Source organism: Sceloporus occidentalis, unplaced genomic scaffold (assembly GCF_023333645.1).
Source record: "Sceloporus occidentalis isolate IW3139 unplaced genomic scaffold, rSceOcc1.0.p SCAF_76, whole genome shotgun sequence".
In the NCBI taxonomy this organism is placed as follows: domain Eukaryota; kingdom Metazoa; phylum Chordata; class Lepidosauria; order Squamata; family Phrynosomatidae; genus Sceloporus; species Sceloporus occidentalis.
Window position 1 is genome coordinate 4,726,002 of NW_028317056.1, and position 130,714 is coordinate 4,856,715.

Here is a 130,714-nt window from a genome sequence, read left to right on the forward strand (position 1 = left end):
CTTGTTTATTATTCAGGACATATGAGCACAACGCTGCGGAATATGATGGCGCTATATAGGACAATAAATAATAATAAGCATGGTCCACGGCGGTGTAATGTATGTCACCCCCTTGGTTCGCAGACATGGTGTTAACATCAGGTGGAAAAGGCGGGGGTTAACGTTACGGTTATCACATGTTCTAATAGGTATCATGTGTGTAACGTTCATTCAAAGTTTGCATAAACACACAATGGCTTTGGAACAAAGCAATGAAAGCCTAATAGATGCAATTACAGCCTATGGCCACAGGGTGGCAGAGTGCCCTACGCTTAGCGTAGGACGTGGCGGTTAAATGGTTCGATTTGCCCGTAAGATCGCGTAAGGAGCGCGCACCGCACCACATCCATTCTCGCTCAACGACGACATCACTAACAGGACGATACAGCACATTTATCACTTGGACCCTAAAAGGACAAATCTTAGCTGGAAATATCCACTATTGTCTGTGGGTGATTTGCCCGTAACGCCTGGCGCGAGATTATTATTTATTGTTTTATATAGCGCCATCAAATTCCGTAGCGCTGTACAATGGGCAGACAGGACATAACAAGTAGCATGTAGGTTGTAGGGCAGCTGTAATAAATGCTATAAACAGACGATTTATTATCATAAAGGGTTTTTTAATCTTCAGTGCCACTGCTTCTGCTGGGTTATTAGGGCCCTAACCCCTCGGCTAGAACGCCAGCTGGGTAGCCATTCAATCAAGGCCACTCTTTACATTCTACCCCAGAATCCGCTGACCACTAAACTGTACATTCTCATCACATGATCGCTTTCAACTCCACTAAAACAGTGTTATCAGAAACGTTTTTTCCTTAGTGCGGCTACTGGCCTTAAAATGTGTTGTCGGGGGTCTCAGATCCACATATAAAATATTGTTCTGTATTATTTTCTTAATATATTTTGCTAATTAAGAATGTTTAGCGGTTGGGGATTCGGACGTCATAAGCGTCACAATAGCGTCTTGGTGAATACGTCCGGTACGTCAGAGTACAGACAGACACACGTTCAGCAGTGTAATAAATCAGATATCGTTAATAATGAACACAGAGGGGGGGGGAGAAAGAGAACAGAAAAAAAGAGAAAGAAAGAGGGAATGTGTGTATTTTTCTTTTCACATAAATATTGATAGTTTAATCATTATTAGAGTTTATTTATATTTTTGGAAAGATTCATTTGCGCACCAGGGGCGGCTGAGAAGCGCGCGGCTCTTTCACGCGTAACGTGCGACTCTTGGAAATACGTTGGTCGGAGTTTTCCGAGAGTCCGGTGACATCTTTTTTTTTTTTTTAACCAATGGACGCAAATGTTACCAAAATTCAAGTATTTTCCCCAAATAAAAAACCCCACAAGCAGCGACCCCCCTTGTAACAAAACCCACTGGGGTCTCTGAGGAAGCGACAGCTCCCAGCTCTGCGATACTCGGGCCACAAAACGTGGTTTTAATACTAAAATTATTAATTCTGATGACTTTGTCTTCTTGGGGGAAACAGCCAATGAGGGGAACACGGACGTTCTAATTATCACACGCCTCATTCTAAACAAAGAATCACGCAGATAAATCCACACACGGTATTACTGTGAAATACATTCTCTTATCTAGATCGTCAGCCTGCGAGCCGAGCCCTCTGTCCCTAAAGTATCGGTCCTCCTTAGTCCGTTGGTTCAAGTTTTGTCCGACTCTTTGAATGTAGGGACTGTAAGAAGCGCTGCAGGTATTGCTGGCGCTATATATAAAAAATATATAATGATAATCATCATAACCCGAACTATTCGAAACATTCGGCCCTCTAGTCTCCCAGTTTGTCTTGCTGTAAAGACCTTAATCAGTCGTTGGTCTCGTCTTTGATTCAGGAGCCATATGCCAGTCCCATGCATGTTTAAATCCCCTCACTGTATTACCCTCTACCACTTCTGATGGGAGGCTGTTTCATGTCTCTACCAACCTCGCAGTAAAGCAGAAATAAAGATAATAAATATAGAAATATCAGCACAGAGCTGGTGAGCCTTTGTATAAATGACAACTCGCAGGTTTTTTTTTGTTTTTTTATTTAACGGAATTCTACTATTATTTGTTGCCATGGCCGCGGGGGGGGTAATTCAACAATAAAAATAGCGGTATAATGAGAGCTTCCTTGCCCAGCAGGCTTCCCCACTGCTTGCCGTCTACCCTTCGGTCTGGGGGCCACTAAATTGCCCTCCCCCTCAGTAACTACCCTCACACCCCGCGTCATTCCTCCCATTTATTTCCCCACTTCTCTTACCTTCCTACCTCTGTACGTTACGATCCGGAACTCGCGCCTACTTACGTCATTACGCATTCAAACAAGAACACACCCACGGGGCGTTACCGCGACTGCGATACCGCCCCTCGGTGTTTTGCATAATCCGCCACACCCATACCTGCGAGCTTTCATGTCAGGAACCATTTTGGTGGAGTCATTAGAAACGTCAATCATCATCGGTCTCCAGGAAAATGGATTCCGTCAGCCAGTTCTCGGCTCCGCACTGGGGCGATTCTTTAAATTTAAGGGCCATTTCAAGCCCGGAGACCGGGGTTGTTTATACAGAAAGGCTAATGCAGGCAGCACACCTACAGGTGTAAAATAAACAGGGTTTTATGCTTTATTTTCATACTGTCCGTTACACAATGGCCATGAAAACGTTAGACGGGCCCTCAAAATTATGGCGCCAAGAATCCCTATTCATACATGAATAGATATTTAAATGCTGTACACACTAGAAGCACCCATGTGAAAAATATAAAAATAAACCCATCTTGGGAGAAGCTATCTTTACTTCATGTTCTCCGTATCTACATGATTATTCCTCCCCATTAAAGGTGATGTTCCGCGTACCCTCACATACTTAACTTCCCAAAGTATTAATGCGGCGCTAGGAACATCATATCTCATGTATTAAGTATCACGGCTAAGGTGTCTGTGGAACTAAACCTCAAGATAAAAACATGAAAAATCTGATAAATATTCCTTAAATTAATAGACCAATCGGTATTTTGTCTAAGTGGAACAGCATCTTTACCTTCTCTCCTGCGGTTACAGGGACATCCCAGCCATCGTATGAACGTTAATGCATGTAATAGCTGCACGGTCCCTTTACATTTCCATATGTCCCTTGCAAATGCAGGGGGGTGGGTTCTGCAGATTATGCCCCCATGCATTTACCCCTTTATCACCCCGCGAGTTACCATGTGGGAGATGCGTCCGTCCAAGTTACGTTCCCCGGCTCTCTCCCAAAGGAATTTTGCCTTGAAATACAATCAATGGAGATTCTTTACTGCTTTTTTGGGGGTTTTTTTTTATTCTAAAGAAACCTGATCTTGAAGAAACTCTTGATTTTGCCAACGCGCCGCCATTTTCTTCTGTATTTACTTAAAGCACAGAAATTCTAGATTAAAACAGATAAACTCCTTATTGTGTTCTAGGGGGGGACAGACGAGCAGCAAAGCTTTTCGGGAAGAGTTCCATCGAGGTCCCGGCGTTCCGATGCAGAGCGCACGGCGTACTTTATCAGAGTTCTTATTTAAAAGGTTTCGGCTCACCTTAGGAGTAACACTAATACCATACAGATTCACTCTAAGATGGGGAACGGTGAACGGCTTTACATTTAAAGTCAATTTTACTTGCCTTTAATTGGCATAGCATATGTTTCGTTACGCATTTGCATTTATACCCCTAATTATTATTCAATTTTAAAATTTCTATTTAAAATTGCATTTTATTCTGGATCTATCTATATATATATATATATATCTATCTATATATCTATATATATGTGTGTGTGTGTGTGTTCATATACATTTATAAGCAGCCCTTATACTTACATCATACAAGTTCTGCTCATGCCTCATTCTTATTTGGTTTAAAAATTCTTACAAGTAATAAAACAAAGTATTAAAGCAATGGATACCTGCAGTTCAAACATTTTTAACCCCCCCCCCCCCCAAAAAAAATTAATATAAAAATAAATCACAGCCGTATTTAGGGTGCCGAAAATTAAACATATAGACCTCAATTTGTTTTTACACAACATCAATTTTTAATTTCTATCTTACATTTGTAACATATATAATGACCGTTAAGTTCAACTTTATTTTGGCTCACTAGGAAACGAGAGCATCTCTTATTGCGTTCCCCCTAAGGTGAGCAGACAAGCACAGAAACCGTTCCATCGGGAACCCAGCGTTCCAACGTTCTTTCTTTAGGGTTTTAGTGCCGGACGGCTCGCCTTAGGAGTAACACGATGCAGATTCACTCCTTGTTGCTTTTCCAAGATGTAAACGGCTTTACATTTAAAGTCATTTTTCCATAGGAAATATCGCAGGTATATGAAGCAGGTGTCAGCAGAATGCAGATACCAAGCCGTAAAGGTCACTCGGAATTATATGCGATTGATCTAGGGATGCCTGGGAGAGGCCATGGACTTTACAAAGCACACAATCAGTGCTTCTCCAACGCCTTGGTTAGCAGTTCGTAAGACGGCCAACCATGGGCCGAGGGTCGTCATTGAGTCCCGCTGCGATCATTGCGTTCTCATAAATCTGTACAGAGGAGAGAGATGTCAAAAAGTCAGCAAAATGACCCCGGGAAGATAACTCACTCAATGTTATGTCAGATAATTGATGGTATTTATGCAGCTATACAAGTCCACGTATTGAAAACGTATCTAGACGCATGTATGTGATCACCCACCTGGTCCAGCAGCAGTTTGGCCAGGTCCTGATCAGAGTCCTTCAGATGCCCAAGCTTCTTAACGAGGGGATGCCTGGAAAAGAATGGCTACGTCAGCTCGCAACTCAACCTCCGGTATACAAACGCAACACGGCAAAAGTGCACCCTAGTGCATTCACAAGTTTACTAAGAGTACTAAAGCCAGCACTTCCCTGAGGAACTTCCCTGTTCTTTAATATCGAGCGCTAGTGAGGTGGCATTACCCTTCCCATTATCCTCCAGGAATACACACCCTGTGTTGATTTCCAATGTGGGCTGTAGGATCTGAGCGCGCTCCTCACTGGTTCTAGCGAGCTGCTGGGTGCGGAGAAAGTGTCGGGCTGCCCCCATCTCCAGCACCGTGATCATGGCGGGGTGGGTGTCCAGACGCGGCGTAACCTTCACAGAGAGGTAGGTTGTTAAATAGATTTATTTTTAGATGTCGCATTATTGGTATTTCGCAGGAAGGGAGCCAACAGACCACACACAATATACGGACAATCACTTGCACTTACCTTGATATTTGTCACCTTGGTCCCCAAGCCATTCCTCATCCATGCCATCAGATCCTCTGCCTCTTTCTCAGTCAAACGCTCACCAGCTGGGAGGGAGAGCGAAGAGATGAGATGAGATGCAAAACACCCCCCTTTCCCCAAGGTAGCCCCTCGAACAGACAGAATACCTGGCTTATTGTCATCAAACTTCTCCTCCTTGTAATGATCCACAACAATGTCCGTTTCAACGGAGATTAGCTTTTTGCGGTCAAATTCTCGCAGGTGTAACAGGGTGAGCTCATCAAACTGCTCGTAGCAGAAGAGGACCTGAAAGGGGGATCAACAGAACTTGTGAGCCAGCGGTCTAATATAAAGGTCAACATGAGCAACGCAATAGAAGATATCAGGCCGGGCAGCAGCGGGTTACTTGCCTCTGTTTGTTTCTGTTTCATAGCCTCGTAGTAAGGGCTGTGCTCTGCAAGGTGGCGGTTGGGCGCACACAGATAGTAGATGTTGCGTGTTCCGGGCTGCATGCGGCTAGCATAGTCCACCAGGCTGGTCTGCTGGCCGGCGGGCAACGCAGAGGACTCAAAACGCAGCAACTTCCCGATATCCTCCTGAGAAGACAAAGGACGTGTTCTCAATGGCGGGTAATGGCGAGCTATTCACTGCATGATGCTGGGCCAGCAGCAAAGTATTTGTAGTCTACATAACAGGACTTATGAACGGTCATAATGCCCAGGAGGAAGTTGGGAATCTCCAGATCCACAGAGATGAAGCCTCACCTTGACCTCTTGTTCAGCTGTGGTCACAATTCCCTCGCGCATGAACAGACCATAGTCCTCAAAGAACTTGCTATACTTCTCTGGATCTTTTTTGCTTTGATCGAGGAAGAACTTGATCAGCCGTTTTCTGCAGCACATCACGAAGTTTCCTGTAAAGTGGGGAAAAAGAAAAATCTTTCGTGGATAATAGGACAGTTACAGGATAAATCACTATTCCTGGCTCGGCCAAAAGACGTTTCAGTTCTAAAGATCACTGAGACGAGTCAAGATGTTTCTCACCTGATCAGGTTGCTCTCCTGCAACAGCTCCCGACTGAGATTCAGGGGAATATCCTCACTGTCCACCACGCTGCAGATAAAAAGACCAGAGAAGGAAGGGAAGAAATTGGAGAAGCCAATAAGTGGAAGATTTCAGGATAGCGGATCGTAGTCATTTGTTACAGAAAGTTATAGTTAAGAAAAAAGTTACGTGTCTTAAAACAATTCTCCATTTCTCCGAACTAAAATATAGTACAGATAAGCAAAAAAGACCATTACGACCGCATCCATTCACACACAAACTCGTTCTACACCCTCGACATGCAGTTTGCGTATAAGCCTCACCCCTCAGGAAGCGCAGCCACTTTGGCAAGATGTCCGCAGCCTTGGTCTGGATCAGGACCTTGCGGCTGTAGAGGGCCACGCTGGAACCCAGCTCTCTGCTTACATCAAACATGGAAGGTTTCTGTAGACGAGAGAGGAGGAAGCTTAAATTCTTAGTCTGAAAGCATTGGTCTGCATACAGATGCTGGTTCCCAGCAAGAGATTGGGACTCACCATTTCAGGCACATAGAAGATACTGCGAATGTTAAGAGGCGCATCTGCTTTGTAGTGCAGCGTATAGCGCGGTTTATCATACGCTTGGGCGATGAACCGGTAGAACTCTTCATGTTGCCATTCCCCAATCTCCTTGGGATCCATCATCCACAGAGCCTAAAAAAAACATGAAGAAAAAAGAACTTTGTTACCTAAACGGAAAACGAGAAGAACAGAAGTCCTAAAACAAAGAAAATAAATGAAAAGGAAATAATGTGATGACTCCAATTATTTATTACAGGAAAAACAACCGCAAATGGGAGGAAGGTGCAGCATTTCCTATGATCGGCAAACAAAAAGTAAATAGCCTTTTTTTAGGGTGATTGCTTTAAATAAGCCAATGAGACACAGTAAGCCCGCACTACTTGGGGTGCCCTACAGACAGAGTTAAGGAGTTCCAGTTTATTGCCACTCACCTGTAGGGTGTTGATCCGCTTGCCATTCAGGTACACAGGGAAGCTGACAAAGTTGCTGTATTTTGTTACCACTTCTGCAGGGTGCAAGGAAAGGGGAGAGAAAATCAGTGGGGGCATATTTCACTTCTGTTTGGCCCCCACAATACCCTTCATTATGTCAGGGTGGAGAGCACTGAACTAAGTCCCATACTCAAGTACACACTATCTCTGTGACTCACCTCGCACTCTGTCCTCACTGGAGAACTCTTTGCAGTCCTCTTTCAGGTGGATGACGACTTTTGTTCCTGGTTTCACACCGGCAGCCTCGGCCAGCTCAAAGACACCAGACCTGTAAGTCAGAAAGGAACAAATGGTCTTGTGCAGTGAACACATTGGCACCGAGATCAGACATTAGCAATGAGGTCTCTGGACTCACCCATCTGAAGACCAGCAGTAACCGGGGCTCCCTGGCTCGGCAGACTGAGAGTAGACAACCACCTTGTCTGCCACCATGAAAGAAGAATAAAATCCCACACCGAACTGACCGATAATCTTCCCAGCGCTATCGGCTTGACCCTGCAGAGCCTCCAGGAATGCCTGGAGCAAGAAACATATGGCAATTACAAAAACCAATAATGCAAAAATGGGTCAAATAGAAAATAGCTGGAGCTGTGAGGGTTAAATCGTTGTAATAGTGAGTTGAGAGCCTCTGCAGCTCCTACCTTAGATCCAGAGCGTGCAATGGTCCCCAGGTTGGAGACGAGTTCATCTTGTGTCATCCCCACTCCGGTGTCCTATAGAATAAAGAGCAATGCGAGATATAAGACACCTGCAGTCTCCCACAAATTGCCTCCTCACCCCCCCAGGCAGGGGTAGTTCAGCACACATCACACATATCTGTTCAGCGCTGAAGACGTATCTGTACAGTAAGAAAGCAGGAGATAACTGTTCTACGTCGCAGCAATCTGCATTACACTCGGTAAGCAATACTCACCATGCTCACTACCGAGGGACTAGTGATAAAGTTGAACACAAGTACAACATTCTGGGCACTATATAGAAACGAGCATTAGAGCTGCGTGATAAACGAGAGGGGCTTAAAAACTAGTTTGTGATGGTGTGGTAGAAGTAACAATACAGAGTGATAAAAGTATATGTTTGTTATTTTACCCTTCTGGGGTTATGTGAAAGCCTGAGGTTGAATACTCTGTTCATTAAGACAGTGAGCCTTAGAACAGACCAAGATAATAAAGGTTCCCCTTTGGTATTCACCAAAGTACCTAAAGGGCCAGCTTATGGCAGGGTAGGATTGGAAAGGATTAATTTGCTGATTTAGTTCCTATGGGATCACTCAAGGAAGCTGGGAGACACACGGCAACTTTAAACGTCTGGGTTTGGGATTGTGTGGGTCATACACAGAACCCATAACAAACCGGGAAGAATTTGTATTATTTTTGCCAAGCACCTCTATAAACAGCAATAGCAGAGACACGCGAGCGCCCGTCTCACCTGTATGGTGATTGTACCCTTTTCACTGTCGGTCTGCAGGTGAATCTCCATCTCGGGCAGGACGCTCCCCAGCTGCGTGAGCTTGTGACGCAGTTTCTCCAGAGCATCGCTGCTGTTTGAAATCAGCTCTCTGATAAAGACCTAACAAGACAAGCAACCGAGTCACCTAAAGAAACGTCTCCACGCTTCATTGACACACACAGCAGGCAACACATGAAATCATTTAACAGGAGAAGCTGGAGAGAACCCCATAGCCCGGCGTATTTAACAAAAGTTACCTCCTTCTCAGAGTATAGCGAGCGGGCAACAATGTCCAGGAGCTTTTTGGTTTCCGCCTGAAACTCATGCTTTGACACAGAACCTGTAAATACATAAAAAAAAAAGAAATGTAATTCTGTGACTACTGCGGACGGTATTAAGGTTACAGGCAGCTTTACCGAGCGTGATAAGAGTGATCGTGGAAACGTTTGCTCACCTTGCACGCTCTCTGTGTCGGAGATGATCTGGTGTAGAACCTCCTCCTCTTTGCTCTCGGCCGTCTGAGTCGTGTATCTCCGACAGGCCACGGCGCTCAGGGTACTTAAGCTTCCCCGCGACGTTTGCAATGCGTGCCAAGTCTGCGCTGGGCACCGGGTGACAGATCCTGCAATAACAAAAAAAGCACAGGAGTGTGACGTAGGGGTCACTTGTAGAATCCGAGTCTAAGCTCGGTCTCATTTTACTACAAATGGACTTTGTTTTGCAGTCCGTCAAGAACGATTAGTGCGTTAAACAGACATGGCCCACATTTCATTAAAAAAAGGGGCATTTCTTTACCCTTTGGTTTCTATGCTGTGTTCTACTCCCCAATATACCTGTAGGTCAGCACTAAAGACAAAGCTCTCAAGTTCTACACAAAGATTTATTAAATATTAAAGTTGACGTCACTGAAGTATCCCTATTACTTTACAGCTGCCATTCTCCTCTCTCCAACAAAGGGTTAACACCAGTGCTCTCAACCCGCATTTGCGCCAGTTTTGCGGTTGAAGATCTTAGCTGGCTGATGGACAAGAGTATTGTTAGACGCAAACATGGAGACGAAGGGGCTGAGGTTTATAGACATTTTTTTTCAAAGGAAGGATATTCCCTCTTTTAATAGAAATATAAACATCGGCGAGTTACTGCTATGTGTAGGCAGAGATGCGGAAAGCAAAGGAAGGGCTCGGTCCTGTAGATTGTTTTGTTAGCCCTCGCTTCTGTCAAATTCTTATGTTATTTACTGCTTCTGTCCCGTTTACCCATTGTACAGCGCTGTGGAATATGACAGCGTTATATAAAACGATAATAATAACGTGAAGTGTTTCAGGGCAGCCTTGCTGTGTTAGAGTCCAGCCGCACGGGTTAGATGCAGGATGCACACCCGCTGTGATGTCTGCGACCTTGTCCTGGCTCAGAGGTCGTCCAGCATGGTGCAATGTTTGCAGATTGCATTATTTACAGAACAGTGTCTCCATGTGACAAATACCTCTAATCCTCCCCCGCTAGGTACCCCCAAAAAAACAGCAAATAAGAAAAAAAGATCTCTCTCTCTCATATATATATATATATATATATATATATATATATATATATATATATATAGATAGAGTGTATAACAGTTACGAGGGGGAAATAATTCCTTGCAGTACACAAATTTATGTAAAGATAAAGAAAATGTTATATTGTAACATTTAAAAATCTGCTGAAATTAATTATTCTGGGATCTGCCACAACTAAGCGATTGTGACACACACACACACACACACACACACACACACACACAACTGGCAGCCAGCGGGTAACTTTCAGGAAACTACAACTCCCATGCTCCTCAGCACAGCCACAGAAGTACCAGCTGAAGTCCACAGACAGTAAACAAAGTTCATAAAACTATTACTGATATTAACAAAAGTCCAATATAAATCAGGCCCACGTGATTGCATACAATAGATTTGGGATTAATGGGAGTTGTGTCCCAAAATAACAAAATTAAAAAGCATAAAGCGCTTTGGTGTTTTTTATATTTTATTTTTAATAATAATAACAACACATAAATCAATTCTATAAGTGGATACAGATTAATGGAAAGCCCCAGGAAAGAGAATAGATGGGGAGGAAAAAGAACGTCATTATGTGCCTGCTAGTGAGCAGATTGACCCCCATGGGGCATGACAACCTGCCCTCTTACCCTGGAGACCACGTGTGCGCCAAACCCGGGGGTAATTCTTTAACGGTGCGTAACAAATATCATACAAATCACCTGTATCCGTTATACCCTCACCTGCCAGGCTCCGCACTGCCCCCGGGGTACCCCAGGCTCTCAATGCCCTGCTGAGGTTCCCTCTGAGTAGAGCTGCAGCAGCCATGTTCTTTCTTTCCTACCGGCCAGGTGACGTCACAGCCCTGCGCCCGAGCCTAGGCGCACAGAGTGACGTCCGGTGTGACCGAAATGGAGGATGTCAATGTCATCCTGTGTGTGTCGGCGGGGTTTAAGGGGAATATTCAGTGAAATAAACGTGCAATTGTGCACTTAGTAGAGCGGCGGCCTGGTATTTTTACCGGCATTGACACGGAATGGCGGGCACGAGCGGCGGTAACCGGGAGCCATGGGGATCTCACATATAGCTGAGGCAAAATTAAAGAGCCCCATCTATTCTGGATTTGAAGGCCAGCGAATGGCAATGTGATGGTTACTTTAATGGCACTCGTAGGGTTAAAGTCCCCAATTTTAGTGAACATGTGATCCTTAACCCTTTGTGTTGGGTAACAAGCCAAAGCCCGATGTTTCATCCTTCGCCGGGTCTGGCTGACGTTCCGTTTATGTCGTAAATCAGTGCTGTTGCGTCACGCTCCTTTTTACGCGGGACCCTCGTCATATCATAGTTCCCTAATAGTCCGTCCCGGCTGTTGGCTAAATTTGCGCCCATATGTATTATAACACGGTCCCATCACTATGGAAAACTCAAAAAGAAGCTGCCGGGGGCTCCTGTAGGTTGAGGCTCAAATAGAGAAGCTTCTGGCCAAATAATACATTTATTTATTATTTATCTGCATGTATGTGTAGTCGGTGTTCAGAGGACAGGGATTAATGATTAATGTTACCCCCAAAAGGGGCATATTCGTGTCATGAGGATCTTGGGGTTACACGATGCCGGGGACCGTGTATTGATTTAGGGTGAGACCTTTACTGCTTCCCTTGATCTCAGCAATGGGCACCCCACAAATCAACAGCCTCGCCATCTTTATGAATGAGTGGAAGAGCCGATTTTGAGGGTATGTTTTTGGGGGAGATGAAGCCAGATCCAAGCTTGCGTAACAATTTCTTAAATAATGTCCCGACATGTCAACCAATCAGGAGGCATATCAATTCAAAAAAAAACAAGATCTCCATGGAACCAAAGCAGTATGAGATCTAAAAAGATCCAAACAACTGTAAGTTGAATGCTTAGGCTCATGGACTTCCGAACCCGTGCGGAGCTCAAAGGCCTAAAAGAGAATCAAACGGTTACAGACCTTGTGTTTCTGGGACCATCTCCACGTTGCGATATTTATATTTTATTTTTTTAGAGTAGGTAACACAAGCGTTTCGTGGGACATCAATCATCACCGGTTTCCGAGTCATCTGAAAGATGGAAAAGTGCATCCATGTGATGGAAGCCGGTAAAGCATTTGTAATAATATTTGATGACCTTTGGGATGACCTTGGGACTTACTGTGTTAGGACCCCATTCCATGGGTGATATATCTCACTTTCCACCTGCTTCTGATGCTCAATCAGATGCAGAAAACAATATAAACGTTTAGACGCTATCCTATAGACGCTGCGTCACCCAGAAAGATTGTTGTGTTGGCGCCATCTGTGAGTGTTAGTGTGGTTGGCGATGGGCGAACAGTCAGGATTAACAGCACTTTGTGCGACAACCAAGTAAAAGAAAGAAACCCCGTGGATTGCTCGCGAACGAGGCTTCCTAAGAGAAGTGGTTTGCATCGCCTTCAGGTTTTCTCTTTATTATCGCAAATTTTGGACATATTTTTCTCCTTCATTCCCTTTTCACGCCACGTTTCCCTCTGAACGCGTTTGCATTCTATGGGTCCTTGAATGACTCTATTTTTTTGGTGGCAAAAGGAAAGAAAATGGGCAGATATCAGCGATGGTCGAGCCGACGCTTGCACCCGCAACGCCGAGAAATGTTACGAGGCTAAAATAGCAAAATAGATTACAATCCGTCACTGCTTAGGAGGCATTATAGCCGGTCAATGCCCGGGGGGGGGGGGGCTTACAAACTGAGCGGATACTGATTTTGTGCATAATTCTAGGTAGGCATCATATGGGGAGAAATAGATTATTTGTAGTAAAGGGCAGGTCTTCTAACTCATGCATTATCAACCTCAAGAGGTGCGCGGAAATCTACTGACCCGAGTAACTGCTCCCGGCCCGTTGAGTTCCAATCCTCTCTGGGGGGTAGATAGGCCTGTAATCTTGCTCTGCTTGCTCAGACGTGTGTTATGGCCTCTCTAATCATTTTCCGTAGTGTTTACCCACTTAATGTTTTTTTTTATTTTCTTTTACGTTTTATTTAGTGCTATTTGAGGATGAACTTCATGCGGCTGAACAGGCACAGCGATAGAACACAAAACGCAATACATTTCGGGGCATAAGAACGGAAGAAGCCGCAGTGTAAGCACTTAATTCTAAAACCGAACCAAGTCGCTCCAGGGAACAGATTAGTAAACGGCTTGTTGAAAATCCCAATATTTAGTAACCATCCTCGGCACCGGCGTCGACGGCGAGCGGTCAATGAGGTTTCCTTGTGCCCATGTATCCAACATCATCATCATCTTATTCTCTTTATATCATAGCAGGTGAGCCATATTCATACCCTCTTCCCGATGCCGCTAAAGCAACAGCAGGGGGAATATATCGTTTATATCTCTAGCTCACGAGCAGGACCCTGTCCATGTAACGCGGTTTAGGCTACAGTGCCGTTCTATTTTTTTAGACCCTTTAAATAGCTGCAGGAATGGTACCCTGTACCTGACCAGCCTGCTTAAACCAGTGAACAGACCCCCAGCTACACCACAAGTTTGGAGCGCAACCCCCCCCCCCTTCTTGATGTCAGCTCACAATGAAGTTATTTTCTTTATTTTTGCATTTAATTTAACCAGCATGCTATAGTCTATGAGCTCGACTACTAACAGCATTGGTAACTTATCAATGGATGAAAACCAGAATGACCTGTAATCTCCATTATTCCCATTAAGTGAAGGCGATGGTCACTTGCGCCGCAGTGGAATCGAAATATTAAATACCCCGAGTGTGCATCAGAACAGGTATAAACACGTGTTACCTGTGAAAAGTGACCGATGATCCCCAGATGCCTCTTCACAATCTCCACCAATACTAAACCCACTTCCCAATAAGAAATGGCCCACCTCTGCTCCCGTAGCCCTCTCCTTTATGTAAACACACCATGTATACATGATACAGCAGAAGATGCCTCGGGACCCTAGGCGGAAACGATCAGGGACCGCTCAATACAGAAACTAACTAACCTGAAGATCTGTTTGGCAAAGTTTAATGTCGGACACTTAACGGGCATTTACAGAATGAATAAATTAAATCCTCCGCGGAGTTTTGACCTTGCCGTTGCTCAGGTGTAGATGCTTGCTTGCTTGCTTGCTTCAGCAAAAATCCCCAGTTTCTTCTCAAGCTGCCGCTCAGGAGCCTTCGCACGGACATCAGGCTTGTGACTTACGTTAAAGTGGACCCATCACCATTAAAAAAAAATCCCAGAAATAATTTACAAAAGAACCAGTGGATACAATTTATATTACAGGTAACCCTCCATACGATAAACTACAACCCCCAACCCCATGGATCTGCAGTTGGCTTTCCAGGTAAGAGGTTTAAGCACAAGAGCCAGCTAAAGGAGAAAAATATTGCCTATAATACAGCAAGACCACAATATACAAAACAGGACAGGCCAACGGGCAGCATCTCTCGCTCTATCCCATAGGGAACCGTTTGATAAAAACCATAGCCGTTTTAAACATCAATTGGCAAGCTTCCCGTTGGCTACCCTTGGATGACGCTCTGTGGCATAATGTAAGTTCTGTTTTTTAGCTGTTCCCCCTTTAAATAGGCATCTGCACCCATCAGTTAAACCACAATCAATATAATGTTTCCAAAAAAAGAAAAATCCCTCTTAATTTCCCCCCTAAACGCTCATGTATTTTGTTACTAGAAGGCACTACGGTCTGGGGCTGTAAGGAACCGGATACATGGTAAAAATTTCAGTAATTTATATCAATTTAAAGCAATACTTTATATACAATTAAAAAAAAAAACATGCATAGTCCAGCGTACAATGTTGAAAACAGCATTTTCATGACAAAAAAAAGAAAAAAAAAAATGAAAAAAACCCAGAACACTGAAGTTTTAATACCATGTACACTTTACTCAGCAAGAAAATAGCTGCTGTCAGACAGTATTTCCACTCCTCCTCTGTCGGGGGGGACCGCCGACGACCCGCTTGCCTTAAGCACGTCCCGACAGAGAGGGAGTTAACAATGTCATAGGTTTAAGAAATGCTCCCAAGTATCGTCACGCAATCTACCATTCTGTACAATGATTCCGTCTCTCTCCCCCCCCTCCCCCCCGCTCCGTTATTTATACCGGTAGAACCTGCATGATTTACATTTTGATTGCATGTAATTAAATTTTAAAGGTTTCTCTTCCTTTTTTTTTTGTTTTCGTTTTACACCATCCCAAAAAAAGTTAGCAGGAGCCATTTTATTTATTTATTGGTTTTTTTTTTCCAATTTCATGCCCCCATCCGTAGAAAAAAGTAAATAAAATAAAAAATAAAATAAAAAAAAAAAATACAACATTTTCGGTGGGATGCTTGAAATCTGATTTCACCATTTTCGCTCTGGCTCGTTTTCAGAAGACTTAAATGCAGAGAGAGAGAAATCTTCTGCGGGGAAGATATGGTGGAAGAGCATTCTGTAGTCTGGGATTAGGGAGGGTGAGAAGAAGAAGAAAAAAAATAAACCACAAGTATGACAAAAAAAAAACAAAACAATTATTCTTTACAGCAATCCCTTCTTTTACAAAGTGTCCCATGGAAAAGCCTCTCCTGCTTTTGAAGTGACCAAATGTAGTTACAAGTGGTAAAGAGACAGCTGCCCACCCCCCGTGCCCACCCTCTCGCCCGCTCTCGCTCTCCCAATTTGTTTTAGGCTCTGTAGCTGCAGGGAAAAAAAAAATATCCAATAAGACAGTCCTCTAAAATGAAAGAAAACAAGTTACACGTATATTAGCGTAATTCGATTCGGCCCCTTGTCTGTCGAGAGGCGCTTTTCCGGCCTCGTCCGGCAGAGAAGGGGCTTCTTTACCCACAGTGTGAGGACAGGAGAGGAGCAGGTATATAAACCCTCGTTACGATGCCGGAACCTACCGCGTCTCATAAAGTCATACAGAAGTGAAAATCCATAAAGGGACGAGGAAGAGGGGGGCTTGTCTGTAATTTGGCTGTCTGGTCAGCTTAGAAATCCCCCCTCCCCCAAAATAACACAACTTTTTTTTTTTTTTCTTTTTCCCCAGTTGTGTCTTAAAAGTCAAAAGCAGCCACTGACGTTTTGCTTGAGAAAGGTGAAGGCGATGCTCAGCAGCGCTCTGCCAACCTCTCCGGCAGCACACGGGTTAATCTGAGTCGGGCCGGGGGAAGGGCTGCGGCCTCAGTCCAGACTGGGGCCCTGTGTCCCTATTGAGCAGACCAGCAATGAGTAGGCATTCGTTTCTCTTTTTAAAATAAAGTCCATTGAGGGTGTGACGACCAGGGGGGGGGGGGGGGGGGAATAGATATTTATATATTTATATTTATATATAACAAAAAAAAAATGGAGAGCTATGCAGGGGTTTATAGAAACCTCAGCCCCCCACCAGTGCAGTCCTCCAGTTCACTGCCGTTGTGTGGATGCTACAATCCCTCGACAAATTTTTCCAGGGTGTCCCCCGAAGGGTCTCCGACCAGGGACAAGTCGTTTGTGAGAGCGCCACGGTTTGGGGGGTTGAGCTGCGGAAGCATGGCGTTCTGCTCGGGGTTCCCCATGTGACCCTGGTCCATGGAGCCGCCCATGGAGGCGGCAAGGCCCGGGTGGGGAGAGCCAGTCTGGGGTGAGACGTGGTGCGGAGAAGGTTGCGGTTGTATACGTGGCGAAGGGCTGGAATGTGGAGGTTGTGACTGGGGACGGGGTGACTGGACGGGGGCGGGCGAGCGCACCTGATTGCTAAGGGAGGTTGCGATTTGCTGGCCCGGGGGAAGGTGAGTGGAAGGGGGCTGGCCTGCCATGAGATGCTGCTGAGGGCTCATGGCGTTCTGCTGCCCCGAAGAGGCAATTTGCTGCTTGAGCTGCTGCTGTAGCCGCTGTTGTAGCGCTTGCTGGATGATCGGCGGTGCTCCATCTGTGCTTAGCCCGGGCTGGGACATCTGCTGGATCTGTCCCATGGCGCCACCTTGGATGGAGAGATGCTGCTGCATGCGCTGCTGTTGCAAGGCTTGCTGCTGCTGGTAGCCTCCTTGCGGCTGCTGAAACTGCCCGTGTCCTGGCATCCCTCCTGCCATTCCTGCTGCATTCTGTTGTTGCTGCTGCTGCTGCTGTTGTTGTTGTTGCTGTTGCTGCTGCTGTTGTATCATCTGCCGGCGCAGCATTTCCCGATATTGTGGGTTGATGTTAGCCAGGTTAGGATTGTGACCTTGGTTCATCAGACTTATGCCCTGGTTCTGAGGGTTCATGCCAGGCTGCTGCTGAGGGACATTGGCCCTCTGTACGCCCACCTGCATGGCACTCATGTTCTGCAGGCCAGGTTGCGGATGCATCACTTGCTGCTGGGGCTGCTGCTGTGGTGGCTGCTGGGGCTGCATGCCAGGCTGGCTGGCCACATACTTGGCAGTTCTTTGTTTGATAAAAGCGGCCATCAGCTGAGGGTTGGATTTCAGGATGTTGAGCACCTGCTGCTGCTGTTGCGGTGAGCTCGGCGACTTGAGGGTGCGAAGTAGGTCTTGCAAGGCATTTGGTGATATGTTGCGTGCCTGCTGCTGAGGGATTCCTTGCATGCGAGATCCTGGAACGGTCTGCTGGCCACCCACCATTGGCATCACTGGCCGCTGGATGACCTGCTGAATGGGAGGTTGCTGGGGCAGCTGGGGCGCTTGCCACTGGCCTGGCTGCATTCCTTGCATCATCTGCGGAGGACCAATAGGACCGGGACGTGGCACATTCATTCCCACCTGCTGCATGGTATTCACGGAAACCCCGGAGGGGTTTAGCATGCCCTCTGTAATACTGTTGACCCGGTACAGCTGCTGTTGTTGCTGGGCCTCCAGTTCTATTTGACGAGCAGCTGCCACAGCAGCTGGCGGCGGTTGCACGGTGGGCTGAGAAGGTGGCACCGCGGGCACTGGGTTTGCTGGCTTTCCTTGCGAGGTCACGTTGGGGGGCTGAGTCCTGGCCACATTGGGGAAACCCGGCGACGCAATATTAACTGGGGAAGGCTGTGGAGCAGGCTGGGGAGTCTGCGGTGTGCTGGGCTGCTGCGTAGGCGTCCCAGGTGTTGCTGAGGTAGGGGAAGGTAGAGACTGCTGCGGAACGGTTCGCGTGTTCATCGTGGCCATGCGCCGCCTCATGAGCTGAGCCTGCTGCAGCCGGTGTTGGATCTGTTGCTGTCGTAGCTTTTGCTTGATGTTGAGACAGAAGGGCACTGGGCATTTGTTCTCCTGGCAGTGCTTTGCATGGTAGCAGCAGAGCGCAATCAGCTGCTTGCAGACAGGGCAACCGCCATTGGTCTTGCGTTTGCAACCCTTTGTGTGCTGCACAACCCTCTTCATCTTCTGGCACGAAGGCAGAGAACAGTTGGCGTTACGACACTGGCAGGCATGCACCAGAGACTGGATGCAGCGCTGGATGCTGAGCCGTCGAGACTCCTGCGGACTCTTGGACTGTGCCTCGCCCTGACTGTTGCTCTCGTCATCCAAGCCGAGACCCCACTTAACCATCTTGTGCTCGTGGCTCTTTGTATTATAGCAGCTGACACACAGATCGTAATCCTGGAAAAGAGAAGAGGCGTTAGGACATTGTAAAGAGCGATCACTGTGTACATGGCCGCCCTCTCTCAAGCACCCTTAGTTTCAAGGCTTTTGGAACTCACCTCGCATACTGTGCAGTGCCAGCGCGTCTCCACATGGTGCTTGCATTCATTGCAAGTGTAGACAAAGCGGTCCTGGCCCTGTGTATGCAGCTCCACCAGCATGCACAGCGTGGACCACTTGGATCGTCGCAGCGATGAGAACTCCCAGTGCTTGTCACGCGCAAGCGTCAAGAAGGCATCCCGGCCATCCATGAGATCACAGCTCAGCATAGGATCCGGATCCACAATGGGTGGCAGAGAGTTGATCACTGGTCCGGCATACAGGTGGATCACAAAAAACACCTAAACAGGCAATGTCAGTGTGAGACGCGGGGAAACATAACTGTTCACAAAATAGGCAAAAATGAATACAGAAAGAAAACATGCACCAAGAGCGATAAAAACCGGAGCTAACCTACAAACAAGAAAGTGCAGGCGACTAATTAAGCAATTGCCACAATCGCATGCCCAAAGCCCTGTGTAGCTCTCCCTAAAGCGATCTGAGAGCCCTACTGCTCCCAGCCAGGATTAATGTTCAGCGCTTTTTACCTCTTTGTGTTTCTCCATAGTGGCATAAAGCTTTTGGCTCAGATCATTGCACACGTTGGGCATGCTGGTTTTCTTCTTGTTGGCCCGGCTCATGCTGCTTTTATTCTTATTGGTCTTCTTGTTGTTTTTCTTCTTGGCGTTCTTGCTATCTCCCTGGCAGCCCTGCAAAAAAAAAAAAAGAAAGTGTTTTTTTAGCTTAAAGTACAATGAAACTAACTTGTGAAGCTCGCCTCAAAACAACAACTACAACAGTTTCTTATTTCATCTCGTGATGGTCTGCAATGTTCTGGCCAGAGCCGACGGACATTGTATTCCAGCAATTGCTGATGACCACGGTTTAAACGGCCAGCTCTTAACATTCATATTACAATGGAGCTCCGAGTCCCGAACCTTAGTCTCTAGCAGGGAATCTCACCTCTGTGGTTTCACAGGCCGCCGTGCTCTCCTCCTTCTTCCTTTCTTCTTCCTCCTGCTCCAGTTCTTTAATGCTCTCCTCCAGGACATTGGGCCAGAAGTCGCCTTCAAAGTACGGAAGCTCCTTGGCACTGGTCAAGCGGTCCTCCGTCGCCTGCTTAAATACATCCTACACAGAAGCAAAAAGGGTGGATAGGAAAACAGATGTTTAACAGATTTAAACACAAGCAGCGAGCACCAGAGGCACTCGGCTGAAGTCACAGAATCTGCTCCCCGACACGCCGAGTGTAGTTATCACCGCACGGGCGACAGAGGATGTTGTACACACCTTGTAATCGTGTATGATGCGCTCGGCAAAGGCCTTATCCAACATCTTTTTGTACCACTCCTGCAGGCGCTTGGGTTTTGGAATTTTCTGGTCAGCGGGGTGGCAGTGGAAGATATAATCGTCGCCCTCGCTTGGGGGACAGGCCCAGATGTGCCCAGTGACATAGCTAGTGATGATAAAAGAAACATGCATGAAGTCATAGCACAAACCTAGTGGGGGACAGAGGTAAAAACTGTGCCCGTTAGCTTGCTAATTTTGAGTAAAACTACTAGAAAATAGATGAGTATATTGAGCCTTTTAAAGAAAATTAGAACTTCACTTTAAAGCCCTCAGTACTTTAATACTTGCCATAGCGATCACATAACTACCTAAGAATCTGAAAGCCTGGCCCACTGTTCTGTATACACCGGTCTAAGTTTTTAAATGTACGTATTTAAGTGTATCTTCATCACTCTCCCCATCGTCTATCCACTGTGCGCACAGAGAAGCCTTGATGGAAATTAGAGGCGTGTTGTGGGTCCATGACAGAAGTAATAAAAACCCTCATTCGTACCCAAGTTTCTTGACGTATTCCAAGTATCCTATGAGTATTTCATGGTAGACAGCCGTACGTAGGCTCCGCGGCCGGAAGAAGTGAATACTGTCCAGGTAGGAGATGTACACACGTCTGCGTGAAATACAAAGTTATTAGCACCGCAAAGACTATCTAAAGGAAAGCAACATAATACAGAAGATGGAAGGGGAAAAAAAAGCACCGTGCGTCAGCTCGGTTTTACATATATAGGTTCTGAACGATCTATTGGATCAACTAGTCTATATATTGACTGGTTTCACTGTGAATTTGTGTCCTTGTTTGGGGTTGGTTTTTTTTTTTTATTCTGCATTAAACAGTATTTTTATATAACATTACAAAGCAGGGCAGAACTAGAATAGTAACCGACCTGGTATTGGGAAGAGGACAGTCAGAGCCATATTCCTGGACGTGCATGCCGAAAAAACACACGTCCACGCCATCAATTTCCTCGAAGGCGAAGAGGGCCTTGGTGCGGTAGGGGAAAGATTCTGGCATTTCCCCCGTATCTACAAACCTGAGCAAGAAAGAAAAAAAAATGTGAGATTTGAGATGTTTTCCAGGAACCAAAGTCTCCCCATGAGCAGCACTAGCACACCTACCTCTAGCTGCATGTCTTAAAACTATTTCACAAGTACATAAAATCATTTTGGGGACCAATCACCAATATCTTTGTGCGCAAAACCTGAGAAATTTAAAATCCACAGACTTGCATAAAAGGTAAGCAGCAGGGACGGATTGGCGCACGACAAAACGCAGGCGTTAAATGGATGATGTCCGACCGGCCTTACCTGGATTTCATGCCAGGTTTAACTTCTACTATCTTGTCAGAACTGGCCACCACCCTGACAGAAACCTCGCCTGCTTCAGGATGGTTCTGCCGCCGCAGGAACTTATTCACACGATCTTCCAGGTGGTTTCCTAACCGGGTGGTCTGTAGTCCTGGAGGTGGGGAGACAGAAAGCATTGAACGATACGCTGCTTTGTAACCCTCTTTCAGAGAACCAGGCACGCTATTAAAGCCTAAAGGACAATGGGCTGTCCTTAAACCCATTAAAAACAACGCATTGTCATGAAGGGGTTAAGGTTACAGATCTAACAAAAGTGGCACTTACTCTTCGCGCAGAACTTGTTTTCTTTGCGCGTTCGGCCCGTTTTCTTCAAGCAGTTGTCACAGACAAATCTGTAAGAAAGTAAAGAGGAATTTAGCGAACTAAAACATACATTAGAAACATACGAGGATTCATTTCAACTAAAGAAGTCATGGCTCCAGCAGATTGCAGATATCCCCGTAAAGGACATGAACGTTATGGTTATATTACAAACTCAAGTATATCAAGTAATTCTTAAATGTAGGAGTTAGAGACAGAGAGCGAGAAGCAGCTCGACACACAGATACATACCAGATTAAAAATCAGGGATTGAAGCCTTAAGAAGTGTGGAATAACATTTAACTCACCCAGACGGCCAAATGATATCATAATGCAGGACACAGATCTGGTGCATCTTTCTGCCACACTCTTTGCAGTCGACAAACCTGGAGGACACAGAACAGAGAAGCCGTAAGATACAGAATGAAAATCTTCAAAGCTGCTGCTGGAACCTCCCATATGTACAAAAACTGTGCCCACAAATAACGTTTCTTTATGAACGGGAATACTCACGGTTCTGGATCCAGCATGTCATTTTTCTTCTTCTCAAACTGGTCCTTGGAGATGGTCCTAAAGAGAGACAGGAGAGCATTGGTACGGATTTTACACCATTACCCCTTCAGTGGCCAAAGAATGGGCTGGGATAGCCGCATGTCTCAGCCCAGGAAGGGAAAACCCACAACACATCACGTTAGCCCATGTACTGGAGGTGAAGAGGTAGCGAATATTTACATTTTGTTCAGCTGAAAGTCTCTCCTCCCATCTTTCTCGTCCATCAGTCTGAAATACACCGTCACGTGGTATTAACAACCCCCTCCCAGGCACGGGAGGGAAAGTAGAGTAAAGCAACGTCACACAAAAAATTTAATCTAAAACAATTCCTATGGTATGCAAACGCCCAGAATCAAGACAGTAAAGACTCAAAACACAGAAAGTCTACACGGATCACAAGCAGTGCATGGAGTAGGCAGCTCCAAGCGTAAAACGAGTAGAGGACTTCGGCGGAGGTCTTCACATATTATGGCCTTCTAAGCTCGCTGTACGATACTGTAAATAATTCCTTTCCTGGAGCTACTGAGGGGCCCGTGGCTCTTTACCCATCACCCTCCCCGTATAACCCTCGCTGTTTTCGGTCCTAATGAGTTAGTCGAGCTGATTTTACTTTGACAGAGACACCGTTTGTTGACTCACGTTTGAGGCTGGGAAGGATCGTCTCCTAGGGTCACGTTCTCCCCTTGAATCTCTGTGAAGCACTTCTCACAAAAGTGATACCTGCACAAACCAAACGGATACACTTAAGCACCAAACGGCCAAGCAAGCTGTGGCGCGCGCTGTAGGATGGGAGATACTCACCTGTTCTGGTAGCTATAGTAGGCAGCATCGCGGGGAATCGTGCACAGCTGCTTTCCGTAACAGCACAACGTCTGAGGGGAGAACTCAAACTGCAAGGAAAGATCCAAGAGCACGACGTGAGTAACAGAGCCAGCCATAATATATACAAACAATCAACCGATGCTTAAGATGTTAACTGTTGTGAGGAAGCCTTCGACGGTTCACATACCTTGCGCCCACAACAGTAGCCCAGGGACTGCATGACCGGATCAATCTCCTGCTCAAAGACCTCAGCGAGCTTAGTACAGTATTTGTAGACCCGGGATGTCTTCCGGTTGTAGAGCCATGCGTTGTTGAACATCAACCACACGTCATCAACATACTGCCAAGGTTCCTGATACTGGCCGGTGTCCAGCTTCCGCTTGATCGTGGACAAATCCATTGGGTTTTTCACTATATCAAAGTAATCCTAGAGCAAGCAGGGGGATTGGATTGACAGAAGGCAAAAGCAATGGACGAGAGCCATGCGATGTAGACAGTGAATTGCTCTCAGTGTCTCTCAGAAACAAAGTACTTCATGGTAAATCTCTCAAGGAGAGACACAGCACGCGAAGTGCTTTGATTTAACGGACATTAAAATTGTCAACAAACTAGGTATGCTAACAGGGACTGAAAGGGCAGAAATGTAAATGACCCCAGTAACAGACAAAGCAAGTATTTTACATGATATCAAATATCACGTAACAAATTTGAAAAAACAGAGGAAAAGTTAGCAATACTTACAGGAATCCCCAGCAACTGAGGATCCACGGGCTGGCGAAACGGTAAGGACTCCGGATCTTGCCGATATAGAGCTTCAAGAGTAGGCATCAGGGCCTGACGCAGCTCTTCTGGCTTAAATACTGCAAATCAAAAAACATTAAGTGTTCAGTTTAAGTTAAACTGGAGTTTAATTCTTTCAAAAAGTGTTATTTAAGTCCTTGACATATTAAAGGAAGCTCTAGCGAGGCTAGGAGAATTTGGGTATAAGATGGACATACTCTTCTTCCGTGGCTGCGATGGGGACGTGGACTGAGAAGTTGAGTTGCTGCCTGCATTCTCCTCCTCCTCTTTGGCCTCCACCTTCACCTCCGGTTTCTTTTCATCTACCTCCATGGGCTCGGACTTTACCTCCGGACCTTCACATGGAGCTTCCTTCACTTGTGAGGGCAATTCCTCTTCCACCTGGAGAAGGGAAGGGGAAATATGAGCCCACTTTGTAAAAAGCCAATTGAGAACACAGACCTTTTGTTGGAGGATTCAGTGATACTCAATGTCTTTGTTAGATGCCCACTCACCTCAGTCTTGGGTTCCACTGGATTCTCGCAAGGTTCTGTCTCTTCTGCCTTTACCTCTTGTTTGACCTCCATCATGGGATGATCAGGGGCTGCCTGGTTATCTGTGCTGGCTACAGAGGCTGGTGTGGGCACACGGTTATCAACACTTGCGGCTGACTGGGATAGCTGTGGATAACAGATATGGCATTAAAGTTAACCACAGTAGGCACGAGTTTCAATTCCCACTGGCGAGGCCAAAAGAATACTTACCGGAGTGCCGGGAGCCGGGGCATGAACGGACGTTGGCTGCAGCTGAGCAGGTTGCGGGGTAGGCACAGACTGACTGGGTACAGGAGTAGGTGGCTGTGGAGTGAGCTGAGCCTGAGCCGCCGCCTGAACCGTTGGGGTGCTCTGCGTCTGCATGGAATTTGGGACAGAGCCTGGCGTGGGGGCTGGCGTTTGCCCAGCAGGGGGCAGCGGAGTGGATGGCTGAGTAGGAGCTGCAGGCTGGGGTGGTGTCATGCCAGTGGGCGGCGGGTGCTGGATGGGTGGCATTCCAGCAGCCGACGCGTTGACCGATGGCGGAGTCTGATGGAGGGGAGACTGCGAAAGAGCAGGGCGTTGAAGCTGATTAGTCTGCTGGCCCATCATATTCATGGAGTTGCTGATTGGGAGAGATGGAGTAGGAGCTTGTCCCTGCTGACGAGAGATAAATGACATTTATGAAAGACAAAAACTATGCGGGGCGGGGAAATTCCACCGCATGCTAGGCAGCACCACTTACCTGTGAAACTGCATTGGCTGCTCCAGTCTGCCCCATTGTAACCCCTAGTGGCCCAGTGTTTTGAGGGAACTGGTTCTGTTGCATGAACTGGTTCTGCGTCTGAGCTGAACTCATAAGATTATTCCCATGTGGTCCCATCATATTTTGTGGCTGGGGCATGCGAGAAGGAGACATTGCCACCTATTGGAAAAAGAAAAAAAAAAATAAGTCTATTGCAACGCCACCGCTATGAAACCCTGAAAAAAGTATTCCGATTCTTTCTGTACTGCAAGAAGATACTAACTTTTCCTTTACAAAGATTTGCCCTTTTCCTTTACAAAGATTCACTTTCTGATGAAAAAGTATACAAAATAAGGCATAAGCCATCACAATGCCTATATATTCTACAAAAACTACATGAATACCCCAAATCATGGCGTTATCCACTAGGACCAAGACGGCTTGGTTTTACAGAAGGAGAATTGTTACTTTTAAAGGTAATCCTGCATGCATTTTAAATCTGAGATCATTGTCCCTCAACTACAACCTAAAAGATTTTCCTCTACGCTACAATCGCTCACGTCCCTAGACTACCACAGTAACACGTTGCGGTTGCAAACCGCCGTGCAGAAGCCGGGTCCGGTTACGACTTACAGCTGGCACCGAGCCCATGTTGTTCATCTGCGTGGGGTGGTTGAGCGGAGATGCTGCTCGAGGTCCCAATGGCGCAGAAGGCATATTCCCGATGGGCATGTTGGCAAACTGGTTCATTCCTGGAGACCCACCGCAGAATTGAGAAGAGAGAAATGCATGCTCGTTAGCAAATTGCGGATCTCTACTTAATACTCCGCCACCTGAGAGTAGATCAGAGATGAAATGATAATTGTAGAAGATCTAAAAACTCCACGAACATACCAATGTGCTTTTGTCTACAGCAGTGCTAACTGAAGTGCCTAATAGTACAAATCTATCGCATGCTAAACGGGACACAAAACTGAATTTTGGTTTGGGTCAGTACCACATACCTGATGTCACCTGCATTCGATTCATATTAGGAACAGAAGACATAGGAAGAGGACCATCTATGATAAAAGAGCGAGGGTTACCAGCCAATACAAGAAACGTACAATGCGATCTCAAATCACCATTAACAATACTCACTGGCTGGTCGGACAGGCTGAGGTTGGCCCAACGCAGCCGCAGTTTGTGGAAGCGACGGGGGTTGCGCGCCAGGCGTCTGCAAGGCTGCCTGATTACCAAGGATCCCTTGTTTCTGCAGGCGAGACCTTCGTTTCTCTTCCAGCTCCTTTTGGATTTTGTAGATTTTCTCAGCCAGTAAATGGTAATATTCATCCTGCAGAACGACATACGGGTTTAGGGCTGTAACACTACTACTGGGCTAAAGTTACAAACCCCTCTAGCGACCGCTTGCAAAGGTTGCATCCTTGTTTTTAGAAGTTCTACCGCAATCATTCCAAACGAATTGCTTGAAAGACGTTCAGTACATACCCTGCTGTTGGCCGATTCATACATATCGCCTTCAACTTTCCGGGCGTAAGCCACCAAGTTTTCCATGCGTCGGTCCTTTAGGGCAGCAGGGTCAGGAGTGGGAAAGATTGCCTGAACTCTGCAAGAAACAAACAGAACACTTACATTTCGCCCAATTTCTCTGCAACTAAAAACGCAGGGAGACAAGAGGTGAAGATGGGTAGGAAAGGCTCACCTCCTAGACTGAGACGCAAACCCCCCTGTAGTACTGTCCCCAAGCAAACGGCAAACACTGCAGTTAAGTAGATGTCACTAGAGTTATTTTCCAAATATGTATTTTTTTTTCCAAAAAGGCTTGCTTTTCCTTCAACATTTCCTGCCACCAGCAGCAGCTTGCTAAATTCCTTCACATGGCACCATAAGTGCCTGAAAACTATATAAGGTTTCAATTATTTCATATTTAAAATGAGAAAAAGAGGCAGATCCATCAGCAATACGTACAGCTTGTGAACAAGATGGTTGCGGAGGTCCTGCGTCACATGCTCGTGCCAGGCTTTCCTTACTCCTGTAGTGGAAGGGGGTGCCGCTGTTGGCATAGTGCCCATGTTGCCAACTGTGCCGGGACTGTTGCCATCATTCAGCAATTGACTAAAACAAACATGGCCAAAGAGAAAAGAATTGAACGCCACAAATACTCAAATTGTGCATGGTACGTAGAAAAGCAGCTTCCAAGAGGCATCTCATGTGAGATGCAGCCCTGTACACAGCATAACTATGTCAGGTCAAGTACTAAAAAGACTTCTGCTGTATGGCGGCACCTCCAGTATCATAAAAATTTAATGCCGGCTTGTTTTACCATGGGATTATAAAATCTAACGCTTACTGGCCAGCTGGAAGACTTACTTTGCGTTTGCCAGTGACGCGGGTAGAGTAGCTTCGGAGATCAGGTGTGCTTGTTGTTCAGCCGACATTCCACCTGCAGAGAGGTTTATCTGATTTCCTCCTGCAAGATCGAGCAAGCATTTCATTTAAAGTAAAACATGGGGGGGGGGGGGGAGAGACCTAAAGCTACAGTGCAGGCTATATTACGCTCAGCTCACCTTGCGGGTTGATGTTGCGGATCTGCTGATGAACCTGAGACTGAGCCGATTGCTGTCCAGGGCCCTGAGACTGATTGCCGTAAGGAAGTCCCAGAGCAGCATATGCCCTCTGCATGGAGCTGGGGTCGATAGGAGTAGGGCTGCTCAGAGAAGGAGTGGTCTGCTGGTTACCTCCAACTGCTCCCATGGTGTTCTGTACCCCACCAGACGGCGAGCCCAGGAGAGCTAAGGAGAGAACATGCATCACTTTGAGTCCCACAGATGTCCATAAGGCCTCTTTTAGACACAAGTATTGTGATGGCACCAAAACTAGTGACACTTACGTTGCTGGTTCCTTTTGTCGCTTGCATTTTTCAAAGGCAGACACACAGGACAGTCGTGTCGTGTGCAGTTTTTCCAGTGGGAGATGATTTGTCGTGAGGACGCACAATGTGCAACTGCGGAAGGGAGAAGAGTCAGCAAAGGACTTGACAACAAAATGCAGCAGTCAGCACAAGAAGCCGACTGAATCCCACCCATGCAATCCTAGAAGATTTGTCCGTTTCAGCTTGCCCACCACTATATCACACACATGGCATTTAAATCAATTATGAACCCAGTTATAAGTGAAATAGCCGTCTTACCCTGGCAGGCCTTCCCTGCTTGGCAGTGGGTCATGTGATTCAGCACGTTCTTCATTGTGCGACAGTGCGGTAACGCACAGTCCCGCATTTCCCCATTGGTCTGTTCCCTTCGCTGACACTTGTGGGCATGAAGCAGCAGGACGAGCTGTTGCTGGATGAGCTTGCGCTTCTCGGGGTCAGCTGTAGGGCCGGTGCCCATGGAAGGTGTTGTACCGATGCCAACCTGCTGCACTTGAGCCTGCAAAGGAGACTGAACAGAGGAGAACATTACACGTGGAGGAACGGCAAGACATGAACAGCAATGCTTTACATTTATTGAAGGATAAAAGAGGCTATGCCGGCCTGGAAACTTACCATGTTGGGTACGTTGGCAACTGGCGAGCCTTTCATATCAGAAGGGAAAGGGGGAAGGTTGTTCGCCATGCCAGGCTTAGCGGAGAGCTGAGGGTTGACTGCCTGGGCCCGGATTTGCTGCCCTGCAGTTTGGTTGAAGCTTTGTCCAAAAGGGCTGTTACTGCCCTGGAGCCCCATCTACCCGAGAAGAGACGTACAGGACGATTTAGAGGCAGTTCAGGCATAAATATTCACAGCCACACCACAAGCAGATCGTCAAGAACGCGGAAAGACCCAAAAACAAACGGCTTGCCAGCGCCAAAAAGATGACCACCAGTGTCCAGCAGAGTCCCCTCAATAGTCAACCTTCACAGTAATCGGTTTGGTTCTGGTGGAATACTGTTTTCATGAAGATGGGGGGATTTTTTATTTTTTATTTTAAAAGGGCCACTACAAATAGCAACACTTTCCAAAATGTATCTATGGTGGGCATTACCAGGCGGCACAGATATGAGGGGCTTTAAAGGTCGCATGCTGTATAACAAGGTTAATAAAGTGGTTGTAATCAGATTTGCTTTCCAATGTGCAACATTTAAAGCCCCTCTATCTCCAGCTCGGGACCCTCCATGTATTAAACCATTCACCAGGATCGGTTAACATGGATCTTTGTGCAGGTATTCGTGGAACCGTACAATGTAAAGCTCAAAGTGTCAGGAGCAAGAATATAGAAATTAAATTTTTTTTATATCCATCTAGAAAGGGGGGGGGGGGGTTGAGATTTGGGAAATTACTACAAATGCTAGAAATTGCTATGCTGCAATGGTTAAAGTTACTTATTTCAGATTAAACAGGCAAAACAGCAAAGTGCAGATTGTGGTAAAAAAAAAAAAAAAAAAAAATCCTCCGACCGAGAAGTCAAACACTTTCTAAAAATTATTTACAAAAACCATCACAGAAAACAGGGCAGAAAATAAGAAACGCAACAAAAGGGTAACAAAAAGGTCCTCCGGTGCAGACAGGACAAAAGATCTGACTCCCCGCACAGGGCCGAGGGGGGGGGGGCTAGGGGGAGGAGCCAAAAGAATTTCAGCCTTTTGTCCGGCCAGCGGTGGTGACTTACGATACAAGTCATCAGCCCCGAGGCGGCAGCGGAGGAAAGAGGACGTTTAAACAAAGTCTAAAGACAGACCCCCGACACTACACACAATGCGATGATCCTGCCGTAAAGAAATACTAGTTTCGTCGTCGGGCACCTAAACTCAGAATTATTGTACCAAAAACATAAACCACATCAAGACAAAACAAAGCAATGAAGTAACGCAAGATGTTAAAGCCACTTCAAAGCACAACACCTTGCGCGGTTTTCTTTAACTGTTTGAAAGCCGGAGACCACTAAATCTCAACCTTAGAAACATCATGCTGAGAAAAAGGCTTTTTTTTTAAAAAAAAAAAGCTTCATAATTATATATCATACCTATACACAGTTATGTTTCATCTAAAAGACATGAATACGCAACACAAACCAGCAACTCATATTTCAATTGCCAAGCATTTCTCTGTTAGACACCATTGTTCTACAAATCCCCATAGAATATTTTATCTTTAATGCACGTTTTCTTGCAGGCCGGTTATTAAGTTACTAAACTCTGCTCCATGTGCATCTAGCACAATGATTTACATTTTCAATTAGTCCAGTACACTTAGAAGAGCTTTACAGACACAAACTTATTTTGAGACCCTAAAGAATTGAATATCAAATCCAACATTTTAACAGTTGGGACCGGTATATTGGAAGCTTTAGGCAGGGTACACAACACATTTTCAGAATGATGGATAATACAATATTCTACCATCCTAAGCTCCCTCTGATGGACTTTTTAATAAAAAAAAGTTACAGGGTATGGTGGACAGCTGCACCAGAAGCTTAAAACTTAACGGCACTTACTTTAGCCATGGGTCCTCCTTGAGCACTGGTCATTCCTCCATGAGCCGTCATAGTTGCCGTTCCTTGGGTCAAGGTTTCGGCGAGGACGCTTCCCGGATTGCTTTGCATGCCGGGCGACGAGTACTGCATCCCTGCTCCCCGACCTCTGCTGCCGGATCCAAGCGAGCCGTTCAAGACCTGCCCGGGAGCTTGCTGCTGCTGGCTCATTAGCGCGTGCCCAGAATTGCTGTTTAGCATTGCCTGATGCCCTTGGTTGAAGTTGGAGTTCATACAGATTCCGCCGGGGCCCTGCTGGCCCGCCGGACTGCCTGCCACCATCCCCACTTGCTTTTGTGCTTGCGAGGTCGGAACAGACTGGCCGGGCGCACCGGGTCCCTGCTTATTCAGTCCAGAAGCTTGATTGGCAGACATCCCCTGGTTAAGGGGACTCTTGTTTAAGCCACCCAGGTTGCCAAGGCCGGGGCTGTTCTGCTGACCCTGGGCTCCCATGCTCTGCTGCACAGGGCTGCCCGAGTTTCTGCCCATAGCAGAACCCAGTCCGCCGCTTCCGCCGCGCAGGAGGTCGGTCAGCTGCTTGTTTTGGGAAACGGCATCCTGCCCCAGGCCCCCACCTGTGCCCAAGAGGTTCAAATCTTGCCCATTAGGGATTAATTCATCAGGGAGATCATTCTCCAAGTCAAAGAATGATCCAAAATCTGTAATGCAGGAAAATAAAAAAGAAAAAAAAAAGAACTTAGATTACAGTACAAAAAAATAACAAAAAAACATAAGTGAAATAAGTAAACAGCAAAACTGAAACGAACTCCAACTATGTTACGATCACAGCGTTCCATAGATAAGAAGAAGTCAAAACAAAGCGTACAATAATACTTTAATACCCAAACCCTCTTTCAAACCAGCTAAATTACACACACACTATGTACACACAAACACACACACGATATATACACACACACAATGTATACACACACAGCTTCCGCCACTTCAGTTACAAACAAGGGACCAATTTATAGTGGACTTCATTCAGAACTGGAAGTTTGGTGAGGGGCAGACTGGGTGACTGTAGGGCAGATACAATGATGAAGGGGGGGGGGGGGGGGGTTATATTCTGTTAGAACCAAAAGTGACAGATTCTTTGTTGCTTACACTTGGAAGGAGTGCGTGGGCTAAACTAGGCGTTACAACCGTGAGCGCTACTACAGTTACAGACAGCCGTCACCTATCCGCCGGCTTCCGCATTCCAGAGAACACACACACTGACATCAGCCGTCGGGAGCAGGACCTGCCCACGGGAGGTTAAAAGGGCCGCCGCTGCGGAGGAAACAAAGACGGGACGCTTTCTACCGGGTTAACGAGGAACGGGCCTGCACGTGGAAAAAAACACAACACAACTGTACCCTCTGCCGTGTTAACACATCGACGGCCTGGCTGCAATCCAGCGGCTACGAGTAAACAGAAAGCCGGCGCTTGACAGCAACTGAATCAGACGGCTCTTCAGCATGCGCCGCCGGACTGGGGCAGTTCCAGGGATACATTGATTAGGGGGTTTTCAGGCAGCCTTTGCTGCAGACGAAGCCCGTTTGTTTCTAGCACATGTCACGGTTCGATTTAAAACCATGGGCATTTCCGATGGGTGTTAAACACCCAAAACAGAATACAGCAGTACGTCGATCTTGCAAAATGGGGCAAGGAAACAAATCTACATTTTACTTTGTGCTGAAAACTAATTTTTAAATTTAAGAAAAAAAAATACAAAACACTTAAGTGTAAAACTATAAAAATGTATAATATATATATATATATATATATATATATATATATATAAATACGTTTACACGTAACCAAAGGCTGCGTATACCATACCTCCCAATACCATTAAATCATCTCCGTAAGAGGAATGTAGTAACCAGACGGAATGACCTCAGGAAACTTATAGAAGGTGAAGCCAGGATAAGCGCTGATCGCAGCGAGCAAACCTCTCTATATCGCAACTTGGCAGGGAATAAGTAGACGAGATGTAGATACTTTCAAGTCTTGCGCTGTCTTTTGTTCTAGAAAAAAACCTATAACCAGCACGTCATAATTTATTGTAGACCAACCCAAGACTTTATTGGAACAAAGCTTCGTTGATCAGGAATCCCTGCTATTCACAACGTATTTTTGTCTCGAGACCCGATATTCTGTTTTGAAAAGCTCTTGGAAAAGGCGCACTTGCGGGTCTTTTCAAAGAAACGAGTGTATCAGTGTTTATTTTGACACCCAATTCCGAGTCGTCGTGGCGTTTCAATCCAACAAGAGAACTTTATCAAAAGCCTTCATTGGGGAGGTCCAAGCGAGTCCTTCTAACACCAAAAAACAAGTGTCACGTCTGTTATGGATATATGGAAACTCTAGATGGGGATATGAATTAGACGCTAGCCTGAAAGGCCAATCAGACATACGGACGTAATTAACCCTTTCAGGACGTTACGTTCCAACTGAAAGACATACAGACCGGCCAGAGAACCCACAGCAAGAACTCTCGAAAAGGTTAAAGGTTCAACGCAAGGGGGGCAGCCGGTATGAACATCCCATCCATACATCTAACCTCATTCGAGACATCGCTGGGAAATCCTAAATAGAACTTCAGAAATATAAAAAGTATCAAGCGCGAGACAGCTACATAAAGAGGCCCTCAGAAAATGTGAGGTTTGCCATCAATTGCGACAAAGACCACCGATGAATGGAGGCCAACGGGCAAACTACATTAAGCTAGCCATCCACGGGCTACACAAACGTCATTGCAGTGTCCGGCTAAACTATCACAGCAAAGGGATATAAGGAAGAGATCTAAATCAAAACACGAAATAAGGTACGCAGAGGTGGCATTACTTGGCTGAGGAGGTAAAGGTTCTATTGGTTTCATGTAACTACGCGATACGTACACTTGGATACATCGCCTCCTTCCCAAAAACTCCCTGGAATCCATTTAACTGCAAATATACAGAGAGACCAAAGAGTAATATCAGCAATAGAGAATTTAGCTCGATGGGTCTACGCGATGAACGAGGTCTCCGACCACCACCGGCTCCCAGAACAAAACCCACCGAGGAAGGAACGGCTCACTTGAAGGGTCTTGGTTATCTACAGATCTGGTCGGATCGGCGCACACCGGAATAAATCACGGCCGTGAATATTTAGAATCGTTAACCCAAACAGATACAATATCCAATCCAGCAACTTCGTATAACGGGCGTAAATAAACTGTGCGAGAGACAGCATCGCTCCTCTAATTAATGCACTGCCTGTAAGCCACTGAAGCATAAGCACACTTTCCACAAAGCCACCGAGGACTGGATCGGCGTGCGGAGAGGGCAGCGGATCTAAACAGTGTGAAATCAAGGGATTATCTACTGCCACGCTTCGGCTTCGAGCTCCGACAACAAGAAGCAATCTTATGGGACAGACGCGCACAGAATGGAGAGAATCTGTTCATCCACAAACGAGGGAAGACGCTGCAGATAGGGCCGTCCGGACAGACAGGGTGTCCTGTGTGGAGAACGCCGGTTACCAGCATGGGGCTCCAAATAAAGCGGAGTTACGGATTTCCCCACCTGAATGATTTTTTTATGTATATCGGAATAGCCCGGAGAGTAGTTGGTTCCTAAAATTGGGCAGTTTGGTGGATCTACCATTCCTTCTGGCCAAAAGCTTCCACAATCTTAATGCAGGAACCCGAGCAGAGAAACGCCACAAAAATACCACAAGATTAGCCGAAGGGGCTGGTAAGGAGGGGACGCAACCTTTCAGAAACACAAGCCGGGGATCTATTTGCATAGAACGAGGGTAGGAATCGGCACCTCTAGGCGAACGTAGACCAGGAAAACTCTGGCACGGCCAGGAGACGGTTTAGTCACGGACTAACAATACGAGTAATGCTGTAGAGAATAACCGTCCACAGCTTCCCGAGAGCAACCTCAATACGAGCATCGGACGGAAATCACAGTCGCACAACCGACATCAGATCCTAAGGAATCGCAACCTAGTGGACCATGAGGCGCAGCAGCAGAGTTTATTAGAAACTCAGCAAACCGTGAGGAGGAATCGCACTTCACCACACTCACCAAACACGAGGAACAGCCTATTATTCTACGCTTACACTTTGGGGAAAGACCATACTAACCAGCTAGACCGGAGCGGGAGAAACCCTGAAGGCCGGGGGGCTATCATGACTTCAGCCAGAACTACATGAGAAATGAACACGTAAAACTCTTCATGGACAAATCCTTGGGAGTCCGATCGCTCTTTCGGGCATCGCGCGGCCCAAACACTAAGTGCAAGCGAAAACGAGCCCAGAAGCGCGTTTGTAGACAGACTCTGACGTCTGACAGAGACTTCTTTTCTCCAACTACCAGCAAGGTATTATTAAGCCCCAAACGGCCACAAAACACACAGCCATTGCTCCAATCTGTACTTATTTTGCGTGTAAGCGTAATAAACGGATTTAAAGGCACGGGACGGCTATCTCAACCTGTGAGCCAACGCGGCGGCAGCTTACCCAGAGAGCAGCGAGCAAACCCCGGACTCAACCGGCACGCAAGTCCGAAAGCCAACAGCAAACCTTACACGTGAAACGCGTCCACCAGTGGCCCTTAGGAACAGGGTGGATTCTGAGATTTATCAACTGTTTGAAAGACGCCACAAACATCCTAGAGACCTAACGGGGTCTCGCACCTTCTTCCCAACGCCAGTAATGGTGATGGGGGGCTTTGCCAAACCCTCATGTTTTGACGATATAATTAAACAATGATGCGTTTTTGTTTAAACTCGTATTTTTCAATTAAAAATCTGGGGAAATATAAGCAAGAAGGGGGCTTCCACATAGCATCACGAAGCCAGGCGCGCCAAGAACACTCGACACCTTTTAGAACGTGGGTTCGGATTTTTAGCAAGAAAATTATTCTGAAAGACCCGCACCTGGACGATGATCGTTTCTTGCCCACTGAGCTAACATTCTGTCATTATAAATACAACCTCGAGCGATGGGTAAACCCTTAGGGCAACTAGTTACGGTTTAACATTTGATCGTTGCCACGTAAATTCAGGCTTTTTTTCCTTATCCTGATCTCTACCGATTCCTAAACTCTACCTTAACCCAACATTGCAACAAATCGTTAGAAGAGGTTGGACAAGCCACAGGACGGGTAACATTGTAATTTTTTGTTTCAACTTAATAAAAAAATTACAGGTTATAACCCAATTGTTACGTCAACGGACAACATAAAAGACCAAATAGTAAAGAAATAGTTGGAATCTTCTGATGCAAAAAATAAACTGTTGGAAACGGGCATGTTGGTTTTAAACAAACTCATTATTTCTTGTATTGAGAGACTTACCTTTTTCAGAGGGGGGGGGATTTAAAAATAAAGTAACAGTGAATTGCAGCAATTTTAAAATTTTCAGTGTGCATGTGCATATATATATATATATTTCATTTTGACTCAAGCCCCTGTGTTATATTTGTGCTTTTGGGGTCTCTCGTGGGTTTTATAGGTTAAACCAGGGCTACGCAACGCCATTCCTTGAGGAGCACAATTTTTGTATCTTACAGCATACGCTTCTTATTACAAATAAACTACTTTTTTTTTTTCCAGGCAGGGATAGACTGAATTCCCGGTCTGTTTGCGGCCCTCGAGGGCTAGAATTGCGCAGCCCTGTGTAACTTGCAGCATCCCATGCCAGCCATACATACCAAGTTTCGGAGGGAGCAATAGAGTGCGACACACTAAGCCATCATACCTACCAACTGCCCCGCACACATCCCTGCGCCGGCAACTAACCCCAACTATGCAGTTCAAAGGGAACATGACCACGTATGTGGCTTCTATGCGCTAGTCTTCCCGATACATACGGATCCATTCAAGCATCACCAGGACGCGGCCATCTCGCCGTCCCAGGAGGCCGGTTCTGCGACATGTGATTTCTATTACTTAAACGGACACATGGCTTCCAGGGACTTGGGATAACCAGGCTTTAAACAAGGTGGTGGCTCCACTGGCGCCCTCGACTAGTTCACGGATGTCTACGAAGTGTATAAATTCAAAGAAGCCCGGGGCTTCTGGGGTATAGCGCGCCACTACTGGTATTTGACAGAGTCCTATATCTACCCGCTCCACAAAACCACTTTCTCCTGTAACAGATCACAAGCAGAACTCACTGCACAAATCAGTACCAAAAATAACACTCACTTTTCTCACTGGAAAACCCAAACCTCACTTTATTCAGTTAGCACCGCCGTCCGTGAAACTATAAGCCGAAGTTCTTTTCTCCCCGGAGAGTGCACGCAATCTGCCACGGTCACTGCGAGAGTCCCTGAACAAAGCCAAACGTCTTCATCCTCTGCCCCGGAGAAGTGTAACCGACACATCCAACAATGGCTCACTCCCAGCACCAACAGCTCATGGCCCCCCAACATCTCGTACCGGCCCATTCGGCCATCTGTGCCCTTTCCTAACCGCACGCTCTGTTTAACCCACGACACAGGAATAAAACTTCTACTAACTGAGAACCCCCCATAACTTCTTTCCCTCCTCCCGATGTCACCCCGTCCATGGCTTTATTCCACAATATGTTCCATTTTCACCCATTGCAGACAGCTGTATGTCTTCTTACCTCCATCCACACCACCTCACCCTCCACCATTCCCTCCAGAACATTTCGGTCACTTCTCCATAGCTGCAAACCCTCACTATACGGACACCACGTCCGTGACAGGTCCCCGGCCAGCATCACCCACATTATTTACTACGGATCACAACTGCCCGCGGCTCTCGTTCCCCGGGTGCCAAGGCTGGACAGACCCCCCAGGCCAGGCGGCCACGGGCTTAACACTTTAATTGCCAATACCTACGTTATATTATATCGATCTCTACGGATCAATTAATACCGGCTCCTGAGCAGCGGCGCTCAGTCTATGCGGCTCTAACTGTGCCAACGAAACACTCAATCCTATGCTAGAGAAACTTTTCTTCCGCACGTTTTTGTTACATTTACAAAACAAAACAAACACCGGAGCTTCTTACGGCAAAAGAATGCCCAAAATCAGAGAAAACATCCTAAATGCACATCGTCTCCATGTGCTCCACCACCTCAATCCCAAAAAACCCTCCTCCATTTTAGATAATTATCCTTACAGAGGCATCCACTCCATTCCTCCACCTCCATAAACACTAATAATAGTAGTAATAATAATAATAATAAAAATAGACCCCCCCCACACCGATCCCAGGTCCATTTACCCCAATTCACCCCCCATGTTTAAGATGTGTCGTTTAAAGAGCCTCTCACATCCCACCCGTGTGTCTCAAGCATCTATCCCAAACATTTAAAGCCCCTTCTACCTCCATTTTAGATCGTACCCCCGGCCGGCTACACGAGCATCCAATGCCCCGATCTTTAAAGGCAGCCGCCAGACCCTCCGATCCCCGATCTGTATTTACGATCATCTCGCTTCCTCTTAAAAGCTGCTGCGTGCATTACATGCTCGGGCCTAACACTCTCACTCACACACGGGGGAAAACGCCAAATGCTTGTTGCCATCCCCTTAATGTGTTTATACCCATCCTGTAGGGGTAGTCACCCCGCTTTAATGCCACCCGATCGATGCCTTAGCATCCCAGTGCCCTCCTCTCCCACCACCACCACCCCCCCCAGTCTCCGGCCTGCTGGTAATGGCTGCCTCCTCGGCCTCTCCTACCTGCGCTGTCACCGCTGGCTGAGAATCCAGGCGAGCTGAGTTTGGGTCTCTTCCGGTTGGGCGGCCCGTCCAGCAGGTTCTCGGCCATCTTCTAGCCCTTCTGTGATTTCGGTCACCGAAGACAGACAAGGCTCCCTCCCCGGAGGAGGAGCAGCAGCGAGAAGAAGAGAAGAGAGAAGCAGGGGAGGAGGAAGGATACCCCCGGCCCTGCAAGCCGCCCCGAGCCTTACCACCTCTACGAGGAGCTGCGTCCCTTCCTTCCGCACCAGAAAAATAAGTCTCAATGCCCCCCCGAGTCCCGCATCTCTAACCTAGGGGGACCCCGAAATCAGAGCCCCCCTAAACCTCAAACTCCTCTGCTGGAAAAGGGGAGGGGGCAAAAAAAAATTACAAATACCCCCCCTCCCACTACAATACCTGCACTTAATCCCCCCCACGAGCCAAAGAAATTGAACCCCCCAAAAATATTAAAATGAGCACCCCTTTAACCTATGGTGATTGGTGGTGCCCCCAACAAATCAGTGAAGAGCCACAGAGAAAAAAAAAATCCACACCAAAAAAAGTGAACACTTCAAAAAAAATGCAACAATAGCAGAAAAAAATCCTATTTGGGGACAACCCCCCCCCCCAAAAAAAAATATAACAATCCACCAACAGCTCCCCCCAACGAGAGATCTCAATGCCAGTCCCGGCTATAGATGCGCTGCCGGTGAAGGATGCCACCTGGTGTAGGACCCCCAAAATTACACGCAAACCCGCAAAGGGGAGAGGAAAGAAATCCACCCCCAAAAAAAAAAAGAAAAAAAGGAAATGAGCACCCCAAAAATATCTGCTTAGGTGGAGAAGCCCCAATTAACCTCGGCCAGGGAACCCCGTGAAAAGTCAGCCGTGAGGGGTATAGATAACGGGGGTGTGGAGTTTCGGGGTAACAGCCCCCCCCTCCACCAGGAGGGTGATGATTACAAGGGGGGTGTCAGAGCGAGGCTAGGCCCCGGGCATGGCGACTGGAGGAATGAGTCAGGCCTAGGCCCTCAGCCGCTGCTTTCCGCCCGCCCACGCAAACCGTGAGGCCGCTTCCTCCTCCTCCGGGAGGGGAGGGAAAACAATAAAGAGCCGCCGGAGTCGCCAAACGGGGGCCCTGGCTGGAAGGAGAAGGGGGGAAAAAAGCGCAGCCTGGTCCGGCGTCGGCGAGCTCGGTTCGGGGGAAAAGTAGATGCCGCCTCCTTGTTTTCCAGTTTCCCCTGCCCGCTGCCCGGGCTCTGCTTCTCTCTCTCCTCCCCTTTTCTTTTCTCACAGGGGCCCGGAGATCTCCGGCGCTGACCGAGCCGCGACAAGATGGCGGCTGTTGATTCCTCAATTAAAAAAAAAAAAAAAAAAGTTTTTTTTTTTTATTTTTTTTTTCCTCCTCTCTTTCTACGACGGCGGGGCAGGAGAGGGCGTGGCTACGCAGCACGTACAGGGACGTGCGGAGAGGGGGCTGAGGAGGAGGGGTGAAGACGCACTCCTGCTGCACAGAGTGGAAGCTCGAGTAGAGTGGTGGGGGAGCGGAGGGGGAGGGTGAAGCGCACGTAGGCTCTGGTGGGGGGCAGGACACGCCCGAAGGGAGTGGTAGGTCACGCCTACTATGGTTGGCCGCGCCCGCTTACGTTTGGTTGGCAACGCCCCGAGTATAGGACCGAAGGTGGGAATAAGGGATCTATAAGCCGGGTAGCGGGGACCGGAACAGCTGTTTAGAGAGTAAATGGCATTTGTATCGGAAACGTATACACTTCCATTGATTTCTATTTCTATGTATAGCTATACATCTGCATACAGGTGTACACGCATAAATACACATATGTGTACATATCTACATACGCATTTACATCTATAGGTATGTCGATATATGTATAGTTATTTATACATATGTAGATACAAAACCATATATATATATACATACATAGATATGTGTACAGGTCTATACACAGGTGTGTGTATATATATATATATATATATATATGTGTGTATATATATATATATATATATATATATATATATATATATACATATATATATGTATACATACATACATATATACACGCTATTGTTATAATAGTTAACATTCCAACCTATGGAATGGCATCTCCGTCCTTTAGGTAGCCTTGTGTGTAAAGAGCTTCCCTCTGTTTAGAGAAGAAGGGAAAGGATCCATCAACTAAACCAAATGTTGGGATAAAGCATCATGTACCTGTACAGGTGCTGTGTAAATAAGCTTGTAAGAATGTACATTATATATAGGCGCCATGAACATGTATGAATGTGGAGATCTATACCAGAGAATGATTGCATGTGCTACATGTGTCTATAAGGAACATTCTGTGGCAATATTTAATATATAAGTCCAATCAATACATGCATACAAGAGCAAGATCGCTGACAGATCTTAGGAATCAAAAGCATAAACTAAACGTTACTGTTTCTGCTTGTTTTCGAGTGTTTCTCAGCGGTTTGCTGGTATACACAGATGCCAACGCTGACACGACGTATCTGTACGGCCCAAACGAAAACACTTCATCTACACAACTAACACACTTTAATGGACTGATCATTAAGAGATCCATTTAATGGGCAGTACAGAGCTGGTTAATGCCAGTCTGTCTAAGATCTTTATCATCTCAGTGTTGGAGGGGGCAGAGTGTAGAATAAAATCTCTTTAGGGTTAACTAAGTCACGGATTGCCATTTTTAACACTGATGTGGAGTTTTGGAACTATAAATCTAAATTTCCATGCATTTACTGTTTTTTGGAGCCTCGTCCCTGGATGGAGACAATGCATGTTGGTATTAAGATGTTACCTTTGTTGACTGAGTAGAATTAGAAGGAAAACGTTCAAGTCAACTTAGATCTGTTCATCAGGCACATCCTTGGTTGTCTTACTGTTCTTGGCCGATAGAGATGTCGCCTTGACCACATCCATATCATATGATTTGTTTAGACATAAAGGAACTTTAAGGTGGAAAACCCCGTAGAATTTGACAGCAGATAAGATTCCTATCCATTCTACTCATGTCTACATGCTTGGAACCGTGTATGGTCTTTAGCCTGGTCTCAGGTCCAGGAGAGCTAATAATAATAATAATAATAATCTGCATAATAATAATAATCTTGGTTGCATCATTGCTCCTGTTATTTGGAACGCCACGTCATTAGTAACTTGCTTCAACCTCAGTGGCTTAACTTTCCGTGGGCTGCCATGTGTCCACTGTGGTTTCTTGCATACTGTTTTCTCTCTGTATGTTCATGTATCATCGCCTCTGTGCTTTGTCCTTTGGATGTATGGCTATGTCTGTTTTTTCTTTTAATAAACGGTGAATTGAGAAAAAAAAAAAAAAAAATTTCCGTGGGCTTCCAAGCTCCCGTTTACCTAGCGATCTAACAAAGGAACCGTGACAACCAAGTAGCTTTTTAAACAAGTAACAGGTAATCGTATGACACAACGCTACAAAACAACACAAACTTTCTTAAGGTAGTGAAGGATGTTATTAGTTTGTGAAATATACAGCATACCGTCTCTTGGTCTTTGAATGGGATCTCCCACCATTTTTTTCATTACTTGTATCAGATTAAAAATATGGTTTTTTTACAAATATTTCTTAAAAGTTGTACTTTTTTGCCCCTAATTCAGGCAGCTGAATATCCATTTGTATCTCGCTCTGTTATCTGAGCCCCAATCTACCAGACAAACACCCTGACTCATTATAAGACTGCCTTTGATAAATAATAGAAAGGCTCGGTGTTAATCACTCAGCCTGACTCTCCCACCAAATTTGTTTTTATTACTTGTATCGGATTAAAGTACGTTTTCAAGTGTGTTGCGCTGTTTTTTATAAACAGTTCATAATGTTTTCAGACATATTAGCCATTTGTATGCATTCTTACTCTCATATAGTAGCCAAATCCACCACACAAACAGCCTAACTCCTTATCTTATTGCCTTGAAGTAAACAATAGAATGGCACAGTCTTAATCACCCAGCCAGACAGACTGACTAATGAAAGTCTATGGAGGGTCAGACTTCATTAGCATTGCCATAAAGCATCAGCTCAGTGTGGTGTTTGAGCCGGGAAAGTCACCCAAAATATCACATGACTGCCAGCAACGGCGGCTCCAGGTCTGCAGATAAAGGGAGTTTATTGGAACAAAAATGAGATAAAACCAGGTTTTTGTCACCGACCGACATTACTGTATACAGGGGTTATGCTCAAGGAAAAAAATACATATTTTTTTACTGGACTTCATTTCTCAATAAATACATTTTCCATGTTAAACTCACTGATAATGACCCTGAAATCATCAACAAATTCTGAGATCATGGCCAATGTTCATACTTCAAAGGTGGTCCATTCACCAAATCTGCGTGGACAGACCTGATGAATTTGAGCAATATTTCAAATCATACAAGCCAACATACCAGCCAAAAGAAAACAAAAAAAAAGAACCCATATCAGTGCCAAAAAAAGGTTTTCCCCTGAAACGATACAAAATGTATCGGATCATGAAACCTCACAGGTGTGATGGTAGCCAAACTAAACAAGGTGGACATAACATGTTAGGAGGAGACACTCATGATTCATGTATCTATTTTTTAAAGAATATGATGTCCCCCAAAAATAGACAAAAACAACTCGTTAAGTATCTCTTTAATATGAGTTCCAAGACGTCGGCCAGGATACGGGCCGTTCGTGGCTGTAGGTAACATAATTAAACTGAGCCCAGACAAGGCTCCATCCTTGATAAAGGCCGAGCACGGGATAAATCATCCGGCTACAAGAAACACGCGTTGTGCCGTCACTGTTACATTATCGTGATCACAAAAATAGACACAAGAATGGAAACCTATGTTTAATTTCACCTTTTTTCAAGTGATACTTCTCTAATAACAGCAGAATTGGCAACTATTGGAACCCAGGTGGTTGAGCAGACAAAGTTATCAGCTTTATCTTGTAGACTCTCTTCCCCGGTGGAGATACAACTCACTTGGTGGAGATACAACTCTCTTGGTGGAGATACAACTCTCTTGGTGGAGATACAACTCACTTGGTGGAGTACTCGAGCCTTATTAACTTGTGGGAACGTGTTTCACCAGAGCTCCAAGGCAATGGAACCTCGATTCTAAGGCATTCCATGAATCTTCCATAATTCTCTGTGTTGAATGTCAGGATATTCTGTTATGGATACATTGAAAGGAAGTGTAGCCAATGTTGCTATGGAGGATCCATTGACTAGGTCCTCCATAGTGTATATGGGGTGGTTATGAAGGAGATCTTCACAATTGACCCGTGTAGCCCACCAGGAGGCCGGACCGCCAGGGAGCCCAAGCAACCAATAGGTGATCATCCCAGAATTAGGCAGCAGAGGGACCTCCATCTCCCCAGAAACTGCTCCCCTAGGTGTGAGCCTACTTGGCATAGGCCACAATACACTACTAACCATAATGTTGATGACACTTGTGTGAGTGTGATATGGTTGCACACGGCTTAGTCTCAGAAGTGTAAATCTTTCAAATGGTATTTTTTCTAGACCCCAGGAGGACTAATGGGGTCCCCAAGCCCCCCCCAGCAGACAGAGGACTTTCCGCTGAATGAGAAATGGTGCCAAAACAGGCTCGGGGCAGCCTGTCCAGGACTATTTTTCCAGATAATTCAAATAAACATGGCCTGTTTGCTAATTTGGTAACACAATCCATTTACAAACAATAAAATACTTCCATGTGTCACCTTCTTTTTTTAAATGGTCTATTAACATTTTTTTTAACAATGAACTTCAGAACATAATTCTTTTCCAGTTCCTTTGTGGACTGGTTTGTAAAGACCTCCATTCCCAGTAGCTCCTACCCCTATACTGGGACTTTGAAATATTATCAAAGCTGATTTATTGGGAGAAAAATTAGGATTTTAAGACCTCAGAGGTCTCTTTGTCAGGTGGAAGCTTGTCACATCCTGCTCTGGCACCACAAACCCACCTTCTCTCTATGATTTAACGTGATTGAAATAAGGTGATTAGGTTTCTTTTGGGGTCTCGGTTTTTCTAAGGGTCGAATTAATACTGGCGCTGATAACCAGGGTTAGATGTAGTTAATAAAACGTCTGGCTTTTCGGATGGGATTTAGGGTTAGTAATTATGGTTTGAGTTAAATGTAATGTTTATGGTTAAAGTTTAGGATTTTCTCATGGTTTTGGGTTTGTCTTCGTCCAAGAGAAGTACTCCCCGTACTGTGTATGTGCTGTATGAGCCTCTGCGCTGTATACAGTAATAACCCCCAGCACTGTATACAGTAATAACCCCCAGCGCTGTATACAGAAATACCCCCCAGCGCTGTATACAGTAATATAACCCCCCAGCGCTGTATACAGTAATATAACCCCCAGCGCTGTATACAGAAATAATCCCCAGCGCTGTATACAGTAATATAACCCCCAGCGCTGTATACAGTAATATAACCCCCCAGCGCTGTATACAGTAATATAACCCCCAGCGCTGTATACAGTAATATAACCCCCAACACTGTATACAGTAATATAACCCCCAGCACTGTATACAGTAATCTAACCCCCAGCGCTGTATACAGTAATAACCCCCAGCGCTGTATACAGTAATATAACCCCCAGCACTGTATACAGTAATAACCCCCAGCGCTGTATACAGTAATAAAAACCCCCAGCGCTGTATACAGTAATAACCCCCAGCACTGTATACAGTAATATAACCCCCAGCACTGTATACAGTAATATAACCCCCAGCGCTGTATACAGAAATAACCCCCAGCGCTGTATACAGTAATATAACCCCCAGCACTGTATACAGTAATAACCCCCAGCGCTGTATACAGTAATATAACCCCCAGCACTGTATACAGTAATAAAAACCCCCAGCGCTGTATACAGTAATAACCCCCCAGCGCTGTATACAGTAATATAACCCCCAGCACTGTATACAGTAATAACCCATACACTGTATACAGTAATAACCCCAGCGCTGTATACAGTAATAACCCCCGGCGGTGTATACAGTGGGGCGTGTTGCAAAAAGAGTTCCCCCATAATGACCCGGAGAAGCAGCGCTGGAGGGTTCTCAGGTAGGCCCATCTGGTTGATTTCCATTCCAGATACCTTTTATTTAGAAGGTACGCTCCTGGGCAAAGCACAATCTTCCTCCACAAGCTTAATATCGAGGGCTGAGGATTTACACCATGGAAAGCTTTTAGCCAAACTTTTTACTCTAGAACAGAAGCACTTTAAGGGTAACCTCATCACAATCATTTGAGGTCTTGGAAGCCTCCAAGGTGGACAACTGGACAGAGCAGACAAGAAGTCATCTGTTGGGAATAGCCATGGTTACAATGTAAGGAAGAAGACCGTTCTTTCCAGCAAGGGCCGTAAAACACAGGAACAAACTGCCTCTTGAAGTAGTGATTGATGATGGGGCTGCTTCTAGACCAAAGGGCACCCCAGACAAGAAGCCCTGTTGTTGACCCCTCACTAGTACACGACTTTTAGAATGCCAATAGATCTCCCCCCATCCATTGCCGAGGATTCTGTTGTACCCCAGGTACCAGACTAAGCACTGAGGGCAGTTTTGGGGGTGACTGCTAACGCCCCTCGCGGTCCAGGCCCTCCTAGGTAGCTGCCTGACTTGAGGCCCTAATTAACGGTACCAAAGTTTTTTAAGAACAAGCCAGATTTTTTTTTGAACAGTTCCAAATACCAGGCAATTATGGCAAAAAACCTTCAGGCGACCGTTATGAACCTGAAGATGAAGAGGAAGTTCACCTTTCAGCGCGGCGACGACCCAAATCCACAAAAGCATGGCTTCACCAGAAGAAACATGAATGTTTTGGAATGGCCCAGCCAGAGCCCAGACCTGAATCCAATCTGGGGCGATCCGAAGATGGGGCAGATATTGCCACGTCAAGATGTGCCACGCTAATAGACTCCTACCCAAAAAGACTGATTGCTGTAATAAAATCAAAAGGTTCTTCAACAAAGTATTAGTATAAGGGTGTGCACAATTATGCAAACAGATTATTGTGAGTTTGTTACCCCCCTTCAAAGATTTCAGCTTGTTTGGCAATTGAATTGTTCACGTTATCGGTCACATTAAAGGTGGAAAAAGTTCTATCTTTGTCTCATTCTTTAACATCACAAGAACCTGGCATTTTAACAGGGGGGATGTGTAGACTTTTTATATCCACGGTATATTACTCCAAAGGCAAAAAACCCAGTAGCAGAACCTCCAGAATCGAGTGTGCGCCGTGGACATTGGACATGCCAGAAATTCTCCTGCATTCTGCCGCTTTCCTCCACTACACACATGTTGCGTCTGCAGTTGACTTATTGCATCATAATAATTATGCACCATGAAGAGTCAGTACCAGAAAATGACCTTGAAAGAAAGGGTTTGCCCTTTAAAACAATCAATGAGGCCTCTATACCCACTTTGTTTGCCTCTTCTGTCCTATGCTATTAAAAGTTAGGGGGCGAAGGGTGGATCCTAATTCGGTAACCTGCCCAGCTCCCAGAAGGAGTCACAACCATTAACGCCCGACGATAGGCAAGAAATGAGCGCAAAATAAATGGCAATCAGGTTGGAAAAAGTAAGCCATTCCAGAAGTCATAAAATCTTATGAGATACTAGGAATTCCAGGCCCCATTGTAAATTACGCAGAATGACGAGTTAATGAAGAGTTAATCAGACCCGTATTAATGGCTTGTGATGTTATAGAATCCGTATGTATTGAAAACACTGATCTGATAAACTTTGTGCAAGGATTAATAATAAAAAAAACAGCATTCTAAGACCCCCGGAGAAACTCTTCCATTTTATCTTTGCATAAAATGAAGACTTGGCGTAGATAATTCCGTTGGTTCGCGATTGCATTTCAAAGTTAATACGAGAGCGACTACTAGTGGCTGATGTGTGTAACTGCACCCCGACGCAGACATTAGGAAGGGAGACAATGATATGGTTTGGGGTAAGCGAGATGTGTATGTCCTGGTATCCCTGTAATTGGATGCAATTTGGTACAAGATTAAAATGTAAAATCAGAAAAACATTTAGGAACGCTACAAAAAAATTAAATTAAAAAATAAAAACGTGTATTTTTAAATAAACAGGCAGATCTGCGTACTGAACTTCTTTATTTTGGCTTTGCAGGAGGCTCTGCAGAACAGAATATATCGCGCAGCAGGAAGGGATCTTCACAGAGATCTGGGGCTAAGGGAGGTAGGAAAGGGGTCGGGGGTCCCGTGGAAAACATCCCAGCATCCAAACGTTACATTGTACCCCCACCAACCCTGTAAATGCTGCCTTCCCATGTACATTCACCTATACACATATGTACGAATACATGTATATCGGTACATTTATGTGTCTGTGTGCGTTTGTATGACTACTTATACCCAAGCCTGTATGTACATGTAAAGATATATGTATATGTGTACGTATACACACCGTCACTGTGCATATATTAATACACATACACACATATCTAGAAAACACACTTTGTAGTGTATGTTATAATTTTTATTACTGAAGACACATGTACATCAGTGTGTATGTATATATATATATATATTACATATATATATATATACACATGTACACACACAAAGTTTTGCTTTTCTTGTTTCTAAAATCAAGAGCTAAAATCAAGAACTCGTTATAACCCTATAGACATCTTATTAAAGCCGCGTTCCAAACACACTCTCCTAACACAATTGTGCGGTGACTTTTATCCATATGAAAGCAGAGGAAGGTCTCCGTAACATTAAAAAAACCCGGCCCCAGAGGGCCACAATCCTGCCAGAGTTTTAGGATTTCTCTAATTAACATGTAAACAACCCGTTAACATCCCCTCGCGTTGAGCCGCTGTGCTGTGGTTAGTCGGAAATCCCGGCGCGTTTGCGACCCGCAAGGATTTAGGTTTAATGACTTCGATGAAAGCTGGAGAGGTTTCCGGATTACGTTGTTCTGCTATGGCAACAAAGCGGAGTTTAAATACATAACTTAAGGTTTTAATGATCATCTGGGTGATCAAGAGTATATTAGAACTTTATATTTTTTTAAATATATATATATATTTTTTTTTTTTTTGCTTACATCGTAAAAATTGTTTGGCGGGGGGGGGGCGGCTAATGGATCCAGGTAGGCAGCTAAAGTGTTAACAAAAACACATTACAATCTTATGGTCTTAGGAAAGTACTGAAAAAGTTCCAACCCCTTCCCCATTAACCCTTCTAGAACCAAATGGTGAGGCATCAGTCTGACACTCAAAGGATTAATAATAATAATAATAATAATAATAATAATAATAAAAAAAGTAACTTTTCAACTCTGTCCCTAAACACATACTTTTTCCCTCTAGGGTGGGTAGCAGTCCAGAGAGGCGCATGCTTTTGGCAAGTTTAGCAAGATTTGCGGCAATGTGTCACTGTCCCCTCGTCTGGGGGTTAGTAGTGATCCCCAGAGAGCAGAAGGCACTTGGATCAATCCTCAGTATGGCTGACAGTAGGTGGTAAAAGAAGAGTCATGAGGTGGGGTAGGGCAGGGTGAAACGAGGAAGATCTTTAAGTTTATCTGCTTGCCTAGTCTCTGCATGGACCTTCGGTCAGAATCAACACAAAGCGGTAAGTGCTCTCGCAACAGTTGAATGAAGCGCTTCCACCCATTAAGCAGAGCGGGCAGTTATTCACTAACGCCAAACTAAAGCAGCTCTACGGCCAGCCTCGACTAAGTAATGCGGTGTGGATGATCCCGTCCACAGAGTAATGACTTATTTAGCTGCCCCGACTCTCATGGCGGTTCATGAGGAGCACAAAGGAGGCAGACACCTGCCGGTACACAGCCAGGAAGAATGAAAAGAGCCAGCCACATAGACAGCCATTGCGAGTCAACATCGCCATAAGACATTGAGTTGCGGAACGATGCAGCGGCCCTCGGTAAATAGTGAAAATGTCTATGAGCTGGCAACGTGAAGGGCGTGAAGGCTCCAGGACACCAGTCTTCGTGTATCACTGGGCGGCCCCCGAACTGTCTGGTCCGTCTCCTTTACACGTCCCTCACCGAGCTCCTCCATCCCGGCCACGTTCCTCTGGCTTTTCCCTCCTCCGTCCTGCTTCCCCACCTCCAACATCCGCTGACCCCTTTCCACCAGTCACCAGGCTGCTGATTTCATCCGTGGGCGAGCGCCCTATGCTCCCATCAACCTGGACCCGGATGTCGGGTGAGATGGACAGCTGATGATGGGGCACTAAACCCCCATTGTCCGTACACTTCGGATACAGGTACGTTTTCATCTGCCCTTTCCCCTTGACGTTGACCGTCCCTCTGTAATCAAAGTCATACCCCATTTTCACCAGGACCCTATAGCTTTCCTCGCTCGCCTGGATGCGGCACTCAACACCCGTCGTGTCCATTCTGCTGGCAATGTTCACCGTGTCTCCCCATATATCATAAAGCAATTTGGTTGTCCCGATCACACCAGCTGTCAGGGGCCCGTGGTTAAAGCCTATGCGAAGCTTGAAATTGAACCATAGCATGTTGTTGTTGAAGTCGTCCACCACGCTCATCATTTCCTTCGCGAATTCAAACAATGTCTGCAGATGGCGGTGAGGCTGGCTGCTGTCCTGGCACTGGGATGGATTAAGCCCAGAAGCAGCCATGTACGTCGCCCCAATGGTCTTGATCTTCTCGATGCAAGAATAGTGTGGCTTGCTGAGCAGCTCGTCGAAGTCCCCGATCAGCTCATTGAGTACACGGTAGCACTCCTTACCCCCTTCGTAATTCTCCTCGTAGAATTCGCTGAAGTTGACGATGCTGGCAAAGATGACCCCAGCATCATCGTGGTTCTTGGAGTAACTCTGTGAGACTTTCAGCTGCTCGGCCACGTGGTAAGGGATGATGTTACGGAGAAGCCAGTCCGCCTGGTCGCGCATGCTCTGTATCTTGGTGCGGTGAAGGTCGGCCTCTACATCCCCATGGTAATGCAGCCGATAGCTGACCTCAAACTCACGGTTTAGGAACCACACCAACAGGAGAAGGAGAAAATAGGACACGGCTAACTCCTGACCAAGGCGCGAGAGAGGACTCCCAGAAGCGCTGGAGTTCAGGTTGTTCTGGAGCAGCAATGGGAAGCTGAAAAGAAAAACACAACAAGTGAATGTTCCATGCAGCTATCAGAATGATTGTAAGCTTGTGAGCCGAGCCCTCTTCACCTAATATATCTGTCCATCTTATTTTGTCAATTGCCAGGCCCTTTGACTGTACGGGCTGTAAGAAGCGCTGTGTAAACCGTGGGTGCCATATAAATAAAATAACTGTGTTATCAGGTTTCGGTCTTTGATTTCCAAAATATTAAAACCATAGGGTATAGCGCTCTAAATACTGTATAAAGCGACCTGGAAGGCAGAGCTTCCCAAATCCCGTCCATCTGCCCTTCCCCCCACCTCCGTGTTGCTGGATTTTCAAAGAACCTTTCGCTATGGATTCATTGTTATTGGCGTGTTTACTCTAGACTGCCCCATGTGGCCATATGGAGTACTGGATTTTTTTTTTATATAAAAAAAAAAAAAGTTTCTAAAATGCCCACATTTTCAGCCTGGAGCAGCCCTGAAGGCGCCACCTCTGCCATCCCACCCCTTGGGCGCTAAAAAACGGCCTTGTCTTTTAAACCAGGCCTTCATCTGATACTCACGTGTAGTTTGCCTCCATGTCGGGCTCATCGGTCACTGAGAGTCTGGGGGGAGGAGAAAAAAAAATCCTTTGGTCACTAACTCCTTGGGTGGCTCTCTATTCCACCTCTCCAAACCCCACCATACTTACCTTTCCTGACAGATGGGCTTGTAGAGCAGTATCAGCATACTGGCACCAGCAACGGTGGCAAGGCTGGAGCGTAGCCAGGAACTGAGCTGGCAGAAGTTACAGTACTGAACCATGGGGATGAGAAGAGCAGAGCACAGAAACATGGTATACTGCGGAGAGGAAACACACAGTGACCGTCAGCCCGGCACTCATCACACCTTATTACCAGAGGCCGCCATGTGCAGACCTCCAGACCCCACACATTTTTCATTCTTGCATTAAATAAGGATCATGAACAGTACCCTCTACCAAGCAGCCCGGCTAATACATACATGTATATCTGTGTAGAAGTCACTTGTGAAGTAAGAGAAGACCACGGTCGCAGGGAGGCACACGAGGACAGTCCCAATGAAGTGACGGGGCAACCACCCTGAGATCATTTCCAAAAAGTGCCGGGTACACAGCATCATGTCTTCCAGGTAAAACGCCATCCTATGGAGAGGGGAAAAGGAAAAAAAAGCTAAGGATAAGAGTGATGGGGAGAGAGGCATCGGACTTTAACAATTTGTCTATATTCCTAGAGGTCTTGCAGAAGGAAGCATTAAAGTGCCCAGAGATACTGATGCCTACAGGTCGGTCACCCCAAATCCCTCCACCCCGCTATATGTATGAAAACATAAAGGTAGCCCTAGTTTAACCTGAAGGTAGGTGTGTAAGGGTATTGCTCGCCTAATCTTTGCTCCTCACCTGACAGACACGAGCAGGGAAAGCAAGCCGAGAAGACCACAGACTGCCAGGACTATAAGCACCGACGGAGGAGGCAAAACGGGGTCTGTGCCTGGCTTTAGGAAGCAGGTGATCGACAGGAGCAGGAAGATAACAAAACTTAGAAGGACGTCCAGAAGAGAGCTGAAGGTGGCACTGGCAAACGTCTTCACCGGAGCCATGTGCTTCACCTGATAAAAGAGGAGGCTGATGTGAGAATACATTCACAAGGGCTTATTCATTAAACCATGAGTTTTAGGGGAATTAAGGAAAGATGAAACACTTCTGATCACCATACAGTTAAACCGCATCTCTTTAATATCGTCTCGCTGATGATCCATCCATTAACAGGACCCTCTTGGCCCTTCTTGGAGGAGAAACTCAACGCGACGATTCTTTATAATGCATAGAGATTTAAGTGTTCCAGACCACATTAACTCACCCGCCACTCATAATTGTGTACATAAACCTCAGATGCAATTGCTGAAATACATTGAAAAACTTTTTTTCTTAAAATTTTTTAAAAAAGCGTATTTTTTTAGCATGGATATCCTAAGCAAACATATGAGATGGTCTTAAACAATCATAACTCTCATTTTTGTATAATTTCATGGTTACAGTTTATCGGAAGTTAAGAGATGAATTTACCGTATTGGCTCGAATATAGGCCGCACTTTTTTCCCCCACTTTAAGTCTTTAAAGTGGGGGTGCGGCCTATATTCGGGGTCTAGCGCCCGACGCAGGCAGCGGGGTTAGGATACAGATCCCCCGCAGCGGTGCAGGGGACCTGCATCCTACTCCCCGATACGCTCAGACAGCCTCCCCTGCCAGCACTTCCCACGGCACATCCGGCACCGGAAGTTGTATACGCGTATTGCGTAGATGTCCCCCGCCGGCCTCGCAAGATACCCGGGAGTCAGCTCCGGTAAGTCGGGGGGCAGAGGAGGACAGTGGTAGGATATCTCGGGGAGGGAGGAGGACAGTGGCAGCATATCTCGGGGGGGGGGGGGGGGGGAGTGGTAGCATATCTCGGGGGGGGGGACAGTGGCAGCATATCTCGGGGGGGGGGACAGTGGCAGCATATCTCGGGGGGGGGGACAGTGGCAGCATATCTCGGGGGGGGGGACAGTGGCAGCATATCTCGGGGGGGGGAGAGTGGCAGCATATCTCGGGGAGGGAGGACAGAGTGGCAGCATATCTCGGGGGGGGGGACAGTGGCAGCATATCTCGGGGAGGGAGGACAGAGTGGCAGCATGTTTTTTTGGTGCTTTTTTAAAGAAAAAAACTTTTTCTTTAAAAAAGCACCAAACTTTTAGGGTGCGGCCTATATACGGGGGCGGCCTCTATCCGAGCCAATCCGGTATATTACAGATATCCAGCGACACGGAATTTGTGAACAAACATGGTTTATACCAAATCCCCCCTGTAACCCCATAAAGTACCTCCTCCTGGTAGCTGGCTCTGTATGAGGTCTCCAGCTCCTTGTCGAGGAAGTTCAGACTGAAACGGTTAATGGGCGGCTTGAAGAAGTAATCTTTCATAAGGCTAAATTGGACAAAGATAAGAAAATAACATTTTCATCCAGACTTGTCACCAGGTTTCTGTAATTCCACCAAGGGCCCCTTTACACCTAAAGCTAGGCTTTCTCACACCTCTTGCATTCAGCTCATTACTTTTTAACTCTTTTCCTGAATAAGAAAAGTGGTAATGGCAGACAGTCGCGGAGTCTTTCCCAATATTTAAGTTATTTTCTTTCTGAACAGAGCGCACTTTACGCCCTTCCCAATCACAGCGATCACTCTGGACAGCCACCTTCAATAGGGACTCCGATCCCTCATCCACAACGCTCAAAATCCTTGCCCCTCACCCACAATGCTTAATACCCCAGTGCTATCTTCTTCCCCCCACTCACTGAAAATGTTTTTTCCCTTCCTATCCACGATGCCCACTCCCTGACCACTTTCCATAGTCTACTCCATGTGCTTCCTCCATGCTCCCGATTACCTGGAAGCATGCCACCATTATCCATCGCACACTCACTCACCTGTCCTCTTTGATGACCTCTACAAAGTGGGCATCGGTCTTCTCGCGGATGTTTTTGAAGCGGAGAGGGAGCAGGGCCGACTGATCCATGCTGACCCCGCACCACCGGCCCTTCTCCTGCAGCATCTCATACAAAGAAGCCTGGCTGTTGGTCAATGTATCTTCCTGGGGTGGGCTCAGGAGGCCATTTTGGCTTTTCAAGTGGCGTCCAATGGCAGAGGGCTAAAGTAGAGCAAAAAATTAGACAAAACAACGCATGATAATGAGAAAACAGAGCCATACTGACAAAGCTGATTAACCCTCCGCATCCTTCTTAACCTCTTCCTCCATGTTAGTCTTTTGATCCTCTGGCCAAGGACCTCACCTCCTTGTATCGTCCATTTTAGCGGCACCGTTTCCAACCCCTCATCGTACCCTCACCACATAAAACATTTTTCCTACCCGGCTGGTTCCTCCCTTCCACTCATCTTGGCCTCCATTTGCCGCGGGGGCCGCTTCCTCCGCTCCCTCGCGGCTCCCGTTGTCTCCACAAGAAGGGCAGCTCTGTAACGTACACAAGAACACGCATGAAAACCACCAATTTTCTTCATCACATGTCCGAAAAAATGGTTCAATATCAAAGAAACAAGAATAAAAAAGTGTGGCCCTTAGCGTCCTTTGCTACTCCGGTACGAGCAATGATGGCACTTATTCACAAACAATTTTTTGTACCCTTATCATGTCCCACCTCAGCTTTAACATCGACTATACTAACACCGTATCATAGATTATACTAATACCTTAATAGAGGGGTGTCCAACCTGCGGCCCTCCAGCTGCTGCAGGACTACGTCTCCCATAATGCTCTTTCAGCTAAGGGGCTGGCTGAGGAGTATGGGAGATGTAGTCCTGCAGCAGCTGGAGGGCCGCAGGTTGGACACCCCTGCCTTAATATATCACGACAATCACAGGAAAATGCAAACAAACAAAAAATAACCCGGTAAAAACCTTGGGTACGCGTTGGACTATGGAGAATGCTGGAGGTTTATAATATATAGACAGCCCGTGGTGTAACGCGCAGGGGCGATAGTCTGCAGCAGGCCTACAGCCATTAATAGATTAGGCTTCCACGTGAGCCTCATTAAGCTAGCTTCCTACCCACGTTCCCACCGAGAGAAGGGCCCGAGGGTGCTCTAATTAATTGCCTCTAATGAGGACAACGGGTGGCAGGGGATCCTTCCAGGGGACAATCTCTGAGGACCCCGTAGAGTTTGGTCGCTAAAGCTTTGGTAAAGGTTACCGAATGAATGCAGTGATGCCGTATTAACCCTTTAAAGACACGGGCCTTGCTGGTGGGCTTCCATAAATGACCCAATGGGACCCAAAAGCTCTTAACAGATTACGGAGGCGTGAATTTTTTTTTTTTTTAAACGTTTCCATGAATAAATTTCAGGCCACGGAAGTCAATGTCAGAGATGGCGTGTGGTTTCAGGCCTGGCCATCTGGCACACCGGGCAAATGCCTGGTGGGCCGCTGCCGACATTCTTCCATACGCACTGGATCTGTCGCTCCAGCAGAACGCGGCCCTGGCTGGATATGCCGGCGGCACGCTATTACATATGTACGTGGTGTTTGCGGCCCGTCATATCCAGCTGACGGCCGGGCTTACGTCACTGGGCAGCAACCGGCCTTAAAGTGGCAGCGCCGCCCTGTCATCCCCAGTCCGGCCCTGCGTGGTATCATCTTCTGCATATGAAAACTCCCAAAATCATTAAAATATGCAAAATAAAGAGCCAATTAGGAAGGCCAAATGCATGCTGGGAAATAAAAACTATGTTCTAAGCGATAGCGACAGGTAAGCGTATATGTATTATTATAAGACACACTAAAACAAGACAGTTTTAATATTTTATCAAAGTGTATGTTTTTGTTAAGCCCGCTTTAAACCCTCGGCTGCCACAGTTTGTAATTACCCTTTACCTTCCAAATAACCCCTTCCCTGCATAGTTCTAACTCTATGTAAGAATGAAGACGTTCTAGGATCCGTCCAGGCGGTCAAAGAACGCGGCTTACCTTCAGTATCTCTGGATGAGCACAGCGCACAAGGGATTCGCTGGCACTGTCCGCAGAGAGGATCCCTTGGCAGGCGCCCGCCGGCGATGGGCTGCTGGAATCTGCCCCCTCCTGGGCAGGAAGAAGAGTCTGAGAACAGCTGCAGCTCGGCACACGGGGTTTGCGCCCAGAGATTAGGAAGGTCTTTAAACCTGCAAGGAGTTGAAGAAGACATGACACATTGTATAATACAGCAGCGACTGGCAAGTCCCGCGACCAAATAATAAACGTAATCTTGGCCTCATAGGTTTTCCTAACAGCAGGACCAGAAAAGAAACGGACTTTTAATTCTGTATTTGATTTGTCATTATAATAAGCCTATTGTGTTGCAGGGACTTTAACAAATTCAATGTAGCAAATCACAATCCTTTATCCTGTTTTACTTGTCCCCCTGCAGTAAAGCAATAAAACAAAGTGTAATGCACACTGCAGGCACCAGGTGGCGCCATCAGCACACATACACGCTGTGCTTAATTAGTCCCCATAATAAACTGATATTAATGATTATTTATTGGTATTAATGGTTAATTAGCGCAGAGTTACTGCACTACAATGTGAAAAAATTGGGATTTTCTTCTAAAAAGAAACTACACAAAACTCTTCCTAAATTCTAACATATGGCAGGGGCTGTGATTTTAGTACAGAAGGTACACAGGTGAGTTTATACAGGTATGTGTTCCTGGGACCCTGCTGACGTCAATGTAAAATACACCGAGAGACACTTGAATCATATTAAGGAAAACTTTACGCTAACCTGGGCCCTATGCGGTTTCATAAGTTCTGCTCCTTAGCCAAGTACCTATTAACGTCTTGGACGGACTAATGTTAGATCAGATTTAAAAAGTCCCAACAAGGAGCCGAAACAAAGATTTACAAAGTCCCAACATGTAGCTGTGTAAAGATTTACGAGTGCTAAAACATATTAATAAATTTTTTTTTAAAAGAAGAGCTCTATTTGAAAGAAAATTTCTGTAAAAAAAATGATAGCTCCGTTTTTGCTAAGGAGGTAAGTCAAAATGATTAATATATCAATATTATTATTAAAATATTTTTTATAATATATTTTTTTAATTTATAATTTAGATAATTTTTTTTCAATTAGTTACATTTAGAAAGAAAAAATAAAAAACAAACATACAAATACATTAATTTGTCATATGGCATTCTTCTTCACCTTCTAAACCTTCACCAAAATGTACTTTTGTTTTAGGGGTTAATTTTTTTTTAAATTAATGTAATGCATGTGGTAGCGAAAATCTGACACTCCTTAACCGTGGTATAAATAGGGCTCATGTTATAAATATATATATATATAAATTATATATATATATAAATATAATATATATATATATATAATATATATATAAATATTATATATATATATATATATATATATATATATATATATATATATATAGGGCAGTATACACAGCACCGGGTCCGTACGTAACCCTGGTATTGCAACGTGTTGACATATAGAGGTGGCGCAGCGTAGAGTGCTATAGAATGTCTAGGTATGGCGCTGTATGCGTTTCCGTATATCTATGTGCGCCGCTAGCCGCCTGTTAGGTCCTCTAGAGGGACTGATAGGTGACAGCTGTCTGGAGGCCAGGGCTCAGTATCAAGAAGGCTTGTCGTTGTGAAAGGGACACTTGTGTCTTCATGTATATTTCACAAAGCCTAAGCGTTCAGCAGATACGGGAGTGAGAGAGGAGGGAGGGCATGGCGGGGAGCCAGATAGAAAGGAGGTGAGAGGAAGGATGACAGAGGAGAGAGAGAGGGAGAGATGGAGGGAATAAGGAGAGAGGTACAACCGACAGATGAGACGGAAGGAATAAAGAGAGATGGAGGGAGAAGAATAGAGGGAGAGAAGAGAAAGGAGAGACAGGGAAAAAGGAGAGAGGAAGAGAAAGGGAGAAAAGAGAGAGGGAGAGAAAGGGAGAAAAGGAAGAGACGGAAGGAGAAAGGAGGATAAAAACAAATACAAGGAGGGGACAAGCAGAGACGGGTGGAGGATAGTGACAAAAAAATGACATAAGAGATACTGGGAGGAAATACAGAGAATTGTGAAAGGCACAGCAGTGAGGAGAGGGACTGGTTTCTTTATTGTTATTAGATTGTAAGCTCTGTGGGGCAGCGTGCAGCACAATGGTCTTCACTGGCCCTGGCTCGGCCTTAATTCCCGGTGGATCTTTCATTCATAAGCGGCCCATCTGCCTGCATCAGGCCCAGAGCCAAATCACACAGTGCAGCAGCGGGGGAGGCACGGAGCACATCAGGATAGACGGGTGGAACGGTGCCCTGCTCTGCCGTGTGACTGCTCCGCACAGCTGCGCTATACAAATGCACTGCTCCGCACAGCTTCATTACACATACACGGCTCTGCCCGCCGCTGCGGTACAGCTTCACTGCTCTGCCCGCCGCTGCGGTACAGCTTCACTGCTCTGCCCGCTGCTGCGGTACAGCTTCACTGCTCTGCCCGCCGCTGCGGTACAGCTTCACTGCGCTGCCCGCCGCTGCGGTACAGCTTCACTGCGCTGCCCGCCGCTGCGGTCCAGCTTCACTGCTCTGCCCGCTGCTGCGGTACAGCTTCACTGCTCTGCCCGCCACTGACATATTGACGCTTTGTGCTGCAATGCAATAAGTTTCACAGCGCAACATTCTGATAAACTGCCCTTCCAGATGTAAAGCAACGCATACACTGCTCTATATAGCACAACGCTCCGCACTGGACTGCAACACAGACACACACCGCTACACGTCAGAATGCAGTACTGAGGCGCCCCTCTGCACAGCACTGCGCACACACACACACTACACAGCCTACTGATACACTGCTGTGTGCAGCACTTTTGTAGTAGTTGACATAGGGCTGCTACGTCCAGCACACACAGCACAGGCCCAGACCAAGATAGAAGGTCACAGAGCATCAAAAACGGACAAAATCCTCTACCCTTCGCTGCCCCTGAACCAGTTTGATCCAGATGCACGCGGCGCCTCGAACCCTTTCATTAATAATGGCCCAGGGGAAGCTGCGCATGCAGAGAGGTGACTGCTTAACTTGGCTGGGGGACAGGACAGGAGCCAGGAGCGTCCCAGAACACTTGGGAGAGTTTCTCTCGTTTAACGATGATGGATTTTCCCAGAGAGGAGGAGGAGAGACAGACAGACAGACAGCGGGGGGAAAGGGGGCAGCAGGAATAAAAGGGTTAAAGGGACACAAAAAGGGAAATGGAGGATAGTGGGGTGTCTGAAGGGAAGAGACGACGAAACAGGCAAAGTACCGCCATCATGGGGCAATAGAGTCTGACCGTACTACCTACTACCGGCATGCAGAATGACGGGGGCCTTCGCCGAGCTGGCTATGGGCTACTGGCTTAGTAAAACACCAAGTGGCATGGTAAGGGTTAAGCAGGCCTTGGCAGTGGAGATGCAGTGCGGTGCGGCAGGGCAGGGGTTAAGTGGCCCTCCTCTCTTGGGGCAGGAGCGGGGCACAGATAAAGCGGAGCGTGTAATTACCCTCGGCTCACTGCGTTATTGTTCCGGTGTGGGGCAGACACGCTCTTCCCACCCTCCTCTCGTCAAAGAGCTGACAGCCCGGTGACACGAAAGCACTTGGCCATACTACCTCCTCCCCATGTACCCTCCTCCTGTTCTTAACCACTCCTGTGCCGCAGACATCTGCCCTATTTCTGAAATCCTTCCGCATCTCAGCGCGGCACAAAACATCAGATTATACCGGGTGTTATTTATAACAAAAATACAGTTTTGGTGCAAAATGGGTATCATATCGCCATAGCAACCAATAAGAAAACTGAAACATTCCTTTAGTTACCAAGGTAATAAAACAACTTTTTTTTAAAAATTGCCCTTTATAAATCCGTCCCATTGGGCTTTAAACCTTCGGGGGTCAGGGGCCGGGGGCCGATTAACCAATTCCCCACATACACCGTCCCGGGGGCCGCGTGTGCAGCGGCGTGTCTGCGTCATGATAATCACGCGTGTCACGTTCCCTGGGAAAGCAGGTGTCATAATTAATGCATGTTAATCTGTGCAGAGCTACGAGGAAGCGTGTCGTGCAGTTGTGTAACACGTATGCCACACGGGTCTCATTATAACCCTCACCGCAACTTCTGTGCCCCAAAACTAGACTTTCAGCGCAGATCAGAAATCCAACCAAATGCAAGATGCAGCCAACATTCAGACCACGCAGATACACTGCTCTGCGACACGGATACACCGCTCTGCGACACGGATACACCGCTCTGCGACACGGATACACCGCTCTGCGACACGGATACACCGCTCTGCGACACGGATACACCGCTCTGCGACACGGATACACTCCTCTGCGACACGGGTACAACGCTCTGCGACACGGATACACCGCTCTGCGACACGGATACACCGCTCTGCGACACGGATACACCGCTCTGCGACACGGATACACCGCTCTGCGACACGGATGCACCGCTCTGCGACACGGATACACCGCTCTGCGACACGAATACACCGCTCTGCGACACGGATAAACCGCTCTGCGACACGGAAAAACCGCTCTGCGACACGGGTACACTACACAACTCTACAATACTGATATACTGCTCTGCACAACTCCGCAGTGCTGATTCACAATACTGATATACTGCTCTGCAGTACTAATAGACTTTACGTCTCTGCCACACTGATACACGGCTCTGCACAGCTCTACAGCACTGATACACGGCTCTGCAGTACTGATACATGGCTCTGCACAGCTCTGCAGTACTGATACATGGCTCTGCAGTACTGATACATGGCTCTGCAGGACTGATACACGGCTCTGCACAGCTCTGCAGTACTGATACACGGCTCTGCACAGCTGTGCAGTACTGATACACGACTGCACAGCTCTGCAGTACTGATACACGGCGCTGCACAGCTCTGCAGTACTGATACACGGCTCTGCACAGCTCTGCAGTACTGATACACGACTGCACAGCTCTGCAGTACTGATACACGGCTCTGCCTTTCATCGACGTCTTCTATCACCGTACCCCCCCCTGATTATTCCACAATAATGTCTAGATTGGCAAGGACACAGCAGCGAAGCCACTCGGTACCGGCCCCATCGAGTTCTGGAAGGGGTTAATATTTTGTCTGCCAAGCAGAGCCAAAAGCCGGGGAGCGGCTGCTCACCATCTGCAAGGAAAAGGGATCCTTTCTGCCTTTTATGGCCCAAGATGTCAAGGTGAAAATAAGGAAACGGCCGGGGGGGTCTCGCACGTTTTATTAATCGCCCAGCGATTCCTGTCTGTGTAATGTCTGAACGGCACCCGCGCCTCTCCGGGGATCGCTCTGCGGGTTTCCAACACAGTTACGCAAGACGCTGCAGCACGGCCAGCGGAGAAATGCTCTGCAGAAGCAGGGGGTGGCGGGCGGAAGATATTTCGGAGATGCTCTGCAGAGCCAGGCACCATTAGCGAGATGTTCTGGAGACGCTATGTCATCGGGGTGATGCACAGCAGATGTAGGAGAATTAGCTCAGTCCTCATGGAGTCATTAGCTTAAGGCTCTGCAGAAACGGAATCAATCGGCAGCGCACGGGGTCATCGGCTCGATGCTCTGTGGAGAGAGGACGCAGCGCCACGCTCTGCGGAGAAGGAACTCGGTGCTCTGCGGCCCCCTGCCGTCACACGGGCCGAGCCGAGGGAACTGGGCTATATCGGGAAGGTTAAGCGCTTTCCAGGAAGAATTCCTGTGTGCTGGATTTCCGAGTAAACACCAGCGGCCCCCGTGCCCGAATCCGAGCTCCAGAGGCCGGGCTGTAAACCTCCGAAAATAAAACCTACTGCTGATACCGGGAGCGGGCAGTCCATATACCGCCATACGGTAACGCCATACGGTAATGCCATACGGGCTTCAACAGAAGTCCAAACGTATCAGCCGCAAAAACGATGAAGAACCTGGAATCAGAACTTTACTACGTTTACAGTAAATCAGATATTTCATTCCTATATACCGGTCAATACAGTATATAGAATAAATTCACCTATACAGTATGGGGGGTGGATTATATATATATATATATATATATATATATATATACACAGCATACAGCTATAGAAGCCCAGTATATGCACTCAATACACAGGCTGTATGTAATGACCGTCAGACCCCAAATCCTCGCCAGGTCGATGTCGACCCTCCTTCGCACGGCCAGACGGGGCCAACTTGGCTTCAGAACCAAGATGATTCCGGTCTGCAGAATGCGGAGAAACGAGTGCGCTCCGGGGAGGGTGTGTGCCGGACTCTGAGGAGGGGGCAGAGAATCTCCGTAGTTTTACAGAGGAATTGCTGGCATGTGTGCTTATATATATATACGAATATACAGGTGCAGGACCTCAGGGGAACGCGGCCACTCAATGGCCCCCCGAAAAAGAGTTGTTGGGCTTCTGGAAAGAAGCATTTAAAGCCACTGCTAGTTTAACCCTACACCCAGGGGTGGCGCTAATCTAAATAAAGCCCTATACCTGTGACGGGCTCTGGGCCAAAAAAAACTTACACCCAGGGGTGCCTGTAGTCTAAATAAAACCCCTTCACCCAGGACCGGCTCTTGGCAATATAAAACTCCAAGCCCATCTGCCCTCCAAAAACCGAAGCAGTACTTTCTTCCCCCCACCAATAAAGTCCTGGGGGAGCGATACCCGCCGCGCGTTCTCCGCAGTGCTGTACAGTTAAGGAAAGGCAGCCACCGGCCTGCGGGGTCTACATACCGAAATCCCAGCATAAACAGAGCGGCGGAGAACTCACAGCCCCCGAGAAACATTCCTTAACGTGAATTTATGAGACGTAAGGTAGGGTAGATTAATGATTCGGCTCAGTGGGACTTTTATGGACTCTCTGCAACAGGGGATAAGGTTTCTGTTCTCAATCTTGACCTCTAGAAACCCGTTCCTTCAGAAGATGCTCACCCACTCGATAACGTTAACCCCGGACACTGCGGCATAACCTCTCGCTGTCATTCTTCATGATATAATCTCTGTTCAAAATGGCACTTGAAGCTTCCTTCCATAAAGAAACCCGCTCTTGACCTAAAGTACCTTCTAACATAAATTACTGTCCAAGACATCTGCTCAAAGTCCTAACGCTCAAAACTTCTCGAGATCCTTGCCTAGTCCCTACTCCTGTCTGACTCTGCACTTGGAACTCCCATCTACCTTATTTAATGTATATTCCGTTGGTTTTTATTTTAAGGTAGGGGGGGCTACAACACGTCGCTAGAATGCTAGCAGACCAGAGGAGAACTTAACGTATCGGTGGCCACCAAATTAGACAATATGGATGAAATCCTGAAAGGCGCTCCATTCTAAACCGTGATTTGCGTCATCCATAATTCAATTAAATTGAAACATAGTTGCCTCTATATACTTACAACACTTTGGGCCAGACCTCACTAGGGACCTAATCTCAGCCTAATTTTAATTATGGTCGAGATCACTAATCACCAGGCCGTCTGCAAAATGTGTTCCACCTTCTTTGGCCTTTACTTGGCCACTAGAACCTCCACGCAGAGTCTTGGACCTCACCTAGCATGATACTGGTTGGCACGCAGGTCCGGTTGGTTGTGCCAAACCACCAAATGTACTGAGCTACAGTACAAAAAGCCCCTGAAGACCATCCCAGGACCATCCCAGGTACCAACCCCACCTAATCACGAACAAAAAACATCCATTAGTTCAAAACCAACTCAGATGCTCCATTCTGGTGGAAACGAACAGATTTAGGGTATATTATGGTTGCGGTGCCGTCATATTGGGAAGACACTCAGCCTCTTCTGCACATAACAAGTGATTACTGTTAGCGTCTTGAAACCCCCGCAGCAGTTAAAGGGTTAAGGATTCTCGTGGGAATGCTCCGTCTCAGATGAGCCTCTCCCAGGATCTCCAGGATGGGTTCCAATCTGTAAGGGTCTTGTCTCCCACGGGGGGGAGCAGCTGAAATTTTCTAAATATACCCCCTGCTTCACATTCCAGCCCACAGTAAAAGCAGAGCGAGCATGGTGGGGGCTCGCTGAGCATGGTGGGGGCTCGCTGCGTTCCGCTATTGACTCATCGCAGCACTTACCCAAACAGCTTCCCGCTGCCTCCAACCAACTCCATCTAATCGAGTCCTAAGCAAAACACGCCTTTCTAGAGGGGGCCACAAAAAGAAAATAATAGTAGATACTGAAGGATTTGGTCAACGCTTGAGTGCGGACATATTTGTGTTTTTTTTTCTTCCATTATTCTAAAATGAATAGTATTTTTAAACTACAAATAATTAAAAAAAATACAATATGCTGCCCACTTCCCTCTACGAGAAGCAGTAATAGAATTACTTTGAATAGCTCATTGTTCCAAAAAGTGACCCAGGAGGTCCTATTGGCCGTGAGACCCCTATGATATCATCCGCTGAACCAAGAGGAACGTGAGCCTTTCCACCTACATTATCAAAAAAAAACCTTCTATATCTGCAGCGTTATTTCCTGACCATTTTAAAAAACTACCACTATGAGTGGGTTTTATATACAAAGTATCCCTAATAGCATTCTGGGCTTTTCCAATAATAAAAAGATATACAAAACAGATAAAAAATAACGAGAGACAATAGTTTCCTTATACTCCGCAGGGACTCCTCCACTCCCAATAGAAACATGTAGAAAACACGGAGAATATCACCAAAATGACTTGGAGGGATGATGGGACTTGTTTTCTCTTAACAGACTCAGGAGTACATATGGGAGAAAAAGACAAACAAATACCATAGAGTGCTGCACCATGTATTTGTTTGTCTGTTCCCCTATATGCATACCCGAGTCTCTTAAGAGACAACAAGTCCCATCATCCCTCCAAGTCATTTTGGTGATATGGCAACTGGCAGCTTCCATTTAAATTTTATAAAACTTCTGAAGAACCCCAAGAAGCCTACACCAAGATGGGACATGAGCAGAGGTCCAAGAACCCTGATCCACAACAGCATTCCATAGTAATATCTTAAAATCAATATTTTTTTTTACGGATGGAAAGCTACATTTAATTATTCCACCAGAATTTGGGCAACCAAATGCCCTTCTCCCCCCCCGAGACCCCTTATCCCCCCAAACGCTTGTAATATTTGCTTCCGCACCAAAAGACGATGTCATATTCCTGTATCTTGACCGCATTCCACAACTGAGTACGCACGTCTCCTGTATCAATTAACACCTTCCCTCTAGGCCCAAGAATGTACGTTTTAGGAATCCGGGCTTTTAATTCCGTTTCAGGTTTGTATGGCGAGGCCGCGTGCTGTAGCTGAACATCACATGTGGGGATAGAAACAGCTGAGCAGCGGGTATAGGGTGAGAAGAAGAGAAGGAAAGAAGAAGAAGGAGAAGGTCACGGAGCTAGAAAAGTCGATTATTACCCATTATCCTACGGTAGAATCCGGAGATATTAACCCAATATGGAAGTATAGAATATTAATGCACAATAATAGAGGGTATAGCTATGAGATGGTTGTTTAATCTGGAGACCCCCCCCACAACGGGTGTTTTTGGGCTACTGAGACCCAACGGAGAAGACGAAGAGGAGCTGGAGATATGCATGAGAGCGCGTGGAAAAGCTAAAACGGGAAGAAGACATTGGAGGAGGGGAAGCTTCAGACATGAGGAATAAGAGGAAAGATGGGGGGGGGATTCACTGAGGTATCCACTAAGAGACAGTAGCGATGGCAGAGGGGGACGGTCGAGCCGGAAAAAATGGGGAAAAAGGGACAGAAGAAGGACACAGAAATCACTATTATTATATTTAACGGGGATTTACAAATAAAATGGCTTTGGTGCATTCTATTACATGTTTCAATACCTGGGAACTTTCTAACCGAACCGACCCAGAGACCTGTGATGAAAACGTCCCTAATACCGGTCATCATGGAATCCTTGACTTGTCATTATTTAAAGATACATTTAATAGAGTCACCTTCATTCAAGCAGGGATATCAACCATAACACACTGGCGGCAAAAGCACCGACTGGGAGTCTTATATATGATTACAGCGGGGGTAGAATAAGAACGAAGTCAGCGCCAGACTGTGTGACCCTGAGTATCTGCCCTGAGACTGGAGCAAGAACCCCCCGAGAGGTATGCCTATTGTACAACGCCAGGGAATATGACGGCACTATACGTATAACTAATGATAAGGTAAATGTCTTCGTTGTTCCAGTGTTCTGCTAAGCCAAGGGATACTGGGGTTTTGTATATTATTTAGAAAGTAATGCCCCTATATGAGCTTTGCTTGTTTACAAGATGGCTCCTCATACACGGTCTGCTGGGTATTTTCAAAATGGCTGCTCGGTAACGAAATAGCTTTCCCTGCACAATCTGCTGTCATTTTACAAATGGACGGCAATACCCCTTTTTTTGTCTATTCAGGGTATTTCTGACAGCCATGTCCTTGTTTTCAGGGGACGGTCCTCAAAATTTTTCCTCAGATATTACTTGTTTCTGGAAATTTCCCTTCATCTTAACTTAAAGGTAAAATATATTTAAAATATAAAATGGAATTTTGTGGTAAACGGTTTAAAATACATTTGCCTCGGTTAATGTTATTTTAATAATTTATTTTATTGAATATCACCTTTAAATAATATGATATTAAAAAAATAAGCAGTTATCAATAATTCCAATTAGTTTAAGTAAATTATATAGCAAAGTCTCCAGATTTTGTTAAAAAATAAATAGAAAATGGTCATCTCACAGCACAGATTCCTTGCCCGTGACCATGAAATTAAACCAAATTAATCTCTGAATATATAAACAGGTATAAAAAAAATATATTGACATAAAGATCGTTTTTGTCTTGAAAACATGTGAACCATTTAAAAAATAAGATAACACCAAAGAAAAAAAAATAAAATCAGGTTTTTGTAAAAAAGATTAAAAAAATGCAGACATGACATAAACGAAGAGTTTCTTTTTGTTAAACAAACTTGAAAACCACTGAAGACGTTAAAAAAATAAGACTAAAAAAAAATAATAATAAATTAACAAGTTTTCGGAGCAAATATTAAAAATGCTGATGTTTCAAAATTTTTAATCATAAAAACTTAAAAATTGCTTAACTATTTATAAAAAAATAACACTAATTTTTTAAAATAAATATTAAAAACGATATTAAGAAGTAATATTAAAAACGATTGTAAATTTTTAGATATATTTATATAATACGGAAACTCCCTTTGGCGTGCATTTTAACCCTTAACGTATCGGTTAGTCCGAATCGTTCTGAATTTCCTTACACGCAACAGCTTCTGTTTTTTGGAACAATGATTTTTTATTTTTTTTTGTGTGTTTTTTGCATAAGTTTAGACACGCTGCTTGTAGAGCTCCACCCAGATCTGTATCCTTAGATACTCAGACACAACAATCGACTAAATTTAACACAATCCCCGGGCTGTAAATATACTCTTTATATTATCCTCCGTGCCAACAGATCTTTGGACTACACATTCCTTGTGGTCAGACTTACTGGGCTGTAGTTACCAGACTGTCTTTTATGAAGTAATATTATATTTAATGAACACCAAAGCGCTTATTGACCCAACGCGTGAACGCTAAACAACTCTAATCTTTGAATATAATTGTGTGTTTATTCGGCCTTTCTTCTTTTAAATATTTAAAGCTCTGGTAAGTTAGGGTACGCCTCGCCCTACACACTTGCATGCGATCTGCTCACTTCCTTAGCATTTCCAAGATGGCTGTCTTTTATTTCCGAGGCAGGTCATTGTCCAGGAGGGTCAGAGGCCTACTTGGGTGTATTGTAAGGAGGTTTTACTTTACTGAAAGGGTGGTAGATAAGTGGAACAGTCTCCCAGCATAAGTGGCGAGGGGAACTTAAACAAGAATGGGATAGGCATACGGCTCCTGAATCTAAGACGAGACCAACGACTGATTGATTAAGGCTTGAGTCTTTACAGCATGAAAAATGGGCGGACTAGACGGGGGCCGAATGGGGCCATTTATTCCAAGCATTTTATGCCCCTTGGACAGAATCTGCAGTAAATGGCGGCAGCGGGGTGCGGTGAATAACCGAGCTCCTACGCAGAGGTGACCGAGTTGGTGGAGTCAAGGCAAGTTTTTTTTGGCTGCAGAAAACCCCCCCCGATCTGTAGTTTTCTTTGGCTTCTCTTGATTTATTTCCAGAAATTTTTTAAGTAACTGTTTCACCGTCGCTTCCCACAGGAGAACGTCTGCCGAAGTCGCGGGATTTAGTCTACCGCCCCCCTTTAAATAATTATCTGCAGAATCCGCCCCATGCGTTCTCCCCCTGCCCAGCTCCTTATATACCAGCCAGCTCCAGGGGTCCGGTGAGACCCCCCCAGCACACTGATTGGCTTCAAGCAGCTAAAGGAATGTTGGGGGAAGGGGGGTTGCACTGCAGCTTTAGAACTGCAGCTTCTCCTGAAGATTTTTTTTTTATTTTTTTTAACTTTAATATGCCCTAAGGTAACATCGTGCCGCGTTTGCCGTTTCCTTTTGAAGACACGCAGACTTCGAGCTGAATAATACTTTTAAAAATATCAGCGTCTGTCTCGTTAAAGGTCCTACGAGACCGAATCTATTTTCAGATAACACGAAACTGCTACTCAAGGTTAAGACCCATTCGGCCCCCATCTAGTCCGGTCACTTTCTCCTGCTGTAAAAACTCAAACCTTAATCAGTCGTTGGTCTCCTCTTAGATCCAGGAGCCGTATGCCTATCCCATGCATGTTTAAATCCCCTAACTGTATTACCCTCTACCACCTCTGCTGGGAGACTGTTCTACGTAAGTACCTCTCAGTAAACTAAAACCTTGTTACAGTACATCTAAGCCTCTGACCCTCTTGTCCAAACATTTCAAATTGTTTCCCAGTTGACCTAGTACTGTCCCGTTTGGCCGACCTCGGTCACCACTTCTTTTCTATGCAGGTTCCCGGTTTTTGTACGTTCCTGTTAAGTTAGGTCGAACATTCTTTAGAAGCCGAAGCAGTTCAAGGCAGGGAGGTTGATACGCGTCTCCAGATAAGATGGCGTTGGCAAAGCTCCGTTCTCTCGCTTAGATCCTAGCGTCGGGAGTGTGTCCCGGAAACACTTGTGTTAATAGCTATTTAACTGGCAGCCCTTCAGCAATGAAAATATTCCAAGAGATGCCGCGAGCAGGCACCACCCTTACAGGTACGATCGTGTGCGGGTGGCCAACGCACAACCTTCTGCAAACAACTAAACATTCCACCTTACAACAAAGTAAGATCGCCGCTTTCATGGAAAAGATCTTCTTGGAGTTGAGTCATTATCACTCCTTTTACAGAAAATGGACAGTATGTCTCGAGACCATCAACAAAGCTGGACTTCAACATCTTCATGGATGAAAAGGATGACCCACAGACTAGTTGAGCAATGAGGGGGTTCAAACGGCAACGAGGGGCAGCTTCAATAGCTGAGGAGACCCTAAATAATGTCATGAATCAAGATGAAGACCCCACCAGTTGTGCGAGAGGGACGGGGCTCTGTACAAAAACGTGGTTATGAGGTGGGACCACAAGCGAGAACATCGCAGGCCCTGCTTGAAGGCATGTTACTACGCATGAAGAAACACAACAGCGCAATGCTCTGTGTGCGTTCTAGGACAAGACTCCAAAGAAAGAATTAAACCGACTTAAGATTTAGGTTTCAGGCACGCCGGAGAGGTGCCCTTCATCATGCACCAACCGGCAGCGCTCCATGCTTAACCATACCAGTTTCCATAGAACAAAAAGTCTGCGAATCACTGATTGAACACAGGTGTATGAGAGTGTCAGATACTCTTATCCACATATCCCGAAGGGCTGTAAGTAAAGACACTAAAAGAAAATCTAGGGTGTAAAGTAAGCAACGCATGCCAGATGTGCAATAACTTGACTCGAGGTTCTCAAGTCTTATGTCTTGGAATCTGTAATACAAACCAACGCACAATACCATTTATCTTAAACACACACGGCGACTGTGTGTCACTACTACAAGTGTGAGAGGTTATCAGCCGCTCCTGATAACGCCCCGTAACGAGTACCCAAGGCTGATGGTACTCCACACGTCTATACTCTTGAGTCTTATTGACTGAAACGATGTCCTCTCCAAAAAAACGAGCTGTCGGATTGCCAAAATGTGTGCCGAAATTCCAACTGGCTAATCAGGAATAAAATTATATTTAAACCCACGTTCCGGTTTACGTGGATTCAGTTTAGCATTTTTGAAATAACTGAACATTTCGGAGATAATTAACATTTTTTTGGAATGACGCAGAATGGTCACAGCTGGCTAACGAGATTTGAGTAATTATGGTGGTTTTCTGCCAATCTTAAACCTAAATGTCTCTTCAGGATGGATATTCCATGAAAATAAAGTATTATACGCGACTGTCTACCAAAAATAGATTACCAGAGCTGTGCCAGGCAGTGGTTTAGTGAACAAACGTTCTGGATGCACCTCGACAAGAGATCGTGATTCCGGAACAAGCAACTGTGTAGCATCAACAGTGAACAATGAGGGTTGTGATACATCTCCTGAATGGGAATAGAACCCGGTGGGCACCTCATATTACATAGAACTTTCTTGATGGGTTCTCCACCTTGTAAGGACCTCTGAGTTCCACTCATTGAGGAGGCTGCTAAGTACGGACCATTCTTCCACCAGCCTCTCTTCTGGCAGATTTATATCTTTGAGCTCCCATCACTGGTGATGATCAGAAAGCCACAAAAAAATGTCCAGAGTTCTGGCTTTACTGGACTTAGTTGGAGTGGATCCTCTTTGGAGGCCTCAATGCTTTGGAACCCAAAAGGCTTTTCATGGCCTTCCTTCGGGTTGGACAGGCCCAGAACCGATAGAGTGGGCGGCAGCCAAAAGTCCAAAGACCCCAACTCCCACCATAACAATCTTTGTCTCCGTACAATAGTCAACAATAGTGAAAAAAAAAAAAGAAAACCAAGTAGCTATTACGGCCACAACCCTCAGATTGGCATCATAAAAAATGTATCATCCTACCGGCCAAAAGGCCTGGGCAGGAGACGTGGAACAAGTGTGTAAAAAGTCATGGGTGTTTGGGTACTGTGCATGCGCAGTGCCACCCACAGACGGAGGCAAGACCGTGGGGGTATTACAAGCACCTCGGGCTTCCTCAATCCAAGATCACCGATTCTCTCGCCCCGTCCTGGGAGATACCGCAGCGCTTTTCATTTCTCAACTAATGTCGCGGAATCCACAATAAAAGCCAATCACGGGAAAATCTTTACGATGCGGGTGTTTTTTTTATTACTACGTTTTATACACAGAACGGGTTCATACAACATACACACGAACACAAATCCTGCGCGCTGCACACTGACACACAACTTGTACCTTTCCACGGAGGTTTCCTCCGTCTCTGACCTCACGTGTGTACAGAAATAACAGAAATCTGGTCTGAACCGCCTGAACTTACCACAACACACATACACTTATACTCCGATCAAACACACAAGTGTTCACAGACCGATTAACCCCTTCTCGCTAGCGACCAATCAGAACATTGCGAACGCGCTCGGCTTATCACAACCTCTTTATTTAAAGGGAAACTGGTCAAAGCTTTGAACAGAACAAAATGTATTTATTAAAAACTGTCCGTAGATTATGTTTGCTTCGTTTTTTTTGTCCGGCCAACCGGCACAGCAGGCAAATGTCTAGTGGACTGCTGGCCGACAAAGCCACACACTCATCTGATTTGCCGCTCTAGGCCACGTATATCCAGCTATCATCTTATGTCATCAGGTGGCCGCTAGCCATAAAATGACAGGGCCGCTTGGTCATCACAGGTCCGGCCCCGATGTACCCAAACTTTCACACATCTAGGGCACCCACCTTTGAGGGCTAAAACTACCATCAACCTCATCATCATTCTGAATTAAGTGTGATGGGAGTTGTAGTGTTTTGCCCACCAATTATTCTGAACTAAAAAAAAAACAAAAAAAAACAAAAGAGCAGTTTCATGTGAGGAAATAGGGACTGGCCTTCATAAATAGGGATACATGGGAAGTATGTGGCTGCATAAATTAATGAGCCAATTGTGATTTGGGTGTGTTTTACGGGAAAAGAGCATCAAAACAGCTGGCTGCCGAATGCGGGAAATTATCTCCAGCTCTTGAGGCTGGGAGACAAGACGGGAACTGCTAATAAAGCCTCAGAAGGCTGCCGGTTACCCCGGGGTGACAAATAAAATCATTTATATAACGTTATCATCCAGTAATAACTATGGTTTAATTATACAGCATTTCATCACTCTCCAAACTACATGCGCCATTAAAAACATCATTCCTGATATTGGTGAATACCCTAACTCCCCCAAAAACTATTCTTCAATCATGTCACATTTTGCCGTAACCGTGTATTTGACCTATAGGGGAAGCGCTGCCTTCCCACCTAATACAATAACTAAATAGCTTGAAGTCCTCCTGTCTCAATGTTCCAAACAGGAAGAGTAAAGTGACCCCACCCATGCACATAAGGCACACCCCTTTATTCAGTGTAACTCAAGTCAATCAGTATAAGCCCCATCCCTGAGGTGCCAGCTCTTACCCAGGACATTCTGCTTTCTGTAGTAATCTAGATGGTGAGATCTGTATATTAATTTCTCTAATTACTGGCGTCACTCTCTTTTTATATACTGCTTTATATACTGCCCTGTATGATCCTGAAGTCCACAGCCAAAGCCCCCTCTTCACAAGTAAATGTATTTCGTTATACCACCATATAGGGGCAGATAATACAAAAAAATAGGGAATTCAGAACAAAACCACCAATTTAAAAGTAGAATTACGTAAACATTTCCTGTCCTGAAATAATCTCTCTCTCTTCGTCCCCTCCCCCGCCTCCATTACAAATGCTGCCTGAACCAATCTGCTGCTTCCACGGTAAACAAATAAAGTGGGTTTCTAACAAATTCTGTGTATTCTGCTTAATATAAAACCCCATTAGAGTCCCGAACCGTACCATGTAGATTTTGGAGAAAAAGAAACAAAGATTTTGTCTCTGCGTATTTAGGGTTATTTTAGAGTTCTACATTTAAAAAACTGGGCAGCCAATTGCAGTTCGGGAGATCAGTGTTTCCATCTGCCATTGGCTGAATCAAGTTTGTCGAATTAAAGTCCGCAACCCACATTATCCGTCTGTAAACATCATGTCATAATGATCCCAACGGGGAAAAAAATCAATATAATTACACTACCGCTCAAAAGTTTGGGGTCTGTTTTTGAAAGATAATCACATTCTGTCCATTAAAATTACCAATGGCCCTTTATCACTCCCATCACTCCTGTGTTCCAATGGCCCTTTATCACTCCCATCACTCCTGTGTTCCAATGGCCCTTTATCACTCCCATCACTCCTGTGTTCCAATGGCCCCTTTATCACTCCCATCACTCCTGTGTTCCAATGGCCCTTTATCATTCCCATCACTCCTATGTTCCAGTGGCCTTTTATCACTCCCATCACTCCTGTGTTCCAATGGCCCCTTTATCACTCCCATCACTCCTGTGTTCCAATGGCACGTTGTGTTTGCTGATCCAAGTTTAAGTTTAAAAGGATAACTGATCGTCAGAATACCCCTTTTGCAATTATGTTACAGCCAGAAATGTTCTTGTTTTCCATGAAATGGCATTGAATGGCAGTATATATATATATATATATATGTATATACACACACACACACACACATATACATATCATATTTATTAAATTTTTTAAGGGTGGGGTTAATCATATTACTGCATATTCGTATTTATGGTTTAATTTCTATAATTAAATGTAATAATTTCATTTTCTATAAAGCGTATTTCCATCATTTTCTCAATCCCTTGCTACAATCCTCATCATCTGCCCCCCGGCTCCTCCACCCGCTTTCTTTCTCTCCTTAAACCCATCTTTCTCGTTTCCGGGCGTCTGCAGATGGGAGTCTTCGGGCCTTGGCGTACAAGGACAGACAGTAAGAGCGTGATAAGGGCGCACGTATGCGGGTCCAGTTACACAGCTCCGAGCCGTAAACTCAGATGGCCTACAGAGCCTTCTCACCCCACCCCCCCGTGCGCCATATCAGAACAACCACACTGTGCCGCAGAGCTGGCAATCACTGCCGGGAACGTGCACCCACATGGCAAGCTAAGGATGATGAGAGTTTCAGATCCAAAATACTACATCAATTTCATGGTGAATGGGGAGATTGTCGTGGTTGCGCAGGCTGGAGCTAAGCCTCTTTCATGTTCTGCTCCGTTATTATCACCATTAGTGAGTCACTGAGACAGAATGATTGTGAGGAACTATTAAACGGTTAATATTTAAAGAGTCTCAGGGTCAGCCACTAACAGGACTGCTGTGCAGGGTTTCGGGGCTGTGCGTATATGTACTGCGCCAAACGCTTCTCTCTGAGCCGGCTGTTTGTCTGTACAGCACCAGACTGACCCAGGCCAGTTGTGGAGAGTGCGTGAGAGCGGGACGGACAGGAGCAGCTGTCTGAGAGTGTTCCTCAATAATGGCCCCCGGCGAGCACACAGCACGGCACGTTAACCCCTCACTGTCTGAAACACGGCATCGAGAGCCACATCATATAACTGCCCCGTACCTATCACTGCTCTATTACAGGACCCCCTCACCCTATAACTGCCCCGTACCTATCACTGCTCTATTACAGGACCCCCCTCACCCTATAACTGCCCCGTACCGATCACTGCTCTATTACAGGACCCCCTCACCCTATAACTGCCCCGTACCGATCACTGCTCTATTACACACCCTCTACCCCTATAACTGCCCCGTACCTATCACTGCTCTATTACAGTACCCCTCGCCCTATAACTGCCCCATACCTATCACTGCTCTATTACAGGACCCCTCACCCTATAACTGCCCCGTACCTATCACTGCTCTATTACAGGACCCCCTCACCCTATAACTGCCCCGTACCTATCACTGCTCTATTACAGGACCCCCTATAACTGCCCCGTACCTATCACTGCTCTATTACACACCCTCTACCCCTATAACTGCCCCGTACCGATCACTGCTCTATTACAGGACCCCCTATAACTGCCCCATACCTATCACTGCTCTATTACAGGACCCCTCGCCCTATAACTGCCCCATACCTATCACTGCTCTATTACAGGACCCCTCGCCCTATAACTGCCCCGTACCTATCACTGCTCTATTACAGTACCCCTCGCCCTATAACTGCCCCGTACCGATCACTGCTCTATTACAGGACCCCCTATAACTGCCCCGTACCGATCACTGCTCTATTACATAGTCATCCACCATAGTTGCGATTAACACTAAAGCAGGCACGTCTCCCGTATCTTTTCTTCCAGTGAACCCCGGCAGCGGCTGCAGATGAATTGGAATAAATAAGCATTGTTTAAATGTAAACAGCCCCGCTGCAGGTCAATAGCTGAGAGATATTTACAAAACAAGACACAGGGCTTGTTATAAATATTTGCATGGGGAGCTTTGCGATAAACACTTACACCACCGATACCTTTTATGTGGCAACCAAGCTTTCAGTACCTCAGAGGTCTCTTCTCCGAATGGAATGATATTTCATCTGAAGAAAAGACCTCTGAGGTCTGAAAAGCTTAAGGCTAATTAGCTCTTGGGCTAATACGGCTATACGCATTTTTCTTACCACTTGGTTATACAAAAGGTTGAACATTTAAACAAAAAAAGGCTAGAAATCGGTTTAAAAAACAGTTTTAACAAAATGGTACAGAAATCCTAGAAAGCTAAATTAAGAAAAATTATGAATTAGACAAATTTTGACCTCATTAAATTACTCTTTCTGGGAGAGGTTTGGGACGTTCAAAAAAGGTAAAATTCAGGACAGCAGGCAGAACAGCACCTTTAACTTACGAGTGTTTCCGTCTAAATTAACCCTTTAACGTCGGCAGTAACCCAGAGCAAATAGGACATAGGTTATACTCGGCAGACGTGTCCTTAAAACACGGCACGTGCGTTGTAACAAACAACCAGTCTGTACGTCGTCTGTCTGGTAAGTGCTGGTTATCGCAGCGAGATTAGGGTATAGGGTGGGGAAAGAGGGGTGACCTTTGGGCCTTTGGGTATCCTAAGGTTCATTACCTTGGATTACCGTGTCATCCATTCTAGTAGGTCATAAAGTCACATTAAAATCGCTCATCAGCGCCTCATCGCTAGCTGTACCCCCTAAAATAAATAAACATGCCCCTCTTTTGGCCACTGAAAAGATAGGGATGCACCCTTCATATAATGAAGATGGAGCTACAGATGGTACTAGAGAACAATCCTCATACATCTCTATTAAACAGAGACAGCAAGCTGAGGCTCATGGGTAATGTAGTCCTCATGGGGGTACCTCATGGGGGGGGGGTCGCTAATGGACTAAATGAGTAACACGATGAACAAGGTAAAGAAAAGCAGAAAAAGAGACAGAAACCTGCACGATACGGCGTCTGCTACAGAAGACGGCAGCTCCCTGGAACGTTTCCCTTTCAACGAAGAGAGAATATACCAACTCATGCCACCCCAAAGCGTGCCTAGATCTCTATATAAACGATGGGGACAGAATGTGCAGGAAAAGCTTTCTGTTTAACAGCCTAAAAAAATCCATATTTATCCCCAAACTCTTCTCTTTATAAACACAATGTGCTGCCATCCATATTTAGCAGAAATGCTGATCCCACCTTAAATAACAGCCATGGCATAATGTGCCCTCATATCAAGAACATTCACAATGAAAGCTACAGACCATCTATAACTGGAGACACGAGTTGTCCAGCACGACGGTAAGAAATGATACAGAGAAACAACGCCCTGAAGTGGAGGTCAGCCGGTGGCCTCCAAGAGAACAGTGGAGAAGGAAATAAATCCAAAGAAATGAAGTCACCAAGAGACTTCATCTGAAAGTTAACACTCTAGGGTGACCACAATTGTCTGGAACGTTCCTTTTTACCCCTGTAGGAAGATCCATAAGAAGCGCTCTTTGGGCCAAAGTCCAATCCTTGTTATGGATCTTCCTGAAAGCAACGTTCCGAGCAATTGTGGAGACGTGGTCACCCTAGAACGTTAACTTTCAGAAAGCGAGCTACTCGGTGGAAGTGTAACTTCCGGAGGGTCCGACTCGAGCTACTAAAAAACTAAATCTCACAATATATGGCACTTGAGTCTCCACTACACTCATTTCAGGATCTTCTTCACCAGGTGGTCCCGCGTCCCACTCTGATGAGGTCCAACTGGTGGAAACGTGGGTCCTACCAAGCCAAGCACAACCGCTCTTTCTGTTGGGCATTGCACCATACGATAGTAACGTTAGGGAAAAAGGTCAGCTGAATCATCGAAGGGTATTTTAGCTGAAGGCCTGACATTGGTCCTTTTGCGTTCTCCAAAAGATAATAGATCTTTCTTCTTTCAGAAGCTTTGGTGACCTCTCTGTATTTGAGATCCCAAGGACAGTGGCTATTACTCTTATTAATTGTTGATGATTTATTTGCTCAGATTGCATCATACGGTTCACCACACACACAAAGACCTGAGTTGTCGAAGATCCCCACGCCCTACAAATTTTTGCTAAAACCCCAACAGATAATCCTCTTTTGGAAACAAAAAAAAACAAAACAGACCTTTTCGAAAGGTGCATTCCAGCCCACTAATGCACATCACGGCTGAGCGCTACCGTATAATTAACTTTTATTTTATCGGAATGTACAAAATAATTCATCAGAACTCCCGTTTGGCCAGTTACAGGGACACCCATTGCTTGTTGAGCAAAATGGGGGTGGTAGCTCCCAAAATGGCACGAAAAGAACCTGGCGGATACCCCTGCTATCCACGAACCAGAAGTGATGCCCTAAACAAAATCACATCTTGCCCCTGAGTAGTACAGTCATGACTCTCAGCCAACAAAACAAAACAAAAAAAACTTTAAAAATAAATACTAAAAAAAATAATAATAATAAAACTTTAAAAATAAATAAATAAATAAATAATAATAATAAAAACCTTTAAAAATAAATAATTTGACCGATTAAACCTGGCAGTCTGGGTTTTAATAGTTTGAGTGACAGATGAGTTTAACATGTAGTTGCTGTACAGTACAGAAAGGGTAAAGCTTAACTCTTGCAATCCCAGGCTGTTTGATCCCCTCTATGGCAGAAAGGTTTCTGCTCCCTGGCACTGAAGTTGTCATTTTTTTTTTACCAGCGGAGGAGAGAGAAATCATCTGAAATTGTTGCATTCCATTTAATTTTGTAGCAGCAATCATTTAAAGTTCCCCGAAATAATACAGCCTACAATGTTAAGAAATTGACATCATTTTGACGTCAGTCTGGTTTTTCTTAAGGCTCGTATGATTTGCCGTTATTTTCACTTATAACGGCCGTCAGGACTGGTTCAGACATCGCTGGGTTTGTATCTCGTCTGGGTTATCTGACTGTACATTATCAGGACTGGCTCAGACGGCATTGGAATCGGATTGAATGTAACGGGTACCGACTGCACATAATCCGGCCAAGTTTGTGGAGTTCCAAAAAAAAAGAAAAAAATATGGTTCTAAATTATTTATTTAATGTTGCAATTATAAAAAGGTGTCGAAATACTGAAATGTAACAGAATTGTTAATTGCTAGACATCTGTTGTTATTAAATTTAAGTTTCTTAATTACGGTTTGGCTGTTGGTCCAACCCAAGCAGACTCAAATGCAAGATGACACTCTGGAATGTAAGTGGCATAAAAGAACCCCCCACGTACACAAACACAAAACATGTATTCATGTTCCAGACCGTCTGGGCCATTCATTGCATATGTCTCTAGGACCCAAATCCTCCTGCACAACATGTTAATTTAACCCTAAACAATCCAGACCTGTGCATCTAACATAGTTAGGCCTACGGATATTAAGACGTGGTTACAACATGAGATCATGGCAACCACCTAGCTAGGCTTTCAATCTCATCAAGAACAAGGTCAAAATTTTCTATACCCACGTGGCCGGGTGGCCTTTCTTTAGGACCCACTTGTCAATAAACAACCCAGTTGTCCTTACCTTTCAGTTGATCGGCGGCTACAATTTGCCCAACGCGTTCCACCACCAAACTGTCTTCCATCAAGTAACGATCATCCAGGTACTTGGCAGTTTTTTCCGAAATGTGCACTTTTCCGGCGACCCCTAGCTGTTCCATTAAGTTGGCGAGGTTGACATCGTTGGACCACACATCGAATTTAAACCTCCTCATGCCCAGGATCCCACAGAGAACCGTGCCGGTGTGAACTCCAACCCGCATGTTGACCATTTCTTTTTTTTCCTGGCAGAACTGTTCAATCGCCTCAATCATGCCAAGGCCCATCTCAATGCAGCAGTAGGCATGATCTTCCCGTGGCTCTGGGCAACCTGCCACGCAGTAGTAGCAATCCCCCAGCGTACTAATTTTTTCACACCTTGTCTCCTCGCATAGTCGATCAAAGCGGCCAAAAAGGTCGTTGAGGAGCCCTACCAAGGCGTGAGCGGATTTGTTGGCACTCATTTTGGTGAACCCCACAATGTCAGCAAAGAGGATGCTCACCTGCTCAATTCTCTGCATCTTGAAGGGCCTAAAGATTATGGGCGTTTTCTGGATGGAAGACTTCTTTTTGCGGCTTTTTGGACTAGAAGTGGCATGGCGCTTCACAGAGTTCTCGCTGTCATCGTCTCCCTGTTTCATTAAATCATCCGCAATGATCCTTGGCATGACAGAGTGGATCATCCTCTCTTTGAGGGCTTTCTCTACTTCCAGGTCCTTTCCATGCATAATGGACTGACCAACTTTCAAGAAAGTGCTTCGTGAACGGACTTCGGACATTATGAAGAGGTGGACACCAATAGCATGGATACAGACGTGAAGTAGAGCTTTACTCAACAGCTCCCAGTGAGCTTTCCTGTCCACCAATGGGGCAAAGCACCCCTCATCCCTAAAATGATATCCAAATGTCTCAAAGAGTATAGAGTACGTCACCCCAAGGCAGGCACTGAGGTACAGGGGTAAGTGCATGACTGTGTAGAGCAAAAGAAGAACTTCCACACAGATAGAGAAACTGCCCACCTGGGACAGACACAGCGAGGATCTGGGTACCGGGAGAGAGGTGATGTTGGTGATGTTGGAGTCTTCGTCAATATCAATTCCGGGGGTAAGCACCTGAAACTGGGAGGCCAAAGTCAAGGCAAAGACCAGCAGGGTGACAAGCAAAGAGACTGCCGTGCAGTGACGGGCATAGGGTTTGGTGAAGGTAAATACAAAGAATCCTAGGCACACCATAAGGAAGCACAGGGTAGGAACTAGGTGGCCAACGAGCCTGGATTTCATGTGGACACCAAAGTAGATACTCCACAGCAGTCCTGACACCGAGAGGTACAGAAGAGCGTAACGGAACCTCCGCTGGGTCTGTGGGAAGCATCGCTCCACACAGGCCTCCTCTAAATTATTGGAGTCAAATTTTGGGTTCCACCAGTTAGATGTGGACCTCTCGAAAAGCTGAGGGAGCTTCTTCTGCCTTCGAACCCCACCAGAACCCCCGCTCTTCTTAACCCCCGACTCTCCCGAGCTGCAACTGGACGATATGCTGTACTTGCAACGTCTGGACGGGCCTTGGTGGTGCTGTCTGTTAATTCTAACAGTTACGCTACTGCAGTCACCGCTACCATCGCACCTCACCTCCGTATGATGCAGCAGCTGCTGGTTCACAGGGGAAGCCATGTTGTCGATATGGAGTTTGCTGGAGACTTTTTATTCCTCTCTTCTAACGACCCCCTCCTTCACTTCTACCAACACTACTGCTCCCTCCCGCTGCTGAACCAGACAAACAGAAGGGTTTTGACAGCTTCAAGCCTGCTGGAGGCAACAGTCATTTGTACCTCCATGCGAAGTAGTCTCTAGCGTTTGTGAGCTGTGACAGTTTATCGGAGAGAGTGCGGCTGTCGGACGTCTCACGCGGATCATTCCAGAGTGAGGAAATGCTGGATACGTGCATTCATATGCAGATCTATATAAAGTTGATCGAATGTATACGGAGCGCCTGTGGCATCCACAGCCGATCATCTGCCCTGTCCTTTCATCCTGCGATGTTCCGTACCATAAATTCTACAGGAATAACAATTTGGCCGTATATTCCACCATCAAGCCTGGGGTCTCCATCTTCCCTGGGGGAAACGATCCAACATTCCTGAAAGAACAGGGTAAAGTCAATGCAGAAAAGCAGATGACCACAACAGCCCCCCCGTCCCTAGATCATATTATATGCCTCCTAGCTAATTGTTTTTTTGGGGGGAGTGCCTGGCAAAGCTGTCATTGAAAAGCAATGCTTTTTTCTTGGATCTTCTTGTATTTCTTACCTTTTGGTTCTTTTGGGGGATTCTGTAACCAGATGTCTGTGCTGTATTCTCTTTTTGTAATCCAAGATGTCACGATGCCCCCTCTCTGTAGTTAGGGGTACACAGAGGGGGGGTACAGGGGTCTTCCTTTCCCTCCCAAGCCATCAGGTTCTCTCTCCAGCAGTCAGACAGGCCTCTCTCTCTCTCACCCTCTCTTTCTCTCTCTTCTCTCCCTCTCTCTCTTTCCTGGCTGATTTTCCTATGCTGGGCTGAGCAGGGAGGGAGGGGTAGGAGGAGTGTTTGGAGGGGGGGCAGGCACACAGGAGAGGGTGGGGAGAGAGATGGGAGAAGGGGGTAGAGGAGAGGAGAGAAGGAAAAAAGAGACACAGTTATGTGATTTCCGAGACATTAAAGAAAAAGGGGCAGATGAAGCGTAGATCCTATTAAATGCACATGATGTAAAAACAGGCCCCTCTGTGAAGTGGGGAGGGGGTCATTTTGCAGCCCCCTACTTTCTTTTACTAAATCCACATTTTTTTTGTCGGGGAAGATGATTCATAACATGGTTGGGCAACCCTAGCTGAACTGCCACTCCCATCACCCTTAGAATTTAAGGGTTTTATTTGCCCCCGCATTTCCGACTGCCCTTCCCTATCACCCGATTGTCTAAAATGAGCCGTCCCTGAGGATCTTTAAAGATTAACCCTTTAATAGCCCACCACAAAGATTCCATTGTAGCCAGTCACGGCGGTAACCAAACTGTTCTAATAACAGCCTATACTAAAGCTAAAGATATTCTGTATTGCCACCTACATTCAAGCAGGTATTTTAACTGTGATCTACCAGAGAGAAATGCATCAGCTGGGATGATCAAAGCAGAATATCATTAATGCTCATCAGACTGGCTAAGGGTGATGAGAGTCAATCATGTATATAGTAAGTTCCCGGTCCAGCGCCTCCCTTTAACATTTATAAGATCACTAGAGTTAACTGTTTGAAATCCAATGGCTGGTGCAATCCCCTGGGACTGGAAGGGTTAAAAGGATCTTCCTTATAATTGGATCACCATTGTGCAGGCAGGTCCCACACAGCCAGGACTGAGAGTGGTGCTTGAGCACTGGAGCTGAATCTATGTGCTATAAATGGAAAAAAGGTTAACATGTATTTCCTGTAAATTCTGTATTTACGTATCTGGAACCCTAGGACAAAATGGACTCGGGACTTAATATCCAGAATCAGGCATGGTGTATTAACCCTTCAATGGCTCCTGTTAATTTGCTTCTGGTACGTTTATGGGGAGTTATGTTGTACACAGCAGAAGAGCTGAGTTCAATAACAAGTGTCGCCTTGTGGGTAACGATGTTCCTCCCAGTTCTTGTGAGCTTATCTATGGTATAAAATTACTCCAAAGGACAGTTTTCCTGGGATTTCAGTCTCAGAAAGTCATGATGACAACTGTTGGACCCTGGTCAGGAATTTAAGAGCGGCCTCTCCTCGACTGGCACCAAAGGCAACTTCCCAGTAGATCCTCGCTAGGATTATTGGATATCGTCTAATAAATTAAAATCTCGTATTTTTCCACCAATTCTCCCCAAACACAGTTGGCCTCGTGGGAGCCCATTTTTAGCACCGTTTTATAAATATAAACGGGAGATGAAGAGAGGTCAATGGGTCAGGTCATCCATTATTTCCTAAAATGCAGCAATTCCTGTTACTGCCACTACCGGCAACTCCAATCATAGCTAAGCATTATCCCCAAGGCAACGCAGGCTAACGTCTAGATCCCCGGCCACATTGGGGGGGGGTTATCAGGAGAGACGGGAGGCGTTTTCGGGAACTGCATTCTACCTGTCTGGACCCCGATCCTGGACACACGCAGCCACTCTCCTGATCCATCAGATAGGTACCTGCTCAGCAGAAGCGTGGTCTGATCCATTAGTTACACTTTCTTTGAGGCTGTTGAGATGCTTTAAATGGGATTTACTCTAAATAGGCATGTCCTGAGATTTAAGAGCCGTACCTCTGCTCCGTGAGCCTCTCCCGGCACATTAGAAACACAACTACACTGTATTAACATGCCCTGATCCGTTAGATAGGTAGCAGCACCATGAGCCTGTCCTGATCAATAAGAGGGTTACCAACACTTACAACACATTATTATAATTATATTTGTTTTATATAGCGCTATCATATTCTGTAGCGCTGTACAATGGGTAGACATGACAAGTAGTGTGTAACATAACAATCTGACTTACAGAAACAAGAGGTGAGGAGAACCCTGGTCAAAAGAGCTTACAACTAGATGGTTACCAGGATTGAGTCTGTTTTGATCCATTAGATAGGTACCGGTACTGTGAGTCTGCATGGATCCATTATATAGGTACCAGCACTGTAAGTCTGTTTGATCCATTATATAGGTACCAGCACTGTCAGTCTGTCGGATCCATTAGATAGGTACCAGTACTGTGAGTCTGTTTTGATCCATTAGATAGGTACCAGCACTGTAAGCCTGTTTGATCCATTAGATAGGTACCAGTACTGTGAGTCTGTTTGGATCCATTAGATAGGTACCAGCATTGTGAGTCTGCATGGATCCATTAGGTTGCTGTTGGCAGCGTGAGCCTGTCCTGTTCTATCATGTTTATACTTATGCTGTTTCTCTGATCCAGAACACGCAGCATGTGAACCTGTCCAGCGTACCTGGCGACTCCGGGTGAAGCACAGTTACTGTTGTAATATGCTTTAAATTAACTTCACCGTATTTCAGTGATATTAATGAAATACGTGTCCTTTAACTGCAGCACTAGATTTAATTTGCGGGAACGCATCATTATCATGTGACACGGACACCGGCACTGATAGGCTGCTGCTATAGAAACAGATACATTTCTATGTTCTAATATAATTAAACCTTCAGAAGTAAGAATAGAATCACTGTTCGGTTAAGGTCTATTTGATTCACTTACTAGAGAATGGAGTTATTGTTTTGTCTAAGTGGAACAGCACCTTCGACTTCTCTATAGAAGAAATTCTTAAAACCCATCAGAACTGCTGCGTTTCTGCCCAGGGCCGCTTCCATTCCATGTGTTACTTTATTTCACTGGCCTCATGTGCACCAAGCTCTCTTGCATCATTGTTTGCGCTATGACTTTGGAAGAATAGATGCTGCCCCCTGGTGGACACCTGGAACCATCTGAACTTATGACATCACATTTTTTTTGGGAAGCAGAACAGGGCTAATTTACTAGGCTCCAAAGATGAAAAAATGAATTTCGCAACATTAAGTACTTGAAAAGCAGCTTTCTTTTTCTTGAAGAAGAAATTTTTCAGGAGGAAAGCAGATAGCGGAGGTGCCTAATGGAACGAGCAAAGTCTGAGAATGCGGCTTTCTTACCTGATACGATACTGCATAATTAACGCGTGGAGATGGAATTTCCCAACTTGATCTATAGTAAATGTGCAATTTTTCCTCCCAAAATGGCACTCTCGAGAACCAAAGTCTTGCTTATTTACGTCTGAGCTTTTTAATTTGTAATTTACAATCAGGTGAGTTAAATGCTTTAGCTGCTGTGTTAGTTTATTTACTTATTGGTCTCTGTATGTGTAATCAGTATAATATATCATTATTATTATTATTATTAATTACCCTGAGGATCTTTTGCTGGTAACAAGCTTGATTGTTTGACCATAAAACGTAATCATCTTTTCATTTACTAGATCTCAAATAGTAGAGCATAGTCACAAACTCTGTCCAATTGCATTCTTAGAAACAATGTTACGTTGCTTTGTCCGCATTCGCGTTCTGTGCCCACTCGACTAACAGAACTTTATAGAATCCCGTTTCGTTTTCCAGGGTTTACAAATAGACCTCCTTTAGATGTAGTTGTCAAGAGGTCCTGAGGTCAGGATTAGACGAGGGACACATGAGAAACGGCAGGCCAAGCCATGGCTTGCTTAGGCAGCTCACTCACCTGGCGCATAGGTGGTCTCTGTCTAGCTCCAGGTAACTTTTGTTCCAGGATAAGGAGGGAATTGACACTAAACACCATCAGTATTTACCCCAGAGGGGATCAACCTCCCCATTATAAAAGTGGATGAAAACTTTCACCCATAGAGGTAGAAAAAGTGTTGCCTTCCACTGTACAGAAACAAAACTTGTTTACGCCAAGATACTCTTAACCCCTTAAGGACAATGTGCGGTCCCTAAACCCATTGAAAACAATGCATTTTGAACCCGTATATGTACGGGCTTTGTCATTAAGGGGTTAAGACCATTTGCATCACGTACGTCATGGTGTTCACATCACGAAGCACCCAATGTTCCAACCAGTAAACTCCAGATATAGTATCTCCACCAAACATATCTTTTTTTTTTTTTGAGTATAGAGATAATGGGTAATTGTAAATACATTTTTTGGAAAATATGTAAAATGTGTTTCTCATCAATATAAATTGTATTGATCCTTCTGCTTCTCTACTGAGGTCCAAATTGGTCACCAACATTGTTTCTGTATTAATAGTGCCATAAAGTCATTGCCACCACAGTAGCTGCTCCTGTCCTCTTTTCAATATTTACCTTGAGAATAATTCCACCATAAAACCATCATTTATTGCAGTATCACTTGCGTCCTCAATAAAGGCTTTGTTTAATGCTATGTTTGCCAGGGAGGTACAAAAGCATTTCGATTTAAGGCATTGCTCTACGGAAGTCAACCAACAAAGCAGTAGCTATCATAAAAAGCCGCCCTGTGAACGGTGAATATGCCCTGAAATATATCTAGTTGTAGCCCTTGTTGTAGTAGTTTACTTATTTGGGATAACTCCTTTTTTTCTCCATCTTCTTGCCTTGCTAGTCCAAGATGGTCAGAGTCCAAGAAGATCCGTTCTTCACGGTAAAGAACCTTCTTCCTCTCCATCATCTTATCACACTTAAAAAGGTTAATGGCGTAAGTGGTCTTTTTGCTATCACACGGCTACTTAGGCTGATCTACAAAGATTCTTAACCTTTCCTCCCCAGTGAGTTTCTTATCATGTTGTTATTATTATTATTATCATTATCCTTTATTTATATAGCGCCAACAGTTTACGCAGCGCTTAATACAATACATGAATTCAAGGGATCTGACAAGACAAGAATTGACAGACTAAGACAAACCGATACATTTGGTGGAGAGAGCCATGTTACAATATTAGTAATAGTAAGAATAATATGGAAATTTCTTCTTACAATAAATATGGAGTATTTGATGCCGGTCGATTCTCTCTTTCAAATGGCCAAAGAGTGACACTTGTTTTAGGGCAGGGGTGTCCAACCTGCGGCCCTCCAGCTGCTGCAGGACTACATCTCCCATAATGCTTTTTCAGCTAAGGGGCTGGTTGAGGAGTATGGGAGATGTAGTCCTGCAGCAGCTGGAGGGCCACATGTTGGACACCCCTGTTTTAGGGGGTCTGTCTGAAAGAGCTTTACCGAGACTTTTGATGTGATCTATTGATAGCTATTTATATAATTAACATATTTAATTTAGAAACCCATTTTGTGATGAGCAGTATTGTGATGTTTATGGCTATAGAGCGTTATGACGCACACACCCGGCTAACGTTCTAAGCTCCTTGAAAAGAAGACATCAGGGGAGGGATAAGGGACACAATGATTAGGGTCCTAGACATAGGGACTGTCACTCCTAAGTAGAGACAGGAGTTCAGGTTGGAACGCCATACCAAATCCCACCAATCTCCCACTCTACTGGAAGAGCCACCTTGCAGCACTAAGCCTATTACATACTAAAGAAACCCAGATGTCACACATCGTGTGACACACGTGTAGATAAGGGCGTAACAACACAACTTGGGTAATCCTGTAACAAAAACGATGATTTTGATGCAAAATGATGCGAAAATTGGGAGAAATCTTATAAAAACAAGAAATGAGACGTTCATATCATAATGCTGTTTGTTAACAAGCTCAAACTTTTATTGTATTTCACGAGAATAATTAGCTCAGAGGATCATAATAACAAAGTGAAAGATGGTTTATGGTAAAAAAAAAAAAAAACCCAACAACAACAGCAATTAATTATTGGACCGAGGAAGTGAAAATTGCTTCGGTGACCAGTTGTTCTAAAACTAGTCTACCTTATAACCCCTTAGGAGCTATCGGGACCTCCAATACGTTGTTGATGAATGAAAGTGGTATGTTTAACGTCTTGCAGGTCCCTTTAAGACAGGGCTGTGCAACAACAGAGGTTGGACTACAACTCCCAGCATGCTGAGCGGAGCTGCTGTTGGCCCCTCCTACTATAAGGTAAAGTGACCGGGGATCCCTTTATGAAGAGGACACCTGGCCACGCTACTTTAGGGGTTCACATAAACCTACATTATCACACTAAATTCTATTAGTTAGATTTCCACCCTCTTCCTTCGAAACCTTCCCTCACTCTGCACCCTCCTTGTATCCGGCTCCGCGTAACAAATCTCCAAGAATTCTTTATTATGTCTAATGCCCAGATTTCAAATGGTTTACCCGTAGTAAAAAAAAAAAGGACTTCACTTTTAGGACTTCGTTTCAGCCTTTAGGCGCCGTGGAAAACCCATTCATCTGATCGCTGCACTCGATCCTTATCAAAAAGTTATAAAATACATATTTTTAACATGCCGTTTTTCTGACCACCGGATCGCATTATTTTAAAAGCATACCCCATACTCACTTCCTTCTGTCCTTCAAAGAAATAATAAATTAACCATTCAACGACCCCAGCCCTGCATTTATCTGGGAATCTCCGCGTTCACGGTGCTAGATTCAATAAACAGGTATTTAACGCTACCAATTAACTTAAAAAATAAACTTTTTTTTATAGGGTGGCAATGCATGGATCCATGCATTTTTTGTCTGGCGGTGTCCTTCTAGATCCTAGATCGTGGATATTTGGAGATTGGGAGCTCTTGATTGCCACCTCTCTTATGTAGACATGGCTTTATGAAGTGATCGGCGGGGATGGTTATGCCAAAAAATCACTGTTAACTCCGGCAAACACTTTTAGCCTAGAGGTTACAAGCAAGACCGCAGAGAACATTGTGTGTGTTCAAACAAAAAAGCTTATTCATAGTTTGTAACAGGCAGTGTTTTCACAGAAGGATAAATACATTAGGAAAGGCACACTTGTAAAGCATTTAAAGTTTCCCTTTCAGATATTACACATCGATATTATAAAAATTGTTCCTGAATTGGTAAATGGAGCAAAATAATGTTTCGAAAAGAAAAAAAAAAGGAAAATCTGTTGAGCCGTAGGACTGATATGGATACGCGCATGGAGCTACCACGATAGGTGTTTTTTATGGTTTTGGCTGGTGTTCTCTCCTCCGGGTTAGACATATTTTTGTGACACTGGAGAAGTCAGAGAGCCTCCAATGAATCGAGGTTCATTACTTGTTGTCTCCTACCGCTTGTAGGACAATCGTAAGCCATGGTTCACCCATGGTGGTGTGAGATACTTGGAACCCAATAGGATTACTGTAGTCTCTCTGAAAGCCTCACCAATTACATCGAGCTTCCTGAAGGTACTTCTAACATTCGCCATATGTCCTTCGGTGTCAGAGCAACTGGACTCTCCAGCACGGAAGGACTTGGATTTCTATGGTATTAGCTTTGTGACTTCAAGGACACTTTGAAAGGGTGCAGTCTGCAAGGTTCTCTAGAGCAGGTAAAAACAGTCACCAAAGACCAAATGATCTTTTTATGGATTTGAAACTCTGTGGTTTTTTTTTTTATTTTATTTTTTTGATATTCTGGAAATATGAGAGGGAAGAAGATGGAGATAAGTTAATGTTTCTTATAGCGATTTTTCGGTGTCTCCCCGCAACCGGTCACATCACAGTTGAGAGCTCCAGACTTTCTGCCTAGGCCGATGCTGCTGAGAAGATCGGGAAGCTCATGGGTGATAGCTCTCTCGATCTTTTCAATAAGGCAGCCACCCATGTAGGAGCACTGTTGGGACAGAAGCTTGAAGCTTGTGATTGAGTTTACGCCAAAGAAATCCTTGTATGCCTCTCTGTTGGGGAGATCAAACTTGCTGACGTTGGTCTTAGCTAAGATAGACTTGAAGATGAAGAATTTGTCAGGGTCATCTACAATGTCCTTAAACACCAGCTCTCCATCACTGAAGAAAGTCATTTTTTCCTTGTAAGTCTGAAGGTACCGGTCCACCAGAAGGGCATGGATTCGCACCCTGATAGCATGCTGACGGATAAAGGCAATCTTGTTCTCCAGACGGTTCTCGATGACCTGGTTAAGATCCTCCAGAAGAGAGATCTCCTCTTTCAGGAAGAGATCCCGATGTGTTTCAGGATGGTAGTCGTCTGGCCAGAAGGAGCTGACGTAGACCCTTGGGGGCTCGGTCACATTGATCAAAGGAGCTAAGCTCCAGAAGAGGGCTCCATAAACCCTCATCAGTTCTTGGGTGGCCAAACTATCAGCCTTATTCAGAATGATACGGATTTGGGACTCTCTTCCCTTCAGCTGCCGGAAAAGCATCTCCAGCTCCAGGCCCACATCCAGCTTGGTTGGGTCGAACACCACAAAGATCAGGTCGGCTCTGTCAATGAACCACTGGCAGACATCGTTAAATGGATACCCTGTAATAAAAAAAAGATTGAAATATAGATACAGTTTTTGTAAATAATTGTATGCTTTGATTCACAAACCCAAACTTTAGCCAAAACATAGATTCTGGGAGCTGGTGGGCTTGTTGAAGATGTGATGAAATGAGTCCCCTCCATTGATTAACACATTATTATTGGCAGGACCCTTACCTCTCTCCTGCTGTTTGCGGTTTTCAATGATTCCAGGGGTGTCCACAAAGGAAACTCTCTCCAGCAGTTTATGGGGGATTTCAATACCAATTAACTTTTCAAGGAAGTTCTGTCCAAATTTCTCCAATGGAGAGAAGGAGCGGGCACTATCAGCAGCCATCACAATGCCCTCAATAGTCTTCAGCTTCGAACCATGCATCAGGACTGTGAATTCAGATGTGGTGGGCTCAGCACCTGCCAGAAAAATGACAGGACTTGTTAGTAGTAGTCAGACACTCATATATAAGACAGGTTTTTGGCAAAGTCAAAATTAGCATTAGGATTAGCCATGACGTCACACAAGACTACGTCACATCCCAGCATGGCTGAATTGGTGGTGACTCTCCCTGGCACTTCAAGGCCAGTGGCCCTCAATCGGCGTACGTGTAGCTGCCAGCTGGATACATGTCGCACTTACATTTTTATACTCTTGCCGTGTGAGGCCACACATGGTCTGGAACGGCGGTATGGGTAAGTATGTGGACCTTTTAGCTACGGTCCCACCAGGCATTTGCTTGATGTGTCAGTATTCAGTCTTGGAAACCATCCCTAATCATGCAGCAGCTCATCTGTTCATCCTACAGGACACCTACTATGGGAGCACCATTATTAATCGGTAACATGGCATTCTTACCAGTGTACAGCTGATAGGGGGTCTCATCCAGCCCCAAGAGGTAGTTGATCATGGTGGACTTGCCGACACTCCACGGTCCCAAGAACAGCACCATCGGCTTAGATGTGATTTCACCGTCTAGCAATGAGAACGTGAGGAGAGAAATGTGTTGATGTGAATTGTTTCCTGTTATTTTTTACATTGAGAATCCAACAATAGCTAGTCCTGTTCTGAAAGCATTTTTGAAGTATTCTGCCCATCAGCAATTTACTAAAGTACCACTACTTTTTTAAAGAGCCTCCAGAGTCTCCATGTTTAAATAAGGCCCTTGACTTTGGAAAGTGATAATGGCCGTGTCCTATTGCAGACTTTTAAGGACAGGACAAAAGCAGCAAAACATTCACAAAATCTTAAGAAAATTTAGCCTTTTTGGCATGTTATAAGCAATGTAATTTCGGGTTAAAAAAAGTTATGTGGCTATTTTTTGCCCCCCCAACCAACACACACTCTGTCTTAAAAGCATGTATTCTGCTATAAAAATGATTGATAGTATACGAATTATCTTGGCCGCATTTACATGTCCGTTGCCCAAAGATAATCTTCTAAACCCAAATTTATATAACAAAATAAAAGGGATTGTAGAAGGGGCATATGCTGTAAGAGGGCCCAGCATGCTGAGAATCGGGAGTATGTGTCCTAAAGCGGGGTAGGACATGGTGAACAATTGGCAGGGTCCCTAATTCCTATAAAGAAGTGCAGTAGGCTTATGCCAGCTTTATGTCAAAAGAACCCGTCACTGCAAAGCTGAGCAGGGAAGGTAAGTCAGTTGGGAACGGCCACCAAAGCCATGCCAGGGGCAAAAGGGTGAGGGCTGCTAGGCCAGACACACAAGCTGAGAAGGCCAGGCAGGGTACGGGCATCATAGGCGATTCTACCCACCTGTGGCCGAGTCAGCAAGGGTACGTCCTTGGTAAGCTGTTAGCGAACGGGAGGGAAATTACACGTCAACATATCATCAGAAGAATATGGGGAATAACCCCTTATGGCAAAGGCTGCTAAACTTACACTTCTTGAGCTAACGGTGGACTAAAATCAAAAGATAATGGACCTTCTAGCAGAGGGAGTAAGACCACCAAGCCAGCAGGAGGGTAAAGATCCAGTATTATCTAAATATCCATGCTACCTATACTATATAATGGCTTTTTAATGGCCATTTATATTACTTAGTTTGTATGTATGTGTTAATCACGCCATACAGCGCTGTGGAATGCGTTATAAATGTTAATAATACTTTAGGTTCCAAGGCTTTATGGACGGATGCTGTCCTCCTTCTAAACTAGGTTCTGTTAAATAATCAAGTGTCGTAGTCAGTCTGTTTGGGCAAATCTGGTGCAAAGTGGTAAAAGTGGTACATTCAGTTATTTCATATGGACCCTTTGGACCAGAATTAACCATTACCCATTACCCATGGTCTCTTTAGGTAGTAATATAGAATATTTAGGGAAAAAAGTAGTGGTACTTTTTTGCTCCATTGAAAGTCATCACATATTTTGCCTTAAATGGATAGATTAACACAATTTGAAGGAAGTTCGTGATTCTCTACATTCCTTTATGAGATGGTTTAGAACAGCTGGGTTGTTTAATCTAACAGTATTTTGAGAAACAGGAGGACATTGTGTACCCTGAAGATGTATACCTAAGACATATCTCAGAGGGGGGCTTTTGCTAATTCACCATATTGGGTCTCAATGGGTTAAATCCAACCCATCATCTAAGGTTATAAGACCCAAATCATTCAAGGGTAAAAGGGCCAGATCCTGTTAATCCAATGATGTGTTATAACAAACTCTGTGCGTGTTTCATACATGCTGAGGGTTATAGGTTAAAACTTCATCGGGTCTCTAGCTGAACAATACTACTTCCCTATGGTCAGGAAGCTCAGGTTCATCTGGGTTCCATGCGTTAACACGGGGTTATTTTGGGGAAAATAAGGCTGATCGATATGCCCCAGATTGCAGTGTAGCCGACGGCAAATGTTGCCTATATTCTGAAATGAAGGTTATGACGGCGAATGCCATATTCAGAATGTCTTGGGTTCCTAAACGCCTGCTTTGTTATAGTGTTATAAAAAGCTGCAAAACGCGACGGGGCTTTGCCGAAACATAAAAGTCATCTTGACCTGCTTACCTGTGATTTCATGCTGCCTCAGCTCATTGTACTTGTAGGACAGTTCCAGGGGTTTGATGGATGAATGGTAAATCTTCCTTAGCCTTTGCAAGACCGCTATAAGAGATGTGAAAAAAAAAAAAAACTTGAGTATCTTTGATTAAAGTTCTAGTTCTGTATGATTATCACAGCTGGTGTAACTGATTGTATATTGTATCGGTGTTTTCTATATTGTTGGTGGGACACTTTAATGGTCCTAAACCCAAGACGGAGTCATGAAAAGGTCAAGATACCGGCTATCCCAAATATACTTACTTCTTGATGATGAGTTCCTAAAATATAACACATTATATAATAATTACTTAATTATTTTCATAAATATGATACTTGGTCAAATTATCAACCTGCACACAATCTGCTGTGTTCGTGGTCATTATGAATAAAAAATACATTCTCTATATACCGTATTGGCTGGAATATAGGCCGCACTTTTTTCCCCCACTTTAAGTCTTTAAAGTGGGGGTGCGGCCTATATTCGGGGTCTAGCGCCCGACGCCCGGGACATGCAGTCCTGGGCGCGGGGCAGGCAGCGGGGTTAGGATACAGATCCCCCGCAGCGGTGCAGGGGACCTGCATCCTACTCCCCGATACGCTCAGACAGCCTCCCCTGCCGGCACTTTCCATGGGGGGGGGTGCCGGCACGGGAGGTTGTCTAAGCGCATCGTGCGGTTGTCTAACCGCACGATGCGTTTTACCTCTGGCTCTTACCGGAGCAGACTCCCGGGTGTCTTGCGGGGCTGGCGGGGGACATCTACGCAATACGCACATCAGGCACCGGAAGTTGTATACGCGTATTGCGTAGATGTCCCCCGCCGGCCTCGCAAGATACCCGGGAGTCTTCTCCGGTAAGTCGGGGGGCAGAGGAGGACAGTGGCAGCATATCTCGGGGGGGGAGGAGGACAGTGGCAGCATATCTCGGGGGGGGGGGACGACGACAGTGGTAGCATATCTCGGGGGGGGGGGACAGTGGTACCATATCTCGGGGGGGGGGACAGTGGTAGCATATCTCGTGGAGGGAGGACAGAGTGGCAGCATATCTCGGGGGGGGGGACAGTGGCAGCATATCTCGGGGAGGGAGGACAGAGTGGCAGCATGTTTTTTTGGTGCTTTTTTAAAGAAAAAAACTTTTTCTTTAAAAAAAAGCACCAAACTTTTAGGGTGCGGCCTATATACGGGGGCGGCCTATATCCGAGCCAATACGGTATTTAGTATTAGCGTTATTGTGGAATTGCCCTAAATCTATATTTCCTAGAGCTTGATTATAGAAAGACCTCCATGATGCGGGGTAAAGCAGCACAAGGAATATTTTATTTCGTGAAGATCATTCGGAGAGTTAGCGGAATGTTCGTAAATAACATGACGCACGTCTTGTAGATGCTTTGTATGGTTCTCTGAATTGGGTGCCTGTATTTCTAGCTCGCTGCACGGAAAATTAAAGTGGCCCTGATAGTTTCAGCCAAACATTGCATCATTCAACAGAGTTCACGTGCGTTACATTACACTTTGGAATGCACTGCCTTTGGAGATGGCGACCCTTAGATATACGGAAGCGAGAAAGAATATACACATTTTAATTTAGAAGGGGTTTATGGCTGTGTTATTCTCACAGCCCATGGGGTCAAAAAGAAGTTTTTATGGTTGTTTTCATATTGATGAATGCAATTATGGATATGATGAAAAAAATGAACTCAAAGGATGTTTGTTTTTATTTCAGCCCTGTTATTTAAATAGGAAACTGTGTTATGGTGTGAAATAAAGTATTGTGACCTTTACCCAGTTTTGCAAAGTATGTATGTGTATATATATATATATATATTTTATTTTATTTTTTATTTTTTTTATTATTTTTTTTTTTTCTAAAATGTTTTTATTTATTTTTTATTTATATATATATATATATATATATTATTATTTTTTTTAATACAGTTGGTTTAACATTTTGTATTGACACAGAAAGTACGTGACAGAAATTAAACGCTTTAAACTCTTCATTGAATGAGTAACATTAAGGCTTTGTGTATAAGAAGCCTTTCTGGTTCAAAGTCCCATATCTGAAGCAATCAACACGGACCTTCCATAATTTTCCATGTGATTGCTTCACATTAGAACGCTGCCCGGGAATTACTTGTTTAAATCCTATAATTTGGGGTGGATCAGTGAGCTACAGTGCAAGGTGCCTTTGTTACATTGTATTACCTGAGTAATCATCCTTTGGCTTCTCATCTGTAAGTTTCAGAGTGTTGTCTATGTGGTTCCGATCCCTCTTTGCGATCTCCTCTAAATCGTCAACATCTTCTGTAAAAGTGGAAGACAAAACATAATTAAAGCCTTCGATGTATCCTGCCTGCCACCCCAAACCCATGAAATCCCAGCTCTGTAAATCTTATCTTCCCGCTACTTATTGGGAAGAACGTCTGCCTTATTGCATTCAACTCATTAGTTGTTGATAATCCTTAATAAACGAGCAGGCAGACCGTTAGCGGCTAAAGTCTCTGGTCTTCTGATGGTGATATGAGATAGGGGTTATCTTTAAAGCCATTGTATCGTGTTACATCACAACATGTATTCTCGCAAATTACATATTGGACAACGGAAGCAAATACTTGAGCTCTTAATATGTAAAAGGAATGAATTTTTTAGGACAACACCTTAACAAGATATGCATTTAGAAATGGCGAATTAGGCATACATAAAAAAAATATATAAAAGACTATTTTGGGGAATCTTTCACACATCCACTGCAAACCTTTTCTCACACCATTGGTACCAGAGGTAGAAGATATTCCACCGCATGACGCTTCCTAGGGTCTCGGGACTCCCAGTACCTTGAGCCGTGGTCTCACTGTCTCTTTTGAGACACGCAGACACTCTGAATCTGTGACATTATGGTGCACATCCCATTGTAACCCCCAGAATGACAGACTATGTTATGAGGCCACATTATCTCTCTCTCTTTGACACTCTAATTAATCCTTATTCACCATTATATCTGGACACGGATTTATGTTGACTTTATACCTTTTAGCTGTTGTCGTCGTTTAACTGTTTTCCTCTGTGCTGGTTTTAAAGGTATGACTGCTAATGGGTCCCCATTTCTCTCCTGTTCTACAGAGCTCTGGACTTTTGTAACGACGGCTCCCTTTCCTTCTGAAGATTCTTCCACTTTCAAATTATCTTCTGCAGCTGTTGGAGGAATTTCCCCTGTGTCCTTTTTTTCTTCTGTAGATTTCACTTCAGGTTCATCTATCTCTTCTTCTAAAATGTTTTCGTTTCCGACATTATCTTGAGACGCTTCCTCCTTGTCATATGTTTCCTGCCTTACTGAATCCAGCATATTTGTCACTTCAGCTGAAGATGGAGAAATATGCTGCTCAACGTCTCCTCCTGTACCATCATCTAACGATTCTTCTACGGCAGCTGATAATGGAATTTCTTCTATAAGTTCATCTTTTGTGGATTCTACTTCAGTTTCATCTGCCTCATCCTTTGAAATGGTTTCCCCTTCGGTTTCGCCTTCTGTTTCTTCTTCTTCACCCTCCTTGTTTTCCTCTACCGCGTCTTCTTCTGATACATCTTGTTCATCATGCATTTCGCTTGACTGGCCTACTGTTGCTAGAGTTTCTTCATCAGAATCTTCAGACTCCATTGAATCATTTTGGCTAACGTTCTCTGGATCAGATTTAAGTTCCCCTGAGTTATCAACAGGTTCATGGCGTTCACTGGTTTCATCAGCATATGGGACCAACTCAAGTATCGTCCCCTGAATATCTTCACCCTCCTCAACCATTTCTGACCTGTCTTTACCAGAGTCGATGTTGGCTGTCTCTTTTTCTAACACATCAGTATTGCTTTCTTCCAGTGGAAGATCAGAAATGTTATCCCCCTCATAACTTGAGCTCTTATCATCTGTTTCAATGTCGGACTTCTCCGCCATTTCATCTGCCTTATCCTCTTTTGGTGCATCCAACTCTGATTCATTTCCACTGCCAAAAATATTTTGTTCCTCTTCCAAAACAGTTCCTTCTATGGCCTTTTTAGTTGTCTCTGGTCCAGAGTTGCTCTCCTCTTCACCATGAATCTGGTCTTCATTTTGGTCATGGTCTACCTCCACGTCAAGGGCTTTATCAGTAATGTCTTCTCCATCTTTCACAGTTTCACCAGAATCTTCGACATCTTCCTTTGTAATGTCAAGATCCTCCGTCGGGGGATCTTGACCAGATTTTTCTTCATCTTCTTTACTTTCATCTTTCGCAACCTCATCTGTTTCAGGACTAACGTTTGTCGCATGTTCGCAAGGAGGTACGACCCTAGTGGTATTGTGCTTGTCTTCCCTTTCATTTAATGGGTTGGCACCTTCGATTTTTTCCTCTTCCCTGGCCTCGGAAATACAGCCTTGTGGTTGGAAGTCTTGTGTCTCTACGTCGAGGCCCTCTTTGTAGGGCAACAGCAGACTATTTTGTATCGGAATTTGCTCTGCATACATTGACTTCTCATCCAAGACAGGATCCACGGCAGCTGACTGCCCATCGGAAAAGCTTCCAGCATCTTCAGTGCCATCCGGGGAAGCGACTTGAAGTTCTAAACAGTTAGAAGACGATCAGTCAGTGTAATCCAAGCTCTGAGCTCAGGAGAGAAGAGCCAAAAACACAACGTGACATTGTCTGTTAGTCCAGCCTCCTTTTTAGTATCTATATCATGCTCCGTATAATCAGTTCCGGGCTTATCGAGAGACACTGGTGGATGTATCCTAATTAAAGTTACCCAACTAAAACAATTCCAACCACTCATATCCAAACCAAGTTTTTTCATAAATAAAACCGAAAAATATTCAATACTACCTTTTAAGTGAAAAAAACAAACAAGAATGGATATACCGTATTTTTCGCTCTATAAGACGCACCTGCTGATAAGACGCACCTAGATTTTAGAGGAGAAAAAAAAGGAAAAAATATTTTGAGCTAAAAAATGGGCTATAAAAAAAGGACATCATCCTCCCGTCATGCCTGCACAGAAAAAAGCTGGTCAGACATGATGGGAAGATACGCTGCCACTGTCCTCCCTCCCCGAGATACGCTGCCACTGTCCTCCCTCCCCGAGATACGCTGCCACTGTCCCCCTCTGCCCCCCCCTCCCCAACTTACCGGAGCAGACTCCCGGGTGTCTTCCGGGGCCGGCGGGGGACATCTACGCAATACAACATCCGGCACCGGAAGTTGTATTGCGTAGACGTCCCCCGCCGACCCCGCAAGACACCCGGGAGTCTGCTCCGGTAAGTCCGCGGGGGGTGCAGAGGTAAAACGCATCCGCACAATGCGCTTAGACAACCTCCCGTGCCGGCACCCCCCCCCGTGGGAAGTGCTGGCAGGGGAGGCTGTCTGAGCGTATCGGGGAGTAGGATGCAGGTCCCCTGCACCGCTGCGGGGGATCTGTATCCTAACCCCGCTGCCTGCCCGGCGCCCGGGACTGCATGTCCCGGGCGTCGGGCGCTAGACCCCGAATATAGGCCGCACCCCCACTTTAAAGTCTTAAAGTGGGGGAAAAAAGTGCGGCCTATATTCGAGCCAATACGGTATATCGTTGCCCCCCCCCCCCCCTGCCTGCATCTTCGCTCCATAAGACGCGGCTGATTTTTCATCCTACTTTGGGAGGAAAAAACTGCGTCTTATGGAGCGAAAAATACGGTATATTTCTATAATATGTTCAAAAACATGCTACAGGCAAAATGTTATTGGGGGTATATATATATATATATATATATATATATACCTGATTCTAGCCAAGCAATGTATAAAAGCAATGTTTTAATCCAGTTTTTATTGTAAAATGTTTAAAATATATATATCTCTCCCTTAAAATTTTCATTCAGGAAAAAACTAGACTTTTGGTGTTTCAAAGGTGGCTTTTTTTAAAATGGTCATTCCATTTGACAATGCCTGGACAAATGAAGGGGGTAGCAGAAGTATTATTAAACACTCATCTACACCAGACAAGCCAGAAGGCCTGTTTTTTTCCTCAGAAATCTCATGGCGCTGCCACAACCACAAGGGATTCTGGGTAGGCGCATGCAAATAAGGTCAACAATAATCAGCTTTTGCCTCTATATCCACTATATGGATCCCTTGAAAGTAATCGCCCGCTGTACAGGACAGCCTTTGTAATGGACAAATTATGAAATAATATTCATATTGCCGCTTTGTAGTCTCAGATTGGCCCTGTACGCATCTTTATATTCGCATTGGGGAATTTAAACAGAAACAATGATAGAATACGGTACCAAAACGTATCACAAAAAAATAAAAAATAATGGCAGACCGGTTAGGCTAAGGGTTTATTTATTAAATGCTTCCCATTATATACCAGTAGTGTCAGGTAACAAAGTGACAAGAGGGGCTCCTGAAGCCTTTACAAGGTCTGCTGCATGCTGCGGTTTAACACTTTCATTGCCGGTACCCGTTATAAACCAGATCGGCGGTGCCATTAGAAGGTATTACGAGAAACAGCAGTTAGTGATTTTAAAGCCCAAATGAATGCCAGCATGTTAGTGAATAACCAAATCCCATATGACAAACCCCCCCTTACTATGCTAGCTTTTATATGATCGATTAAAGGGGGTCTATATATTCTCCCTTGGTATTTATCTCCTTCTACCGGTATTGAGCAGGAATAATGGGTTCCATTCTGCAATCAAAATATTTCACTGCAGATCACGCTCATGGACTTTATCGCGTGCGCTCCTTTATCACGCTGTTCTTATTAACCCCAGACTTGGCTTCTACGACTCATTAGGCAGTAGAATGGAGGGCGATAAACATTTCATGCATAAAGCTGTCACTTTGGAGGCAAACCGGTGCACTGTATGTCTTACGGTGAAGTATCTGCCCTTTAGAAATGTAAAAATACACTTCAAACATGCTAACTTGTCTTTGGCATGTCCCGGATTCAACGTGTGACACGCATGCAGCGTCTGGAGACTTCAGGAATATCCCCCGGGGAGGGCAGTAATCTGCGGAGCTATTTTAGCCGTGATCCCGACCTAACATCCCCGTCCTGGTTGATAATTTGGAATTATGCGGCTGCTCTCTGGTCGCTGATAATTCATTAGATTCATTCGTTTTTTTTTCAACCCATAGAAGAGATACCTTCGTTTAATGAAAAGCCCATGATGGGAATTGTAGTCTGTCGTATTATTCAGTGCTGTTCAATGGAAACTAGCTTTACATGATGTAAAAAAGCCGTATTACACGCATGTGATACACATAAGGCTATTTCGTCAGATACAGTTATTGTAAATCACTCGCTGTTGGACAAATTAGATCCAGAAGACTCAAAAGCAAATCTCCCTGCCCACGGCAGCAGAAGAAAACTTTAATTCTCCTGGAAAAGCCCCTTCTCTGTAAACAGCAGACACTGCTATTATGTTACAAAAGTGTCCTCCCCGAATGTATTAAAAAAATAAAATAAATATATATATATATATATATATATATATATACACACACACTATCATTCAAAAGGGCCATTGGAACACAGGAGTGATGGGAGTGATAAAGGGCCATTGGAACCTGGGAGTGATAAAGGCCTCTGTACGCCTATGAAGAGATTTCAGCTACAATAGTCATTTCCAACATTAACCCCGTCTGCGCTGGATCTCTGATCCATTTCATGTTTTTTTAATGGAAACAAACAAATTTAGTTGTTACAAATGGGTCCTCACCAAATGCACCAGTTGCGGTGTAGGGCAAAGGGATTTAAAAATAACCCGCACGGATATAGACGGAAACAGGTGGACGTTCGTGAATGAATGAGCGCCATGCATGCACCTTGTGGCGCAGGTACTGAGAAGAATACAAAGAGGTGCATTGTGTGCTTTACGGCTTTGGTTGTAAGGAGGTTAACGTGTCTTCAGCTCCAAAAGCTGCCCCCCCCCCCCAATAAAGTGACAATCCACAGCAGGTGTTTGTCACACGGACAGGAAAATAGCCTGATCCGAGACGTGTGGACAGACTCGCCGTGCCATGTGCTGCCAACAGCTGCCAAGGGGTTAATACAATTATTTAAAGAAAAATTACTCCAAAAACATTCAGCGCATGCATAGACTGCCCTACGATGCAATCTGGCAATTCCAAGAACTAATTAAAAGGGGCTGCATAAGGGGTTAAATATAAGCAGTTATTCTGGTTGAAAATCAGAATAATCACAGTATCAAGCAATGCAATGTTTCTTGCTGATTTGATTGATATATTGGTTGCTATGGTGATAAGGCCACTTTTCAGATTTTGATCCAACTTTTTTACTATTTCGGTATCAGACAGAACGTATAGCACGGGACATCGTCCTGACGGACAAAGTGACATAATTTGGGTAAACCAAATACAAGAAAATATACCGTTGTACAGCGCTGAGGAATAGGATGGCACTATAGAAAATATATATATATTTATAATATATATATATTATTATTATGAAACGACAAATACTGAAACATATTTAAAACAGCGCGCTCTGATCCATACTGCTGACGGGTCGAGCGGTCTCATTATGGGACTGCTTTTTATAACCGGTCTCGGAAAGACGATACGCATGAGACACAAAGTATTGTGTCACTGTGACATTCAGTGGCATAGCCCAGAGGAACGTTGGGTAAGACATGTCTCTGAGGTCAGCGCTGATGCAGCACAAGTTACGTATCACACAGAGCTGCGCGACCCATTCTCATTCCTTGTAGGACATCCCAACTTCAAATGAAATGGGGCAGTTAAAGTCTAGTTGCCACTCACATGACTAGACCTCCCTGAGGTCCATCTTACCTGGTCCTAGGAGAAGACATGAGCTCACAATGCCATAAAGTGGTAAAATCCGCAACATTCTAGGATGGTATTATTATTTATCGATGTATATAGCGCCATCATACTCAGCAGAGCTGTACAGTAGGAAAGGAAAATAGACAGGTCCTAAGCCTGGAGGAAATCCTGATTGTCACCCAAGATTCAGTCCTCCTGAAATGTGAATTTCCTGCCTTTTTTTTAAATGACCCAGAGAACAAAGTGAAAGCCTCGTCGGGATAAGACGTTAATTAGTCCTCTTGAGTGAAAGATCCGACTTTAAGACGATCAAAAAAAATTGCATGGGAAAGTTTGAAGATTATTAAGTTTGAGCGGTCCGCAGTGTTTGTGACATCACAAAGCAGCACCATATGCAAATCAATACAATGCAATGGTTCTGCCTGTCTAATTAGGTCAAAGAACATAAAAGAATGCTGTAAATTCAGTATATTTTATAGGCTCCTGGCAGCCAAATACTTAGAGAACCCGTGTAGTTTTGCACACTTTCTCTGCGCACTTCGCTGGTAATTAGGGGCTCATAGAGCGGCGTTCAGAAATTCTAGCTTGCGTGTAGAGCCGGGTATTTTGTGTAATGAAGCTCTTCATATTACTTGTTGGACCATATGGAGTCTGTCTGGTTTACAGGATTCCTGAGACTGTACAGGTGAATGAAACTATACTAAGAGATGACCTTTACCATCCGAGAAATGTTCCTTCATCTTAAAATACCTCTCCATCCTGCTCCAAGACAGATAATCTGACCTCTCTGAAACGTCTGTTAGCGTGTGTGTGTGTTCTACCATATGCAAGTTCATGACATTCCAGTAGACAGATGATGTCTTAAATAAGAACGTCATGGTATTAGAGAAAAGAGTTGTGTTTGCATGGAATAGCCTTCCAGCAGAAGGGGAGGTGACAAATACAGTAGATGGACTCTGAAGGGTCTGACCAAAGAAAAACAGAAATAGGCAACAAGAAAGAATAAATGGGCCAACTGGTTCTAGCCTACCAGGAAAAAAGTTATGTAGGCTAAATATATAGGGGACTTGTTTTTATTCCATCATCTAGAAACACGTGAGATGCCTCGTGCAACCCAGGGATACCCGTTTGTATAAGATGTGCCAAGCTGTGGGGATCCCTCGCCACTTCTGGAGGATATGCGGCATATCACATTACATAATAACTGTTATTAAAACACACGCTCATATTCAGATTTCTTCTCCCCCCCACCGCCCAACGGTAATATCATACTGTATGATGTACAGACACTGGGAATCTCTCTGGACTGGAATCCAGAATACCCCTCTAGAAGTTCTATCTCTGATCTTTTTAACTGCGGAGTGGATTGGAAATTATAATTGTGCTGAGTCTTTCTGATGGAGGACCATACTGGACCATTTCTGGATGACCTTCTAGAGAGTATAATGGTTGTTATTGTATGTGTTCTTACATTTTCGGACAGTTGATGATATAGTTTAGCAGATAAATCCTTTACTGTGCTTCGTTTTCCTTTGTACAGCTGGAGGTCTTGCTGATTTTTAGTCCCTGACCGAAAGCACCATCGAGGAACCAACAAGAAGCCCAGCCAGCTTCCAGAACACAAATACTCCCTTCTTAAAAAACAAACATGAAAATAACACAAAAAGTATCTATTTTATAACAATGCAACACCAAAGACCTAACAGCTTTGTTGACCTACATTATGCTATACACATTCACAATTTTGTCTGGAAACACTTAATTGTCATGTGACACCAAAGCAGGCTTGTAAGGTGAGAAGATTCACGTGCCATGATCTTCAAGTCCGTCAGTTTCCAAACAGTATTCATGGTCCGAGGCTTGTGAACCTGGATCTTAGAGCCTGCATGTCATCAGTATGACGAAATCTCGCCTCGCCGCTGCTTTGCCAAAAAAAGCCGGCATGTGACAAGGGCATCTTATAACTCCAAGGTCTCTGGTCTGATTGCCGATGCTGTACTGAGAAGACATGAAGTCAGCTCATTCAGCTCCGGGACGCTCATAAATGTGGTTTTAATTTCCTGTATGTTAAGCCGCCACATGAAGATACACTTGCGTGTTAGTCTACAACCTGTGGGACTCCTTACCACGAGTCAAACTCCCAACTCGAAAAGGATTATGAGACTTTTTGTCCAACCCCAAATTTTTAGCTAAATTTAGCCATGGAAAGTATGGCTCATTGTGTTTACAGAATTTCCGCCAATGGTGCCCAAGGGTCCCTTTTTCGTAAAGCCTTTAAAAAGACAGTCAGACACTTGTCAAAACAGAAGCAGGTGTTTACCGTAGGAATGTGATCATGAAATGGCCATCTTAACGTGTTACAAGCTTGCAAAACGGAAAGAAAAACCTTGCCCCTTGGCTCAGGTGTCACTTATATGCCATGGGCTTTACTCATTAAAATGCCAACAACTGGTAGCTCCATGTATTGGATTTGAGTCTTAAGCACGGGAGGAACATCCTGTCTATAAACATTCTGAGCGAGAGTTCCAAATGGTTATGGGATGTGTTACTCAAGCCGTGTGCAAACAGAATTGTATTCACTTAACCAGGCATTTCGACCCATCATCTACACTATTCGATATGAAGGGCTATTCACTTAGCTAGTAACAGGCATGGATCAACATCTTCTGGCAGGAGAAGCTCGCTGGGGTTGTCCTTGTGAACTTGGTTATAAACTCACGGGTTTAGTAAATATACTCAAATAGTTAATGCGTGGGAATGGGCAGAAGTCACGACAAGTCAAACTTCAATGACCAGTTACAGTGGACAGTGCCAAGCATGGAGCAATCATCGGGAAATATTCCATTGGATCGGATGCCTTCATTTTGCGAGTTGGCCAAGTGAAATATCTAAAAGCCATCGGGATGACGGATCGCGAGGAGTTCTATTGTCTACAAGTTTCTTTGGTGATATGTGGACGGAGATGTTAGGGACCACACAAAGGTCCAGCATCCCCAGAATAATCCAAGGGCTGGATCCTGCTGCACAGAATGAAATAGAACCTTAAAAGGATACAGCGAGCGTCCACAACTGTGCTGTGTGACAGTGCGAGAAGACAGCAGCTGTGGGCAAGAGTGACAGTGGGGGGGGGGGCAAAATGAAGCTGACCATGCAGGGACAGAGAGCCATAGAGTGGCTGAGGAGGGGGGGTCATAGGGATATGCTAGTTCATAGCAATTTGGTATCTCGTTACAGTAGTTTCCATACTTAGCAAGCTGACTAGAATCATTAGCAATTCATCCTCGGCTCGGGGGGGGGGAGAGGGGAACATCCTAAATTTACCCAAGGACGAGCAAGGGTATAGCCAAGCCAGATCCAAAAGGGAGCTGGTGGGGTGGGGTGGGGAGTGGGCTTTCCCTCACCTTTGTCTACAAGGAGACTGTAACTGTAAGGTTTGGGGTAGCAAAAAAAGAATAAGGAGGGGTGCAGATGTAGTAACTTTGTAATGTGAGAAGGTTAAGGCCTTGTTGATAAAGAGATAAAGGAATCGGCTCTAAAATATTAGATGTTCCAGTCTTAGGAGACATCTACTACCCTTTTGCTGGTGTCTTTGTTCAAGGGCGATACCTTTTATTGGGCCAGTTGGTCTCGCCAGATTAATTCCATTTTTCATCCAAAGACGAATAAACGGTATTAACTTTTACTAAAGACTCTATCTCCTCTCGGGCCAATATGGCTGTCTCTGTTTCCCTTACTGAGTCTTTAAAGAGCAGGACCACCTGACAACGCAGCTCCCTTCTGGTTAACGGGAGAGACCCTCTTATTTTAGATTCTCTGTAAGGCCCATTAAAATGCCACCGCGTCAGTGATTGATTTGTGGACAGACGCTGTCTAGTAAATTAACTTTAACGAGTCTCCATTTCCCATTCCACAGCAAACTCCAACGTGGCACCGCGGCTTTAACCTCGCTCAACTCGAAATACAGACAAGTAATCAGGTACTTAATAGCTTGTTTGAACCGTAAACACCATCCTAGCCAACACTAGAGGTGAGAACAGGTATCTAATTCTCACATGTTTTATGCACACAAATTCACACTTTATTAACACTTTCAGTGCCTTGAATAACACGGATACTAGTGCCGTCTATCCACTAAAGTTTAATAAGATGATAATTGTTGGCTATGAATGCAAGTATTGTGAGCTCCTGTAGCCACTGGCGGGAACCAGGAATTAAAGTCCTCTCCTGAGTCCACTACGAAGTCTAGAGAGATCTGCGGGTTTCAGGTGATAAGCTGTGGTCCAATTGGTGTCCATGGGGGACGTACCCACCGATAAATAAAATCCCAAGGCAAGAAGTCCTGGTATACTGACAGACACGACTTTATTACCCAGAACACTGCAATGAGCGATGTGATAGGCCTGCATTTTAAGGTATGATTAGGGGAACCGTGATCAGAAAATATATTCAGAACCCCTAATATTTAATGTATATGATGGGTGAGTGTCCTCAAAACCCTGTCTATACATTTGAGATGTTTTGCGGCCGTCCAGCTCCTTGGCTTGCAGGAGATGCATTTTACTGAATGTGTCTCCTGCGCAAGTGCGATAAATTCACTGGTTTGCGCAACATTTCCAGGGGGTCTAACAGGCTGTAAAATAGCCAGACTCCGGGCATATTGTACGTGCAGTAACGATTACAAACCAATTTCCACATCACATCTTGGCTTGTATCTACTAAATCGTAACTGAGGAAGTCATTTGTAAAAACACAAGATAAGTCAGCATACAAAGTAACACCAACATCTTCAGGAAGCACATTAGGAGGAAGGAAACACTTTCAGCTCCGTATTCCCTCATTGAGGAAAATTGCTGTATTTATTTATGGGAAGGGTGAGAATGAATGGACGCCGCCAGGGGCTGGGTACGGCAGCCGAATTATACGAAAATCTGAACTGATGCGACCCCAATCTCCGTATCTTCACGCCTTGAAGGCCCCGTGTATCTCATTGCGGTTATATTCACCTTATAATTACTGGCAAGCAAAGTCCATAGATTTCTGCTAAGGGACAAATTGTACATCCTACTCAAGACAGGCTGGCCTGCAGCAAGTATAATTCAATGGCGTCCATTATTTATTGATCAAACTGATGACCCTCTCTGCAGCAGGCCCCCTGAGATATGGACTTCCAGCGGGTAGTCAGCTACAACTCCCATAAATGTCTGCTAGCCAAGTTCCTGGCATGGATTTTACAGCTGACTAGCGATTTTCAGCATCCAAAATATGGTGAATTTGGGAAAAATCAATAGGTCTACAAAAGTCGTACCAAAGAGTGATCAGAATATGATGATATCTTCCTACATCTAAGTGTTCTAAGTTTCCAGCGCTGACGTGGTGACCCATTAACTGGCTCTCAAGTATTTACCCAACAAGATTTCTGGATCTCGTTACACGAGGACGGTTAGATTAACCGGTCTCTCCAGTGATACTGATCCACTTGTGTTTACACGAGGAACACCGCTTCTCATGTAGAGCATTCTTCAAGATCTACACTTTTGAGGTTAGGTGATCATGATGACAAACTCTGCTTTAGAAATACTTGGGCCAAATATACCGATAACTTGTTTTAGATGGTTGATAGTATTCATGTTCAGGGTTCTAAACTAAAAGACAAAATTCCAATCACTAAACATCTTCCAATGACTGGCCTACTCTTCCTAACTCAGGACACCATGTCTGCTTCGCGCTGCAGTAGTTATTAAAATTAGCCAGTGGGGTCAATATATCCAAAACAGGGCAAACCAAGATTATTAGGACAATTAAATCAACCATATTCTCAACGTCATTCTGCGAATGCTGCTTGTCAGGGCCGGCCGAAGACTTAACGCCGCCTGGGGCGAAGTTTAAAACGCCGCCCCCCCCCGCCGACGCCGGGGGGGGGGGGCGGCATTTTAAACTTCGCCGACGCCATAATCTACGATCCCCCCCCCGGTACTTACCTTTAAACAGTCCTGCGGCGAGTCTCCCTGCTCTGCCACGGTGCCGGCTTGTAATGCTGAGCGCCGGAAATTGACGTCACTTCCGGCGCTCTGCATTACAAGCCGGCACCGGGACCGAACAGGGAGACTCGCCGCAGAGGAGAGAGAGAGAGGGGCGCCGAGCGGGTAAGCGAAAACCACTCGGTGCCCCTCTCTCCTCCGCTTCAAAAAAAAAAAAAAGCGCTTGGGGCGGCAAAGTGCCGCCCCTTCTAAAGTGCCGCCTGGGGCAATTGCCCCAGTCTGCCCCATTATAGGGCCGGCCCTGCTGCTTGTGACGGAGGGCCCTGTTACTTCTGTCTCGCCTGTCTCCTTTCCTCTGTGTCACATGGTATATGAGCTCATAGGGAAATTGAACCTGGAGCAACACTGATTGGCTGATGTGCCTTTCTTTGCCGCAATAGCCTAGTGTGATCTCAATGAGTGTGATCATTAAATTGGCAGGCACTGGAGCGGCTTGGAGATATGGGAGCTTTAGATCAAAGAGAATTCCCTAGGTTGGCCCATAAGGGGAATTCATTAAAAACCACGTCATTCCACAGTACAGATTGTCCATAATCCTTTAACCCTGAGATTTATTTAATAACGCATCATGCAGGGCACATCGTATTATAACACAGATCTGTAGAATGACCCAGTTTTATAAACATTTTATCCCTGGTTTATATGAAAATGATATTTCCTTAAGAATGAATTCATAACTGAATAAAAGAGTTTAAAGTACCAAAGATCAGTAAAAAAATGATCAGTATGGATCTTACAACCGCAAGTAAATCGATACTTATTTTAACCCCAAAAAAGAAGGCGTTTGGCCAAGCCGCGGGTCTAAAGTAAGCTCTACGAAATGTATCTGGAGACGGTTTTTTCTTTAAATACATTGTTTCTAATTTATCACGTTCAAGAGTAGGTGTGTACAGCTACTTAACAACTGTTAATGCCAGTGTGTGTGATTGCGTCAGGTGCCACGGGGCATGATGGATTAGGCAAACGTCACTTGCGAGCCACAAGCTCTAGAAATAGAAGTCGGGCCCTTGTAGGAGAGAGGCCGGGCTCCAGGAGCTGATGAAGGTCTGGGAGCCAGAAGTTCACTGTAACGCAAGACTGGTCTATAACTCAACGACACTTCACAGGCCGACCTATATCTGGGACGAGACCACAAATCAATGTGATGGGTCCTGCATCCGAAATACCGACCCACGTCGGAAAGTATTATTCCAACTTAAGAAGGTTTGCTTGAAATCTTTAAAAGAGAGAGACAGTCTCAAGGAAACCGATCCATGCAACTCAGAATACGAAAATAGCTCTGGATCCGACCCCAAGTGGAGAACTTTACTCCGTCTTAGAGAAAGAGAACATGAATTCCAAAAATTACCCCCCAAAAAGAGTTAGACTTAATCATCCGAGACATTGATTCCCTTAAAGGATACTTGCTGCTCTCTCATATTAAGGAAGCTTCTCTCAATTAATAATAACGATCGATTTCTGGGAGAAAAATATACTTTACATCAGGGGCATTCATCACGCAAAGTTTGGATCGGTCAATATGAATCTCACCCGTAGCAAATCACACAGACTTTATTACATCTATGAAAATATCCTGATTAGCAAGACTAGGGCTACCCAAAAACACATAAACTAACTCCAAAACGGATCTACCCAAAACAATCATACTTTGGGACTGAGTCACCTGCATTCAAGTAGGGATTTCAATTGTAATACCGTACATTCTCACCTAATAAGATGCTCAGAAGTAGCCAAGAATAGAGAAGTCTCAGCTCCAGTCTGTATAAACATGAGAATCTGCCCCATCACCCTGAGATAGGGGTAACTGCAAGAGATCTGGGTGCTTAAAGTACAATTCCTACCCAGTCAAAGCCTTAAAAAATCATTTCTAGTTTAAAAATAGCTTTATAAAAAAAATACAACAATGAAACCTGAATAAGCTTAAAAGGCAAAAACTTTTTAGCCCACTTTTATTTAACCCTTCAGTGCCAGGGGTCCTGTAACACCCTTTTAGCCCCCACTTAGTCCCCCCCCCATCCCTGCACCATCTGTCACTCTACACCCCGGGGACGCCTCGTGTTACAGTCGCTGTCAGCTGTTGTACCCTTGATCTGCGTCTTTCTGAACAGTACAAAAGAAAAGTACTTTTCAATGTTTCTTTGAGGCCGTCCTGAAAAATCCTACATTTGCTAGATGCATGTTTTTTTGTTTTTTTTTTATTTGCATTTTAAACCCATATAAATATCAGAAAATTTGAATATTTAGCATCGGAACAGTTGGCCTTAAGATGAATTTCCTGCAGAATGGACTCCTTATATAAATATTATTATTTTTAATTTATTTATAAAAAAATGTTTTCCCATAAATCCCAATTCTTAGTGTCACATAAGATCTGATATCATCGAGTATGGTGGGGCTAGCAAACCTTACATGAGTATATGTTACTGAATACAACAATTTAAACCACTTTACCAAAAGCCAGAAAGCAAGCATTCATTAATTGCATTTTAGAAAGGTAGAAATAGTTAAAAAAAAAAAATTATATATATATATATTACATATTTATACATACAGTATTTAAATTAGAAAAAAAATAAAAAAAACACATATTTTAATAAAACTTTCAGTCCAAAGGCCTATGTAATTTTTTTTAGATTTTTTTTTGCTGTCACCAAATGTCTATCTCATCAAAAAGAAAGGTCTGCGATGACCCCTTTGATATTGGTATCCTATTGGATGAGGAAAAGCACTCTGTTATTTAACACCATTTTATATCCTTATAATCACGGAATGCTATATCTGCTGCGCAGATTATAGAATATATATAGATATAATGGCAGGGCTTTATATGAAGTCTGTAAAAGTACTTACGGTATACAGAAATTAAAAAATATATTTATTTAGAGTTTTTTTGGGAAGCAATCTATTATCTGATCATTGGCAAAAGCACCAGTCTTTCAAACCGTTATTAATATGTCTTCATTTTTTTTAATGTTTTGGTAAATAACACAGCCTAGGATTTTTTAAGGAAAAAAAGAAAAACATTTTTTTTCTTTATTTTTTATATACTTGGTTCCCCTTTTACCCGCAGACCCTAATTTTTTTTATAAACCCTCAGGGCGAGCGGTATGATTCTGGAAGCCAAGGTAATAAAATGCCAATAACCCCCATATCTGCCCCCTCCATAACAGAAAGAGACATTGAGGATCCCTACCTGCACCCCCGAGCAGGAGAAGGGCAGCTAGGCAGCAGCACAGTAAGCTCGGTCCTCTCATGGTGTCAGCCAGGAAACATGGCATGGTGGTCTCCTCTATTTATACCCAGCAGCCGACACACAGAGCTGACACACACGCTGTCACACGCGTCACGGGCTGTCACACAGGTGCTCGCGACCCATGGACACACACATACACGCACACATCTGATCTTCTCTAACCTCAGGGCACCCACCAGGTGCAAAGTCACAAAGTAACACATTTTTGGGGGTTATTTTGATGACTCTCCCTGGAAGACAGTGGGGCTTATTCACTAAAGAGAGAGCTGGCAGAGGAGTTACGGCTTTAAAAGGACACGCCAGCCATCATGTGCACTTTAATGTTTACATTTTCCTGTTGTCACTTTTTGCAAATGCATGGGGGTTCTGCTAGATCCCCCCACCATATGCATTTCCCCACCGACCCTGTATAATGCATGAATCAATGAGTTAGACTTTGGAAAAATCTCACTGATTAAACCATACATTACACAGGGCCACCAAGCTCTTCCTGTAGCAGAAGCTCATCAGGGTTGGACCTTCATAATGTATAATGAATAAACACCATAAACATATACAATGCCCTGAATATACTGTCTAACTTACATGTGCACATACAGCGCTGTACAATGATGCAACATGCATAGGTAGCCAACATTAGATATACCGCAATGTATAGCGCACACTATCAACCTTATGTACAGCACCGAGCATAAACTGAGGAGGCGGCTCTGGCACTTTTTATGCCCACGCGGACAGGCATATCTGGGCACCGGACACACACTGCAGAGTATTGGGAGTATGGGGTGCCGATGGCCAGTTGGCCAGTTAGGGCCTGGCACCAAGTACACTACCAACAGAACATATAAAGGTTAATGTATAACAATAACTACATTCACAATAAAATAATCCGCGCACAGACAGACTTAGTTTGGACCAAACTGATAAAAGGTGCATGAAAAAAGAAACTGTGAATTTGCCAATGCCGCTGTTTTTTCTGGTTTTTTTGCCGCTGATGTTGCCAAAAAGGACATTATTGTATCTAAGCTGGGCAGCGCCTCATAGCCACGCCTCTAACCACACCCCCTAAAACCAACGCTCATGCGTGAGGTGCAACTTCCTGCTCGGGCTGGCAGTAGAACTCAGTGCATCATGGGAAATGGAAGGAAATTTGCATGAATAGCACCAAATCAGCATAATAGAGCGAGTAATTGTCTCTGTTTCCGTTTTCATGATGTTTTTGGGTTGGGGCTGAAATATTTGAATAAAAGAGCCATAATTGGATAATAAAGACCATAAAGACTATTGGATGTCCAGTTAATTCCTTGTAATGGGGGGTGTGTGGTCTGAGATCTCGGAAGGGCTGACAATGGGGGGGGGGGAATCATTGGGTGGGGGAAGGGAAAGTGCAGATGGGGGGATTGTGCCGGATCCCCCCATACAACAAGGGCGTTAAGACACCATTACATGATAACTGGATCCTTTCTTTGCCTTTTATGTAAATGTATCTTGGACAGGACTGGAAGAATAGTGCATGCTGGGCCTGATGTCTGCCAAATGGGTTTTGGGCTACTTAACCGTTGGGCCACTAGGCTGGACTCTCCCGGTCTCCGGCGCGATTTGGGAATCCCCTTCGCATACAGTAGGTCATTCTTGGCTTTACCACCTTTCCTTCTGCATCAGTGAATCGGGCAGGCGTGTGACATGTATAAATAACCGTGTTAGCCTCTCCGTGCTGACACAATGTTACTGTATATATCCTCGGCCCCTTACTCTCAGCCCAGCTGTCCCCGCTCTCTTTCTGGATACGTGGAATGCTATTACCCCTAGAGAGGGAATTTGGGGGGGGATTAATTCCTATGGCTGCTACTGTAGCCAATTCCATCACAAAGCTGCCTGGCAAAATTAACCCCTGAAATGCCGGGTGAGGCGTCAATTTGGACGACGACGTCGATTCAGGGAATATACATATTTCCCGCAATGAGAGTTCTAGAAGGTTCTATGGTTACAATGCGGACAGAAGAAAAAGGCAAAAACGGCGACTAAAAGCTTACAAAACAAAACGGTAAAGGCTCCATATTATTAGGAAACTGTACATTTTGCCAACATTCCAGCCCTACAAAAAGTTGGGGGGTTTTAGTGCAAGTTGGCAGTAGCTTCTCATTCTCCATTAGTCCCCCCCGCACTGGACAAACGCCTAATACCGGTATTAATGGGAATGGAGTTTAACTAAGCCTATGGAGGCAGGTTTGGAGGATGAAAGCCACCGTGCCGTGGCTTAATAGGCCAGGTGGATCAGAGATCTCGCCATTGTAACCGGCCCTCTTAGACTGCGGAAGCCTATGCTTTAGCCGACAGTCTTCTGTAACATTGACCGCAGGCGTCCCGATCAGAGGATATCCCCTGACCAGCCCAGTGAGCTGTATAGCAGCATAGACATCCACCTCACCACCCTCTGGAGCTGAGCTTCACGCGGTGGCTCTCCAGGTAAGGTGGACGGCCACACATCCCAACACAGGTGTCCCAAGCGGGGACCTAAAAGTTTGTGTGGGGCATCCTGTCGTAAATTTCCAACCTGCTACACACCTCCCTGAGGTAGAGTTCCTGAATGTACCCACATTCTCTGCCCAAAGAGGACCTCAAGCTCAGGGGAGAACATCTAGAGAAAACCTCACCGGAAGGTAAGTCCAGGGAAGGCAGACCCTCAAATATATCACGGAGCAGTTCCATTGGTCCAGGCTTTGGTCTTGGTGGCCCATGGTATTATCATTAAAAATTCTCGCTAACCTGTCAAAAAGGTGCCAGTTCTCGTTACCGCAGAAGATTCGGGTTCATTCAGATGTTTGTTAAAAGCAGCATCGGAAAAGATATTTGCCAAATTGTGTCAAAAACCTCAGCTACACTGTATTCCCTGGAGATATCTACCATACAGTTATTTCAGAGCCGGCTGTCTGCGGTCACCATGGATACAAATTAGTAACGGTTTTCCAAAATGACCCATTCTTCTGCCCCCTGTAGATCCCCAATCCTTTTTGCCATTTGACAGCCTATCACACGCACACATAAACGTCCTATTATTATATATGTATGTATTATGTATGTAATAAACAAGGGATGTCAAATCGCATATAAGGGGTCCTTCAGACAAAGAGGAAAAAGTTGGGAAGGCTGCCCTCTGCTGGCCGTGCGGGGATAAACAATTGGGTAATATGACCAAAAAAACTACTTGTACATACAAGTAATGAAAGTGGTCATATGTGTCATACATAGAATCTGCCGGCGCTTTCCTGTGACTAATCGGTTGCTTAAATCAGCCAATCAGTGATCTGAAAATGAGACCATGGAGGGGACATTGCACTGCAGCTTTAGAGCTTCAGCTTCTCTTACAGTTAAGTACTTTAATATGCATTCTTCAACCAAAGTCGCACGGGGCGCTGGATCTTAAATATAAAACACACCTATCACATTGTAGGGCGATCTTCCAATCTCTTACGCTTTATATATTTTTTATATATTTAAAGAAAAACCTCAGAAATAGTGAAATAAATGAGACAAACACATGATTTCTAAAAAAAACAAGGTACAAACATTTTTATTTTGTTTCTTTACAAAGGAAATTGCCTTGCAGGGTTTTTTTTAGGTCACTTTCTTAACAAAATATAAAATAGCTTTTTTTCTTAATGAACACAAGAGCTGAAATGGGTACAAATAAAAAAAATAAAAAAAAATGTATGAAGCTAAATCCAGACCCACAAAATTAGGAAAAGGACGAGGAAAAAAGGGAGGAGTGCCAAGTGAAGGATCAATACGGGAAAGGATCCAACACGGAGGAGAACTCAAGAACAGTTTACGATTGGCGCGTCCCCGGATAACGCAGTACCGCTCACGGCATTCAATATGGCGGTACGCCGGTGCTATACAACGCAGCATGTCCGCCACTATAACACAGCGCTGGGGGGCTCTCAAGTAACAGAATTTGAATAGTAATAATAAAAATTTAAAAAAAATAACCCAAACACTTGTGGGTGACAGATTACAAAATTATATTGTCCAATAATGTGTAAAATTAATCAGCTATTTAACCTATCCAGAGTACCAGGTCATGTAGACCCCTAAAACCCATGTAAGGGGTCTCAACAACAACTGGAAACCACCCAATGTAAGCATCAAACAGGTTAAACAGCTCCCCCAATAGCTGATAAAGCCCCCCAAAGGAAAACCCTGCACAGATGTATACAACGTATGTTATTGCCTTCACATGTACCATGTCTCTATACATGGTGGCGGGGGGGGGGCATAATATGAGAGTGTATTTTATGTATAAAGGTTAATCGGGAGAGAAAAGAAAATGTTAGTGGCAAATGTTTGCAATAAACACTAGCCAGCATTCTACAAGACACTGGGCTGAAAAATTATGTTTAATTTTATTATTTTTGTGTTTTTTTTTTTTTGTTTTTTTTTTTTATATATAATGGGGAATGTAGAAAAAAAAAAAAGTAAAAAAATAAAAACTTATTTACTTCCCGGTCGAAGCGGCATCAGCCCGTTAAGACATTAATCTTTACAACTGGTTGGATACTCCCAAACCAGTAGAAAAACCATTAAAAAAAAAATAAGTGCTTATAAATCTCAGATTTTGGAACTAAAACAGTGGGTGGGGAAAAAGAATAAAATTGAATCCACTATATTACTTGAAATGGTGATAATTGGTTAAATTTGAAATAATGGGGCTAGGATTTCCACTTTTTTTCCTGGTTTTTGATATATAACATGATAAGAAAAAAAAACTAAGTTAAGACGTATGAAAAGACATTCATGGTCATACTGCACGACTTAACCCCATTGTTATAAAAAAGGGCTTCGTCTCATAGCAAGAAAAGCAATTCCTTCCAACAGTGAAAAAACAAATAAAAACTCTCCAAAGTATCCGTCGCAAACTATGATACCAGACTACGAAGCAGCAGTCCCTCCCACGTACTAAAGAGCGATAAGCCCCCCGTAATCTAACATTCTTGGGGTTCTATGCCGTTCTATAGCGCCTATGCATCCAATGGATCGTTTTTTGATCTGTGGGTCCATAGGCTCTTGGGATACCATAAGCAGAGAGATTTCATCAATGAAGAAGAAAAAAAATAAAAAAAAATAAACCTAAGATTAGTTTTTCTCATCCTAAATTAACCCATAGCTACGTGCGTGTGTACAAGAAGAGAACCACGTAAACAGGAACCCTACTACAATCTACACTCCAGAATAATAAGCGGTTTTAACAAAAAAAAAAAAAAAAAAAAAAAGTAATTTAGGCTACATTAAACAAAATACCTGTTTTATACGGTTACTGGCCCTTTAAGAGACAGCTAATTTTGTATTGTATAAGCGTAACATCTACCAAGTACCAAGAATGTGTATAAACCACCAGAAATAAACGGTCTATTAACTAACGGTCTTTATATCTCCTTCAATAAATGATTATTTTACGGCACGCCGGCTCTTCTGCCACCGTGACAAATATCCGCGTGCCGTCTTTCCACGTCTCAAGGAGAGTCGGAGGCCTTGATGTGCGCCACGGATTATGCGTCTCAACAGCGCCGACGCCTCTCTATGATCATTACGGGGCGAGCTCTGCCCACCATAGAGAGCAAGTCCTCCGGCCCTCCATGATGCGGGAAGTAGAAGCGCAGAAGAGGCTTTATCTGCTAAATTGTAGCATGAAAAACCATGTAAATGAAGGGGGGGGGTTAAAGATTTAATTAGCAACTGATTTGTAATACGAGTCAGTGCTTCAGGTCAATAGCAAGAATTCTCAGCAGTGCAGTAAATATAACTTTAATTACGGGACTTCGAGCTGCTTGCCTTTCGTAAAATATTTACTATTAAAAGGGGACTTTGTGGCTTCGCCGTGATGGAAGCCAAATGCTGAGCATTACAGCCCCCCTTAATTTATTTAAAAAAAATAAAAATAAAAAAAAATATGCAGGAGACCAAATTTGGAACAATCTTTGGTTTTAAGATATATATTTTCTTAATTAATATTTTTTATTTATTTCAAACAGCTTTGATCAGAGGGATCCAGCCATTTCTAGCAAAAAAAAGGCCAGACATTCCAATAATTAGCCAATATAGGATTTGGCCCTTTTTTTTTTGTAATAAAATTCATACACACGCCAACTCTATAAAAATATAGAAATACAAAGTGTGTATAAATGGAACGCATCGTTTTATATATATATACACACATACATATATAGTCTCTACCAGACAAAAAGCATTGAAATATTATACTTTTTATAACAAAAACTTTTAAGACAAGTGCAGGCCCTAATCAGATTTTTGTTGAGGAAAAAAAAAAAAAAATTCTTTATCCGACCCCCCCCTATCCCCCCCCCAAACAAGATGGCTGAAGAGGGACTGCTGCTGTAATCTCTTTAGAGGGCGATTCTCAAGCACCTGAAAACAGACACTCCTCCCAGAATCCCTTGCAGGTTTTGTCTTAATGGACCAGACATTTGCTTAGTGCTTTTAACCCTTTCATCCTCTACGTGTTACAGTATCTTTGAAGTCAGCATAAAACTGCCCTTGTTAAACACCCTACGGATATGGGAAGGAGGCTGAAGACGGGAGGCAAACCCACGATATACCTCTGGAACCCTCCCCGCCTCCAGTTCCCCCAGTGTCTTTCTTGCATCCCCCCCCAGTACGGGTAGGGCGTCGGGTGTCAGGGTTCCCCCATTGCGTCGTCCTTGCTTTGCTCCGCGTCGCTGTCATCGCATTCTGTGTCTGACGCGGTGTCGGAGTCTCCGCAGGGACGCGGTGCGTTCACGATAACGGCCCTCCGCTGCTCCTCTTCCTGCAGCTGCTTCTCTCTCGTGCCCTCAATGTGTTGTATGGCCTGTGATGGACGGAAGCAGAAAAATGGAAAATTAGGGGAAATGCTACCTCTTTGCTTTTAGTTTTTAAAGAGAATCAGGTGTTTACAATATATATATATATATATATATATATATATTCATTCATTATATCAACTGTGAGTTTTAAATGGGAAAGAATACTACATGTTGAAGTAAAAAAAAATTATATATAAATATATATATATTGTATGCAATTGTCAAATTCTACAATTTTGACATAATTGAATTTAGTGCGAAACGCTGAATTAAATCAATGATTGATACTGAGGTTTGCATTAAGAAAGAAGTGGATACAAATTACAAATCTGAAGCCTTTTTTGGAACTTGTTAGATTATATAATTATATATATATAATAAATTGAAAGAATGGATCTATAAAATATCAAACTACAGAAACATCACAAGTTTACACTCTTTGCTTTGCTTAATTTGATACAAACCCAGCACGGTGATTTCTAAAGCATTCGTATCATAGAGGTTTTATATATAAATGTCCTGCACGGTGTACCCCTCGTATGCCAGTATAAAAGGGGCACAGATACTAAAATCCGCGTTGACCTACTAACCTGAACAATGGTGTCTAGGTTTTGCCGAGATGTGGACACCGAGCTGATTACAGACGAATGCCCCAAAGTCACAACATTGACGTGATGAGAAGAGGGAGGTGGGGCAGGAACAATGACGGTAGGGTGGTGAGTGGGTGCCAGGGGCAGATGCGGTGGCAGGAGCTGCAGGGATAGGAAAAATAAATAAAAAATGTTAACAAAAAAACTATTAAAAGATAAAAGGTGCGTTGTAGCAAACTAAGACGACGCAAAACCTTACATGTAAAAAATTAAAATTCTCTCTCTCATATATATATATATATATAAATAAAAGTCTTTTCTTACATGGTTTGTTATGTAGAAAAAGTTTCGTGTTATGTGAAAACGCAAAACTAGATATAAAGGGAATGTTTTTAGTTCTGTCATGGCAGTAAATAAATAAAATAAAAAAATATGGGTTTGAGATGGAAGGAGAGGGGGTCCGCGCATGTTCTGAAAACGAAGGAAACCAGGTCTACACGATGGTGCAGACGACGTTTCAGAAACAGTCAGGTGAGCCGCTTCCAGCTTTACAGGCCATCTGGGATGAGGGCGGAAAGGGGTTAAATCCGCCAGACAGGAGTCGGGATCCCACCTGGGAGTGAAGGCGCTGCTCCCCGCTCTCCTGCTGCTCCGTCGGGGTCGGCCCGCTCTCATCCTCCTGCTGAATTTGTTGCGCTATCGCCTTCAGCTTCTCGGGGTACAAGTGAGCCTCCAGAGCCCGGACCTGCCGTACCAATCACTCAATCACTCGCGAGCCGGGGTCCGTTACGTTAAAGCTTTCAGCGCCGGTTACGTTTGTTTGCTAGAACTGCCCTCGCTTTCGTGTAATGTAAAGTCTGGGGGCAATTAGTATCCTATCCCCTCCTCCTTAATCAGTCGTTGGTCTCGTCTTAGATTCCGGAGCCGTATGTCTATCCCATGCATGTTTAATACCCTCACTGTATTAAGCTCTACCTCTTCTGCTGGGAGGCTGTTCCACTTATCTGCCACCCTCTCTATGAATGTGAGCGACAAAGGGATTTAAACATTTAATGAACAAGTACCCCATTTTTGGGGGGGGCATCATAAACCCACCTGCTCCTCCAGCATCATCCTCACAGATCGCTCCTTGTCCAGCTGCTGCCGCAGCTCGATCATCTCTCTCCGCAGATCCTCCGCCTTTTCTTCCTCCCAGATATCCGGCGAGCCGATGCCTTCATCCTTGTCCTCCGCCCGCCGCCGTTTGGGCGAAGAGCCGTTGTAATCCTTCAAACAAGAGAACGCGGACATTTTAAACGCATCCTGCGGCGGGTTTAGCGATATTAATATAGCGATGGCGTTGCGGGGGAGGGGAACGCGCCGCGGCCGGCTCTTACCTGGATAAACCTTTTCAGCTGAGTGTTCTGTTGCAATAATCTGGTCTTCTCCTGCTCCAAGGAGAATATATACTCTGCCGTCTGCTGTAGTATCGCCGCCTGCAAATAAGACACAAGTGTTTGTGAATACTGTTTTTAAAAATTGTGATTTAAATATATATTTAAAAAAAAATTAAAAAAAAAAACCTCATCTACTGCATTCCTGATACGGCTCATTAAGAATGAATTTTATGGATTTCTCTCTTTTTCCTCCTCCCCTGACAGCCTCCACCGAAACCAGGAAGCGTTTGTATGTAAACTTCTTGCACATGCTCAGTGGAACCGCCATTGAAATCACCAGGAGTATCGGCAACCAATCATATGTAAGCTAACAAACCATCAGTGTTCAGAAAGCATGCAAGTGATTGGCCGAAGCTACATCCACTGAAATAAGAGCGCGACGGAGCGCGTGCAAGAGGAGTACATACTAACGCTTCCTGGTTTTAGTAGCGGCAGCGAGGGGGAGGAGTTAAAGGACACAAAAGTCTCATTTTCAAACTTTAATAACAGCTGCACTCCAAACATATCTCTAGTATCACAGCTATAGGGGCAACCTTTACGGAAGCACACCTGAGGCCAAGCAGTACTCACCTTGCTTAATTTCTCCCCATCGGTGTGAGGTATAAGGGTTTTCAGAGACTGGAAGCCGGCGTTGATACTCTGCATCCGGCGTCGCTCGTTGCTGTTTGCGATTTCCCGACGGATCCGGCGCTCCTGATCCCGCTGCGTCTCTGGGGTTAGGGGGATGTTGGCCAGGCTGCAAATAGTTAAAATTAAAAATAAATAAATAAAAAAAAAACCACTTAGAGAGTCCTACAGAGAATCACGTTTTAAAATAAAATCTTGATTTTAAAAAAAAAAAAATTTATTAAGGATTTTATTTTTATAGATGAAGGAAGGAAATTCTCATTAAATAATAATAATAATAAAAAAAAATTCTGGGAGTTAAGTATGAAGAGGTAACCGGGAGAGCGACGCAGAAAGGGCAATTATATACAAAGAGTTAAGAACAGAAGTTACAGGTTTAACCCTTTGCTCCCAAGATTCTTAGCTGGTCTTTAAATATCCGGCGCACTGGTCGCAAAAGAAACCAAAAACACGAGATTTGTATATTTTTACTATGACATCATATCTGTTCTGTTTTAATAAGTCCGTGAAAATCTTAAGAGCCCTTTTGTTTGGCCCTGGCGCCGAGGGGGTTAAGACGGGCGTTGAATTTTTCGGCCGCACAGTGTGACCCATTCACGCACCTCTGTGTGTGGGCCCCTTTTCGGAAAGGGTTGGAAGCCGCCGGATCTGAGGACCCCTTCTTACCCCCCCCCTCCTCTTTTTGCCTGCCTTGAGGGCTTTGTAATCGCTTCCAGATGACAATACAGGGGGAGAAGGAAGGCAGCTGACCCCCTCGGGGGTCCGAGAAGGGAACTCCTGCTTCCTGCCCCCCTCCGAAATATTTCCCCCCTCCTGATATTTAAGATTAGTCACAGGACATGATTAACCAGAGAGCAGCGCGGGGCAAGGAGACACCTGAGAGCCAAAAATACACTAAACTTTTTCAGTTAAAAAGCTTATTCTGCAAACATAAAAATTCTATTATTTCCCCCAAAAATAAAAAAGGACTCTAATAACGCTTTAAGATACAATTCACTAAACTCGACGTTTCGCCGGGTTCAGCTGAAATTCCACAGAGAACTTCACGTCTGGAGTGGGGAAGAAAAAGGGAGCCGTGGCCCAGGGGCCGCATGTATCCAGATCAATGGCTGCACCCCAATCAGCTACTGGAGTGGCAGTAAAGGCAAGCATGCAGCACCATTGGCCGCTGGGCCTGGACGTATATCGAGGTGGGCTTCTGTAGGGTTCGGCAAGTCTATTGGGGGGGGGGGGGTTAGACCAGCTGAACCGGCCCTTGACAATGCATGGATAAATCTATGATCCTCCTAAAACGTGAAGGATCAGAGTCATCCTAACAACACGATTCCAGCAGATCCCGCCGTGCGCACGAACCAAGATCGGCCACACTCCCTTGGACTTAAACAAAGTACCACAGACACTAGCCACGTCGGCAACCCACCACTGACGCCCCCAACTCTGTATGTTAAATACGTCATTAACTCGTAGCGTATCATTTAATGCCAAAATTGGCACCAATCCACAGGACTGCCCTGGCAGGGCACCATGGGAATTATAGTCCAGCATTAACTGAGAATTGCTGAGCCCTGCTTCCTAGCGTGTAAAATAAGATGGTTTCCTTGCACGTCGCACTATTTAAGGGGCTATTATATCGGTGCCAATTAGCAAAACATTGCAGAGTGATATTCTGGGAACATACGTGTTGTGGGCGGTTCCGTTCACGCTATACAGACCTTTATCATGCTTATTACAGTCAGCTGAACAATGACTGCCTTTGATAGACCGATTATTCTCCACGTGAAGAACGCTCGGCTCTATTGATCTCCGCGTGGCAGAAAGCCACCTATGGACTCAATTAAGCCAGGAATACCCCGAGAGATGATGAAAACGCGTCTATTACATCACTTGTTGACACGACCGGGTTGAAAAGTGCCAGGATGCTATTCTTTGGATAATTTGGCACATTAGCCCGTCACTCAGGCTAGCAGCATGCCAACGGCACAAACCTGTCCCAACGACCACCAGGGGATTATGCTTCAGGAGCGGGCAAATACTCACCTGCCACCGCTGTGCATGCGCAGAGATTTGAGGTCTTCTGGCACGAAGCGATTGAGCAGCATTTAGCAGATGTTGCCCACTTTCAACGAATCAAAATAACCAATCTCTTTATTCATGACTCGATTTATAGAACTGCACACATATACATTCAGTGTGTTTAGATATATGCAGGGAGACAAGAGCCCCCCACCGCCTTTTAAATAACCCGAAATATATTAGCCACATGGGCATATCTGCCAGTCACATGACCAGATATCAGACAGTAACCCAGCGAGGTTACCTGCATTCTAAAGTCTGCTTTACCACATTCTCCGGGAGATAAAGCCACGCTTTCACAACTCTTAGTTCCAGAATATATAATTATTTTGTGTTTAAACAGCACCAACAATTCCCGCAAGCGCTTCTTACAGTCCCTACATTCAAAGCATCGGACAAAACCAAAAGCGTCGCATTAGGTAACGAGGCCCGGCTCGCAGCGGATACAGCATCTTATCCTGCTTAGAGGCAGAGCTCGCTCGTGACATCATCACCCTCTCTTACATCACCACCTGGCTTCCATCACATTACAGATTATTGATTTATAGAACGCCATCATATTCCACAGCACTGTATAAAAGGGGGGGATCATTTATTTTGTTATTGTGCCAATAAGTGTAAAAGAACCAACAAATGAACTTCTATGTTACATGTACACAGATATATTGTCCTACAGATGTGTGTGTATGTGTAATATACAATAATATATATATATATTATATAAATATATATAGTAAAAAAAAATAAAAACTCCCCTGGAGGAATTGGCACTCTCCTGTCTGAGGAAATAGAGTTTATATATGGCCAATTTGCAATATTGGGGCCGTGCTGTCATATTGTATCACTGTACATATTACACGTGGAGCGCCATATAACGGCCAACAGCCCAGCCAGTGCATGTTTGCCCTTTTCACGCATGGAGCAAGAGCTCAGGTCACATGACCTCCCCCCCCCGTGCCATGCTTTGTGCTAGAGGAACGCATGGCCAGGAGCGGACTACGTCTCCCAGCATCCCCTGCGCCGCCGCACTACATTTCCCGTCCTGCCTTGGCCTCCGACACTCCTACTCCAGGCGGGCTGCAGAGTCACGGCCAGGCCTGTCTGCGCTGCTCTCCCTCACACACCCCCCTCTACCGAGAGACACGCTGCAAGGTCACGAGTGGGGAGCCCGTGGAGTCTCGGGCACAGAGAGAGGCGGCTAGTCTCCCCTACGGTGGTCTGTTGGACATGTGATCCGGTTCCCTGGCCCGGCCACCCGAGGCTTCTATCACCCTTCTCGGTGACAACAACAACAACACGAGCTGGGGCAGCAAGACGGAGGGGGGCGTGTTACACACCAGCCTGCAACGTGCGAGTAGGGGATCCCCGCATCCAGCACAACAATGCCCCCCATCCCGGGATCGTGTGCGTGACACGCGTTCCTAACACACACCTCCAGAAATACTGCGGGGTAGCAAAGATACACCCCATGTGTCCCGATAATAAAACTCTCCCCATATCCTCCATGAGCGGGGTAAATTAGAATGCGAAGCTCCCTAACGGTGCAGCTGTAACAACAGGGGAATCAGGATTCTGTCCGGTAACATGTAATGCAGGGAATCCCCCGATGGATCTGCCCCCGTCCATAAACACAACATGACCTTGTATTCACGACAATCACCCCCCCCCCGGCTATCACACACACCTTCTTTCCTGCACCCAGCACTAATTAGCCGCGAGGTATAGGTAATTAGCCGCTCTCAGGTGTTCCCTATCTGGCCTAATACCCCCATTGCCATTTAAATGGTGTGAAATCAGCTGATCGAAAAGGCGATCCGTTAGGAAGGGAGGGGTGCCAAATCATGAACAACCCTTGCTACTTCCCCCCCAGGGGGTAGTTAGAGAGACAGCAGGGGGGCGTATAGCATTAGATTTAACCCCCTGTTCCTCCCTCTGCCTGCCAGTGTTTGCATGCTCCTCGCTCAGGTCTCCGCAGCATGGCCGGAGCACCACGTGGGTCTGTTTGCAAGTGACAAACCAGCTACTGCGCCCTTTAAAACTCCTCTTATCTCACCCCCACCCGCCACCTACCCCCCATCACATACCCCGTACCACCCCAAAACACGCACAGGGACCCCACCGGCCCCGCAGAGCCCGATCCCCAAACATTCACAGCTGATCCCCCCCCCCAGCTTCCTCCTCCCTCCCAGCGTCTGCCTATACATCGCCCTGCAAGGTGATCTAAGGAGAACATGCCGCATGCAAAAGGATGCAACACCGCCCCCCCCCACCGAGGGGCAAGAAGGCACCTACCTGCACAGCCCCCCGATCACTTCTTTCTCCGTCTTCCTGAAGTGTTGCAGGGAAGATACTTTCTGCGCGGGCATCATGAAATACTCCATAGCAATCAGCGGGAGGATCAACCTCCACCCCCCCAAATAACGTGCACCCCTCCTCTCCCGCAGTGTCTCCCCCTCTTCCTGGTAAGTGGGACCCCCCGATCACCCCTATAGATTTAGGGGGCCAGTGTGCGGATCAATGGTGTAGTGTGTAGGATGTCCCAGATGATCAGGGGGAGGTGTCTGTCTGTCTCCTTGTGCTCAGCCTCTCTCTGTGACTGTGTGTTTGCAGCTGATGTCTGTTTCAAGGCGGGAAACAGCTGGTGAGAGATCAGAAACAGCACCCCTCCCCCTCTCCTGTACCCCCCCCTCTCCTCCCCCCTCCACCCCGAGCAGATCCCGGCCCTCCTTCCGCAGAGTAAGGTATTGCATGTAAACAAAGGACTATTTGCAAAGCCTCGCATGCTCTGCTGCAGCAGGGAGAGGGCGTGCTGGGGCAGATCTGACACATGCGTGGGGTATGTGGCCACCCCTGGGTATTTTGGGCATGGGTTGGTGACTGGAGGAGGAGGGGGGGGGGGGTCCTGCTGCAGGAGGCTGTGAATGGAGGGGATGGGGTCGGGGATGGCTGCATGCGCCACGCTTGGGTGATCAGTCCCATCAGCTGACAGCTTGGCAGAGAGAGGACAGCAGGAGGAAGGAGGAGACAGCCCAGGGAAGAAAGAGACCTCTACGCACATGGTCATACCCCGCATCACGGGTAACCCCTGCGCTGCCAGCGGGTGACACCTGCACATGTGTTTATATAGCGATGCCTGCGGCCCGACGTAACGGGGGCAATAACATGAGTGCAAGGATTACACGTACTGTACAGTCATACGTGAGCTCACGCCATCAGACACGCTTGCTTAACACGTCTCCATGCAATATACTGTATGGATATAATATATAATGTGTGTATAAAACATAACCTTTGTGCAGCGCAGTAGAATATGATGGCGCTATATAAAACAATAATAGTATTATATATATAAACAAGCTGGCATATCCAATGAGCTCCACTGTACAGCGCTGTGGCATATGATGGCGCTATATTAAAGAAGAATAATAGTATGTAGTATAGTAGTATGAAGGCGGACGCTGGCGGTCCGGTTCGTGACCAATATAAAAAAAAAAAAAAAGACCCGTTTGGTTTAAATCCCATCTGTTTTATTAATCTTATGAAATGTATTAATCACCTTTTATGACATCACTGGAGGCTGTGAATCCTTCAGGTGTTCCTGTGACCGTACAGGGTATTCTTACTATTCTTTTATATAGCACCATCATAATCCGCAGCGCTGTACAATGGGCAAACGGGACGTAAGAAGTAGAAACAACAGGTGAGGAGGGCCCTGATCAAAGGAGCTTACAATCTAGAGGTATCTCTCTGGGGTTGTGTTGTGGATAATTTCCCGGGGGCTGGGGATCTAGTTTAATATTTGACGGACGGCCCTTCAGCTACCGATGCTATCCAACATTTATCAATTCCTGAGACAGCTGTCTATTATTGTGGGTACAAAACAGAATTTTGTAGAATTGATAGTGGTAGATAAGTGGAACAGTCTCCCATCAGGAGTGGTAGAAGTTAAACATGCGTGGGATAGGCATACGGCTCCAGAATAACTTTTGTTAATTCATACTAGATACTCTGTTGTAGTGTATGTAACATGTTGGTTGTATCCGGGTTGCCATAACAACAGTATTACATTGTAATAAAACAAATGTCATTCCATTGCCGTTCCATTCTTTGACTGTTTTATCACTTAGTGATGTAGCTGTCCGGTGAGGGCCGAGGGAATGCCCTTAGTTGCCTCTACAAAGCCTTCCCATATACTGGAAACTCCGAGGGGCCGGTTGCCAGTAAGACCAGTGGTGCCAATTAGTCCCTTACTCTAATTTTTGGCTGTTACTGGTATTACCGAGGCCATTATTAAAAACAAGCATTTGGTGAACTCCGCGCCGTATTATCGGGTTTATTTCATTTTATTAATCTTGTTGCAATCAAGCTTCAGAGGAATACGTTTTTTTCGGCTGGGAGTAGTATGAGTGACATGAAAGCTTTCCTATTAACACATACTTAAGTCAGTGGCATACTGCAGAATCTTTTTGTGGTAGGTGGGGTCAACCACAGAAGCCAAGTTATTATACATTTTCCAAAAAAGCCACGTTTGGCTGTCTGGTATTCGTCAGCGGGCATCAACGCCACCGGTTCCCTCCTGAGATCAATGGTTTCCCTCGTCGGGGTGGGGAGGTGACATTCGTCCAAAAATTGGGTTTTTCACAATAGCGGTATCAGCGTCTTCAGAATCTTATTGATCTACCATCCCATCGTACGTCGCTGTGTGTAACTTGGTGCTGTTGTAACTCCAGGGCTGGTGGAGGAAGAAAAGTGTCCCTGGCACTTTAAGGCCAGCGGCTTCTACATGATAGCGGGTGGCCGTATGTGTACAAGCTCCTGTGTGAGTGATATTAAACACAAGTAGCCCTGACTTGGCCTGATTTGCCAGTCCGAGCCCCTCTACCACCAGGTGGTCCACTCAAGAGTCCTCCAACAAGAGTATGGAGGCTATCATTGGGATAATGAGGCAAGCTCCTATCCTCAGAGACACCAGAGGGTTGTGTCCGTGTTCTGGCACCGGAGCTCTGGAACATGCATAAATGCAACATGCACTCTTCGAAAGATATTAAACCTTAAACTAAATATGAATAAATGAGACAAAGTTTCAAAAACAACTAATATTTAGCAAGGTTCCGGTTTTAGATGAATTGTTTAAAGTTTAAATGTAGCGTGCAGCTGCACATATCCAGCCATCGGCCTCCTTCCATCCGTCGGCTGCTGGCCTTAAAGTGCCAGAGCCCCCGTCAGCGTACGATCAAATAATTCGGCCCTAATGAAGCTGCCCCTTTTAATATAATGTCGAGTTCCTTTGAATGCAGCACGGATGTTTCCGGATGAAGTTGTAGCCGGTTCTGGAGAGTATCGGTTTTCAAGTGACGGTATCATGTTATGGTTTCACCATATGGCGTGTCTATTCCCTCCGGCAGAGAGCCGGATCCCCAACGGTGGAAAGGGATCATACGCGAGATCGCAGGACAACAGTGTGGGGAAAAAATCAAGAGAAAATGTGATTTCGGATTTTTTAAACGCTTGTTCTGTTTTCTACACCGAGGAATTAGTTTAGTGCCGAATTATCAGTCAAATATAATTTATGTATAAAAATAAAAATGATTAAAAAAGCAGTGGTGTATCCTCATCATCATACTTTGGAATTCTCCAGTTTTGACCCCGGAGACTCTGCGCCGCTTCTCCCGGTCATGTTGAGGGAGCAGGGTTCAGGCACGCCCACTCCCCGCCCATTCCCCTCCCAATATTAATATGCTTGTGGCTAGCCTCACCCACAAAACAGAAGCAATCCCCGCCCACTCCTGGCTGCGGGCCCGCCTATTGATGTTGATGGACCCACCAAAAAGCACCCCGAAGATCCCGGGCTCCGGGTATCCTAAATCCAGCCACCTGCGGAATTAACAAGGAATCCTCTACGATCTTCGCTCCTTTTTTTTCTGCCCTCTCCGCTCTCCTTTTGTAAGAGTATCGGAAAAAATGATGTAAGAGGAAACGAAGGAACCGGAACACTCCTGTGGAAACAGCCCTGTTTCTTGTATACTGCGCCGTGTTGCGTACAAGAAAACATGTCAACATTTCCATATTTTTGGTCAACCCTTGGAAGCCGATCAAAGCGCTAAGAATGGCAGGAGTTTTGATGGGGAGGAAGCTCTTAGACATTTTGGTGACTCCCTCGTTACTTTGAATGGTTATTGTCAGCTTCTCCTTATGAGCGTTGGTCATCACAGATGTTTTTAGAAAGGCTACCAAAAATCTGGTTGGTGTCCCACCCAAGAGTTCAGTTCCTTGCCTCTAACTCTGACCAAGTGATGCCACGTCTGAAACACAAAGTCAAACAATACCCAGGCCGGGCAGTGGAAACAAGTTTGGCTCAATAGTGAAATAAACCCAATACCAAAAATGATGCACCTGAGGGTCGAGAGACCTTCCTCAACGCCTGTTTACCAAGACGAGCCTTTATATATAGACCCTGAAATAATTCAATAATCAACCTTATTACAAAAAATATCGGACAAGTCTCCCCACTGCCTGCTGAGCAGTACATTCCGGGTCGCACGATATCTGTTTCGCTCTACGAGGAGAAGTATGTTCTCCAAGGGTCAACCTCGACAGATGAGATACATAATAAGAGAGGACGGGCACGGGGCGCACCAGGATCTACATAAGAGATATTCGTCTATAAAGATGAGTTATTGGTGCGGCTGAGAGTAAGGGAGCACTGCGGGTGCAGTTCCACTGGCGGCCTTTGTGGTGGCGCTGTTGCAGCTGAATAAAGCTCTCCGGGCAGTCGCGGCCAGCTCCCATTCCACAAGTGCCTGAATATCATGAGCCATTCATGACTCCAGCCTACACCCACAGATTACAGGCCATGTCTTCTGGAGGCCTCCTGCAAGGAAGAGGGTTATGGAACGGAACTGGGTTTTAGAAACATTCCTTAAAGGGGCCGTAAAGCCCCCCAAACAACATTTTCCGAAAGGCAGGGCCCATAACGTGATGAATCTTACCTCTGCCTTAAAAAAAAAACACCCCCACCAAAAAAAGGTTCCCTTCAACAGGGTCATTTTACACGATACTGAAATATACCAGCTTGATTATTATTATTATCCTTTATTTATATAGCGCCGAGAATTCCCGGTGCGCTTCTTCCAGTCCCTACATACAAAAGGATCTGACAAAACTAGAACCGATACATTACGGAATTCTGCAATTCTGCACCCGCTGTGTCCCTGCGTCTGGCAGGAGGGGGTCCGGTGTCTGTAGGCCTCACACTTCTTTAGCTGATGTCATTCATTACAAAATGATGTCATATCCCAATGCCTTCTGTGAGCAGATCTACAGGTAGCAAAGGGAACGACATCTCCAGGTGCAGGTCACCTGCCCCCTTCCAGTAAACACCAGATGTGAACCCCTTTTCCTGGCCATCTCCAAATCCCTCCATGGGAACCAGAGGCAGGGGTACATAATATATTCAGCCGCATCCGGGGGGTCCAGCAGCGCAGCACTAATGTGCAGCACTTAAATACTTCAAATGCCAGAGCTGTTTAATTGTTAACCTATTGAGGACT

General features: G+C 45.1%; 5 protein-coding genes across 7 annotated transcripts; all 5 read right to left on the bottom strand.

Moving 5' to 3' along the window:
- Positions 1-4,502: 4,502 nt before the first annotated feature.
- Positions 4,503-11,435, bottom strand: LOC149285850 (heat shock protein 75 kDa, mitochondrial-like). The gene is given in 20 exon segments (XM_089494949.1): positions 4,503-4,537; positions 4,540-4,603; positions 4,755-4,827; positions 5,026-5,171; positions 5,288-5,373; positions 5,455-5,593; positions 5,698-5,883; positions 6,052-6,177; positions 6,179-6,200; positions 6,331-6,399; positions 6,641-6,774; positions 6,867-7,022; positions 7,322-7,395; positions 7,540-7,649; positions 7,737-7,897; positions 8,023-8,094; positions 8,810-8,950; positions 9,088-9,170; positions 9,285-9,452; positions 11,387-11,435. Coding segments are annotated over 20 exon segments (2,094 nt in total).
- A 5,374-nt stretch (positions 11,436-16,809) lies between these two features.
- Positions 16,810-38,752, bottom strand: LOC149285851 (CREB-binding protein-like). 3 transcript variants are annotated; one of them, XM_089494924.1, is made up of 31 exons: positions 38,665-38,752; positions 30,930-31,624; positions 29,006-29,182; positions 28,652-28,889; positions 28,352-28,465; positions 28,029-28,253; positions 27,832-27,931; positions 27,430-27,576; positions 26,950-27,067; positions 26,602-26,794; positions 26,466-26,522; positions 26,095-26,213; positions 25,462-25,641; positions 24,948-25,373; positions 24,699-24,863; positions 24,402-24,585; positions 24,145-24,263; positions 23,591-23,830; positions 23,383-23,471; positions 23,221-23,301; positions 22,543-22,599; positions 22,338-22,415; positions 21,994-22,061; positions 21,670-21,820; positions 21,249-21,395; positions 20,861-20,974; positions 20,308-20,473; positions 19,981-20,148; positions 19,566-19,727; positions 19,038-19,319; positions 16,810-18,936 (listed from the first exon to the last, which is right to left on the bottom strand). In XM_089494924.1, the coding sequence occupies exons 1-31, from the start codon at positions 38,750-38,752 to the stop codon at positions 16,810-16,812; spliced, it is 7,275 nt and encodes a 2,424-aa protein (XP_089351050.1). The 3 variants fall into 3 exon arrangements, with proteins under 3 accessions (XP_089351050.1, XP_089351049.1, XP_089351051.1); XM_089494923.1 differs by having other exon boundaries at positions 28,652-28,901; XM_089494925.1 differs by lacking the exon at positions 28,352-28,465.
- An 11,008-nt stretch (positions 38,753-49,760) lies between these two features.
- Positions 49,761-81,189, bottom strand: ADCY9 (adenylate cyclase 9). Its single transcript, XM_089494951.1, has 10 exons — positions 79,506-81,189; positions 56,361-56,551; positions 54,751-54,852; positions 54,311-54,531; positions 53,709-53,811; positions 52,249-52,457; positions 51,834-51,993; positions 51,523-51,671; positions 51,395-51,436; positions 49,761-50,835 (listed from the first exon to the last, which is right to left on the bottom strand). Exons 1-10 carry the CDS (start codon positions 81,187-81,189, stop codon positions 49,761-49,763), a joined length of 3,936 nt encoding a protein of 1,311 aa, XP_089351077.1.
- An 8,430-nt stretch (positions 81,190-89,619) lies between these two features.
- Positions 89,620-115,487, bottom strand: LOC149285853 (uncharacterized). The gene is made up of 9 exons (XM_089494952.1): positions 115,409-115,487; positions 96,505-98,064; positions 95,683-95,781; positions 95,001-95,003; positions 93,448-93,543; positions 92,200-92,235; positions 91,282-91,398; positions 90,609-90,842; positions 89,620-90,431 (listed from the first exon to the last, which is right to left on the bottom strand). Exons 1-9 carry the CDS (start codon positions 115,485-115,487, stop codon positions 89,620-89,622), a joined length of 3,036 nt encoding a protein of 1,011 aa, XP_089351078.1.
- Positions 115,488-118,269: 2,782 nt separating this feature from the next.
- LOC149285854 (transcription factor AP-4-like) lies at positions 118,270-125,545 on the bottom strand. The gene is made up of 7 exons (XM_089495077.1): positions 125,457-125,545; positions 121,035-121,200; positions 120,405-120,503; positions 120,124-120,294; positions 119,642-119,773; positions 119,029-119,190; positions 118,270-118,443 (listed from the first exon to the last, which is right to left on the bottom strand). Exons 1-7 carry the CDS (start codon positions 125,543-125,545, stop codon positions 118,270-118,272), a joined length of 993 nt encoding a protein of 330 aa, XP_089351203.1.
- Between the last annotated feature and the right edge of the window lie 5,169 nt (positions 125,546-130,714).

What these genes read in the sequence shown, in the direction of transcription:
- LOC149285851 (XM_089494923.1), bottom strand. Translation starts at nt 38,752, where the DNA reads ATGGCCGAGAACCTGCTGGACGGGCCGCCCAACCGGAAGAGACCCAAA. An exon ending in GATCCTTCCCAGCCTCAAAC is followed by an intron (nt 22,600 to 23,220) that starts GTGAGTCAACAA and finishes GTCTCTCTTTAG; the next exon opens with GACCATCTCCAAGGACCAGT. An exon ending in TGTCCTCTTCCCAATACCAG is followed by an intron (nt 20,975 to 21,248) that starts GTCGGTTACTAT and finishes TATTTCACGCAG; the next exon opens with ACGTGTGTACATCTCCTACC.
- ADCY9 (XM_089494951.1), bottom strand. Translation starts at nt 81,189, where the DNA reads ATGGCTTCCCCTGTGAACCAGCAGCTGCTGCATCATACGGAGGTGAGG. An exon ending in CTCATCCAGAGATACTGAAG is followed by an intron (nt 54,853 to 56,360) that starts GTAAGCCGCGTT and finishes TGTACGTTACAG; the next exon opens with AGCTGCCCTTCTTGTGGAGA. An exon ending in GAGGTCATCAAAGAGGACAG is followed by an intron (nt 53,812 to 54,310) that starts GTGAGTGAGTGT and finishes TGTCCAATTTAG; the next exon opens with CCTTATGAAAGATTACTTCT.
- LOC149285853 (XM_089494952.1), bottom strand. Translation starts at nt 115,487, where the DNA reads ATGCTGCGTTGTATAGCACCGGCGTACCGCCATATTGAATGCCGTGAG. An exon ending in TATCCGGGGACGCGCCAATC is followed by an intron (nt 98,065 to 115,408) that starts GTAAACTGTTCT and finishes CTAACTGTTTAG; the next exon opens with AACTTCAAGTCGCTTCCCCG. An exon ending in ACGACGACAACAGCTAAAAG is followed by an intron (nt 95,782 to 96,504) that starts GTATAAAGTCAA and finishes CCACTTTTACAG; the next exon opens with AAGATGTTGACGATTTAGAG.
- LOC149285854 (XM_089495077.1), bottom strand. Translation starts at nt 125,545, where the DNA reads ATGGAGTATTTCATGATGCCCGCGCAGAAAGTATCTTCCCTGCAACAC. An exon ending in ATGGGGAGAAATTAAGCAAG is followed by an intron (nt 120,504 to 121,034) that starts GTGAGTACTGCT and finishes TCTTATTTGCAG; the next exon opens with GCGGCGATACTACAGCAGAC. An exon ending in AGCAGCGCCTTCACTCCCAG is followed by an intron (nt 119,191 to 119,641) that starts GTGGGATCCCGA and finishes CTATCCCTGCAG; the next exon opens with CTCCTGCCACCGCATCTGCC.